This window comes from Ostrinia nubilalis, chromosome 21 (assembly GCF_963855985.1).
Source record: "Ostrinia nubilalis chromosome 21, ilOstNubi1.1, whole genome shotgun sequence".
In the NCBI taxonomy this organism is placed as follows: Eukaryota; Metazoa; Arthropoda; class Insecta; order Lepidoptera; family Crambidae; genus Ostrinia; species Ostrinia nubilalis.
In genome coordinates, this window is record NC_087108.1 from 13,058,216 (window position 1) to 13,189,938 (window position 131,723).

At 37.8% G+C, this 131,723-nt stretch overlaps 16 protein-coding genes, 3 long non-coding RNA genes and 1 pseudogene across 20 annotated transcripts; 18 read left to right on the plus strand and 2 right to left on the minus strand.

Annotated features, from left to right (window-relative positions):
- The first annotated feature begins 724 nt into the window (after positions 1-724).
- On the plus strand, positions 725-14,692 carry LOC135082106 (clavesin-1-like). The gene is made up of 7 exons (XM_063976858.1): positions 725-884; positions 6,857-6,990; positions 10,891-11,044; positions 11,510-11,668; positions 12,311-12,404; positions 13,435-13,651; positions 14,452-14,692. The coding sequence occupies exons 2-7, from the start codon at positions 6,861-6,863 to the stop codon at positions 14,601-14,603; spliced, it is 906 nt and encodes a 301-aa protein (XP_063832928.1). The 5' UTR covers positions 725-884; positions 6,857-6,860; the 3' UTR covers positions 14,604-14,692.
- Positions 14,693-14,889: 197 nt separating this feature from the next.
- LOC135082107 (uncharacterized) lies at positions 14,890-15,876 on the plus strand. Of its 2 annotated transcripts, XR_010259349.1 has the most exons (3): positions 14,890-15,232; positions 15,422-15,560; positions 15,646-15,876. It is a non-coding gene; the product is annotated as an uncharacterized LOC135082107 (long non-coding RNA). The 2 variants fall into 2 exon arrangements; XR_010259348.1 differs by lacking the exon at positions 14,890-15,232 and having other exon boundaries at positions 15,242-15,560.
- Positions 15,877-16,212: 336 nt separating this feature from the next.
- Positions 16,213-17,915, plus strand: LOC135082109 (uncharacterized). The gene is made up of 2 exons (XR_010259350.1): positions 16,213-17,183; positions 17,565-17,915. It is a non-coding gene; the product is annotated as an uncharacterized LOC135082109 (long non-coding RNA).
- Positions 17,916-20,089: 2,174 nt separating this feature from the next.
- LOC135082097 (uncharacterized) lies at positions 20,090-22,046 on the plus strand. Its single transcript, XR_010259340.1, has 3 exons — positions 20,090-20,170; positions 21,135-21,222; positions 21,946-22,046. It is a non-coding gene; the product is annotated as an uncharacterized LOC135082097 (long non-coding RNA).
- Positions 22,047-22,721: 675 nt separating this feature from the next.
- Positions 22,722-45,671, minus strand: LOC135082562 (uncharacterized). The gene is made up of 4 exons (XM_063977361.1): positions 45,587-45,671; positions 27,000-27,189; positions 26,114-26,314; positions 22,722-23,993 (listed from the first exon to the last, which is right to left on the minus strand). The coding sequence occupies exons 1-4, from the start codon at positions 45,587-45,589 to the stop codon at positions 23,824-23,826; spliced, it is 564 nt and encodes a 187-aa protein (XP_063833431.1). The 5' UTR covers positions 45,590-45,671; the 3' UTR covers positions 22,722-23,823.
- Positions 45,672-47,929: 2,258 nt separating this feature from the next.
- LOC135082537 (clavesin-1-like) lies at positions 47,930-57,259 on the plus strand. Its single transcript, XM_063977335.1, has 7 exons — positions 47,930-48,092; positions 50,472-50,617; positions 52,488-52,641; positions 54,421-54,525; positions 54,880-55,027; positions 55,502-55,718; positions 56,090-57,259. Exons 2-7 carry the CDS (start codon positions 50,479-50,481, stop codon positions 56,242-56,244), a joined length of 918 nt encoding a protein of 305 aa, XP_063833405.1. The 5' UTR covers positions 47,930-48,092; positions 50,472-50,478; the 3' UTR covers positions 56,245-57,259.
- A 250-nt stretch (positions 57,260-57,509) lies between these two features.
- Positions 57,510-58,372, plus strand: LOC135082538 (3-oxoacyl-[acyl-carrier-protein] reductase FabG-like). Its single transcript, XM_063977336.1, has one exon. The coding sequence runs from the start codon at positions 57,557-57,559 to the stop codon at positions 58,304-58,306; it is 750 nt and encodes a 249-aa protein (XP_063833406.1). The 5' UTR covers positions 57,510-57,556; the 3' UTR covers positions 58,307-58,372.
- Positions 58,373-58,444: 72 nt separating this feature from the next.
- Positions 58,445-59,168, plus strand: LOC135082539 (uncharacterized oxidoreductase SSP0419-like; annotated as a pseudogene).
- Positions 59,169-62,240: 3,072 nt separating this feature from the next.
- LOC135082540 (3-oxoacyl-[acyl-carrier-protein] reductase FabG-like) lies at positions 62,241-63,097 on the plus strand. Its single transcript, XM_063977337.1, has one exon. It carries the CDS (start codon positions 62,265-62,267, stop codon positions 63,012-63,014), a length of 750 nt encoding a protein of 249 aa, XP_063833407.1. The 5' UTR covers positions 62,241-62,264; the 3' UTR covers positions 63,015-63,097.
- A 24-nt stretch (positions 63,098-63,121) lies between these two features.
- LOC135082541 (3-oxoacyl-[acyl-carrier-protein] reductase FabG-like) lies at positions 63,122-64,076 on the plus strand. The gene has a single exon (XM_063977340.1). It carries the CDS (start codon positions 63,301-63,303, stop codon positions 64,045-64,047), a length of 747 nt encoding a protein of 248 aa, XP_063833410.1. The 5' UTR covers positions 63,122-63,300; the 3' UTR covers positions 64,048-64,076.
- A 2,287-nt stretch (positions 64,077-66,363) lies between these two features.
- Positions 66,364-67,305, plus strand: LOC135082543 (3-oxoacyl-[acyl-carrier-protein] reductase FabG-like). Its single transcript, XM_063977342.1, has one exon. The coding sequence runs from the start codon at positions 66,404-66,406 to the stop codon at positions 67,154-67,156; it is 753 nt and encodes a 250-aa protein (XP_063833412.1). The 5' UTR covers positions 66,364-66,403; the 3' UTR covers positions 67,157-67,305.
- Positions 67,306-68,436: 1,131 nt separating this feature from the next.
- Positions 68,437-69,496, plus strand: LOC135082542 (3-oxoacyl-[acyl-carrier-protein] reductase FabG-like). Its single transcript, XM_063977341.1, has one exon. The coding sequence runs from the start codon at positions 68,475-68,477 to the stop codon at positions 69,216-69,218; it is 744 nt and encodes a 247-aa protein (XP_063833411.1). The 5' UTR covers positions 68,437-68,474; the 3' UTR covers positions 69,219-69,496.
- A 3,693-nt stretch (positions 69,497-73,189) lies between these two features.
- On the plus strand, positions 73,190-74,221 carry LOC135082111 (3-oxoacyl-[acyl-carrier-protein] reductase FabG-like). Its single transcript, XM_063976860.1, has one exon. It carries the CDS (start codon positions 73,294-73,296, stop codon positions 74,035-74,037), a length of 744 nt encoding a protein of 247 aa, XP_063832930.1. The 5' UTR covers positions 73,190-73,293; the 3' UTR covers positions 74,038-74,221.
- A 2,497-nt stretch (positions 74,222-76,718) lies between these two features.
- Positions 76,719-78,302, plus strand: LOC135082556 (3-oxoacyl-[acyl-carrier-protein] reductase FabG-like). Its single transcript, XM_063977356.1, has one exon. The coding sequence runs from the start codon at positions 76,957-76,959 to the stop codon at positions 77,704-77,706; it is 750 nt and encodes a 249-aa protein (XP_063833426.1). The 5' UTR covers positions 76,719-76,956; the 3' UTR covers positions 77,707-78,302.
- A 59-nt stretch (positions 78,303-78,361) lies between these two features.
- Positions 78,362-79,826, plus strand: LOC135082558 (3-oxoacyl-[acyl-carrier-protein] reductase FabG-like). The gene has a single exon (XM_063977358.1). It carries the CDS (start codon positions 78,547-78,549, stop codon positions 79,288-79,290), a length of 744 nt encoding a protein of 247 aa, XP_063833428.1. The 5' UTR covers positions 78,362-78,546; the 3' UTR covers positions 79,291-79,826.
- LOC135082557 (3-oxoacyl-[acyl-carrier-protein] reductase FabG-like) lies at positions 79,817-80,827 on the minus strand. The gene has a single exon (XM_063977357.1). The coding sequence runs from the start codon at positions 80,746-80,748 to the stop codon at positions 80,005-80,007; it is 744 nt and encodes a 247-aa protein (XP_063833427.1). The 5' UTR covers positions 80,749-80,827; the 3' UTR covers positions 79,817-80,004.
- A 2,090-nt stretch (positions 80,828-82,917) lies between these two features.
- On the plus strand, positions 82,918-83,738 carry LOC135082544 (3-oxoacyl-[acyl-carrier-protein] reductase FabG-like). The gene has a single exon (XM_063977343.1). The coding sequence runs from the start codon at positions 82,962-82,964 to the stop codon at positions 83,697-83,699; it is 738 nt and encodes a 245-aa protein (XP_063833413.1). The 5' UTR covers positions 82,918-82,961; the 3' UTR covers positions 83,700-83,738.
- Positions 83,739-87,076: 3,338 nt separating this feature from the next.
- On the plus strand, positions 87,077-88,701 carry LOC135082112 (3-oxoacyl-[acyl-carrier-protein] reductase FabG-like). Its single transcript, XM_063976862.1, has one exon. The coding sequence runs from the start codon at positions 87,443-87,445 to the stop codon at positions 88,184-88,186; it is 744 nt and encodes a 247-aa protein (XP_063832932.1). The 5' UTR covers positions 87,077-87,442; the 3' UTR covers positions 88,187-88,701.
- A 19,157-nt stretch (positions 88,702-107,858) lies between these two features.
- On the plus strand, positions 107,859-108,679 carry LOC135082560 (3-oxoacyl-[acyl-carrier-protein] reductase FabG-like). Its single transcript, XM_063977360.1, has one exon. It carries the CDS (start codon positions 107,903-107,905, stop codon positions 108,638-108,640), a length of 738 nt encoding a protein of 245 aa, XP_063833430.1. The 5' UTR covers positions 107,859-107,902; the 3' UTR covers positions 108,641-108,679.
- Positions 108,680-114,713: 6,034 nt separating this feature from the next.
- LOC135082113 (oxidoreductase UcpA-like) lies at positions 114,714-115,544 on the plus strand. The gene has a single exon (XM_063976863.1). It carries the CDS (start codon positions 114,768-114,770, stop codon positions 115,503-115,505), a length of 738 nt encoding a protein of 245 aa, XP_063832933.1. The 5' UTR covers positions 114,714-114,767; the 3' UTR covers positions 115,506-115,544.
- The last annotated feature ends 16,179 nt before the right edge of the window (positions 115,545-131,723 follow it).

The following is a 131,723-nucleotide window of genomic DNA, read 5'->3' on the forward strand; positions in this document are numbered from 1 at the left end:
AAAAGATAAATCGTTGTAAGCTATTATAATAACGAGAAGGAAGTGGTTTTTTAAATAACCATTATTTTGTAATTTAAAATAACATATTGTTTGCCAAAATTTTCCACCCACAAGGTCACGTGTAATTATATAATGTAGATTACAATAAACTATACCTATTTATTGAAATGTATCCCTCAATTTTGTTCGCACAATTTGTGTTCCTTACCGAACTTTAAGTATTTAATCTAATATTAAATAACAAGTTTAAAAAATTACTAAACATTTTTAAAGGGGACATTTTAGCAGGCACACAAAATTACTTATTTTATGTTTCGGCTGAGCACAGTAATTTTATTTTCATTTTAAATTACAACCATGAGTAGGTACCTACTTTCCGCTGTTTTGCGAATTGTTAAGTGTCAGTTGTCTGTTCTACGGACTGATATGTATTGTTGTTTTTCTTCTTTGTTACTTGCTTACATTTTTATTTATTTTATTTATTTTATTTTCCTATTTTCTATTATACGAGTAATTTCATAAGATCTACCTGAAGATTTCTCTTATGTATAGCGACACTTTCATGAAATCATAAAATATGTATTGTGTAAAAATAAGAGAGCTTTATTTCAACTTTAATTCAACTTAACAAATGCTATAAAATCGGTGTTATTCCAAGAACCAGTGTGGAACAACACACTTGCTGGACAAGATCTGAGTCCACCACTATCAGTGCAGTGCAGCGCTGACTCCGTGCGCACGCGCCGCTGTATCATTATTTCATTAAACCATCGCATCATTAATTCCGTATCATTAACCCATTATAATGATTCGAGATAGCTCCGCGTGATTCTCGTGTAAAACGGTTGATTCATAGTTTTCTTGGGGATTGCTTTTTTAAATTGGTAAGTAAAGTTTTCTTTTAATTAAATGAATGCAGTTACTAACTTAATAATGACAGAACGATATAACCTAAAATAGGCTACAATTTTATTAAAGCGAAATGAATAATTTAATTTGACTGGTAAGAAGAAATAGTTGTTTTAGCTTGAACCAGGAATCAAACACGGAACTACATAATTATTAGCAGACTACAGAATATTATGTGTATTATTATCGCTTTGTTCATATTTCGTTTACTCTAGGAATATTTTCTTTGCTCTACCAAGGTAATTCATAGTCTACTACAGTTAGACTACTGTACTCCGTGGTCTATGAGCAAACCCCACAAATCTGATAACTAATAAAAATATGGATGATTGGAATTCGACATAATTATTCGGAAATGGAAGTCTCACACGTTATTTCACTTTTCATTTTACAAAAACAATTCCTTTGTGGAAATAGGATTTAGATTATTTACTTCAGTTTTGAAATGTTTTTCACGTAGGGCTTAATTACTTAATTTGATTTCAATTAACTAGTTTTAACACGTCTGTCCTATCAGACCGATGTCAATACAAAGGTAATTGTTTGAATTGGCCGCTGCGATACAAGCTTTCTAGCTTAGTGCAGAGACCGCCAGAATAAACTGTACATGTGACATCTTTGAGAAATAAATACTTTTTTACTTTACTTTACTTTACTTTAATTCTAAAGCTATTTACCACACTATTCCCTGCGCATGTAAGTAAAACTATTTTCATTATATCAAGCTTCTATTCCATTAGTTACAATAACAAGTACGTAAATTACTATGGAAGATAAAAATAAAAATGGATACTTCAGACGTCTAGTAAAATGTTGGTGAAGGTTAGAAACTAGCATTGTTTGTTACCTATTGTTCAGAGGCTGTCAACACATTGTGTGTATGTCATAGACACTAAAAGGAACCTATTATTGTATGTTTTATAACGTAATATTGTGCCAAAAATATTTGAATGATTCATTAATATCAAGAATTGAAAATCGTCACCACGGGTCGAATAAATTAACGCAAGAAGGAAATCAAGATTTTAAATAAGTATTTAACGGTTAAAATTTTACATTTTATTAGGTACCTAACGGGTAAACTTTTACAAATACAAATACAAAATACAAATACAAAATTGTTTATTCAGAATCAGGTTTGAAAAAACAGGGTTTCGATTGGGGTTTTCTTTTAAGTATAAGTAGATACTTGTGTTAGAAAACCCCGCTCTCCATTTACAATAATTTACATTATGAAATTATACAGCTAGGAAATACCATGCATATCTATTGACTTATTTTACAAGTAGGAACTGAAAATTGTGTGTGTGTGTGTGTGTGTGTGTGTGTGTGTGTGTGTGTGTGTGTGTGTGTGTGTGTGTGTGTGTGTGTGTGTGTGTGTGTGTGTGTGTGTGTGTGTGTGTGTGTGTGTATGTGTGTGTGTGTGGTTATTATGTAGTAGTAATTTTATTAATTTATTTAATGAAAAGTTAAGTTAAGTTATGTGTTTGCATATTTAATTAATATTAATTTTAGGTTAAATTCGTTTTGGGAAGCCTATATTGTAAATTATATTAGATTTAAATTTTTAACTTTACCTTAGTTTATATCATGCAAAAATGTTTCAGTCTTGTCATAGCTCCAAGTTTTCAGCAATGTCGTAAGATGCATTTTGCAAGCATAGTGATTCATAGGGTAGATGTTCATAAGCTTGTTAAATTTATTATACAAGTGTGCAGATCGTACCACAAATTGTCTCTGAGCATAGAGTGTTTTGATTCTAGGAGAAGGAGCTACGTTATGTTTACGTCTTTTTGATAGTTTTGTAGGTTCATAAGGTAACGTTCTATGAACCCTCAAGGTAGAATTAAGCATATAGAGTTGCCGAACCGTCAAGATATCACTTAATTTATAAAGCGTTTCTGTTGGGAATCTATAAGGTTTAAAGTTCATTACTTTTAGGAGTGCCCTTTGCGCTCTTTCCAATTCAAGGAACTTAGTCTTACTAGCACCTCCCCAGACTGGAATGCAGTAAGCCAAAAGCGATTGTGCCAGAGCAATGTATATTTGGTTTAATAGCTTTTTATTAGCAACATGTCGGAGTTTTTTAAAAATCCACATAAGCTTCCTGATCCTACCCATCATTAGATCTATTTGGGCATGCCAAGACAGCCTCTGGTCAACCACAACTCCTAAATATTTTGTATCTGTCACCTTACTAATAGCCTTACACGAGCACGTATTATATTGAGTATGACAAGAATGAATGCGAATATTAAAATGACTGTCGGGTTGAGATGAGTTATAATTAGTGAATGCTATATAGTTTGTTTTATCAGTATTTAGTGTCAGTAGATTGTCTTTTAACCAGGTAGCTATATCCGCAAGTCCCACTTCTGCATTATGACGTACACCCTCCCACGTGTTACCCACAAAGACAATGGCAGTGTCGTCTGCATATGAAAATACACGTCCAAAATTAATAGTCATATTGCAGAGGCTATTGATATAAATCAAAAATAACGTTGGGCCGAGGACACTGCCCTGTGGGACACCATACGTCACGCTGCTTTCGTCACTAATGTACTGGCCTATTTTAACCTGCTGTTTGCGCTCGCTGAGATAATCTACAAACAGTGACAAAGCGACTCCTCTAATGCCAATATTTTCCAGCCTTTGTATAAGAATGGGAACAGAGACAGTATCGAATGCCTTTTTCAAGTCTAAAAATGTTGCAATACATTTCTGTCCCTTATCAACACTTTCTACAACATGAGACGTTAGTGCCGTGACTGCATCTTCAGTCGAAAGATTTCTCCGAAAGCCGTACTGTGATTCTGATAGAAAATCAATTTTGTTTAAATAATTTACTAGTCTTTTATTTACTAATTTCTCTACTAATTTAGATATTGCTGTTAAAACTGAGATTGGCCTATAATTCGAGACGTCACTCTTGTTCCCATTCTTATAGACAGGCGTAATAACTGCTCTCTTTAATGCCGCTGGAAAAGTCCCCCTTTCAAAACATAAATTAACCAAGTGGGAAATTATAGGTACTACTATTTCATTTGCTAATTTCAAAAATCTAGTGGGTATGTTGTCAGAACCCGGGGCACTCTCGGATTTAAGGCTCATTAGGGTTAAGTAAATCTCTTCAGGATCCGTTTCCAGAAAAACAAAAGATGCAACTGGTGAGCTGTGCAACTGGTTCAAATTACAGGGTTTTTGCAAAGAGGGATCTGGTGTAATTTTACGAGCTAGAGTTTTGCCAATGTTTGCGAAGAACATATTCACGTGGTTAACTGCTAGTAGTGGAGTTTCTTTCGAATCCAATAAATCTAGATTACTTGTTTTATTTGTGTTACGGCTGGTTATATCATTTATTGTCTTCCAAAGGGTTTTTGAATTTTTACTATTTTTTGCTAAAAGTTCTCGTTCATATTTAGTCTTTACCTTTCTAATTAAATTAACACAAAAATTTCGATACCTTTTGTAGGTGATTTTTAAAATTTCGTTAAACGGGTCAGATCGTGATTTTTGCTGCAAGTCATTTCTATTTCGGATACATTTTAATAGTCCTGGTGTAATCCAAGGTTTAATCAAGCGGTCTTTGGAAACTATAGGCTTTGTAGTAGTGCTATTAATTAAACATTTTTGTAATATAGTTATTAGGGTATCAGTCAGTTCAGCAGGATTATTATATGTAATAAGATCATTTATGTTACTTTCTTTCAGGCAAAGGATTGCCTTTTCGTAGTTAACAATTGTCTGATATTTTGTTTTATGGATTTTAGGTTTCATGGTACTGCTTAATTTTAAAAATATCATACGATGGTCTGTTACAGTGCTATCAAATGCCACAATAGATGCCGAAAATATGCTACTATCTATTTTTAACATGAAGTGATCAAGACAAGTGTGTTCCCTTGTGGGCAGTACGTGGCCTGGAAGGAGACCATGCATAGCAAGCATATTGAGATATGACAGCTTATTAGAACGTTCATGTGAGCTCATGGGACGTTTTTCAGTAGCGTTAATATTTATATTGATGTCGCCAGTAACAATTACATTTTTATTGTTTTTCAAACTTTCCAAATGACTGTTCAGCGAGTTTAAGAAACTGTCTGTATTTGTGGTCGAAGGAGAGCGATAAATACAGAGAATTGTGTGATTAGGTAAAGTCACCTGCACGCACGATGCATCCGTCAGTTTAATTTCTTTTATGCTGCTTTTGAGTGAGGTTTTCAGATAAACGACTACTCCGTCACATTGGTTGAGATGGTTAGTAGTAGAAAACGATGTATAATTATTCAATGCCGGAATTTTACGTCTTATTACATTTAAAAGCTCGCTTCCACGTCAAGCTGTAAGTACTAATTTAGTTAGTACTACCAGATAATAATAATAAGTACTATAATAAAAACTGTCGCGTTTGAGTTCCGTAGCTCCAGTTTGAATTAAATAAAATGTATTTCTCAAAAAACTGCAATTGAGGAGGTTAGGTTATTTAGTTTGGAAGCGTTAGGTCAATCTGCAAATGACATGGTTAATTTTTTTCTACACATGCATTGATATTCGCGATTTTGAAAATCCAATGATTTAATAGAGGTTTCAAAGATCACATGTCATATGTTGTAGTTATAATTTTTTTATATTTTCCTTTTTATATGTTTTATATCCAAGTTTAGAAAGGAGGACATTGTGTTAGCCACTTGACATTCCCACGATGTAGGATAATGTTATTATTTCGCTCACGAGTCCGCAACATGCGGGTCAAAGGTTAACTTAACTAAACGACGTTACTTGGAGTTTTTTTTTTAATTCACTTAAACAGTTACATTTAACCAAGTTTTAAGAAACACTGCCCAAACTCAGTTATAAGGTACCTACATACAGTACATACGTACAGTAGTTTTTTTAATTACATATGTATTCGTTACAAAATTTTGTAGTCATTAACCTACGTCAAAAACGAACCGGTTTTTATGTAAAAACTGGCATTCATTAAATATTTACAAACAAGCATGTTTAATGGGAAGAAATAAAGATCAATGTTCGCTATACCTGGTAATGAAATAAAAAGACAGCATAATAAAAATATGTAAGTCCAGAAAATAACTAAACAATCAATAGTACTTGCCGTGAATCACAGAAAATGGAGTGATGTTATGTTTGCCATGAAAATGACTTTCAAGTATGAACAATGATGCATAACAAGCTAAACAATGTAGCATATTATTTAATTGTACCTATCACTCACTACTCTACTGGGAGATTGTTATTTAATTAGTAACTTCGGCTAATTTTATTATTGAATAGAATAATTGTCTGGGAGTTTTCGGAATCCGAGACAGACCGAAATTCTAGCACGAGTTGGGAAAAAATAGATTATTATGTCTGTATATTACTTCCTCACACTTGAGCAGGCAAGAATGCGACGCGAAAGTGATTTTTTTCTTGCGCTTGGACATGGATGGACAAGCATCAGATTAAATAACTTATTCTAGAAGTAATAACACGCATAATGTGCAGAGGGCAGAGTACTAGAAAATATTTTTAGTCGCAAACCATTCCGCGGCGGGTAGTTTAGTGACACTCGTGATAAGGTGACATTGCAAAACGGCAAAAACTTTCGTTTACCAAACATATTTTTTCATAATGTATTTTAATTTACTCTTAAGATCGACCGTATGCATTCGAAAGAACATTATTTAAGATTATTTGAGATTTTCTTGCATTGAAGAAAAATGACACCTCAGTAATTACCTACTCTTTTGGGTAAATGACTCTTTGAAACGTTACAAATTAATTTGCCTTTCGATTACGCAAGGAGCAAATTTTTAAACTGACAGTCTAAATGCGCATTAAAAATAACACAGAATATACCTACGAACGAATACAATATCGAGTAACTGGTAAAACGTTGCCTTTGCTCATCGTCATTTCATTTGTAACTTTTCTCTTCCAGAACCATGTCGGTGATAAAGGCGTTTCCCCTGGAGAAGGAGTTCGAGAAGAACCCTGATGTCAGCAGGGAGGACCTGGCCAAGCTGAGGGCCTGGCTGAAGACGCAGCCTCACCTGCCAGGGGAATACTTGACAGGTGAGAACTGAAGATTAGGATAGGAGTACTTATCCAGCTCTATAGTGACTGACGCCATCAGTATACACAGCTGCACTCAGGAGGATTTGATGAGTGCTACTGACAACAACGCCACTCTTGTGGCGGAGTTTTGGGCTGACACTGTGTAGGTTTGTTGTCGACACGAAAAGAAGAAGAAGAAGTATACACAAACGATGCTTGCTTATGTGAAGCAGCAAATCAAACGCACAGCGTTGAATAGAGCTTTGTGATTGGTTCGTGTGTCACCCTGTGGGTCCACGCGTACTGTGCGACCTCATAGTAATGTTTGTGAGTAGGTACGGGCGTGAGTTTATTGCGCTGCTTCCTCTCAGCACTAGCCCATTTATTGTCCCGAAGCAGTGGTAGGGAAAATACTGGGACGTGTAAAAGTGTTTTATAAAAGCCTATTGCAAAGATAAAAAAAAAATGAATTTTAATTTAATTTTATCTGACTTTACTTACTTCACTATATACAAAGTGACGCAATACAGATACGAATTCAAATGAAATTCAACTTTATTTTTTGACACTTTTAAATTTCTTGGTGTTTGTTTTACTTCCATTCGCCCTGTATCTGAAGAATTAAATTAAAATCCCTAGATAGCGATCGATTATCAGTTATTACCATAATTATATCTTGAGTGGTTAGTTAAGGTCTATGCTTCAAGGAAACTCTCTGACGCTATAGAGGTCAGCTGACGTTTTGAAACGGCCGGCTCGACCAGTTGTTTTTTGAATTTGAGCCGTCCATGTTGACCTTTTTTGATTTGTTGTTACGCATGTGATTATTTAAATATTAATTAAAATGTTTTGGACTATCAGAAGAATGTATAGCTGTTGATGATAAACATAAAAGTGTTGCTCAACATTTACCATAACTTTGTTTTGATGAAACACATAACTACGATTTTTGTGCGACGATCCTTTATGAATAGTATCTACCCGTACTATTCATAAAGGATCGTCGTAAGCTTGAAACCTAGAAAACCGTGCTGAAATTGCAATAGTACTTTTTTCAATACAAGGAAGTTTTTTTAGTTATCTTTATTTTTATACGAAACAAAAATATCTGCAAGAGATCGCTCTCTAACGATAATACCGCCAAAATATAAGTACCTATTAGGGTGGTTCTTATTCCTACGAAAAAAATTTTATTCTTATATTTTGCGGGGCACCACGTAATTTGAATATATACCATATGAAAGTCTTTCATTATTATTTTTTTAATTTTTAAAAGACATTTAGGGGTCGCTACCAAGGTTTGAATTTTAATTAAAAACACGAAATCTTTATTTGTTAGATTCATTTATTTTTAGCCAAAGCCAAGTAAAAATATTACAAAATTATTGTTGTTGCTATGAACTAAGATATTATGTACAATGTACATATTTGAATCAATTATTTTTAAGATATAAGAGTTTACTTGTTAGTATCTCGACGCGTCGGTACCATGGTCGGTACAGAAGAGGGGTTGAGGGGAGAAGGGGACAAGAAGCGATTGTCTATTCTATCTATGCGATGTTCATTTGCACCTAAAATGTGATATAAACACTTAAATAAAACATTTATGAAACCATGATTTAAGATCTTCAAAGCTTTTTGTAAATATTTTGACAGCTGGTAGCGACCTCTAAATCTTAACCAAAAAAAAAACAAAAAAAGCTAATTTCATATTTAGAGATATATAATCGAATGAGAAAGTGCCCCGGGGAGAATTCAAAAGTCGAAAAATAAGGACCACCCTAGTACCTATCTATTTATTCATGAGTATTTTTGCAAAAGTGTCATTTCAAAGAATCAAGCAATAAATCAATAATTCGTTCTAAGGAAAACAATGACTAAGTTATTTACTTAATAGGAAACAATGTTAATTTTCATTCAAAGGCTAAATGCAGAAGAATAACGGGTTAAGTGCGTGTCGGAACAGATTAAAAGGGTTAAGTAAAATAGTTTTAACCCAGAAACAAAAAGAGAATACGTTCAAAAATATCATAAATTATTTGTTAAATTTGTGAAATAAAATAGTCAGGAAATTCATAAATTAATTTAAAACGGTTCATTGGCTTGTAGGTACTCTTATTTCCTCTTTCTCCTACAATTTATTAGTGAGTGAATAGTAATTGAACGAAATAAAATACGAACCAAATTAGGTAAAATCAATTTGAGCTTTCTACAGTTCCTCTACGCGTCTATGATATCAATGTAATCTGTGATATAGCAGTGTCGTGAATTAGTTTTGTTCTAAAGTTTGTAGTAGTTATACTATTACCCCCCTTACTAATAAAACTTACACGCTCGTTGATCAGTGTTTTAAAGTGACGTTTGTATGGAAATGTCATTTTAAAACAGTTATCAACAACTGTGTAACTTTTTATTAGTAAGGGGGTTATTATTCTGTGATATAACTACAAAACAATGACAAATCATAATTTTTTTCTGTTTGCTCTCTTAACTTATGTCTGAGATAATGTCAAATCTACATTTTGATGCGCTATAGGCTCAAGCTCAGAGAGGCTTTTGTCAAGATTCGCATTGGTTATGAGGTAAAGAGCCCTTAAGGGCTTACTTATTTTACTTCACAACCCTAAAACAATGATAAAGCTAATCTTTAGTTTGCATGACGAAGGGATTGCATCGCATAATAGTTAACTTGTTATGCAACGTAACTGACCAATGTAAACTTTAGTTTTTGTTATTGTAGGTACCTACATTGTTATATCTACAAAATGTTTTCATTTACGATGTTTTTTTTCTTATTCAACATCCTGAACTATAACGCAACTACTTCTAGGAATTAGCAAAATTTAGTTTATGCCAAGAAAAAAAAACTAATAACTAAGTCAGATAATAAAGATAAAGAGTTGTGGCGACTTCAAACTCGCTTCACTAGTTTGCTGACGTCATATAAATTTATAGCAATTTACAAAATCTGATTCGAAATATAGCTTCTGATTTGTTGCGCAAAAATTAGCATTACGTCATGGTCAAAACAGAGCCTAATGAGAATATTTGTATACTGCGTATTTACTAGTCATAGAGCTAAAAGCACTGAGGTATAAGATGAAAACACAATGCAAGAACCTAACCTAAATGCCTAATGAGATAACTGAAGCCCGGTCCGTGAGCACGTAGAATTTTGTCCAATGACCCATAACCATAACTACCCATCCTTATCGCTCGCGCGTTATTATATTGCTGTCGCGACTGTGCGACTGGCACCCGCAATGAGTGTGCGAGCGCGATAGCAACATAATTACGCGCGAGCGATAAGGATGGGTAGCTAGGGCTTATTGGACAAAATTCTACGTGCTCGCTCACGGACCAGACTATAGACCTGGAAGTTGCGACTTGATATTGGGCAAATCCCCACGAACATGCCACTAGGCTTTGGACTTTTATGAGCAGTATTTATTACATGGCGCAACTTTAGACTAAATAGTTTAATAAAACATTCCTCTTTAGACCTGCCCTCCTAGACAAGTGGTAAAACGTGGCAGTTGTATTGTCGAAAGATGGTCGAAAGGCCTTTTTTGTATGGAGTAACTTACAACTTACAACGCACAATGACAACGCATTGTATTTTCGATTCGAACAAAAAGTGTCACTTGCCTTTACCTACTGAACCTGCTGTTATTATTTAAATGTGAAAATGGAAGAGCAGTTCGATAAATGATAAGAATAGCCAAAATTGTCTCACGTAATTAATGGACGCCCCGTAACCGTCAGAAATGAAAGCACATCGCCAGGAGAGCTACCCTCGGAGATGACATCACCCCACTATGTACCTCATCAGCGCAACCACGATCACTCTTGACAAGAGTGCCCGACTAAGAAGAAGAAGAAGACTTAGATACTAATTAAGTACTATTCCTACCTCAGACCTGGACCTGTTGCTGGTGTTCCACTGCTGCGAGCGCAGCGCGGAGGTGGCCAAGCAGGTGCTAGACCTGCACTACACGCTGCGCACGCTCTTCACAGCATTCTTCAAGGACCGCGTCATCGATCGGAAGGTCGACCTGTGTTTGAACACTATGTAAGTCTTATGCCCGTTTTCACCATCAATTCCTAATTTTTAAGTGACCCTTTTTTGGTTACAGGAATTTTGTTTTCAAAGGGGTCACTTAAAAATTAGGAATTGATGGTGAAAACGGCCATTTAGTATTTAACTGGGCAACTATCATCGCATTGCTTTCAGTTAGTCTATTGGAATCCACTTTAAGCGACATTTTGGTGTCCTTTGATCACCCATAGATAAGATGTCCACTTTGATCACCTAGGCTTATTTCGTTAAATGGCAAGGGGTATAGCTATAACCCGGTCGAGTTAACTGCACACTCTGCGTTCGCCTCGTTCATACCAGAGCGTCGAGGTGACGTAGCGGCCGCCAGGTGCGCAGTTAACTCGACCGGCTTGTAGGTTAGGACTTAGGAGGTATATGGACGATATAGCTATAAAACTTTGATGAAACGTACCTTAATGTAACATTATTCTCTTTCAGTCTCTACGCGCCAATCCCCACGCCGACCAAAGAGGGTCACCGCTGCGTCTACCTTCGTCTCTTGGATCCCGACGCTCGCCTCTTCTTCTTCCCCGACGTCGTCAAAACCTTCATGATGGTTTTCGACCTCTGGCAGCACGAGGAGGGGACCTGGCCAGGGTGGGTAGTTTTTAATGAGAAAACTACAACTATAGAAAGCGCTAAATTAGGATTGAAATGGAAAATGACTGTCCACGATTATTTTATCACCTTTTAGTAAAACAGTTTTTGGACAGTGCATTTTGTAAAGAAATAATGCCCGTTATATCGCGGATTCACTAAAATCCAGTAAGTTTTAAACGTTCAGTAGCAATAAAACTAGAAAAATAATAATAGCAATGATTTTTTTATCCACAACGAGGAAGCTCTAGGCCTGTATCTCACCTGATGGTAAGTGACGATCAGGCCGAAGGTGGAAGCGAGCTTCACCCGGAATCCTCAACCACGGAGGAAGTGGCTATCTTACCTCTAACTGCCGGAACACAATAATGCTGTTAACATTGTTGCTATGGCGACAGACTTAGGTAAGATGGTGGTAGCTAGCCAGGCGGACTTAGAACAAGCCCTACCACCAACTAAACCGAACAGAAAAATCTGCCCCCACTGGGAATCGAACCCGGGACCTCTGCGTCTGAAGCAGGTGGTCTTACCACTAGACCACAGAGGCGGCTAATAAGCGATTTTATAAGGATACCGACAGACTGCAAACAAAAACAGCTTTTACTGACCTACGTAATTGATAATGTATTGTTACTGTTTCAGGTTCGTAATCATGATCGACATGGACCAAGCTACCCTGGGCCACATAGCGAGGCTAGAAATCATGACCATACGACAGGTGCTCTATTTCTTACAGGTTAGTATCATCATAAAGAAAAAGGTGCGGCCAAACTCGCGTGTAGCCTATGTGCGCGAAGGCGATCAGTGTGCTTACCATGAGTTTACGTTACGTTGTGCTCGCTAGCGACTGCTTAAAAAAATGACATTAAATGTATGTCAGATTGTACAGCGCCCTTAGCGGCTACTTTCAAGAACTAAAATCTTCATAGATTTTTTTGACGTACTCGCTAGCGAGCACACCTAACGTTAACTCATGGTAAGCACACAGATGAATTTGTAGCGACGAGTTCACAGCCGACGCGAGTTGGTTTGGCCGAAGTTAATTTAATACATTAATTTTACTCGTACCTACGATAGATTCCAAAGAAATCGCAGAGATGATGTTCACATTGTAACTATGTAAATCCGTTGTACATAAGTCCAATGGAGAAACGACTATCGGAGAACGCTTGAAGAATCGTCTTTAACTTGTAAACATTCTAGTGTATGATGTAACAATTTACACATTCTCAGAACAGTTAAATTAAGTATTAAAAGCTATAATTATAAAAACTAACAAGCAACTGACAGCAATTTGTAGCGGACTTTGGACGACAAAGAAAATACAGACTGCATGCTGAAGAGAATTTAAACGTCTACCCACAATTTTATTTTTATTTCTTTTTTCTTTGTGAATGACTTTGGGTGGAGTCAATGCGTTTTTTTTAAATAACGTTAACGTTATTTTATTCAAGTGTTTAGTGAAACATATTATTATTTTCATAATTATTTTAAAATTATACTTATTAGAGAGATAAAAAAAGAAGAAGACATTAGAGAGATGAAAAATGAAATTATTGTTTGTATCAGAAAGTCACTATTTTCTTGTGAGTACTGATAGTCGGTCTTTTAGGAAATGTTCCATCTCAGTTTATTCCGTGCCAAGAGAAAATTATTTGTTTTTATTTAGCATTATTTGCAATCAAAGATAATTCAAATTCAAAACGTTTATTGCATGTCATGCAAGATAAGTTTTACGTTCCCTATAAATATTTCTTTCTTTCCAGGAATGCATGTTAATGCGCCTCAAAGGCGTGCACTTCCTCAACGCGCCGCACTTCATGGACAAGCTGATGATGCTGCTGAAGCCGTTCCTCAAGAAGGAGCTGCTGGAGATGATACGCATCCACCAGGTCGGCGCCGACACGCCCTACGAGCATCTACCGAAGGAGGCCTTCCCTAAGGAGGAGGGCGGGCAGTACAAGGACCATGCTACTATCAGAGGTGAGCAGAAGGGTAGCTATCATCATCATGATATGAGTATGAGTGCTCCTATTTATTGACCATAACATTTTTATCTCAGGTTTAACAAATTTTTAAACTTCACCGCAATGTTTTAACATGTTTTAACTAAAACTTCCTCGAATTTTGTTAAGATTGAAGCAAGGATTACTCAATCCACATGCACATACCATCATCATTTCAGCCATAGGACGTCCACTGCTGAACATAGGCCTCCCCCAATGCTTTCCATGTTGTCCGGTTGGTAGCGGCCTACGTTCAGCGCCTTCCTGCTAGCTTTATTTAAGGGTAGCTATAATTGGAAAAACTACCCTAATATCCCTACCAGTGGGGATATGTCAGCAGGGAATATGTGGATTAGGGGAAAATTCCCCTTTATGTCCTCCACCAAACAAAGTAATAATTACATTGCTCATATTCCATATGTCCCAAATTCCCAACTGACTAAGGTAGTATGGCCTAGTATCATACTTGGATTTTTTTTCAACTACTTACAACTGGTTTGGTTTGGAATTTTGCTAGATTGTTCCTACTAATCCGCACTGGTTGGCATTACCTAGTTAAACATGAAATTGAAATTACATATTTAAGTATTAATTGGCTTATTTAGATGTTTTTTTTTCATTTATCGCTATTAATGTGTGTGGGAATCGAACCCAGAACTGCTGCTACTAACTTTCTAACAATGGACCATGGTGGGACCATTCTACACCCGAGTATCAAAACTCCGTGGATCAAATGATAGACCAATTTTTAATTCCTTTTTTTCTTCCCACTTGCAGATGAGCTGATTCAGCGCTTAAAATCCAACCCCGACTTCTTCAAGGACGAGAGCAAGAAACGCGTCAACGAGAACCTTCGGCCAGGGAAGAAGACCACCGTCGAAGACTTATTCGGGATCCAAGGCAGCTTCAAGAAGCTCGATATAGACTGATCGTGCTTGTTAGATAACAGTGCCAGTTTTGATGTCTACCTACTTCATTATCATCATCAGCTAGTCCAGAATACGCGCCACATAAATAGTCTTATCAGTGCCTCTACCATGAGTTGCCATCGAAAACTTGTATTCGTATACTACAGTCGATAGAGTTTAAACGTGGATCGATGAAGTTTGCATTAAAATCATACCATGAGTTCAAGTACCGTATACTTTACTCGCCAGCGATAATTCGATGGTTTTGTGATGTTATGTTGGTGAACATGTTAACGTATCCAACTTCACACTCTATGAATGGTTGAATGAAAGAACGAATGCCGCTCCTTTCTAACTATATAGAAAAGATAGAGTAGGAAATAACAAAAATGTCAAAAATAACACTGCAAAATTTAAGTGTCCTAGAACAGTGCTTAAAGCTGAATTAACATGATGATTTTAAATTTGTATTGTTTATTTCTTGTCATTGCGACTTTGACGCAGCTGTTGTCATGACAACAGATAACAAAACATGTTTTGTTGAAGGATTATTGATGAATAATTTTCCACAAAAAATTGGATTTTAACCACGATAGGAAAATGAGAGCCTGCGCCTATCCGTTTAAACCGATTGTAGAATTTATGGAAAGGTAAGTTAAGTAAAAATAAACATACTAGGTATGTAGTGGAGGAATTTCGAAATTAAACGAATAATTTTGAGCTGGTTTTTTTGAAGAAATACAACCTTTCCAGCATAACTTCCACGTGCCTAGCTAAAATTCAGTAATATGAGTGCTAGATTTATATTTTCTAGATACAATAAAGTTGTTTTTCTATAGATATGGCGATCTGAGTAAGCCCACTGAAGGGCCCCAAGAAAGAGCCAACAATAGTCAACGGTGGGTGGAACTAACGGACACGCGAACGTGAAATGCTGATGCCACCGGCGACACGAAAACTACTGAGAAATTGAGAAAAGTGTGTATAAATACCTACAACTTTATTCATTTTGATTGCTTTTATCTTATTTCGTCATTATTATTTGTAATGTTTATTTGTTAAGGTGTGGAGTGACTTTAAACATCAAGAAGAAGGCAACTCGCATACACAGAGCTACCAAGGGAACACTGGACTAGTGGCGGTCCAGGTTCTTCCCTGAAGCCAAAGGATTTAGAGCAGAGTGCTTGTAAATAACTACTTGTAAATTAAATCCATAATAAAGACCTAGGGTAACTGGATGGATATACCTACCTTATTATTGTAAAACTTAAGATATTATAATTAATTAAATACATTATATTGTTTTAATCTTTCATGGTCACTAAACATACATGGTAGCAATCTCGTCAGTAATAATAATTAAGTAAATACATATCCTACTTAATATTAAAAATGCGAAAGTTTGGATGTCTGGATGTTTGTTACTCTTTCACGCAAAAACTACTGAACGGATTTTGATGAAACTTTACAGTATTATTGTTTATAACCCAGATTAACATATAGGCTATAATTATGACGATCTGTGACAACTAAATTTCACGCGGACGAAGCCGCGGGCAAAAGCTAGTTGAAAATAAAATGATTTATTTTTATTGACTATTTATTTCACAAAACCTAATAGGTAGGTACATAATACACAGACTGATTAAAAACAAAAGTAAATTTCAACTTATGAAAATACATATTCATTGTCGGATTAGCTTTCTATCATGATCTCGTAAGGCTGCGTTTCCACCAGAGATGTGCGAGGATGCGTAGCGAAGGATGTGTTTGTAAAGAACCAATAGAATCGCTTCATTTACCTCGCCTCGGTCAGCACATCTCTGGTAGAAAAGGCTCAGGCTGTACAACACTAATGAGCATTTTCAAAATCTCTGCTACACATCCTCGTACGATACATTTTCCTCGCACAGCTTTGGTGGAAACCCGCACACATTTTCACAGCACAGCTAGACATCTTCGCACGACACAATTCCCTCGCATATCTCTGGGAAACGCAGCATCCTCTCCCTCCCCCAAGGATCTCCACAATGTGCCCGCATCCAGGTTCTTCCCGCGACCTTCACCAGATCGTCGGTCCACCTAGTGGGAGGTCTGCCCACATGCTGATAACATGTTCCATCGTAATAAACTTCTTTCCGACATAATTTAATAAAGAAAACACCTAAAATGACCTAAAACCACAATTTTATTTTGCTTTTCACACGTCAATAAGCCAGTGAGTTACGTTACTGTGACAGCTAAGGTATTTTTCGATGACATCTTTGAAAATTGCAACTCATGGTAAGTTATTTGTATGAAATTTAATAAAAACTTTAGTCGCTATCGTATTCATTTAGATAGGTTTTTTACCTAACGATTTGAGATGAACTCATGGTAGTGTTTTTAGTTTTGCTGTGGTTCAGCTACTAACCGCTAGAGGCGCTGTACAATTTGCCATACATTTTTTTACGCCCTCGATAGCGAGATGCTCGGTAGGTAAACTCATGGTAGAGGCACAGGTCATTTTATCAGACCTTTATCATCTAAAATTGTCTATAAGATTATCGCCCGTATTCATAAACATTACTATGAGGTGTCACAGTGCGCGTGCACGCACACGTTTGTTAGTCGTAGGTATACCTCGAAATCAAAAAATGCTTGTAGCTTTTCACCTATTCGCATTTCGCCGCGATATCAAAATTTCTGAATAGATTTTTATTCTTGTAGTATAATTTTTGATCGCTAATTACAATTGTCTAAAAAATTCTTAGTAGATTTACTTTCCTGCCTGTCTTCACTGTAAATAGGCTATTGATAATACGTGCTACATCAAAATTTGCTACTGTTGTAAAAATCTGTTAAAAATATATGCTAGTAACAAAATATACTACCGATATTACACGCTACAACAAAAAACGCTATCACGGTGAAATGCGAATAAGTGAAAAGCTACAAGGATTTTTTGATTTCGAGGTATACGACTAACAAACGCACGCACAGGGTGCTCTATTCAACGCTGTGCTTTCGAGGTGCTGCTTCGTTTGTGAATACGGGCGTATATTTTGACGCGCATCCTAGACTGGCAGGGCATTTAGTTTTACTACATGACCTCTAATTTGCCAGAAGCAAATGCAGGATTTGGCTTACACTCCCCCCGCTGGCTGGACGGGTATGATGGCCTGGTGTTCGCTTAATTTCTATGTCCCAGACCTAGAGTTTCTATGTCCTAGTTAGAGTAACTAACTATCCTAAAGTAGGTATTTGTTACAGCTGCAGAGAATAAAAAAACTGTGCTTTTTGACAATGTTACGCTAAAGGCACAGAATTATTAGGATATTTTTGTAGGTCAGACGATCAGCGGTTTTCATAACAGAAATCCATCAAGAATATAATGTGTTACAGTTAAGTATATGCAATAAATCGATAGTTTAATTAAAAAATATTCCTAAATTTTAAGAAAAGACCAAATCTTGCTAAATGAGTATGTGTCTGCGAATTATCCCAAACTTCCCAACTAGTCCCAATCCCAACTAATATTATAAATGCGAAAGTAACTCTGTCTGTCTGTCTGTCTGTCTGTTACGCTTTCCCGCTTAAACCTCGCAACCGATTTTGATGAAATTTGGCATAGAGATAGTTTGAGTCCCGGGAAAGAACATAGGATAGTTTTTATCCCGGTTTTTGAAACAGGGACGCGCGCGATAAAGTTTTTCTGTGACAGACAAAATTCCACGCGGGCGAAGCCGCGGGCGGAAAGCTAGTTTATCTATATTTCCTTAAAGAAATGGTGTGCTCCAATTAGATTAAGTACCTGAGTATTAAGTTGGGTATGGTTTTATTTTATTAAACTGTTATTTAACTACAGAGGTGTGTTAGTTGGTGTTATAGCTAGTTTAATTTATAAATTTTAAGTGATGACATTGATTTTGAGATTTTTGGTGATATTAAATGTAAATAAATACGAGTAAAATAATAATAAATTTTTAAATAATTTATTTTATCTCCTATCCATTCCCCGATTTTTAAATAGGGAAAATACACAAGAAAAAGTCACAAAGTAGTTGCACGACTTTCGAATTTTTCTATGCTATTCAGACTAAGGTATGACAGATTTTTTTTCTAAAAATTCTATCCTACTGATCCTACTATCCTATCCTACTAATATTATAAATGCGAAAGTTTGTATGGGTGTCTGAAGGTTTGTTACACTTTCACGAACAACTACTAAACGGATTTTGATGAAACTTAACAGTATTATTGTTTATAACCCAGAATAACATATATATATACTATAATTTATGACGAACTGTGACTAACTTTTCACGCGGGTGAAGCCGCGGGCAAAAGATAGTAATTTTCAAAAAAAAAATATCTTTATTTTTGCCTAACCATTAACTTAAATGTTGATCGATGATATCGAATTAATGACTTTACCATACCATTTATTATTTACTTTGTTAAATTATGCTAGTGTCAACTGTATATACCATTTGCCTAACATAGATAGACTACTGCTACTATGATACTGTGCAAGTAGTATAAGATAATAAGATTTTCATAAATAAAAACAGTCTCCGTCAGCAGCACTTTGTTAAATGACTTCTATCAACAATAGGTATCAACTACCTAGATATCAAAAACTACGTTCCGTACGAAATAACGGCGCACTTGAGAAGAGAGTTCCTCCATTCAACCATATTGTAGGAAATATAGCGCTCCGCCTTACATGACCTCACCCTGGAGAATTTAAAGTGAGAATGGCAAATACAAGGACACATACGATTAAAATACTGAAAATTGAATAAGCACATACCTATTTACTTTAGTATAGTAACCTACATAAAACCAGTAAAGCCAACGACGCGTGTGATTGCTTATACATATTGAAAAAACGTTTAAAATCATATTATAAAGCTGTCAACTAATTTTCAGCTCATTATGTTGAAATGGTCACTCGGTCGACAATTTCAGATAAATATGTTAGAAAAAATTGCGTAAAATTGTTTCCATTAACTAATAACATGTGCGTATAATAATAAAGGAAACTGTTAGTTTGTTTGTGAGTTCTATAGAAGTTCACAACACAATAAAGTAAATGTCTTTAAGAAGCTTTAAACGCCCAAGTTATAATTTCGATAATTTATATCTCTGAAATAGAGTATAGATCTTGATTTAATTGCTTCATTTGAGGGATTCAGGTGAAGACACCTTCTATGTCCCATAGCCATTGTCTATTATAGTATATTAAGACAGAATTGCCTTTGCTACTCCTTTGTCATCTTCCAAAATTACGCCACAGCCTACTTCTTCCACCTTGATGGAATTATTTGAATTTCAGGTGTCCATAATGTGTGTGTGATTATTTTGATGCATTCAGCAAAAGTGTATAAAAGGCCCTTGCAAGGCTTTACAAGTGAAACCATGTGCCTAAACTAGTCCTGAAAAATAATTACAATGGTAAGCGGTAGAGCAATTGCGATGATTCGCCAGTTTTCCACCTCGCGGGTATAAAAAGAGGGGTGTATGTTCGACGGGCATCAGTGGCATCCAAAATGAAGTTCATTGGGCTTCTTCTGGCTATCATGGCGTTGGTGTTTGCCGTCGTGGTGAGTTCTATTTGGATATTTTTATATGGTCATTTAAAATCAACCTTTTTTTTATAAAAGCATTATATTTTCTGACAAATAAAATGTAGATATAACTTAAAAAAATTTTGGTTTGACCAATCCCATCCCATTCTCTCTTTGTCAGATAACGTCTCTAGCTTTAAACTTCTGAACCACAAACCTATTCTACATCACATTCAATAGCTAGCTGAATCTGTTTGACCATAGCGTTGTTGTCAGTTTAAAAGGACGTGTCATCCCACATTTAAAAAAAATATACAGTTTTTTGTCTCCTGAAAACCTACTGGTATTAACATACATCCTTTTGAACTGACAGCGACGATAGGTCACGCACAAGGCCAGTGACATGGCCTCATGATCTGTCGCCAAACATTATACCAGCTTCTCGCTCTTCCAACACTGCATTGTCCCTCAAATTCAGACTTATCAGCTATTTTGACTAGGGTTCATCATCATCATTTCACCTATAGGACGTCCACTGCTGAACACAGACTTTTTCCAATGATTTCCATGTTCACCAGCTGGAGGCAGGACCAGCGTTTTTCTCCTCCAGTTCTCGGTCCTTGTAGGTGGATGTCTTAAGCTGCGCTTGCCGGTACATGGTCTCTACTCCAGAACCTTGCTGCCCCATTGGCATCAAGCGGTTCTGGGGTGCACTGAAAAAAATGTTTGGTTAATGCTTACACAACAAAAGTGACCACCGAACTAAGTGTTAACTATAACCAAACTAAGTCTAGCTCACTACAGAATTATTTGTTTAATTTACACAACATTTTGTTCCTCATAACCAAAGTGTTCGGTGGTCACTTTTGTTGTGTAAGCAGTAACCAAACATTTTTTTCAGTGTGGAGGCGTTTCTGAGTAGGTGCTGTGCCCTGCCCATTGCCTCTTCAGCTTACTAATCCGTCGTTACTAGGGTAACTCAATCCATGTATGTTCGCAGAGCGGCATGAGCGTGGGCGGAGCGGAGGGCCACGGCAAGGCGGCCTGCGGCGGCGGCGGCGGACCCCCACCCGGCCCCCCTCCGGCCAGTAAGTACTGGACAATACTGCTAGGGTCGCGCTGCGGTAAAGTCCGTCGCTCAAGCGACACACTGACCAGTCTTAGCTCGTCGAGAGATGCTCGGGCATTAAACGTAAGTTCGAGACCCGCACCGGCCAATGGTCGAAACCTGGATCGACTGTGCTAGTTAGGACAATAGCTCGCGGCTCCGTTTCATTGGGCTCTGGTGGTCACCGTCGGGTTGTAGTTAGTAGGCCCCACACTTGTTTTTATTTTAATTTTATGCTCGCACCTCTGACAGAACCTTTGTCATTACGGACACCCTTCTGCTTGGAAGATTTCCACATAACCCACTGGTCGTCCACTTTGGCCAATGAGTAAGCGCAAAGCATTCCCCGAGGTAAAAAAATGTGGACGAAGGGGTCCAAATCGGCAGTCTGGCACTGATATTGTTGGGCTATTGACGTCCAAAAAACTAAAGTAGACAATAATAAAGAAAGGGTTTTAAAGTGTTTCAGAGGAATACTTACTGAAATAATATCTTAACATTGGTGACTCTATAATGCACACACTCTTGTCACGTACTATGAGCCACAGTTCCAGCCACCCTGGATCATGTTCCAGTCTCGTAACATCGCAAAGAATCGCCATTTTAAGAGAACGAGAGAAAAAACAGAAATGGGTAGCTGGAACTGTGGCCCACTGTACCTAATGAAGCTGAATAGTATAATAAAATTGAACCACTCTTTCAGATGCTACCGGCTAACCTGGGACACTGCAAGTTGAACCGACGACCTATTGCACTAATTATGGCTTTTGATCACTATTAAACTTTCACTAGGTAACTACTTCATTACGGTTTTTCATTTCCACAACCTTTTCCCATGCAGAACTTTAGTCCTTAGCCGTCACATTTAGCAACATAAAAAAATTTTTGTTTTCAATTAACGTGCAGAGAGTAGTAAAATCTTTTAGAATCATATTTATTAAGTACCAAACGCGTACAACGAATTTTCGCAAACCAAATACGCAATGCGAATTCTACCAACTTACCCTAGCAATGTCCATCATTGTTTCTTTCACCAACAAACTAATCATCTCATAAGAATTAGAAATAAATACTTAAATCTAAAGTAGATAAAAACACTACATATAAATATGACTACAGAATTATTTATTCACTTTTCGACACGAATTTTATACATAAAACATACAAAAAGTATAAAAATGATTTGTTAGACTAGCTACTTAAATATTTGATGGCAATTTTAGAGTATTTCGATACGTTCTTATCACATTACATTACACATATACATCACAATAAGGCACTTTTCAGTAATGGTGGGTGACCAGAATAACTACGGGAATAATTATTATTCTACACGTGACAAATACATATTTTATAATAACCAAAATACATCCTGTATGTATATTATACTTAAATAAAAATGTGTCTTATAATACCAATTTAGCTCACAATTCATAACATTCGGTAAACAATAGGTACGAGTAGGTACTTACTTACATACAAATAATATTTAATACTTATACAGAATATTATGTGTAGGTAACTGAAAATACTTAAATATTATAATCTACATACTTATCAATACGCATGATATTATGCGAGGTTAAGGCGCATTTTATTAATTCTTTGATGAATGTATCATTCAGAAAATATCAGTTTTCGGTAACGTAATAAAACCGTAATGTAACAATAGACAGAATAAAATATTCGAATGATTCGAATGTATAAAGTTAGTACTTAGGTATTTTTCTAGACCTACAGTATAGTATTTTAGAACTTGTAGAGTGACTGATTAGTAAAAATCACAACTAATTATCATCAATTCCATCGAAAAGCTCTTTGGAGTGTCATTAAAGATCCTTATCCTTACGATTAAGTTGCAAAATCATTAAATCGAATATCCTTTGGTTTCTCGAATCATAACTTTGTGAACGATACTTATGTCATTTTGTCAGTTGAAGTGATATAATTAATTATAGGTCGCGCAACAAATGTTGAGTCGAAAACATACTCAAACTGATGTAATGTTTGAATACAGAACCAACAAATCAGTCAGAATACGCAATACATCAATGCAGACAGCATAAACAGATACAATTCTTTGTTTTTGTTATCGCCTCAACTCTTGCTGCACGATCTATAAATTCAGTTAAATTTTATATTGTCATAAGCTACCAATCATAAGAAGTTTTATGAACAAAAAAGTTTGATCTCAAAAGAGTAAAGGTTTGATTTCAAAAAGTATAGATAGATCCATCCACGAAGACCATCCCACCAATTTTTGCGGGGAGTTTGATCCGAGCAATCCGAGCGTCATTATTGTAGAATTTAGCTTGTAAAAAAACACTTAGGCTGAGTTGCACCACATAACTTTGACCGTAACTATAACGATAATCGGTGTATTTTGTATGGAATTTGACAGATTTTTGACGTTTGTCAAAGTTAAAGGAAGATGGTGCAATCCAGCCTAAAACATTAGCGGAAGAATGGTGGGGCGCGTCTTCGTGGATGAAACGATCTATATGTAAGTACTTAAAACAGATTTACCACTAAGTCCAGAGTCTTCGAGAAACCAAAAGCTGCTTCATCAGAGCTGTCGTTCTCAATCGTGCTGCTGCAGCTCTTGATACAGCTGCTTCTCCTCGTCCTCGCGCTGCAGTGCTTCGCGCTCGGCCGCTATGCGAGCGTGCTGCTCGGCGATCACGCGGAACAGCTGCGCGTGCTTCGCTGTCGCTTCCGCTACTGCTACGGACTGGCGGGGCACTGACGCTCCTGGAAAATGAAAATGGAAAACTTATGAACTCTGTTACTGGGAAGAGATAGTACGAATCAAATATGGGTCAATCTTTGGAGAGATTGTTAAATGTCTTTATTCGACTCATCGATGAGAGCTTATACTCCGACTCTAGAGAAAAGAATGAAGTTTCTAGTGATGTTTTCAAGAAATAGCGACGCGAACGCGACGTTAGCGCTTCGTCGACAGTGTTTCATAGTTTTTTATGTAAGCTGCAAGCAAGCGTACATCATCATCATCATTTCAGCCATAGAACGTCCATTGCTGAATATAGGCCTCCCTCAATGATTTCCATGTTGATCGATTGGTAGCGTCCAGCGCCATGATGTCGTCGGAACACCTTATGGGTGTATGATGCTTGAGCTGATCCACTCATAGACGGAAGGTTGCTAGACACTGACGCTTGGCTATAGGTTACCATCATTAGATCTCGATGTTGAGCCAAACATCACTGGCGAAATAATAGCTCATAAACAGCGCTGGCTCAAGAATAGGAGATGATCGAGCGATGAAGCAAGCGTACTTGTGTGGAAGACGTAGTCGCTAAAGACCTGCACAATCTCCACGTTGATAACCGGAGTGGAGAATGTTATTGTTGAAAGCCAAGACTCACAGTGTAGTTGCGCCATCTTCGTTTCCAAATGACATCCACTGCTGGACAAAGGCCTCCCCCAAGGATTTCCACAAAGATCGGTTCTGCGCCATCTTAGTTAGTTAACAACTTACCATCAGGGTGAGGGTGTTCGTAGTGCTGCTGCGCGATCTGCGCATACAGCTGGTAGTGCTTGTCCTTCGCACGCGCGACGGCCTCGGAGTCGGTCGGGTGGTCGGGCAGCGGATTGCAGAGTATCCAGTGAAAGAAGGAAGGTTCTAGTAATACCTATGCTTGATAAGAGCTTACCATCAGAGCGTGGGTGCTCGTTTGGGCGTACAGCTAAGTCGTGGCAGGTCATCTTCGGCATAGTAAGCTGTCTGTTCAACTGAGCCGTACTAGACGCCTCACAGACTGATCGATGAGTGCTCATAGTCTGCCACATGAGTAGGAGAAGAAGTCTCTCAATAATTAAAATAACTTTTAAAAAAAAATTAAACCGACTTCAAATGCGTGAACACAAATAATACCTATTCAACAAAAAAATAATCGTTCAAATTGGTTCATAATCGGCGGAGATATTGCGTATAAAAAAGTTCATCCCCAATTTTCCACCCTTGGGGGTTGTTTTTTTATTATTAAATTTAAATGGGACCACCCTTGAGGAATAGACGCTTACCATCAGAGTGAGGTAGAGAAGAAGAAGCTTCTAGTGCTGGCTTCTAGAAATATCGCGTTTACTGCTTGTCCTTAGCACGCGCGACAGCCTCGGAATCGGTGTGGTGGTCGGGCAGCGGGTCCCGGAGTATCCAGTGATAGAAGGAAGGTTTCTAGACAGATGCTTGGCAACAGCTTACCATCAGGGTGCGGATACTTGTAGTGCTGCTGCGGTAATAGAGGTGTGGCTACAGGTAGTAGGTCACTTTGGGTGTTACACACAGATGCCTCATAGATCGATGAGAGCTCATAGTAGGAGAAGGAGATTCTAGAAAATCGGAATTTATTTATTTATTCTAGAAGGTTGCTTGAAGGCTTACAGAAAATCCAACGCGCCAATAGACGCTTACCATCTTGGTGAGCTAGAAAAGAAAGAAGAAAAAGCTTCTAGTGCTGGTTTCTAGAAATATCATGCTTACCATCAGGATGAGGGTGTTCGTAGTGTTGTTGTGCGATCTGCGCATACAGCTGGTAGTGCTTGTCCTTAGAGCGCGCGACGGCCTCGGAATCGGTCGGGTGGTCGGGCAGCGGGTCGCAGAGTAGAACTCTAGGGCTGATCCAGTGGTAGAAGGAAGGTTCTAGACGTAGACGCTTGGCAACAACTTACCGTCAGAATGCGAATGCTCGTAGTGTTGCTGCGCGATCTGGACTTAGATGGTAAGGCGTCCATTCAACTAAGCTATTCCAGACGCCTTATAGACTCATCGTTGAGAGCTCATAATCACAAGAGTTGTAGAAGAAGCTTCTAATGGTGAAGGTTCTAGAAAAAGACACTTGGCAAGAGCTCACCGTCTGGGTGAGGATGCTCGTAGTGCTGTTGTGCGATCTGCGCATACAGCTGGTAGTGATTGTCCTTGGCGCGCGCGACGGCCTCGGAGTCGGTCGGGTGGTCGGGCAGCGGGTCGCTCAGGAGCGGGTGGAAGCCGTCCTTGTCGGCCACGTAGTCCACCGTACGGAGCTTCTGACGAGGGTCCACGTACGAGAATGTGCCTGGAATGAAGAATCATTAGTTATTAAATGGAATGAGTCTTCTCAAGGCCTCATGATAACTATGGAGTAGTTCCACCCTAGTACGGATTCATGGATTGTATAAGACAACTTTACTACTAAATATTTTCTGTCCTCAGGTAAGACCAACCTTCTAAAGCCCGTGCGAAAGCACATTCAGCAGGGCCAGCTAAGCTTGAGGTGATGATACAAGTAACTTGGTGATATCATCAAGACTGAATTACTTTCTTCACTAACAAATACGCTCACGCCATGGGCGTGGCAGGTCATCAAGGGAAGGGTAGCTGACCCCATTCCTTATCTTTCGTTCTTAAGTATCGCGAGCTATCATTAGTGTCGCCTCATGGCTCTTGCTGACGTTAGTCATAATAAACCATGTTCACTTTAATCCAGGGTTCAAGTATGTATAAGTAGGGCAGATATGTACCATCCTAGACTGCATCCCACTTAAATCAGGTCAAATAACTGCCTTGCCTTAATAAAAAAAAGTCCCAGTAACAAATGCATCGTCTGGACAGTAACTGTCCTCACCATAGGTTGTCTGGAAGAGATCGCTTCATAGCGATAAGACCGCCTAATTGTACCTTGTGTGTTCCTTTTCTTCTGTTATGTTATTTGTTTGGTGTGCAATAAAGTGTATTTATTATTATTATTATCGTCCCCGTACCTCTGACAGTCCCGCTGCCATCGCTGACCTCGCTGTGCTGTCTGTCAGCGTGTCCAGGGTAGCGGCCAGCTGTGTACGAGAACACGTAGGGCTTCGGCGGCGGCGGCTCCGTGGTGGTGTCCACGAGGTGCGACACGTCGCAGCCGGCCAGCGCTGCCGATGCCAGGACCAGAAGCGTGGGGTATAGCATCTGGAAATGTTTCGATTATTTAGTTAGATTGGTTCAGTCAGTAAGACGTCTTCTGGTGGAGATCTCACAGTTAGTAACACCAGGGATTAACTGGAGTCCTTGATTATTTACCCATTAGTCTCATAAAAATAAATCTGCCCTTGGACGATGTCATCCAAGCTTCTACCTAAGGATAGAGCTACTAAAGTTAAGGAAGCATTCTTTAAATGTCAGGCAAGTACACTCATATCGTCTTTTGATTTTTGATAAAGAAAAGATACTGTTTCAATTTTTATGTTGTAAAACAGGACTATTATAGTGAAGTGTGAAATGAGAAGTAAAGATCTTGTGTAAATTATATTGGTACAGACAAATTAGTATCCAGTTTTAAAAGAGATTGTCTTAAAAACAAAGGTTAAAACGAATTCTTACGCTCAAAGGAGCATGACGAGTTATGATTTTAGTGTAGGTACATATTATTTGCAATGTGAATCAGGTAGGTATTTTATTTAGCAGTACCATTAACAGGAAAATAACACTTAGATCAAAATTCTAGGTATGTTGCCACTTCCTGATTTTGAAGGCCGTTCTCCTATCACGATTAATATTTGTTGATTTGTGTTTACGAAATCTTGATTCAATTCCGGTAATAAACAAAATGCAACTAAGACGCTTGCGCAATCTCTTCCCAGTACGTACCTAACCTACTGGTGAAATTAATAGTACCTAAGTTACATGTTGGTTGTGTATCCTGTGAAGGCCTATAAAGCCTACAAAAAAAGAAATGAAACTTGAATTTTATAATTTTATCAATCATAAGTAAAATAAAAATTTTGTTTATAAATAAAGATGACGTTTCAAATCCTGGTCCGATAGTTAAAATTCTTTCACCCATATAAAGCCACATTTTTGGTAAATGTCATCTAATACGAGTATTACTATTATGTATTTTGTGTCTATAGGCAGTACGCAGACCGGCTAGGCTGGTTTCTAATAAGACAAAATTAGAAAAATGAGGCAATCTCACAATGATTATAATTTAAATTCTCATATGAAATCGCAGAAATCAGAGATCCAATACAATTTGAGCTCATCTTTGAATTTGGAAAACTTATGCTTTAAACTATTATGGAATCATTGGGGTGGCCTATGTTCAGCAGTGGACGTCCTATAGCTGAAATGATGATGATGATGATGCTTCAAATAACTGGCGAGAGATGGCAAAGATAAACTGAAGTGGAGATTGCGCTGCGCCATCTTATTTTTTTTTTACTACATACCAATATAGATTTCGATTTTATGTTTCAAATGTCTCCATATGCCTCCGCCTGATGCGACCGGCCTAGGAACGAGTCGCGTGACCTTTGAGGTTCGTTGCGTCATCGTAAGTCACGATGGGACTGCGGCCGATAGGTGATCTTGTTAGATGTTTAGTAACAACAGTTCGATGCCTGACCCGGAAGTTCAGGGTTCAATTGTAAAATTACATAGGTAGTATACAATGTATGTCATGTCGGCTCCTAGTTAGGTACCTACTAAGTCAAAGTCAAAGTCAAAATTTCTTTATTTGTTTAGACTAATAAATAGTTCTTACAAATCGTCATTTTGCTCTTAACCCATTAACGCCCATAGTGAAACCACGATATATTTTCATAATATTTTTTATTATTGCTACTGAATGGATTACAAGTAATCTATAAACACAAAAAAATATTGAAAAAAAATTAAAAACCTTGAAAAAAAAACCCTGTACACAGGTGTGTACAATGGGCGGATCAGGTGAGAAATTTCCCGAAGCAAGGTCGCTCTACCACAGAATACATAATAGTAGCAACAGAAATTGCACTCTTTTGTGTAGGATCAGATGCCGACATTTTAACGGTAATAATAATAATAATGCAAAATATCCAACGCACATGGTGCATTCGAAATCGCACCTTACTACTACGCTTACAAGAGCGCATTTTTTTTTGTGTTCAGAAATGATCTACCTCACAGCTAAAGGGTCAGGGTTGTATAAGCAAAGTAAAATAAATAAAAACTTAATTTTAAGAAGCATTTATTGCATTTACGATTGGTAAACTTTAATCTAGTGGTGTTTGTATAATCGTACCATCTCTAAAGTACCCTATTAATAAACTTCAGTGTTGCGATAATTCTAAATTGGACAAACAGTTTTAAAAGGGGTAGTGTCGGAAAATAGACACGGTGAATTAAAGTTAATGTTTTTATTAGCTAAAATAATATTTTTGCTACAGTTTTTTGTCGTAAGTATTTCAAAATTATTTAAAAAGTGTAGTTTTTTTAATTATTTAAATTACTACGGTTAATTATCATTCCTAAATATTACGATTTTCCATTAAAGAAGAATAACAGTGCTGTTTGAACAATAAATCTTGATTGCGATGATGATCGAACGAGCGTGTATAGAAACACGCATGTGTTCACAGACGCGTGGCGGCCCTGATTGATTTGCAACTTGAAGTTGTCGCGCGCTGTAGGTAATTATCTCGACCGCCATAGGCGAGTGACGGAGGCCTGGCTCTACGCAAAGCGTTTTCAGGCATTTAGAGCAACACCAACGCCCCTACTATGGCAAATAACACACCTAAGAGGGTTTACAATACGGTTATGCCCTCCATTGCTTGACTGTAAATATGATGTTGACGATGATGGCCGCGTCTTCGTTTTATTATTGGGTAAATACGATCTGGCAATAGATCGCCTAAAAGCCAATTGATCCAAGTACGTTGTGTTTTTGGTTTACACGGTAAGTACATATAAGCGCCATGCATTTGAGACCGCCATATCCACTAGTTTGGGTGATTTCATGAGCAGTAGAAAAAATGGGTGATATTTTTCTCCAAGTAGGATTTTCAGCAACTTCGTTACGAGCACGTTTTTGAGCCGGACCAAGGCTTGAAAGAGTTTCTTCATCGCTATTGACCCACTCCGGCTCTTCATCTGAAGGTTGGTCGCGTAATAGCTCGATAGTACCTGGTATATCTCAAAGTACCGAGGAAGTATGGTTTTAAGTAAGTAGTAATGTTCTGAATGATAATTACGATATAATTTGTTTATGTGAGACAAACTTAGACGGTTCTTTTTCTGATGGGGAGTTTGTGGATGACAGACATAGTTTTTCGTAGGGATAGGGAAACTAGTTGCTCGCTGAAGCGCTCTGGAGGAGGCGTTCTAATGGCCATTAAGAGGAGTATCCTGGCGTCTAGGCGTCGTGAGTGGGAGAGCGACATAGAGGATCTCTGGATTACTGTCAAGGGCACTAAATCATCTGAACACTATTCCCTCAATATTTGCCTAGCATATTTGCCTCCCGACCTTGGTTTATTAAATGCTACAGGTTTCTTTGACAAGTGCTGCAGAACTCTCTTAGATCATATTAGTGATAGCTCAAAGACGATTATTCTCGGTGACTTCAATTTGCCTCACTTGACGTGGTCACGTGATATTACAGCCCCTTCGCGACTTGTACCCAGCGCTGCGTACGACGCTAAATCAGCTCTTCTTATCAACTTATTGGACCTTGGCGGACTGCACCAATATAACTTTGTTCACAATCATAATAACAGAATTTTGGACCTGTGCATGACTGACTTGTGCGCTTTGGAACTGTCTGAATGCTCTCCTCTTTCCACCCCTGACCGTCATCACCCTGCTGTGGAGATCAGTACTGAATTATTTTCCTCTTTAAAAAATTTACCATGTAGCAACATTAAAATCCGTAATTTTCGCAAATCGAACACAATCGCGTGCACAGAACAACTCAATAGTGTCAACTGGGCTAATATATTGAATAGTGCTGACGTTAATGTGGATGTTGATAACTTCTACAAAAACTTAAATGATATAATTGACAATAACACCCCACTGAAACGAATCGGTTCTGCCAGATATCCAAGCTGGTTCTCCAAACCTCTCATAGCTTGCATTGAGGAAAAGAAACAAGCTCACAAGAAGTTTAAAAAGACATCCAATCCGAGGGCTTATGATGAGTTTAGGCTCCTAAGGCAGAGGTCTAAGAGGCTGATTAAAGTCTGTTACATGTCTTTTGTACAAAATGTTGAAAAGTCTCTTGCTGACTCCACAAAATTATTTTTTTCATTTGTTAAAAGCAAAAGAGGTAATCCATCTATGCCTGATGAAATGCATTTTAATAACGTGACCGCCCGCGGTGGCGTGGAGGTGGCAGAGCTTTTCTCCCAATACTTTTCGTCTGTGCTGCAGCCTAGCAACGATATTGATTCTTGGTGCCCTGACGGTCACATGGTTTCCTACTCACTCCCAAGTGCTCCTGTCTCGGTGGAGGATGTACATAGAAAACTTCTGGGTCTCGATGTCAATAAGGGAGCGGGCCCGGACGGCATTCCCTCATGCTTTATAAGGTCATGCGCCAGTGCTCTCTCTGAGCCGCTTCACATATTGTATACTAAATCGCTTAATTCCGGCATTTTCCCTGATAAATGGAAAACGGCCCACATCGTTCCCATTCACAAGTCTGGTGACCTGAGTGACTGCGCTAACTATAGACCGATTAGCATCCTCTCATGTTTTGCAAAAATTTTCGAATCATTAATTTACGATCACTTATACCATCATCTCAGTCCTCACATTCACCAGCAGCAGCACGGCTTTGTTAGAGGCAAGTCAACAATGAGTAATCTCCTGGAATACAATGACTTTATTTGTAACGTTCTGAGTGGCCGGGGTCAGGTGGACGCAATATACACAGATTTTCAAAAGGCGTTCGATAGAGTCAGCCACAGGGTGCTATTTCACAAGCTGGAGTTCATGGGCATACATGGTTGTCTTCTCCGCTGGTTAAGGTCCTACTTATCAAACCGTAGCCAACTTGTTGCTTTAAAGGGTTACCACTCGCAACCGGTCCCGATTACGTCTGGGGTTCCACAAGGATCACACTTGGGTCCTTTATTTTTCATCTTGTACATCAATGACTTGGTTCCGAGACTTAAAAATCTCAAGTTGCTTTACGCTGATGACTTAAAGATTTATGCACAGGTATCCACTTTACAAGATTGCCAGATCTTACAACTGGACCTGGACATATTACAGGAATGGTGCGGTCAAAACGGTATGTCACTGAATGTCGGGAAGTGTTCGGTGCTGACCTTCACGCGCACTAAAAGTCCTCTGATTTTCCAGTATAGTGTCAAGGGCGTCCCTCTAGAGCGGAAGCAATCGGTCCGGGACCTCGGCGTTATCTTCGACTCGGAACTGAGCTTCAGGGACCATTATGATGCGTTATGCAGAAAGTGCAATCAACTACTGGGTTTCATATGTCGCATGTCTAGGGAATTCAAGTCGCACAAAAGCGCGGTCTGCTTGTTTCGTTCTCTGTTACTGAGTCGCCTTGAGTATGCGTCCATTATCTGGTCACCTCAGTACCAAACGCACATTGATAGGATAGAGGCAATACAGAGGCGTTTTCTCAGGGTATTAACGTACAGACATGGATATAAGGGCAAACTACTTACCTATAGCGATCGACTGGATCATTTTGAACTGGTCAACCTCGAGACGCGTCGCAAAGCTCATGGAATATTCTGCTTATTCAAGATCCTCAATGGGTCGGTTTCTACAGCGACCTTGTCTCGAGTCCAAATTAAAATACCAAAACGTTCCCTTAGAGTCCCCCGAACATTCGAAGTGCCACTATGTACCAGTAACGCGTCCTCTCACAGCGCCATGCATAGAATCTGCCGAGACTTTAACAAGCTCACACCCGATATAGAGGAGGTGCCTGACATCTACAGCCTTACCCTAAACAAATTCAAAAAAGCTGTTAATGAATTGTTACTTAAATAATTCCTCTCTCATCTTTATTTCTTAGAGAATTATTGATTTAAATTTCATTATATTTATTAATAACTTGTTTCCATTATTAATTAACATTAAATAATTATTTTTATAATTTATGTATTACTAGCTTTCCGCCCGCGGCTTCGCCCGCGTGGAATTTTGTCTGTCACAGAAAAACTTTATCGCGCGCGTCCCTGTTTCAAAAACCGGGATAAAAACTATCCTATGTTCTTTCCCGGGACTCAAACTATCTCTATGCCAAATTTCATCAAAATCGGTTGCGAGGTTTAAGCGGGAAAGCGTAACAGACAGACAGACAGACAGACAGACAGACAGACAGACAGACAGACAGACAGACAGAGTTACTTTCGCATTTATAATATTAGTTGGGATGTATAATTATTGTTAACTCGAATAGCATTGTATGTTGTGTGCACTTTTTATTGGAGCTGCAACAAGTTTTACTGTATAGCCTGCTTTAAAAGCTTTGTATGTTATGGTTGTATCCCTGTTTTGTGCACCAAATAAAATAAATAAAATAAATAAATAAATAAAGTCAAATCATCTTATGCTCCTTCTTCTTCATCACTAACAACAGCAGGATCAGGTGGTACGATGATAAATTTTAGCTCCGTATCGTCATCTTCAGCTGCCATAATGGATTCGATGGCTTCCTCTAGTTTTGAAACTCGTTTTGAGATGATAAACGTTATCTATGTGACATCTTAAATCATCAACCTGGTCTTGAAAAAAATTTTTTTCTTAGTATACATTCACCCACTGTACACAAGCGTGTACACCAACATTCTTGAACAATTTTTGGTATGTTATATGTATATATTTATTATTTTTTTAGCTTATAATAATAATTTACAATGTAAACTTACCTTGAAACGTAGAATTGAATCAAAATAAAGCTAAAATATATTATATCAGTATTATTTCACAACCGGCGCCAGTCACTTTGAGAAAAGGTCGGAAAAAAATGTTAATTAGACATTTATTTTTACACCACCCTCCAACTTTTTTATATTTCTTACCTTGTATCGACATCTAGATTAGGTTTTATCAAGTAATTTGACTTAACATTAGAAGTTGCGTTCAGAAATAAAGTTTAAAGAAGTGTACACACGTGTGTACAGAGGGCGTTAATGGGTTAAGGAGCGTCTACATGTCTCATAATCTTTTTACCCTACCAGTGCTTCGAGACCAACATTTGGCAAGTGCTGAGAAGAAGCGCCGCAACAAACTCAGTCACCACTGTCTGCCGGTTAATATAAATAAATAGAAATAGTAGTAGTGTAGGTACATTCGATTCAGGAGCAGTTCACTGAATTTACCATACATTGTTGTACGGTGTATCTTATAAGAATGGGTATACAAGATTGCGTGGTATATTAAACAAGGTAGTGACGTGCTAATATCTAGTATCTATCTAAGGATATTGCAGGCTCAATAATTGAAATATTCAAACATTTGAAAAGGGAAATGGTTTTCGTAGTAAAGTTCGGTGTAATCGTCAGAAACAATTCATGAAAAGTATATTTTTCCCATACGAATGAACATTTTCTCTACCTACGTCAACATTTTTCTCTACTACGTCGTTAATGTATTAATTTATAAAAAACAACAGCAAAAATATTATTACGTATTACGTATGAAGCATCTTCTTTTAATGTTGCGCACGTATGAATCGTTAATTACTACAGGCGTTAATCAACAGCGTAAGCTTCATCGGCATCTGCGTAAATACCGGCACAGATAATATAATATACCGGTATGCAGATAATAATTCTCCGTTCTAAGCCGGTTGCAAACCGGTAGCGATGTATGTGGATGTATTGAATCATCGCACGAATGCGTGCTGTAATCGCTTGCTCTTTCAGATAATCCGTTTTAAATGATGACGGAAATACGTTAGTTTAATACAAAATGGCGGAAATATAAATAAAAGTTTTCTGTATCAATGGACACCAAGACCTGTCTAACCAGCTGGGCTAGGACGCGATATGATAAGATTTTATCGATTATTTTAAACGACAAACAAATGGGCTTACCACGGAAAATCGATACAACGGCACGAGAAAAGCTTATCTCATAGGCCTGCTGGTTCATAGAAAGACAGGTGAGGTCATAAGTTCGTGTCATAATCTGAGGCAGTAAAATTTAACTGAAAGTTTGAATTATCTTTGTTCAGAAAAAGATCCGCAAATATTCATTCTCTCTAGCCACCCTATATCATAATTTAAATTAGACCACTCGCCTTCGTTTTGCCTTGATTAGATACCAAACATTTTGCAATTATGTATTTTGAATGTGTCATAAATATAAACTAACGCGACCGCAGTTTGTCAGCCCAAAGGAAATCGAAGGTTGGCGCGACAAGTCATGCGTGGTAAAATTATACATATTAAGCGTTTGCAAAAACCGCCAAGTTGCTGTAAAAAATTTAATATTAATACAAAACGTCGTAAAAAACTCGTCCTAACATATTTTCAGTAAATGAAGTAAAACAGCTCCAAAACCTGTGTCTAATGGCAGCACTCATGTAGGTACAATTTATTTTCACCTCGAATTTGAAAAACAAATGTTTGTCAAACCACCTTCTAACTAGGTACTATGATTGACGATCATCTTTTCCTAAGTCCATCAATCATTTGCTGACAAGACTCACAAATGACATAAGTAATATTTGATTGATGTTCAGACAGTGTGGAAAATATAGATGACCCACGCTGAACTGTCCCGCCAAACTCAATGACAGGGGGGCGCTACCATCGTTCAACTATATGGTTTCCAACATGGCAAAAATCGGAACCAGCGATTCGGTATTGACGGTGGCGCCCCGCTGTCAATGTCATCGATAGGACAGTTCAGTATTTTGGAACTATACGTCCTTTGTTTGCAAAAACTGTCAACAATCATGATTAAGTAAAACTTCTTCACATAAAATCAATTAAATGTATAAATTATAATTTTATCGCATCATTTACACGCTAAGTTAATCTCTATTACAATCTTGCAACAACGCAACGCAACCGGCTACGCGGCTGGGACGGTCACGAACTCATCTGCGATGTACCCCAGTGTAAATAGTTAGGCACAGTAGGCGTACTAAGATTCATAGCACCTCAAAATATTTTGATACACAAAACGTGGACTTTACATGTCATACCATGGGAAGATGTACCTTGTCAACGAGCATTTTAATAATGCCCTTTGTATTTAATTGTCAATACAATCGTTTTATAAAATAAAGTATGAGCCGGACATTAGTCGTCCCTATACAGGATTGATTAAAAAACTGGAACTAATAAAATATTAAAGTCTCTATATTGCGTATTAAGAACTAACAGTAGAAAAGCTCGTGAACAGCAGAGCTTTTTCCAAAGACTAATAGTATAATTAGTTTAGTTTATTCATATATTTATAGTTTTAAAGTAATTATAAGTTTTTGTAAATGTATTATAAAATTAACTTTGTCCTAATCAATGAAATTATACAGGGTGTTTCTTGTAAGGTGTCAAGCCGAAGGCAGGTGATAGGTGAGGACTAGACCTATCGATTTCACCCCCATGTATGTTCTACGATTTTTCGTAGTTTAGAAGTTATCGATAATTTTGTGATTTTTTCAAAATTCATGACCTAGTGGCTTAATTTTTTTTTATCTTTTTTTTGGGTTGACGTTTCTCAGATTTCTATTTTTTGACAGATTCCCTATTAGTTGCAGATATTTGAAAAAAATAATCACCTTCCTATCTTTGATGCAAGATACAAAATTTTTGCTAGAAACATAAAAAATATGCTTTTAGCAGAACATTCTAAAATTTTCAACTGAAATGTATGAGAAAAAAAAAAGAATTTCCATAGGTCCAAAATAATTTTAAAAACTGCGCAGTTTTCTGAACTTTCATAATAACACAAAAAAACATGTACTTAATAGGCCATTATTTTCTGTAATCGCTCTACTAAAGTAGTAAGTCGGAGATTCCGTTACATGTTTTTGACTTTCTTAGGACTAACTAATGTTTGCAATCCACTAAGTGTACGTTACGTAGAACACGTTTAGAGACAATAACTGAACAGAACATTTTTTATCATCAACGAGGAAGCTCTTGCCCTTCATCTGACCTGATGGAAAATTGGAAACTGCTGGATGATCAGCGAGCTTCACCCGGAATCCTAAACCACAGAGGAATTGGCTGTCCTAAATAGGTAGTTTTACCACTAGACCACAGTCATGGTGATTGTTACTTTACGATTAAATTTGATATACCTACCTATTAGAGTGTGAAAGGAAAGAGAAAGAGTTTGTGTGTGAGTGTGTGTGTGTGTGTGTGTGTGTGTGTGTGTGTGTGTGTGTGTGTGTGTGTGTGTGTGTGTGCGTGTGCGTGTGTGTGTGAGTGTGAGTGAGAGAGAGAGAGAGCAAAAAAGGGTGTAATGATTTAATTTAAAGTAAATGTTCAAAATGTCCGTCGCTGACCTGAATGCACATTCGACAACGACGCAAAACAATTATTCGTAAATTTACAAAAGCTTCTTGCATTCTAATATGGTTTATCATCAAAATTTTCATATTCCCTTTTGTATACCACATGAAGAGCAAGAGCTTCCACGTTGTGGATAAAAAAAACTTTTCAGTTATTGTCTCTAAATGTGTTCTACATAACGTAAACTTAGGGGATTGCAAATATTACTTAGTCCTAAGAAAGTCAAAAACATGTAACGGAATCTCCGACTTACCAGTTTAGTGGAGCGATTACAGAAAATAATGGCCTATTAAGTACATGTTTTTTTGTGTTATTATGAAAGTTTAGAAAACAGCGCAGTTTTTAAAATTATTTTGGACCTATGGAAATTCTTTTTTTTTCTCATACATTTCAGTTGAAAATATTAGAATGTTCTGCTAAAAGCATATTTTTTATGTTTCTAGCAAAAATTTTGTATCTTGCATCAAAGATAGGAAGGTGATTATTTTTTTCCAATATCTGCAACTAATAGGGAATCTGTCAAAAAAAAAGAAATCTGAGAAAAGTCAACCCAAAAAAAAGATAAAAAAGAAATTAAGCCACTAGGTCATGAAATTTGAAAAAATCACAAAATTAACGATAACTTCTAAACTACGAAAAATCGTAGAACATACATGGGGGTGATATCGATAGGTCTAGTCCTCACCTATCACCTGCCTTCGGCTTGACACCTTACAAGAAACACCCTGTATAATTATTTTAACAATATCTCATTGAACATCACGTTTCTTCTTAGCTAATACAAGATGTGTGCTACTATATTTAATGTGCTTATGGCTATAATTATCAATAAACAAAATACCTAAACAACTCGTCATGTTTATTTTAAACATTTTCTCAGAAGTATGCTGATAAACATGTACGTAATTTATTTGTTTTGTTTTGAATCGTAAAAAATCGACTGGATTTTTCCTTAAAAACTCATAAGATGTCTTTTTAAATACATCAAATTTACATATATCTCTTCTTGTCATAATCATCAAGAATCTATAATGTATAGGAAAGTGGCAGCCATTAAGAGAAAAAGGATACCTACTTAAAATTAACTAGCCAGTTTAAAATAATGGAATGTATTCTAGGATGCAGTTTCTTACATAAAACCTAAACTCGTTTTTACATAAAATACGATGTTATACCTCATTCGTAATTGTTAGTGTCATCATAAACTTTTATTTTTATTCGATATTTACATAGGTGACCGCACAGTCTGCGGTGATTTATGTAGGTGCATCACATCGACATCATTCTGTATTATGTTGTCAACAAAATTTAAAGAAATAATAATTGAAACTGTGAAGTGTGATATTAATACTTGTAAGATGAAATGACAATTCATTATCGCTTGTTCCAGCCAACGTGTAACACTGTGACTCGATTGGGAAAGAAATCCCATGAAGTTACGCTGTTTCAGGATTTGCTTGGTCCTCAAAACAAATTGCGATAGTATGTTTTCGTTTTCCATTATCGTATAAAGTGATCTAAATACACATCCTGTTAAATTAAAAAGTATTAGCAGCTTGGCGCTTTTGGCGCTTCTCTACCATGCGACCTTGACCTGCCTAGCCGAACACTGTCACTCGCGGGACTAGCTCATACTTTTGCTTCAATTTGCACATTGATCTTATTGATGTACTTACAACGTTGTTGTAATGTACGATTTGTAACATCCATTAGAACATACGAGTAGTTAAGTGGATAAATTGATTGAATAGCCATGGCATTTTCTGTATAATTTGGTATTTTTCTCACTATGTCACACTATCACAAATTTTTTTTAAAGGGACAAAGAATCGATATTGATTTACATACAATGTTACTTAGGCAAAGAGTCTGCCCGAAATATTTTAAATATTCATGAAAAATTATCGAGTAAATACCGCCTGACGTAAAGAAAGTGCGTTGAATATCAACAAATTCACACTATTATTTAGGCGATTATTATGTAGGGGTTTTCAAGACTGACACATCCCAAATTGCTTACTCTACCTTGGGACAACATACCGACTGGTCTAGTTTTAGTGCCAGTAGTTATTTTTATACTGAGGTTAGCAGTTAGCTTTTTTTTGTACATTGAGGTTCAACTTGGCGCTGCACTACCGTGCGGCCTTGACCCGCGTCAGTGGAGCACTATCACTTGCTACTTGCACTTTTGCTACACTTACAGCGTTGGTGCTCAAACCAATTCGGAATTGTTCTTGTGTGTACTAATAAATTGTGTTACTTTGCGAGTTTTTTAGCTCTACTAGTAAGTGATAATTAGTTGTTGCATTTACATTTATTTCATAGAAAGTCCTTGTCCAAGGTGGCCAAGGACTTTGAGTGTGCCCAGACAAATATTTCGACAACCCAGGAGACTGTCCTGGTGCCTCAGAACACGGAGAGCCGACCCTAAATAACGGGAAAAAGGGCTAGGGAAATGAAGAAGAATGTATTTGTATTCATATTAAAATTATGAAACATTCTCGAATTTTTATTGTTCGTAATTTAGTTCTTTTATATCCTTGTTTGTGATATTTTTAAAAACAAAAGTTAATGTTTCAATTTTTGATTTGCATATAAGCAAATATAAATAAGACAATACAATTTTAAATGGAAGATGCTACAAGATTTATTAGATGTGCGTCATTATTTTGTTTATACCTATATTGAATATCTTTGTTTATACCTATCTTCATTTTCCTTATTGGAAAATGCATCCACTGATTAGCATTCCTAATAAAAACACCATTTCATAGTGTTTAACTTTACAACCCGCTGCCCATTCTAATCACAGCTCTAAATCTTTTGAAACGGACATGTTGACGGCCTAAACTGTAGTAAAAGTAAAGCAGTTATTACTTAAATACTCACTATGTAATAAGCGCGTGCGCATCTAAGTATTACAAACATTATGGCTACGGACAATGTTTGGATTTCACGACACGCATAGCAAATTATGTTTGTAGTGTTGATTATAAATACGTTTGAAGACATCATTTACTTTAAATACACACATGCTGACATGCCATTTTGGTTCAAAAATTACTTCTCTTTCTTACAAATTAAATTACCAAAAAGATATTGCAATCATTTTTATTTCAAGTTTTGCCAGGTAGGCAAAGATTTTGACAATAAATTAGCCTGTATCGAAATATAAAACTGGGTTTTAAAAAAACCACATCCTGTACGTTACATCTGCAGTCAATATATCAATGACAATGCATGATTAAGAACATGTTTATGTACGTTTAATTTAAGTCTCATAACAAGCGAAAAATACCAATGACTAATCTTCGATTAGGCGTGAACAATGTCAGGTGCTGCATCCTCATTGATTTGCATCCTACATAGATGGCAGGCTGGGAGGATGAGAGGTTGCCTCCTACATAGATGACATGAGAGGCAGAGGTCCCCATTGTTTGAAGCGCGTGGGGGACCTTTGTTTTAAGTTACCGGCTACTTATAAGGCTAATAAGCGACGCGGCTTTACTACTGTTTCCTAAATTGGTTTGTATATTTAAATTACACGACTACACGAAATCCATTTACGTTAGGATAGTTGCCTAAACGATTTTAGAAATGTACATTTCAATACAGTCTTAGAAATGCAGTTAAATGTTTCGTAAACGTAACAATATAGGCTTGATTCCAGACAAAAATAATAGACTGTGTTATGGTTTATAATGCGACTTTCACTTCGACTTGTAATCAATTAGATATGCAGCATGATTTATGCTTTTTATTTTATGCTTTTTATGTCTTTTCTTCTACGAAAGCTTAGCGAGGAAACTGAGCGGTACAAAGGTGCGTATTGAGATTTTTTCAACTCCCTAGCTATAGCACAATTCATTAAAATAGATCTCGATTCAGGTATAGAAATTCTGCACCGAACTTCCGACCTTCTCTTTTAGAATACCATAAATAGAAAATACACCGCCTAAGGCTATCAAATTATCGTAAGTGTTTGTCGATTTTCTGTAGAAATAGCACCAAATTCATAAAGAGTTCGCTAGAGCGTGTCTCTGGACTGGATACATGCTGGTTAGCCCCACTCAGAATCTCCTTAAGGCCCAGAACAGACGGTGAAACGCAAACGAAACTGCAACTGCTAGTTACTTTTGAGTTGCATCTAAGTTTCTGCCATAGCGTCCGTTGAGAGACCACACATGACGCGACCAGCAAACTTTCAGTTTCAGTTTCATTCATCAGAATCATCAGAAAGTTGCAGTTTCGTTGCAGTTGCGTTTCACCGTCTGTTCTGGGCCTAACTCTACTAAAATTATAGTCTATGCCTCGGGCTACTATTACTCGAACCTTCGATACCGATTTATCGATCCAATTCCGGGATCGGCACAAAAACTCGTTGCAAAACGCATAGATGCTATCGTTAGCACACGCGTGGCGCAACGCGTGCGCAGCGGCGATTCGCGCTTGTTATTAGATTGTTGCGATGGACTAACACGCCGTATTGTTGGCTTTGACATTCTGCTGTGATATGAAATAATATGTAGGCAACCAAAATTGGGTGAAGTTCAGATTCGTGATAAAAACTTACAATCCCCGTGCAATCACTGTGCTTTTTGTTTGGGCTCTAGTATTCTACTAGTTTCAATTTCAAAACCCTTTTTTGTTGTGGCCCAAAGCAGTGGACTAAATTATATTAGGGCGAAGATGTGTGATCAGTTATTCGTAATCAACTCGAGTAGGTTATTTTAATATGTAAAGTGCACTTTGCACATGCTCACATTGAAAGTACATGTGTTGAGCAACATTAAAGAAAGGTTGCTATAAGGATGTGGACGACGCCGATGGTAAACGGAGTGATAATTATATGGTTGTAAGAAACAAATGCACTGATTTATTGAATATTCAAATGCTCTCAGAAACTTAAAGAACACTTAGAATCGGAAAATGATTTTTCACTTCAAAGTTTGATACGTTCAATTAGGATTTAAACGGTATTCATGGGTTTAATAAAGATATTTTGTATTCAAATGTTGTAATTCCGTCTGACAAGATCCTGTGCCAAGTAGGCCAGTGTGTGAACCGAATTCTCATTGACTCTAATGCTTAGAAATCCTTACAAAATATTGCAATATTTTGGCTTTGTGAAGATATCATATTTAATTCCTAAACTGTATCAAAATTACTTAGTATTCGTAGTTATAACAAACATCAAGTCGACTTCTTTCACATTAGGGCGCTAGAAGCGCGACAGCAGCGCGGCAGCGACGTTTTTATAATGTGAAGGCATGCATCCGCTGTCACATAGTATGAAATTTTCATCAGCGCGTCTGTCGCGCGTTTGTTGCGCTGCTAAATCGCCTAAATGTGAAAGCGCTCTAAGCCCTTTCCAGGGAGGGTCAAAGGACACGATTTTTCGTTTTTTATCCAATTATTATTGCCACTATTTTCTTGAGGTAGTTTATTCATTTGAGGAGAGCAAATACAGCTTGCTACATATTTAGATTATTATGTAATACTAGAAATAAACAAACAGAACAACACTGCGACTCTATATCCTACTAATATTATAAATGCGAAAGTTTGTGTGGATGTCTGGATGTTTTTTACTTTTTCACGCATAAACTACTGAACGGATTTTGATTAAACTTAACAGTATTATTGTTTATAACCCAGAATAACATATAGGCTATAATTTATGACGATCTATGACAAACTAAATTTCACGCGGGTGAAGCCGCAGGCAAAAGCTGGTACGAGAATAATATCCACGTGTAGGTACGAACGAAAGCTAGTTGCGTGCTTCGATTGTTGTCATATATCAGATTCTGTCCTTGTAAAAGTTCTCGAACATGTCCAATCAGAATGTATTGCTTCAATAACATACAATGTTGTGCTATTACCAATACATACACCAATTACTATCTAGTTTGATAATTGAAATAAATACAATAGGAAATTGCTCAAATCTCTTTATATTTCCTCGAGATCGATTGCAAGTTTGAAACAGGCTGTGTGCTGAAAGTGGTAGGCACAAGCTCTTTATAAATAGATTGGTGTCGAAATTAGAGCATTGCGCTGGTATGGAAATTACTGGTAATTATACACAACCACTTTCTTATCTATTTACTAGTTGTGTTTGCTTAGACTTAGTCCTAAATAAGAACAGCCTGGATTTGGAAAACAAATAAAGGGTTCGGCTTACCGATTCATTTGAAAGAAGAAAGTTAAGGATTTTAATATCTAGACACATAATTGGCACAGTGAAGTTCTGCTAAGTGCTGGAGTTGGTAACATGATTGCATAAAAATACAGGATATCTTTTTAAGTATGGATCAAACAAAAAGCATTGATTCTACTGGCTCGAGTGCAACAACTTTCAGAAACAATGTCGAAATTATCAAAATAATATTTGACGTCCCTATACTAATTAGCTGATTAGTGATGATAATTTGTATGGAAAAGTTATGTTTTTTTAAGATTTGTACTTCCTTGAGGAAAATTGTTGCATTTAAGCAGTAAAATTAATCCTTTTTGTTTGATACATACTTAAAAAGACAGTATACGAACACAATCGTTGACGAGTTGATACATATTTTTATGTGTCGACAATATGTGGAGGAGGCAAGTTTTTGAGAAATGCGACCAAACCGGCCAATCTCTCACCTTGTAACGGCGGGTTATGGGTAAAGCGCGAATGTGGACAGACGAGCGAATTTTTTGTTCTTTTATCTTGACATTAGAACGAACTCAACATAAGGTATTTTTATAATCAGTAAAAAATATTTTAAGGACTGTTTTATTCGGTTTCATGAATTTTATCATTAATTTTAATTTCTCGTCGTCGCTTGTAACAACTTATAATGAAACTATTGTGGCTTACGGTTATATAGTATACGGAAACCAAATGTGAAAAATGTAATACATGACATATCTCTAATACAAGTTCAATTATTTTATTCAAACACATTGGAGAGTGTATTGTAAAGAGTCTAATTTAAATAAAATAAAGTATTGAATTAGTTAATAAAACTCAGAAGGGCTTTAAAATGATATTGAGCATAATATTTTCTGTGAGAGCTATTTCAGCTATTGAAATCAGACCAAAGTCATGACCTCTAAGAATTCCCATAATTCACAAGGCCACTGACGCGTTGAAGTCTTTTCCACGCGTCGACGAATTTCTATACATTACAGCATTTCTAATTGTCTTTACCAATGATTAATGACCTATAATGTCTGCAATAGATAAAGTAGGTCTAAAGTCAAGGTTCATAAGGTAATTAGTACCCGTGGAGACGCCTCTACGACCTTGACCTTTAGATCGTTGTAAACAATGAAAAAACTCGGCGAATCTTTTTTTGATTGCAATGCTCAACCTTTTAGTGTGGCTTAATTTTTATCGAACGTTTCCGCATTGTAGAATCGCTTTGCAATTAAATTATTTTTTTAATAATTTCTTGGCGCCATTCACAATTGGCTTAATATTTTTATTAGTCAGTGTAAAGCTTCCTTTTTTATACCAAAACAATCAAAGGTTACTTGTTTTTCGGCCAATTTGAAAATACAGGAAATACAAATTAACTTACCAAATATTTAGTCACAATATTAGAAAAATATTTGGGTAAAAAATTGGAAATAAGTGTGTAAATATATCTAATATTTATTCAAGATTGATGAAGTACACGGAACTTTAATACAAAAGCTTTAAATCCATTAATGCCAGCTTGAATATTAACATAGATAACATTTTAAAATTAAAATCTTTGAGCGCGCTGTGACCTTTCTATTCATTTGATAAAGGTTGACTAATAGATTAACATGATATGCATTCAAATAGGTTTCAACAGTTACATGTAAGTTACTGATGTTTTCATAAATTTAAAACTTTGAAAAGCTTATAATTTATATTAGATAACGTTTCGAAGCTCTGTCATCTAAAAAGCGATCATAACATCTTAAGTCTTATCAAGGCTGTTGTTTCGTCCACAATCAACTTTACAAAAACCTGTATCTCGCATTTTTATTCCCAACTCAATTAGTAACCAGAACTAGGTTAATAATAATTTGGTTAGTATAAAAAATAAACGTAAATGTTGAGTACTTACCATTGAATATCGTAGTATCACTCACTAACGACGCGACGGTCTTTCCGAAGAGACTACACGACACTAACAGAAATGCTCGGAGGTGAATGGCGAATGGATTGCTTAATGAATGAACTTGCGATGGGTCATTCACTCAGTTCACGTCGGATCTTCGAGCACACAGCTTTGCATGGAGAGTGCATATGGGTTAACACTCTAGTTAAATACGAGTGGCCATAGTGGCCATACATATAAATTAGACACCATTCAAAACCTTTAGTGAAAGTAAGTGTGATGTCTCTTTTGTAATACTATTGTAGCCATGTTAAGTAGCTGATTTATGAAAGGTAATGTAACAGATGATATCTCCTCAGAAAAATCTATGTTATATCCAGTTTAGGGGGGAACTTAAAGGAGTTTTCGTACTATTAAAGGAGCGTGACTACTCGTAGAAGTAGGCGCAGTACATGGCTTTACACAGAGTGATAGAATAAAGCCATTTCCCTAATCGACTTCTTATACCTAAGCGAGGATAGAAACTTCTTAATGTGTATTTATTTAGCCATTAAGTAGTTTGGTAGTAACACTTGCCGTATTTTGTCTCAATTTTCGTACAAATCATTATCAATACTTGAAAAAAAGCTATTCCAGTAGACCAGAAAGTTCAAAGAGTATGTGAAAGACTCTGTATTTGTGCAAACTTAGAAGATATTCTGTAAATGTAGCGTTATTTTAAATTTATTGACCAAGACACATGAACATGACCATGACTGTGACGGTTTCATTTTAATATACCTACTCCAAAAAGTACTAATCGCAAGTACATGCAACTTGTTTATTGAAATGTTTAATTATATTTATTCGAAATAAAATAAATATGGTTGCTTGAAAAGTTCCATTCTGATGATTACGATTAATAAAAATTATAAACTCGATCAAAAACAATACCAAAAATACTACGTACATCTATACAACAGATCTTTGCCTCAAACTAGAACAAAAGCTTGTATGAATAATGTCAGCTACGGCAAAAGCACACTTTCATTTGCTCCTCGCGAGATTCGAACCATCAACCTCAACTGGCATTGTAGTCTGGTAATCCAATCGGTGAATCACAGCGTTACGTGATTTTAAATAATAAATCATATGTTGCAATATTTTCTTTTGAGGAAACTGTATGAGTAGGTAATAAATATGTATAACATTATTATTTTCCCATTATATTGTTATTTCTATAATCAGGGTAGTTTAATTTTTCTTATCGATAATTTTAATTAATTACAGGTTCTAATTATCTTACTACGCAAATGAAGTTTTTTTTACAACCTGCATGTAACTTGTATGTACACATTATAACATGTTGTTTATAAGGTCATATAAAAATCTCCTATCTTTTGTTCGCTTTACCTACCTTCATATTTTAAAAGAGCAATAAGACAGAACAAAGTGAGTTGCAGTTAGTTGAACGGTAGAGACGCAGAGCTTGACAAACTGCAAGGATACTTGAAAGTTGGTCTTATTATTTATTCGATTCACCTATAAATGTGGCTTTCCCTTTGTACATAGGACATAGTTATTTTCGTAAATAATGTTGATAAATAATGTCTAAATCCAGCTTTAATTTCATCATAAGACTTTGTAGTTTATTTATTTTATAATTTTAGTGACATATTTTGCTTAAGCCGCTGGTTATTATAACTCATTGGTTTCAGTTTCCAGAAACAATAATTAGCTAGCACATAGGAAAAATCCCAGTTTTGTTAGGACTTGGAATCATTATTGATTTCGGAAATGGAGATATTGTCCTGCTTTACATTACATTGTTGTTCAGATCGATGAACCATGACAGAATCATAGAACCTGAAACAAAGGTTTCTATAGCCACTAACACAGGTGCATTGAGTGTTAGAGTGCAACGAGTGACATTGAGAAAAAAATCCATTTGAATAATGAAACTGAGTCAGAAGCACCGAAACAAGTCTTTTATTTATCCGAGCATCCATTTATTTTTCAAAAGTTCTATGAAACAATCGCGATTTGAGCACCATTCTAGAACACGATTTTTATTACAATTCCGTATTCAATTTCATTATGCTACCCACTACTTCTTTAATGTGAAATGCGGCCAACAATTCTTTAATTTTACTCTTTTAGTCACTACATCATCATCTTTTATTACTAAAATCTTTAATTATTTGTACCTACTTTTAATTACTTTCCACGCCTACAATCAATGACTGAATATGTTGAACTGTGTATCTACATTTAAAATCAAATAATTTATCATATTCTTGATAACTAAATAAATGTTATCCTATCATATCTTAATATAATAGTATTATGTGAAACTGAAAGTACACTTCACAATTAGCGGGCAGTAACTGATTTTCATACCAAAGCAAGAGCACTCTGTGTATTTATACTGTTGTACTCATAGCAGACAGTTGGTGTTGCTTGGCGGCAGAACTGACAGGACATTCGAGTTACAGTGACGCGTGTGGAGGTGTCATTGAGACGAGTTAACGATGTAAGTTTTTTTTTATTTTATTTAAAATCTAATCAAATAAATTTAATTATAGTTATGGTACAATAATATGGATAGGTGTTTGAGAAAAAATCTACATGTCTCGCTATTGTGTTGTCTATTGAAAAACCGATGATACAGTATTGTTGAAGTTGAGAAAAGTTTGTGAATTTCAGTAAAATTAAACTTAAATTAATATTAACTTAAAATTTTATTTGTAAAGACCTGTTCGTGACTGTTAGCATTATTAGACCTATATTGAAAATACTTATGCTATTAAAATTGTAAAAGACACATAAAACTATTCAAATTATAATAATACATAAGACGGAAATAGTTAATTTGGAGAGTACATATAAGTTAGTTTTTGACAAAGACGACACATACTACCTATAACCTGTTACGTATGTTATAATGTTTTATACTACTCTATCTGGTTTATTTACAATTTACGTATAATAAGCGTCTCTAAATGGAGGCAAAGTAATTAATTAACAAACATTTTATTAACATGATGCTCTTTAAAATTTCAATGTCAGAAAAGTTTGAATTTGATTCAATTAATTAAGATAAGTTGTAACTATTATTATGATTCCGGTTACAGTAATGTACATTGTGACCTTATAACTGTAATTTAATGCATTTTTGCAAAAAAAAGTGTAAAGTTACCGACATACCGGTCTATAGCTGAGGTCTCTGGTTCGACCCTCGCCCAGTTAGATTTTTTCATGTACTAATATTCATATTAGTGATGTATTTAAAATTACGTGAGTGAAACAAAATAATAAGTAAGCCTACCTATTCAAATCCTCCGTGATCAAGGCGCTTGCACCAGTGCCGAAATGTCGGAGACTTGAAATTAAGGTACATGGTAGCAATCCCGTCAATAAAATAGGTATAATTATTCTGTTGACCATGAAAGTTTAAAACAACATATTCAAATATGTTTATGTTGTTTCTAATAGTAAAAAATTGCTTAGTTTGGAATTGAATTCAATATTTTTCTACATAGTCTTCGAAATCGCGTTACCAAGTTAAGATTCTTACCAAGGTCGCGAAATCTATTTAACCAACTTATTTGACAGTGTAAAGTTTAGTAACGAGTGAGGTGTATAAAAAGTCGGATTTTGAAGGAAAACTTGTCGTCTTGTGTCAATCATAAGTCTATTATTATTAAGTGTCAATAAACCAATTAAAGCAAACGTCTTATTAAAACGAACCTCCCACACTTATCTACCATGTACCCTAAAGATAGGTTTTTTAGTTCAAGTTTAATTTTATAATATTCATTTTTATATCTATAAGTGAATTCATAATTATATCCTATCAAATACACCATCGTAAAGGTAGCGGGAAGGCGCTGGACGCAGGCCGCTACTAACCGGGCAACATGGAAAGCATTGGGGGAGGCCTATGTTTAGCAGTGGATGTCCTATGGCTGAGATGATGATGATGAAATACAGCATTCGTTCCAGTCATCTAATCACGCGTAACTACAGTAGGTATCAATTGCCGTTTATTTTCAGTACCAGCTCGTTACCTGCGGGTAAAGTCAGCAGGAAAAATACTATAATTATGTTATTACGTCTAGGTGCTTATTATAAGACTCTTAACACCTAACTGCAGCAACTCACTTAATTTATATTCAACCGTCATCTTCATCATCAGGCCGCCGCGATCGTTAGTTCACTGCAGGAGCACGGACATCTCTAATTTACCAGAGGCAAATGAGGCTTTGCCCTACACTCCTTATGCTGGCCAGACGGATTTGTGAGGAAAAATTATTTAAAGGAATTTTATTAAACTTTAGAACTAAAAATTTCATGCATAATTATGCATACATGTATTCTAACAGGAAAAGAATATTTTTGTCAATAATGCATAATTTGACAAAATTATAATAAACATAAAGAGAAGTAGGTAGGTATCGCAAAATGTGGTGAATATTATGAAATAATTGTGATTACCGTAAAGTATAGTCATGTTCATAGTTATAGTCATAAATGTTAGTAATGTGAATAATAGTAGGTAGTACCTATCCAAAAATTATACCATTTTTGCAATTTAAAATAATATTTCCATGATTACAACTGTATTTAAATCAAGGTTTCGATTTTAATCAGCAGCAATCTAAATCATTTTGTTTACGTAGGATTACATTATTTTTAAAATAACTACAATAGTTACCTATACAAAATATATGGAGATTGTCTCCGTCTAATATACTACTTCTATCAAGTACTATCACTTTTGCTATCACATCTTATAAAATGTTTGATTACTTATCAATTTTCATAGTCCAAACATTAGGTTAATGTGTCAAACGGGTCATAGTCCGTTTGAAACGAGAATTATTCCTCCAGATACTTCCCTCCCTTCCAGAATCATCATGTCAAGCCCAACAAAGGTGAGCGAGTTCCCCTTGGACGAGGAGTATAAGAAAAAGACCATGATATCAGTGGCCGACATCAAGAAGTTCCGAGACTGGCTCGACACGCAGCCTCACTTGCCCGCGGATAGTATTACAGGTCTGTACTATTATTACATTACCTGCTGAAAGAATAATTAATTACAAATATGTAAGTCTGTATTCTCTTGAAATTCTTTCGGTTCAGCCAAAATTAAATGACGTCGACTGCTGGACATAGGCCGCCGCCAAGGATTTTCACAAATACCGGTGCTGCGCTGTCCGCATTCAGGTGCATACCGCGACCTTCAGGAGGTCTAATCAGATCAGATTTTTTATTGTTGCTTCAATCCTCAATGCCCCCGGTAGGTTAACAGCCTTAAACGAACCACGTTCGTAGACCTATCACCAAAATAAATGGTGGTAACTTTAATAGTCAAGAAGAAACACAGGAATGGTGGAACCGTAAGGAGGAGGCAAGTAATCCTACTAACATTATACGAGTAAATGCGAAAGTTTGGATGTCTGGATGTCTGGATGTTTGTTGCTCTTTCACGCAAAAACTACCGAACGGATTTTGATGAAACTTTACAGTATTATTGTTTATAACCCAGAATAACATATAGGCTATAATTTATGAAGATCTGTGACAAACTAAATTTCACACGGGTGAAGCCGCGGGCAAAAGCTAGTGTTATCATAATAAAATGGTGACTGAGGTGACTGAATTTCTTTCATCACTTGTTCTCAGCACCAGTCGATATGCTGTCCCAAATTGGTGGCAGGGCAAGTTATTTAAGACGTAACACGTCTAGTACCTTGAAAAGTAAAAGCCTACATAATAAATAAAGAATTTGAACGTGACGACTTGATTAAAGGAAGCTGAAATGTTTCTTAAGTCAATGAGTATTTAAAACACGACAAGCTACAATAATTTTCATAAACACCAATTATGAGATGGACATTGAATCAACCGTCATAATTTTTGCCACTCATGTTGCGTGTATATCTTATGTCTATAGCAATAAGTGCTATTGTAAAATATACAAAGTGCGGAAACGGCCAGTTCCGAGTCATCGTCACGTTGCGCAGAACCTATGCGTCATGTAATAGTAGCGTTTAATTTTAATAATCAGTATCAATTACGGATCGCGTTCCGTTGCTGGCTTGACCTTCGTTGACATGCTCTTACTACTGAGCTACAACGATTTACGTTACCCTATATAGACACACGGTAGCGTGTCAAGCCAAGTTCAAGTAACTGAACTGGCGAGCAGCACCGTGTTATACACTGTGTTTACACGAAACATTTGGAGCCATTTTGACCCCCTCATAACTCAGTTATAAAAGCTATTTCACATAAAAGTGTCACTAAAATTATACCACATCGGTTTGTTCGTTTCAGCCAAATGACGTCCACTGCTGAACAAAGGCCTCCCCCAAAGATTTCCATAACTACCGGTCCTGCGCTGCCCGCATCCAGGTTCTTCCAGCGACCTTCACCAGATCATCGGTCCACCTAGTGGGGGGCTGCCCATGCTACGTCTATCGGCCCGTGGTCGCCACTCGAGAACTTTTATGGTTTCGACGTAAGACTTGTAGTTTGACTCTATTTCCACGCCTAGCCAAGCCTCTACAGGCTTGTTTAGATTTACCACGGATTAAACTAACCTTCGCGGAATTTATTTTATAGGCGATCAGACAGTGACTTCTATCAGCATTTACAGTAGAAAGAAATGAGAGGTGGGAGTTGTTACCATTCCAAATTATGCCTAATTTGCCGAAAAGTCAGAAATGCAACTCTTTCTAAGGTTCTTCATCATGATCATCATCATTTCGGCCATAGGACGTCCACTGCTGAACATATTAGGCCTCCCCCAATGATTTTCACAATAACCGGTTGGTAGCAGCCTGGGCTGGCCTTTCTAAGGTTAGGAAAGGATAAAACAAAGTTAAGAAAGGTTTTTCAATGACTTACCACTATATTCCAGATCTTGACTTGATCCTGACGTACCACTGCTGCGACCGCAGCACCGGAGTGGCGAAGGAGGTGCTGGACCTCAACCTCACTCTGAAGACGCTCTTCACCAACTTCTTCAAGGAACGAGTCGTGGATGACAGGATCCTCAGCACCTTGAACACAGTGTAAGTTTACATTTAGTACCTACGTTTGCAAAAAGAAAACTATTTAAAGATTTTGAAGCCACGATAGGTGAAAGGATCGGACTGGCCGACTCTTCATCCAAGGAACGAAGGGTTTGATGAACTCGTAAAAAACTCATAAAACTCATTTATTTCTGTAAATAGGCTTTAAAAAAGCACTTTTACAGCCTATTTATAGAAATAAATGAGTTGAATGAACCTTGCCGTTTGACTGTTTGGGGTGAGAGCTCACACAAAAATCCCTTCGTAATTAATTATTGAATGCCTGAAGGATAAACCGATAGTTGTGCCGATAGTAACGATCTCATTTATGAGAACAGACAGACATTTTTTGTTGAATTTAACCTTCAAGCTACCTTCTATATTATATTTGTGTCGTTTATGAGTGGCAAAATAGACTTAAAAAACTTAGTTGCTTAAAAATAAGAATTTTTCGTATGTTTTATGTTCTACTACCCATAAGGAAACGCATATTGTATGCAATTAGACGGTGTACCTGATTTGTTTAAAGTCGAATTTTTTGCTAAGCTGCAGTGCACGAGTAGGTAAGTTTTAAGTATCTTTTCCTCTTGAATAAACCATTAAAACTACTGTTGAAACATACCGGTTTTAGACACGCTTGTAGACAAAAACAAAAGCCAGTAACTGATGAAATAAATGTACGCGAAACCCTAACTCCTTACAATATTACCACGGCAAGGTAGCGCGTGCAATGTTTATGCGACATATTTGTGTAAGGCCGATCTCTCGCGCCTCTGACGTTTACGCAGTCATTTCTCTTGTATTATTTTAATTCTTTAAAATAAAGCCCATTGTTAAAAGTTCAAACTCTCGTTTAATTCCATCAGTAACGCCGTAAATAAATAAATATCTACGTTTTACGTTATAAATACTCCGTTAATAATAAAAAATTACACGTGTCTGGTTCAAACCAGTTTAAAATTATAATTTACATACAATACGTCATGTTATGGGCAATTTGACATAGCTAGTTAAAATTATCAAACTTAAGTAGCAATGGGCCGGTGGGCTGGCCACAACTGTCGGAAAACCGACGAAAGGTGGAGTAAACGGGTTCTTCAATGAAGAATACATCTCAGCAAACGTAGAGTTGGACGCCCACCTGCTCAATGGACCGACAGCCTCAAGAAGACAGCTGAATATTTACATTTTGCGCTTTTTATGGCCTGCAATAGTAGTATATTTTTTCTATGCTAGTACCTACATTTTAACGTCATTTACACGTGCCAAAACCAGTAGAAGACACAATAAATTAACATGGAAATATCTGTACTTTGAGCTCGCTAAAACCACCTACCTATCATAAAACGTAACTTTTCAATGTAGATTAAACCTAGCTGCAGACTTTTTGTCGGCCGATAGTAGGATTGGTGTGTTAATCATTATGGAATTGTATGAAAGTGCGTACATTGGTATTGGCCGATTCTTCATACAAATAAGAATCGGGCCTAACTATCGTCCTTAACTTCGAACTCCTCCTATGTTCTTCTGATTATTTTCGTTGCGGGTCCAATGACAGTTTAACTTTCCCCGGGACAAACTTGACCTTCACTGGTTGGGTTTTTATTGGCGGTCAAGCTGTAGATCCTGGCTACACAGGAGTTGTAGGGGTGGGAACGAGAGGTGGGAATAGTCCCGTATCGGCCGGCTAAAAGTCTGCTGTCAGAGGGGTCTTACACGAAAATATCTACTTGTATTTTATGTTACTCATGAAATAAAGAAGCTGAATTTCTTTTACAGTCTTTTACTGCCGCTGGAGGTTCGGACACACGACGGGTCAGCTGTGTTGTACGCGAGGCTCATCGACTACGACTACAAGAACTTCACCTTTTCTGATGCTATTAGGTGAGAGAAGGTTATCTTGAACACATGGTCGCATAATGAAGTAACTAAAGTAACTCTGTCTAACGTCGCCTGCTGCTACTATGTGGTAGCGACTCCATCTTGCGCCTTTACCAAGCCTATTCATCTCCCTGAGTAGGCTAGGCATAGAAAACAAAACACGCGCGGCGTACCTCAATTACCCTATTCTTCATCCATTGCAAAAAAATATTAGCTATGGAAAGAAGAAAAACGCGAGCGTTAAATAAAACCACTGAACCATTTAAATGAAATCTGGTATAAATAAGACCGAAATTGACGCAAGTGATACCGCGGACAGAAGCTTATTATAATGCCATTTATTTTACTCCATTACAGGGCTGTCCTGATGGTGGTGGACTTGTGGCAGTACGAGGAAGGAACGTGGCCGGGCTTCGTGATCGTCATCGACCTGGACAGGATGACCCTGGGGCATCTAACCAAGCTGGACATACAGACCGTACAACAGTTCTTGTACTATTTACAGGTATGAAAGATTTATATCAGCTAATCCATGATTGGTGAATCTGAATATAGCTTCTGTGCAATTTACCCAAACTATAGCATATCAACTATAGTCTGGTCACCGAGCACGTAGAATTTTGTCCAATGACCCCAAGCTACCCATCCTTATCGCTCGCGCTTAATTATATCGCAGTGAGTGTGCGAGCTCGGAGACCGGGCTTTAGAGCAACTAGCATATCTTCGCACCTTGCTAGAATGCGACTCTCCCTCCACTTACCCGCGCACCTCCCCGCGTTCTCCCGTCCGTACCAGAGCGTCGATATGACGTCACGGCTGACAGGTGCGCTGTAAACTCGACCGGGTTGTAAGTAGGTACCATTACCGTAGGTGCCATTGATAAAACAATATCAAAATACGACACGAAGTGCCTTTCGTTCTAAAATACGGTTATAATTAACTTTGATGACTTCCAATGCTTAAGTTTCTTTACTTTCAGGAAGCCATGCTGGTCAAACTAAAAGGCCTCCATTTCCTGAACGCGCCCTCATTCATGGACAGGCTGATGATGCTGCTGAGGCCGTTCCTCAAGAAGGCACTCCTGGACGTGCTCCACATCCACCAGATCGGCTCCAAGACTGTGGACCCGTATGTCCCCATGGAAGGATTGCCCAAAGATGCGGGTGGAGAGTTCAAATCATTTGAGCAAGGTCAAAGTAAGTAGCATCTTTCGAAAATATCTTAGACCCAAAACAGTAGGTACATGGTCTGACCACGACATGAGATAAGATTACTCAGATTGAATTAAACTCATGTAGCTCAGCTAATAGTACAAGCAGGCTTAGCTATGAAAATTATCATTAATTTTGCTGCCTGGCTTGTAGCTGGTATGTACCAGAGAGGTTATTGAATTGACACTATTTGTTTTAAATTCAAAATACAAAGAGAACCTATGAGTAATATTGCTAAATCTTGCTGTTTTATCCTTAATTATATGTTACGGAACGGACAGTAGAGCCTTTGTCTGCGTAAGAAGTTAAATTATCTAACTTCGTGATTATTAAGAACCAAACATTTTATCTTTCAGATGACACCAAAGCCAGGTTCAAGGCGAACCAAGACTTCTTTGTGCAGGAGAACAAGAAGCGAGTGGTGGAGGCGCGGCGGCCGGGCAAGCCCAAGACCATCTCCGATATCTTCGGGAGCGTCGAGGGCTCCTTCAAGAAGCTTGATATTGACTAGAATAGAGGTTTCGAATTTTTGACACTGGCATACCCATGACTAAGCCTTGCTCCACACGTTGACCCAAACTTTGGCTTCTCAGCACCATTCAATGGCTCCAAGCAGTGGTAGGGTTAATGGCAATGGGCATACTCATGAACTTCAAAAATAAGTTTTATCCGACGCTACTGGTGCAACGTGTGGATCTAGACTAGTATTGACACCAACATTGGGACAAGTTAATTACTAGACCATAAGTTGGATCAGTGGCGTTGGGACGGGTAATTTACCAGTTCAGACCATATGCCTAAGGCCATTTACTTTTTTCGTGGAACTATAAACCTTATCAGAGATTTTCTCCAAGTCTTTCCAAATGGGCCGTAGGAATTGTGGTCCGAGTTGGAGATTTACCTGTCCTAACGCCACTGGTCCAAGATGTGGATCTAGTAATAGCTTTTCCCAACGTTCGTGACACTACTATCTTGTAGATGCACACGTTGGACGACTGGCGTTGTGACCAGCGTTGAAACCAGCATGTGGAGCCGGCTATACATGTCCCAATTAGATAAAGGTTTCCCTCTTGTAAACCTCATTATAGAACACCATTGGTATGGTACAAACTCAACGCAGTTTATGTTGTTCATCCCATTTGTTCTTACTTTTCTTTTCTCTTTGTACTTTTTAAGTCAGGGCTAGGAACGCTTATTTATTGTATATATTTTTTGCTAGAGTACATTTAATTTTCTTATACATAATTCAATTAAGTTTCAAAATTTAAAACAAACTGTGGTATTTTTTTGTAAATATTTCGAGAGGTTAAGTTTAATGAACATATTATGTAGTTTCCACCTAAGAAACAATAGTCCGTTACGTGGGGAAAAAATGTGAATAAATACATTGTCCAGAAATTAGCAATAGGATAACTTCTGTATACTTAGGTATTACTAATACAATCAAATGCAAACTGTGTTATATTTTTAAGCTTGGTTTTATTGTAGTTAGGTTGCCTGTTTAAATAAAATATTTTGTTGCGCTATTTTTTTGTTTAACTTAACATTTTATCTTTAAACCTAAAATGCTTTAATATTATGTTTGGTATTTTGCATGACCATGACGCTGTCTGGGTATTAAATTAACACCGATTAGGTTTTCTGTCTCATCATGTTGTTTTGATTGAATAAAGTGACAAGTATATTTAGTTGCAAAGTAATGTTAATTAATTGTTGTCTTTGTTATCTTACGTGTGCAATCCTTATCAATTTATTGATACCGTACATACTTACCCATTTTACTGACTCATTAACTCATAACGTTTAACACAGCCGAACGAAGCATGAGTTTCACCGGGAAAGTGATAATTGTGACTGGCGCCAGTTCTGGCATTGGCGCTGCCACTGCCATCAAGTTCGCTGAAGCGGGGGCCAGCATCGTCATCGTGGGAAGAAACGAGGACAAACTCAAGAATGTCTCCGACAAATGTAACAGTTTCGGTAGCAAACACCACGTCGTTAAAGCTGATGTGTCCGTCGAGGCTGACGCAAGAAGAATCGTCGATGAAACCATCAAGAAGTTTGGGAAAATCGACGTGCTCGTCAACAACGCTGGTATACTTAGACTGACAGCAATCACAGGAGGCAACATGTTGGACTCATTTGACGAGATCATAAATACCAATCTGCGAGCTGTGATCCATCTGACCACTCTTACAGCAGCCCACTTGATTGCTAGCGTTGGAAACATCGTCAACATTTCAAGTGTCGCTGGAACCAAGGTGGGTAAAGGCATGACTGCTTACGGCACCTCGAAGGCTGCGTTGGACCACTTCTCAAGAGGAGCCGCTTTGGAACTAGCCCAGCATGGAGTCAGGGTGAACGTGATCAGTCCAGGCCCGGTGGCCACTGATATTATTGAAAACGCAGGGTTATCCGTGGAGCAGTTTAATGTGAACGACTTCAAGATACCTTTGAGCAGGATATCAAAATCAGAAGAAGTAGCAGATTTGGTTATGTTTGTTGCCAGTGATAAAGCTGTAGGTATCACCGGCTCTAACTATGTTCTAGATAACGGCATGTTATTACAATAATATGTAATAATATATATTTAATACTTTACATGCAGCATTTAGTACCAAATAAATATTTTTTCTTTCTTTCTTTCTTTTTCAAATTATCTTCTTGGAGATAAATATTGTTTCCAATCGCGTATTTAAACATACCTAATATTGAAATATTGGTTATTTTTTATTTGTCTTTTTCGGCGTTATCACAGTCTCGTATTTCTTATCAACTGATTGATTTGATAGCATAAAAATCACTATCATTTAGCCGACAGTCTGCACAAAACTGCTGAAACATGAGTTTCGCCGATAAAGTGGTAATCGTAACTGGTGCCAGCTCTGGCATTGGAGCTGCCACCGCCATCAAGTTGGCTCAAGAGGGAGCCAGTGTCGTCATCGTGGGAAGAAACGAGGAAAAACTCAAGAACGTCTCCGAAAAATGCAACAGCTACGGAAATAGACACCATGTGGTAAAAGGAGACATATCGGTCGAAGCTGAAGCAAGAAGAATCGTTGATGAAACAATAAAGAAGTACGGCAAAATCGATGTGCTCGTGAACAACGCTGGTATATTTCGTATTGCAACGATTACGGGGGGCTCAATGTTGGACTCGTACGACGAAATTGTGAATACGAACCTGCGACCTGTGATTCAACTGACCACTCTAACTGCAGCTCACTTGATGGCTAGTAAAGGTAAAATTGTGTCATTGTCAATATTTCGAGTGTCGCTGCGAGCAAAGTGACTGTGGGCCTGTCGATGTATGGCACTTGTAAAGCAGCGTTGGATCACTTTTCCAAAGGAGCGGCGCTGGAACTGGCCCCACACGGAGTCAGAGTGAACGTGATCTGTCTGTCTGTAGGTTCCTTATAGAAACAAAAACTACTCGACGGATTTTAACGAAACTTGGTACAATTATTCTTCATACTCCTAGGCAGGTTATAGTATACTTAGGAATTCCCACGAGAACGGGAATTAGCGGGAAAATCCTTTTGTATGACAAATCTAAACCGCTTAAATAAGATGCTTGAAATTTGGCATGCAGATACCTTAGTAAACTTAAAGCTTAGTTACAACAGGATATTGCAACATTCCTACGGGAACGGGAGTTAGCGGGAAAAAACATTTGTATGAAAAATCTAAACCAACCGCGTAAGATAGATGAAGGGGGGCAAGCCCAAGACCATCTCCGACATCTTCGGGATCGTCGAGGGCTCCTTCAAGAAGCTTGATATTGACTAGAATAGAGGTTTCGATTCGATTTTTTTAAATTGACATACCCATGACTAAGTCTTGCTCCACACGTTGGCCCAAACTTTGGTCCCAGCACTGGCCCATTTAATGGCCCCAAGCAGTGGTAGGGTTAATGGCAATGGGCATATTCATGACCAAGCCTCGCTCCACACTTTTACCGGCCACAGCACCAGCCCATTTATTGTCCCAAAGCTGTTGTGGTAGAGTTAATACTGGGACGTGTAAAAGTGTTTTGTATAAGTCTTTTTAGTATGAATAGCCTGGATAAGCGTAGGGACCTTTCTGACCTAATCATTTTATATAAGATTTTAAACAATAAGTTATGTTGCTCGAAACTTGTGGAGAGAATTCGTTTTCGTGTTCCTTTGCGCTTGCCACGCCACCCAATAGACACATTTATTACTCCGTTTCGAAGAACTGTCTTAGGTGCAAACTCACCAGTCCCGAGTGCTTAGGTTGTATAGTAAATATAATCGCTCCACAAACATTGATCTCTTTTCCATGTCATTACGTAAATTTCGAGAAACATTATTGGATGGCTAATGACTGTACAATGTTAATACCTACTTTTATTGCTTAGCTAATTTAAAAAAAAATTACATAGATTTTTATTATACAGTGTGAGACACGTTAAAGTGTACATATGAAAATAGATGAAACTAGAACTATTTTTATCGACAAAAAAGAGGTCAAAAAATTGCCTGTTATTTAGCATTATTGCTGTTTTTATTTTATCAGGATATACCGCTTAGTTTAAAAGTTATTACGTTTTCTTTATAATAAGTAATTGGAAGAAAAAAAATTATATAAAAAATTTAAAAAAAATCTCAAAAATTTTTGGACCTCTTTTTTGTCGATAAAAACAGGTCTAGTTTCATCTATTTTCATATGTACACTTTAACGTGACTCACACTGATTATATCTTTTTATAACCAAAAAATAGTAATTATTGTATATTTTGGGATTTATTTTTAAAGTCTTCTTAATGTAAACGCAAGTTGTGTTCGCCAGTAAGTGGCTTTACATTTAGTAAGATACTCTAGAATAAGTTTAAAATTATTTAATATGTATTAGTGTATAAGCTGTTGGTGAACCTTTTTTATAAAAAAAATAAAATAAAAGCCTACTTGCAAAAATAAATTGAGTTTTATGAGTTGATCCCGACGCTACTGGTCCTACGTGTGGATCTAGTTAAAGTATTGACATCAATGTCGCGTTGGTTCAAAATAATTACTAGACCACGTTGGACAAATAGCGTTGGGATGACATGCGGTCATTTACTTTTTGCGTGGAACTATAAACCTTATAAGAGATTTTCTCCAAGTCTTTTCAAATGGGCCGTAGGAATTGTGGGCCGAGTTGGTGATTTACCTGCCCTAACGCCACTGGTCCAAGGTCGATCTTGTCCCAACGTTCGTGCCACTACTATCTTGTAGATGCACACGTTGGACGACTGGCGTTGTGACCAACGTTGAGACCAACAAGTGGAGCCGGTAAACCTCATTATGGAACACCATTGGTATGGTACCAGTTTATGTTGTTCATCACATTTGTTCTTACTTCTCTTTGTACTTTTTAAGTAAGGGCTAGGAACGCTTATTTATTGTATTTTTTTTTGCTAATGAACATTTCTTATACATAATTTAACTAAGTTTCAAAAATTAAAACAATCTGTAGTATTTTTTTTTGTAAATACACTCAACATCAAATAAATCGCACCTTCCGCGTCGCGAACTTTAAAGATTTTCTTCTGACACTATCATGGTGCCCCAACAATATTGGTGTTATTTGAAAGCCCAATAAATAAACTTAAAGAAAAACACATTTAATTTTTTTATAAACAATTAACAGGTAACATAAATGTGACTTGAAAAAAGGCCTCACTTGGGGCTCACCTCTGGGATCAAGTAGACCAATTTTTGTGGTTATAAAACCAAATAATGATCTTACGTGTCCTTTTTAACAGATGGATAGCGATTAATCCCAATTTAACAGTTTTATAGCCATAAAAGTTGGCTCAAGCGTAACTACCTATTTTTTGAAGAAGTGACTCTGGATCCTTCTAAGACATATTTTTGGGGTAAAAACCTTTCCTTTAAGGAAATGAAGTTTAGAACTAAGCTTTCAAATGGTACCAATGTTGGTGGGAAGTGGGGATGCATATGTTTGATAAGTGCTTGTCGCCGGATGTGCGATTTATTTGATGCCGAGTGTATTTCGAGAGGTACAGTTTAATGAACTTAGTTTCCACATAAGAAACAATAGTCCGTTACGTGGGAAATAAAAAATGTGAATAAATACATTGTCCAGAAATTTTAATTAGCAATAGGATAACATCTGTATAGGTCTATCTAATACAATCAAATGCAAACTGTGTTATATTTTTAAGCTTGGTTTTATTGTGGTTGCCTGTTTAAATAAAATATTTTGTTGCGCTATTTTTTTGTTTAACTTAAACGTATTTTATCTTTAAACCTAAAATGCATTAATATTTTGTTTGGTATTTAGCATGACCATGACGCTGTCTGGGTATTAAATTAACACCGATTAGGTTTTGTGTCTCATCATGTTGTTTTGATTGAATAAAGTGACGAGTATTTTTAGTTGCAAAGTAATGTTAATTAATTGTTGTCTTTGTTATCTTACGTGTGCAATCCTTATCAATGTATTGATACCGTACATACTTACCCATTTTACTGACTCATAACGTTTAACACAGCCGAACGAAGAATGAGTTTCACCGGGAAAGTGATAATTGTGACTGGCGCCAGTTCTGGCATTGGCGCTGCCACTGCCATCAAGTTCGCTGAAGCGGGGGCCAGCGTCGTCATCGTGGGAAGAAACGAGGACAAACTCAAGAATGTCTCCGACAAATGTAACATTTTCGGTAACAAACACCACGTCGTTAAAGCTGATGTATCCGTCGAGGCTGACGCAAGAAGAATCGTCGATGAAACCATCGAGAAGTTTGGGAAAATCGACGTGCTCGTCAACAACGCTGGTATACTTAGACTGACAGCAATCACAGGAGGCAACATGTTGGACTCATTTGACGAGATCATAAATACCAATCTGCGAGCTGTGATCCATCTAACCACTCTTACAGCAGCCCACTTGATTGCTAGCGGTGGAAACATCGTCAACATTTCAAGTGTCGCTGGAACCAAGGTGGGTAAAGGCATGACTGCTTACGGCACCTCGAAGGCTGCGTTGGACCACTTCTCAAGAGGAGCCGCTTTGGAACTAGCCCAGCATGGAGTCAGGGTGAACGTGATCAGTCCAGGCCCGGTGGCCACTGATATTATTGAAAACGCAGGGTTATCCGTGGAGCAGTTTAATGTGAACGACTTCAAGATACCTTTGAGCAGGATATCAAAATCAGAAGAAGTGGCAGATTTGGTTATGTTTGTTGCCAGTGATAAAGCTGTAGGTATCGCCGGCTCTAACTATGTTCTAGATAACGGCATGTTATTACAATAATATGTAATATTACAATAATATGTAGTAATAATATTTAATACTTTACATGCAGCATTTAGTACCAAATAAATATTTTTTCTTTCTTTCTTTCTTTTTCAAATTATCTTCTTGGAGATAAATATTGTTTCCAATCGCGTTTTTAAACATACCTAATATTGAAATATTGGTTATTTTTTATTTGTCTTTTTCGGCGTTATCACAGTCTCGTATTTCTTATCAACTGATTGATTTGATAGCATAAAAATCACTATCATTTAGCCGACAGTCTGCACAAAACTGCTGAAACATGAGTTTCGCCGATAAAGTGGTAATCGTAACTGGTGCCAGCTCTGGCATTGGAGCTGCCACCGCCATCAAGTTGGCTCAAGAGGGAGCCAGTGTCGTCATCGTGGGAAGAAACGAGGAAAAACTCAAGAACGTCTCCGAAAAATGCAACAGCTACGGAAATAGACACCATGTGGTAAAAGGAGACATATCGGTCGAAGCTGAAGCAAGAAGAATTGTTGATGAAACAATAAAGAAGTACGGCAAAATCGATGTGCTCGTGAACAACGCTGGTATATTTCGTATTGCAACGATTACGGGGGGCTCAATGTTGGACTCGTACGACGAGATTGTGAATACGAACCTGCGACCTGTGATTCACCTGACCACTCTAACTGCAGCTCACTTGATGGCTAGTAAAGGTAACATTGTCAATATTTCGAGTGTCGCTGCGACCAAAGTGACTGTGGGCCTGTCGGCGTATGGCACTAGTAAAGCAGCTTTGGATCACTTTTCCAAAGGAGCGGCGCTGGAACTGGCCCCACACGGAGTCAGAGTGAACGTGATTAGTCCAGGACCTGTAACCACCGATATAAGGGAAAATGCTGGATTACCGCCGTTCAATATCCAGGATTACTATAAGATCCCTCTTAATAGGGTGTCTAGTTCTGAAGAAGTGGCAGATTTGGTTCTGTTTCTGGCCAGTGACAAGGCTGTGGGTGTGACAGGTTCTGTATTCGTTGTTGATAATGGCCTGGTCTTGAATTAATCTTATTTTAATAAACGTTATGCGCATTATTGTTGTAATTAATTTCTCCTACCTCGAAATTGCGTAAACTACACGAACATGTTAACGAAAGTCTGATTTATTTATAACTTTACTGAACAATATTTTCGAAGAATTATACTTAAACGATATATTAATTGATATGGAGTTTAAATAATTGTGTTATTAATTTGATAACCAATTTGTTTCATTTTAAATATGTTCGTTAGTTTCAATGGGATCATAATTAAAACTTGTTTTAGAGCTAAGGCTTACGCCTACAGTATTTTTACATAATAAAATCCACTCAACATAATATTGCTGTTACTGTTTGAGTAGTGACTGTTTGAATACTAATATATCTATATTATGTAAACTAGCGGCCGCCCGCGACTTCGTACGCGTGGATCCCGTTTTACCTTCATCTATCTTACGCGGCTTAGATTTTTTCATACAAATGTTTTTTCCCGCTAACTCCCGTTCCAGTGGGAATTTTGTAATATCCTGTTGTAACTAAGCTTTAAGTTTACTAAGGTAGGTACCTGCATGCCAAATTTCAAGCGTCTAACTTAAGCGGTTTAGATTTTTCATACAAAAGGATTTTCCCGAAGATTTCCCGTTCCCGTGGGAATTTTGCAATATCCTGTTGTAGCTAAGCTTTAAGTTTACTAAGGTACCTGCATGCCAAATTTCAAGCGTCTAACTTAAGCGGTTTAGATTTTTCATACAAAAGGATTTTCCCGCTTATTCCCGTCCCCGTGGGAATTTTGGGAATTACTTGTTGTAACTAAGCTTTAAGTTTACTAAGGTACCTACATGCCAAATTTCAAGCGTCTAACTTAAGCGGTTTAGATTTTTCATACAAAAGGATTTTCCCGCGATTTCCCATTCCCGTGGGAATTTCGGGAATTCCTTGTTGTAACTAAGCTTTAAGTTTACTAAGGTACCTACATGACTTTCAAGCGTCTAACTTAAGCGGTTCAGATTTTTCATACAAAAGGATTTTCCCGCTAATTCCTGTCCCCGTGGGAATTCCTAAGTATAGTATAACCTGCCCAGGAGTATGAAGAATAATTGTACCAAGTTTCGTTAAAATCCGTCGAGTAGTTTTTGTTTCTACAGGGTGGAAACGATAAGTGATCTCACTCGATTATTTCTAAACTATACAAGATATCGCAGAACTAGTTACTGGTCCTAAAAGTGCTTCACGAGCTCTATCCAACGGTATCAACAATAGCTTACAGAATAAATTTGATCTATCCAAAAATTCGATGTTCTCATCTTCCATACATTTAATACTATCACAGTCATGGCACTCATCTCTTGATAATATTATAGCAAGCAAAGCCTGAAACTAATGTTTTCCACAAATAATTTTAAATAAGATGCAAGTTACGAGTTTATTGAACCGACTTTTTAAGTTTTTTATTTAACAAAAATAAATTGCACTTCTAATATTGTGTGGTTGGCATACATTTAGTATGGAAGCTGGAAACATTGAATTTTCGGATAGTTCCAGTTTATTCTGTAACCTATTATTGGTACCATTTGAAAGAGCTCGTAAAGCACTTTCAGGATCAGTAACCAGTTTTTCAATATCTTGTATACTTTAGAAATAATCGAGTGAGATCACTTATCGTTTCCACCCTGTATAAGGAACATACAGACGGACAGACAGACAGACAGACAAACAAAAATTTTACTGATTGCATTTTTGGTATCAGTATCGATCACTAATCACCCCTTGATAGTTATTTTGACAATATATTTCATGTACAGAATTGACTTCTCTACAGATTTATTATAAGTAAGTATAGATAAGTTTAATTAAATATTCCGTATTGTTTGACATTTTGTGACCTAACGTATTTAGATACATGTGTCTTTTCAGCTTACAACTGGTTACAAAGTCTAAATTCAGGTTGTACTCGTAAATAAGTAGTACACAGTAGTAGTAGTAGTAACATAGAGAGTGAAGAAGATTTGAATTCATTGCAACATTAATTTTGTAGTTTTTGGGATGATATTTTTAGAGTTCCTTCATCAACAAGAAAGCTTTTTTATTAATATAATATTGCTTTTAAACATTTACTTCGAAATCATTCCCACAACTAAAGGAAGATGAGAAGTCGATTATGAACAAACAAATCAATGAGCAAGTAGAGGAACTTATGGAATAGGAAGTAGTGGACACCATTGTGCTAAATACGCAAGTCATCGTTGTAATGCAAATCATCAATATAACTTATCAAATTAACAACATCATGCATAGTCACATCGATATCTATAAACACTTGAAGGAATATAAATACCAATTCAGCTTGTACAAGACTTTAGTTACTCAGAATAAATTGTTATAATGAGTTTCAAGAATAAAGTGGTACTTGTGACAGGGGCTAGCTCAGGAATCGGAGCGGCCACTGCGATATTGTTTTCTAAGGAAGGTGCCAATGTGGCTATAGTCGGGAGGAACGAAAGTAAACTGAAGAATGTGTCCGAACAATGTGCTGCCGTTGGTCATGCTCCTCTTGTGATCAAAGCAGACGTGGCAGACGATGACGATGCTAGAAGAATCGTCAACGACACGCTACAAAAATTCGGCAAACTAGATGTGTTGGTCAACAATGCGGGCATAGTGCAGTACGGAACCCTTCTGAATGGCAAAGTTTTAGAATCGTTTGATAAAATAATAGCAATTAACTTGCGAGCCGTGGTCCACATCACGATGCTAGCGGCTCCTCATCTTGTGAAGACTAAAGGAAATGTCGTGAATGTTTCCAGCGTTGCGGGCCAGGTCCATATCACTCCACCGTTTATGGCGTACTGCACCTCCAAAGCTGGCTTGGATCATTTTACGAGAGGATGTGCGTTGGAGCTGTCTTCTTCAGGGGTGCGAGTGAACGCCATCAGTCCTGGACCAGTGACAACCGATATAGTGGAAAATTCCGGATCAACGGCGGAGTTCGAGGAAGTTGGAGTGACGACGCCTCTGGGAAGAGTGTCTGAGTCGGAGGAAATTGCTGACTTGATCCTTTACGTTGCAAGCGACAAATCAAAAGGCATTACTGGATCTGTATTTGTAACTGATAATGGAGTGATGATAAAGAAGTGAATTGCGTGATAAAGATAAAGATAAATATAAGTAATATGAATTAATTGCAAAGTTATGAATCAAAAGAAAGTGTTCATATTTTTATAGGGACTGTTTTAATGAGACGGTCGTACGTTTATTTTATGATAATAAATATTTTAACATGGTAACTATTTTTTATTTATGAACTTCCAAGTGAAGAAAATTCAGCCTTTAGTATGTCGGTCACGTCCAGACATAGCTTTATGATGTCTTTAGGAAGTCAAGACTATATTAGTACGAGACATAATGTAGACACGCAAAGTACGAGTAGATGTCAAGGTTAGATTTTGTGTTTTGGAGAGGCCCCGACCACTGATGAAAGTAAAAACGTTACGTAAGATTATCGTGAGTTCAACCCTTTATCCAGCTGTAAAACTTACAGGTTCTATCATTCATGATGTACGAGTAGGTATTCATTTCATGACTTTTTTTGTAATTAATTTTGTGGAAACTAAGTGTGTAGCCATATTTATTATTACTGCATATAGTTTTTTCCTGTTTTGCTAAAATATACACTTATCGGTTACAATTTACAGGATACTCATTATTTTGGTAGATAGTTAAATATTATTTTATATTTTAACGTGTGATGTGACACCAAGACACCAACCAAAAGCAAGAAACAAAAATGAAGTAGGTATTTTATACCAACTAGGTTTTAAGTAAAGTATAATGCGATAACCGATTAATGAGATAAAATTGTTGTAACTGACCAAAAATAGAAATAAGTATATATATATAAATAAGAAATAAATACTCGAAAATACAAATTATACGAGTAGTCCGGAGTAGAGCTACTCATAATAGGTTTAGGTATAGTATTACAAACAAAAGTTTCTTAAAAGGAAGACTGACATATCTCTGAGGATTTGCGATCATAAAAATTTTAATTTTAATCAATGTTTAGCGCTAGGAGGTAAGAGAAATTCTAAAAAGTTTTTACATTATGCCAATCATGTCTGTCTCGCTAGGCGCTAACAAAACCATTAAATAAATAAATAAATAAATATCCTTGGACATTTTACACTGCGCTTCTAGTCCCAAACTAAGCAAAGCTTGTACTATGGGTACTAGACAACGGATATAAACATACTTAAATACTTTTTTTTGTAAATACATACTTATTATTGATGTATTCGTTAAACAGAGAACACAGTCAACATATTGATTATATTTAAAACCATAACGAGGATAACAATACATAATAAATTAGATAACTTTAAATTAGGCTCGTTAAAAATATTATAAATAGATGTTACTGAATTCGGCTCCCCAGTCCACGAGTGGCAATCGAGATATGAGCTTCCAGAACAAAGTGGTGATCGTGACGGGGGCCAGCGCTGGCATCGGGGCAGCCACAGCGGTGCACTTCGCCAAGGAAGGAGCCAGCGTGGTCGTGGTCGGGCGAAATGAAGCCAGGCTGCAAGAAGTCGCCGCAAAATGCACCGCAGTCGGCAGCGCGCCGCTCGTGGTCAAAGCGGATGTCTCCAACGATGACGACGCCAAAAGAATCATCAGCGAAACCATAAACAAGTTCGGAAAATTAGATGTGCTAGTAAATAATGCAGGCGTCATCGCATACGGTACACTTTTAGATGGGAAAATTTTGGAAAGTTTCGACAAGTGCGTTGCCGTGAATTTGCGGGCTATGATCCACACGTCGATGCTGGCCGCGAATCACTTGGTCAAAACTAAGGGGAACATCGTGAACATATCGAGTATTCTTGGGCAGTTCCATGTTAGTCCGTTCGTGAATGGGTATGCGTCTTCTAAGGCCGGGTTAAATCACTTCACGAGAGGGGGTGCGAAGGAGTTGGCTGAGCACGGGGTGAGGATGAACGTGGTGAGCCCTGGGCCGGTGGATACTGCCATGCTGGACGACTTCGGAGCGAGTGCGGGCGTGCAGGAGGTGAAGACGGCCTTGGGACGGGTGTCCCAAGCGGATGAGCTGGCTGACTTGATTCTGTATGTGGCCAGTGACAAGGCGAAGGGAGTCACAGGGTCCGTGTTTGTGGCCGATAATGGTATAAGCTTGGTCTAATATAATATGCAATATTTTATTTTAATCGATAACTTTTATGTATACTGTGATGTTGATGTGAAACTTTCTTCTTAAAAGTTATCCGATGCTTGAAAAATCAGCTCTTGATTTCATAATAAAAAAAAAATTACATTGTTCGTAGTCATTTTTCGACGCATACTTGTATTAATTGAAAATACTAATTAATTTAATTTTTATTATTCATGGTAATCAAATAAATCGTGTAATTTTAATTTATGTTTTAATATTGTCCCGACATTATAATTATTTCTAAAAAGTTGGCTGTATTTTTTATTTCTATTGGATAACTTGGTATAAATATTTCACTGAGAAAAATGTTATGTGCTCAACTTTTAAATGTTGCATAAATTTTATTATAAACAAAAACTTTTACTTGTTACCTAATTAAGCAATACAAGTAGGAGTCATTTCAGCCAAATACCAAATGACGTCCACTGCTGGACAAAGGCCTCTCCCAAGGATTTCCACAAGGAACGACCCTACGCTGCGCGCTTCCAGACACTTCCCGTGAGCTTCACCAGTTCGTCGGTACGCCTAGTCAGGGAGAGTCAGGGGCCTGCCCACATTATGTCATCCGGCCATGTCAAATTTCTGCCCCAGAGGCCATTTAGCTCTAAGAGCATTGCACTTTGGGTGACTTTAAGCCTTCTTATGAGGACCATAGTATGCGACCACGACTCAGATCCGTATGTCATCACTGGCAACATGCACTGGTCAAAGATTACAGACAATACGTAGCAAGTAAATGATATTAACAAAACTGTATGAAAGATCACAATTCGTCGACTCTAAGTTCTTCTCAATAAATAACAGCGTTATTAGTTATATGAATATCTAGCTTTCCGCCCGCGGCTTCGCCTGCATGGAATTTTGTCTGTCACAGAAAAACTTTATCTGTTTTAAAAACCGGGATAAAAACTATGCCCTTTCCCGGGACCCAAACTATCTCTATACCAAATTTCATCAAAATCAATTCAGTGGTATAGGCGTGAAAGCAAGACAGACAGACAGACAGACAGAGTCACTTTCGCATTTATAATATTATTATAGATATTATAGATATAGATATAGACTAAGTTCATAATAGTACGGTGGCAAATAGTAATTTTGACTTTGACTTCTGTCGTAACTGTGTCACGGCACGGCAAGGTTAGATTCTTGCCTTTTAAATACAAACTTTAGCTAATTGACATAAAGACTTTTTTGCGATGATAGGCTTAATACAACACCCAAAAGGTGGCGATACCAAGTGACGAGTTTGAAGCGTAAACATATACCTAGTAGGTATTTCCGATTTTTCTTTGTACGACGAAGTCGCGTACCGGAGGTAAATACATGTTTAACATGATATTGAATAATAAGGGCATTTCTACTGTACGGTGTATTTTTTCTCAATTCGGTGCTAAAATTTATATTTAGTTTTTTAAGTAGTTTCAATACAAAAAAATAAATGTTACTCCATTCTGAATGTAAAAATAGCATTGTCACTAAATATTGTGAAGTGGTTTATGAGAAATGTTAAGCATCGAATTGAGAGAGCACCGAATTGAGAAAATGAATCACGGAATTGAGAAATGAATCTCCAAATATAAAAATCGCTCCGCAAACTTAGAATTGATGACATTATGAAGAAATACCTAATGGATTTCAATAATTAATATAATAAATACTTAAAACGTTTTGATATCTGATTGCTGGACTATTAGTTAGATGGTTCATTTTTGGTTTATGTGTCTGAAATACCAATGGAATAAAACAAAAATCCTAATCAATATGTTTATTTTTTTTAATAAGGAACTATAATAAATTCTTAATTGTTATATATTATTTTAATTTTATTTAAATAAAACAAATAAATACATAACACAGGGTCTCTTTGTTTATTTATTCTTAACCTTAAAAATTAAACAAATATTGCAAAACCCAAGAGCTAGATTGACCTGACACTATACCGAAGATATTATATCGGACGTCAGTTTGTACACGATTAAAATGGCACTCAAATAGCTGAAATACAACAAGGCACCAGGTGTTACGGCATTATAGCTGAGCTTCGCCGGTACTAAAGGCTCTACAGAAGCAGTTCAATTCCGTCATTCTCGAAGAAAAAACGCCTACTTTCATTTATTTTTGCAGCCTTAAGTATTCACCAACGCCTCCGGCATGGCACAGAAGTGTGGTGATAGCATTATAGTCATCTCACTTATGAGGCGTGTTTACAAGCTGTTTTCGAGAGTCCTTACGAATCATCTCGCTCGCAGACTCGACGACTTCCAGTCTTCCGAACAAGCTTGTTTCCGAAAAGGCTTTAGTATTATGGTACACACACAGGTACGCTACGGCAGATTATACAGAAGACCAAGGAGTCGCGATATCGGGGATGATATCGGAGTCATGGCCTCCGTAGAGCCTTTCAACAAGTGGGTCTCAAAATGAACATGGACAAGACAAAAATCATGTCAAATGTCCGTGTTCCACCCACTCCTCTGAAGGTTGGAGACTACACTCGAAGTTGTTGACAATTGTGTATACCTGGGACAAGAGTCCAGATAGGTCCAACTTTGAGAAAGAGGTCTATCGCTGAATTCAATTCAGCTAAGCATCGATCGGGAAGCTTCGCTATTACGTCTGAAATACCGCAGCGTCTTAAGACAAAAGTCTTCTACCAGTGTATGTTGCCAGTGATGGTGTATGGATGTGAAACTTGGTCGCTTACTATGAGCCTGATAAGAATCAGAAATGTGAATATCGGCAAGAGAGCCAAAGTGACAGGCATAGCCCGTAAAATTGCATAAATCAAGTAGCAGTGGGCGGGGCACATAGCTCGTACAGATAATGTCTGTTGGGACTGAAAAGTTGTCGAGTGGAAACCACGGACCAGTGAGCAGGCCCCCACTAGGTAGACCGACGATCTGGTGAAGGTCGAGGGAAGAACCTGGAAGAATTATTTTAATGAGATAGCAATAGCAGTATATTTTTTTTAATGAAACCTCAAAAAATTAGTTTTATTGTCTTCTGTCCAATGACTGGTACGGTCCAATGATTGGTAGTTCACCCTATTATTATGCTCTATTGATTTCATTATTATTTTAAGTTACACAAACAATTTATAGCACAATAAAAGTATCTATTTTCATTTAATATCAATTCGGTGTACGTGTTTTCTCAATTCGATGCCCCATATTCCGTGGAATTGAGATCCACGGAATTGAGGAAAAATAACATTTCATCAAATTACTCGAAAATATTATAAATTACAACGATTTCTACCAAACGTAATGGCAGATATCAGTTAAATACTTAATTAATTCAGCAGTAATCTCATTAAATACTTCATGAACATTATTAATGTCGCACACCGGTTTGAGAAATGACCAGTGACCAAAAATTCTGAGTGATTTCAAACCTCTGAAAAATGCTCCTCAAAGCGACTGATCCCTCTTTTATACTGCTCGACCACTCGAGTGCAACTGCTAGTTTATGGGAATCAGGCGTGGGTGTTCGTATTGTGCGTTGTTAGTGATATAGGAGCACAAAAGTAAAAATCACGGAATTGAGGCACACACGTCGGACAAAATTTAAATGTGTTACTGTATTAAAATCCAAGGACTTGCAATAGAGAAACTCATTTATATAGCTTTATTAACTATCCCTTGTTCTGTGAATGTGGGTTTCATAATGGGGAAGTTATTATTTCAAAAGTTATGAAGCTAAAACGAGTAAATTCTGGAAACCGGACACTCCATTTTAGGCCAAATTTCGCCCGTTTTTGAACTTTCGGATATTTTCAAGGCGAGATGTAAAACCTGGCGGTCTTCTAAATATGCTCTCCATCAAGTCAAGAGTCCTATAAATACGTGTGATTTTTTCCAAGTCCGTACTTCAATTTTAAAGGTACTTTTTTCGCCCCAGTAGGTCGATCGGTCGTCCCCGTAGAAATGCCCATAATGTGTAGGTAGTCCATAACATTCTAAGCGAACAACTCATAACAGACGTAAGATTATAAAAAGATGTTCCTCCGACTGAGTCGTAGTGTACACGTGACAAACATATCATGAGCTTCAAGAGCAAGGTGGTGATCGTGACGGGGGCCAGCGCCGGCATCGGGGCAGCCACGGCGGTGCAGTTCGCCAAGGAAGGAGCCAGCGTGGTCGTGGTCGGAAGAAATGAAGCCAGGCTGAAGGACGTGGCATCGAAATGCACCGTGGTCGGCAGTGCGCCGCTCGTGGTCAAAGCAGATGTCTCTAACGATGACGATGCCAGAAGAATCATCAGCGAAACCATAAAAAAGTTCGGCAAATTAGACGTACTAGTCAATAATGCAGGCGTCATGACATTTGGAACACTTTTAGACGGAAAAATCTTGGAAAGTTTCGACAAGTGCGTTGGCGTGAATTTGAGGGCTATGATCCACACCTCAATGCTGGCCGCGCCTCACTTGGTCAAAACTAAGGGGAACATCGTGAACATATCGAGTATTCTTGGGCAGTTCCATATCGGTGCGTTCGTGAATGGGTATGCGGCTTCCAAGGCCGGGTTGAGTCACTTCACTAGAGGGGGTGCGAAGGAGTTGGCTGAGCACGGGGTGAGGATGAACGTGGTGAGCCCTGGGCCGGTGGACACAGCACTGCTGGACGACTTCGGAGCGACCGCGGGCGTGCAGGAGGTGAAGACGGCTTTGGGACGGGTATCCCAAGCGGATGAGATGGCTGACTTGATCCTTTATGTGGCCAGCGACAAGGCGAAAGGGATCACGGGGTCTGAGTTTGTGGCCGATAATGGTATAAGCTTGGTCTGATAGTGTACGGTACTATACGTAATAATAAGTCAAGAATATTGTAAAATTTTAAGTTTCTTATTCAAATAAACACCGTAGTGTTCACTGTGTTTGTCTGACGCATTATTGTGTTATTTGAGCATGACTGGTACTATGTATTATTTAATGGTTCAATAATAAATTGTGAGAGTATAATCTTGTCTTCAACATTGTATGATTTTTTTATGCATAACAAGGCAGGTATTTGACCACAATCGCACCTGATGTTAAGTGGGATGCAGTCTAGTAGTGTATTGTAGTAGATTGTAGTAGTAGATTGTAGTTAAAAAGAAGCTATCCTAGTAATCGGCAAATTTTTCGTTTTTATAAAAAGTAGAGTGATACATTTTAGCATTTCTACACTCCAACTCAATTTCATGAGTTAATTTTACGCCGATAAGATTGACAAAACTGTAACAAAATATACTTATCACAATAAATTCGTTGGCCATAGTTCTGCTCATAAATAACATCATCAGGCGTTTTATAATATCCCTGGATTTGGATGTACGTGAATGAATGATATGAATGAAGTTCATAATAATATGATGAACCACCTGCAAAATTAATACAGTTAGGTAAAACGTGGTCGCTTACTATGGGCCTCATAAGAAGGCTCAAGGTCACCCAAAGGGCGATGGAGCGGGCCATGCTTGGAGTTTCCCTGCGTGATCGAATCAGAAATGAGGAGATCCGCAGGAGAACCAAAGTGACCGACATAGCTCGCAGAATTGCTAAAATCAAGTGGCAGTGGGCGGGGCACATAGCTCGTAGAGACGATGGCCGTTGGGGCAGGAAAGTTCTTGAGTGGCGACCACGGGCTGGAAGACGTAGCGTGGGCAGGCCTCCTATTATTGCTTCTCGACATGGCGCTTGTTATGTCGCAAATATAGCTGAGCGGACGCCTCTTCAGCATAGCTTGTAGTTTAATGTTTAATGTTATAATATGTACTGTATTTTTATTTTATTTTTCTATGCTGAATAAAGTATTCTTATTCTTATTAGGTGGACCGACGATCTGGTAAAGGTCGCGGGAAGAGCCTGGATGCGGGCAGCGCAGGACCGTGCATTGTGGAAAACCTTGGAGGAGGCCTTTGTCCAGCAGTGGACGTCATTTGGCTGAAACGAACGAACGAACGAGGTAAATTTTTAAATTCTTGTCACATCTTAACATTTGAGGGCGCCATGGATGTTCTTAAATACGAGTAGGTACTACGTCTAATATCCTGATATTATACGTGCCCTAGATGCCCTACCGATAGACCCTGGTCTACCGTACCAATGCTCTTCTTAGAGTGTTTTGCTAAATCCTTAACGTTTGACAGAGATTGAAACGTGATTTTTAATTAGTTTGCTACTCAATTAAAAGTAGAATTTTCACTTTCAATATGTAGTCTCTGTGATATCACCGCTCGAATATTCAAAGACAAAACTATTTAAGTTACAGATAAAGTAGGTACAAGTCTATAGAATATTTATCTAGCGAATGATAATAAAAAAATAATGCATATTCACTTCACATGAATCTATAGATGTAGAATGACAATGAAGAAATGTTATCTACTATTAATTTTATTGTTAACTCACTGTTATTGCAAGTAAACACGTCACTAGGAAGTGACATTATTAGAATAGATACACAATCAAGATGATTGTTTAAAGATGTTGTAATAATAATGGAGATAATTAATCTCTAAGTAGCTAGGCATTGTAAAACATCTAAGCACTCCAAACAATAAAAATTGCACTTAGGTGTAGGTATAATATAGAATACAATTACCTATGTTCAATCATAAATACCTACATGGTGGAAAACTTTTAGTAATAATACCCAGGAGAAAAATTACTTTTTTATCTGCTTTTAACTACATTACATCTACGAAAGTCATTCATGACAAGCACATCAATTTTCCCAAACTTCTCAATGGCCTTTTCAACGATTTTTCTAGTATCGGCTTCAATGGACACGTCATCTCCTTTAATGACATTTTTGAGTCTGTCTTCGTTTTTTCCTACGATGACAACGTTAGCTCCTGCTTGAGCCAATTTTATGGCGATAGTGGCCCCAATGCCAGAACTGCCTAGTCACGATGACCACTTTACCCGTGAAAGTCATATTTGTAGCTTATTTATTTCAGACTGTATTCAATTAAGTAATAATGAGTACGTTAAATTTGGTATCGCTGATTAGATTTATGCCAGTAAGATAAAACAGTATTAATTTGTGACGGAATGATGTTTAAAAATCCGCCTAACTTAAAGGTGATAAAAATTTGATATTTTCACTGAATAAAATTGAAGAGATTCAATTAGGTGGTTAAGATGATAATTGAGATGAATAGCACCTTACGGTTTTACGGTTTGAGTTAGGGCGCTATCTTGCGAGAAACTTCTAATTAATGTAAGTACCTACTACGTACGGGTACTTAGATATGAGGAAGATATATGTATTAATTAATTCCATTAAACCAGTTAATTCATAGTACCAGGTATGTATTACGAACAACATTATTATGCACTAAACAGAAGACATCGTAAGTAAACATCGTGAAGTATTAGATGACGTAGTAGTAAATACAACTGTTTACACAGTGAATTAGATCCAGTTACATGTAATTATCATTAATTTAGCTGTCTGCGGAATTGAGTTAGGTCACGCTTAGTCAGAATGAACGAGAATATCATCACTACCATGATGGGTAAAAAATATAACAAATCATTAACACAGTGAGTAGCGAATTGTTGTAAAGGTGAGTTTGAAGTCAAGTTTCTGTATACAAACTTACGCTGCGCACTCATATATGCACATTACGTAATATATCAAAGCTGACTAGATGTGTTTCTGGTTATAAATAAACCAACTTTGTAGTCTGCGGCTTATTATTCAAGTGACATCGCAGCATGAGTTTCGCGAGCAAAGTGGTTCTTGTGACGGGGGCTAGCAGTGGCATCGGAGCGATTACTGCTGAATCGTTCTGCAAAGAGGGAGCGAACGTCGTCATAGTCGGGAGAAATGAAGATAAACTCAAGGATGTGGCTAAGAAATGTGCAGGAGTCGGCAACGCCCCTTTCTTGGTCAAAGCGGACGTGTCCAACGACAATGACGCCAGAAGAATCATCAGCGAGACATTGAAAAAGTTCGGGAAACTAGATGTGCTGGTCAACAACGCTGGCGTTGCCGAATACGGGAGTATCTTGGACGGTAAGCTTCTAGAAAGTTTCGACAAGATTATCCCCATCAATTTGCGAGCTGTGGTCCACATGACGATGCTGGCTGCGCCGCACCTCGTGAAGACCAAAGGGAACATCGTAAACGTTTCCAGCATCGCTGGCCAGAAGCATATATTTGTGGCCTCGAATGTGTATTCTGTGTCCAAAGCTGCAGTGGACCACTTCACGAGGGGCAGCGCATTGGAGCTGGCCTCCAAAGGAGTGAGGGTCAATGCGATCAGCCCGGGACCTGTGGAGACTGATATGATGACAAGCTTTGCAACGGAGTCCGAAAAGGAAACGCAGGGAATAAGGACGCCTCTGGGAAGGATGTCGAAGGCGGAAGAGATCGCCGACTTGATCCTTTATGTGGCCAGTGACAAGGCGAAAGGAATCACTGGGTCTGTGTTTGTGGCAGATAATGGAATAATGGTACAATAAAATATATATTATAACCATGCGAAAATATTTTTGGATTAAATAATAATAAATTAATTTTACACTAAGTATTGCATCAATTGCATGTAATATTATGATAAATCTGACTTTTTTAATTCATATACTTACCATAAAATATACCTATTCTTTATACTGGATATAATGTAGTTGCATGCCATTTATGTAAATCCATAAATTAAAGTATACTCATGCACTAAGATAATTATCAACACGATTATAAATGTAATTACCTGCCATTAAGTATTACTAAAGGTACCTTACCTATTGTTTGTATGTATGTGTGGATAATAATTATTTTCTTTAGTCGATCTGTTAATGTGTTATTGGAAACTTCAGTTGGAAACATAATCTATTTGTCTCTATTGGTTGGTAGTTCATGTTTTATTTGGAACGTGTGTACTCGTAATACACGGCCTGGAAACGGCCTATGTACTGAATAAATATTTTAATTACACTGCTTGGGATAACCTAAGCTACCTACTTAAAATTTTACATTTTTCAAATTCTTATAGATTATTTAAAATGATAGTTAATACACGCTATGATTAACATACACTTAAGCTACATGTATTGAAATAAGGCTGTATGTTTCTTTTATAAAATAAAAAAATATAATAACCATAAATGTGATATTTCATTACTCGTATTTTATTTTATCTGCGACGAAGTCACGGACAGGAGATAAATGTAACTTAAATGGACATGATAGTGAATAATAATGTGTAGGTAGTGTATGTATAGCATACAGCGAACAGCTCATTAAATACATTATAAATACATGTTTCTGCAACTGAGCTGCAGTATGCACGTGACAGGCGCACTATGAGCTTCAAGAGCAATGTGGTGATCGTGACGGGGGCCAGCTCCGGCATCGGAGCAGCCACGGCGGTGCAGTTCGCTAAGGAAGGAGCCAGCTTGGTTATAGTCGGAAGAAATGAAGCCAGGCTGAAGGACATAGCCGCCAAATGTGCCGCGGTTGGCAGCGCGCCACTCGTGGTCCGAGCAGATGTCTCCAACGACGACGATGCCAGGAGAATCATCAGCGAAACCATAAAAAAGTTTGGCAAACTAGATGTGCTGATAAACAACGCTGGCGTCTTGGAATATGGAACAATTTTGAACGGGAAAATCTTGGAAAGTTACGATAAGAACATCTCGATCAATTTGCGGGCCGTGATCCACATGACTATGCTTGCTGCTCCGTATCTAGTTAAGACAAAGGGTAATATTGTGAATGTGTCAAGCGTGCTTGGGCAATTTCATATGATGCCCATGGTCAATGCGTACGCGACGTCCAAGGCTGGGTTGGATCATTTCACGAGAGGGAGTGCGAAGGAGTTGGCAGCGTCTGGAGTGAGGGTGAACGCTGTGAGCCCTGGGCCGGTGGAGACGAATATGCTGATGACCTTCGAGTCGAGCGAGGATACGCAGGAGGTGAATACCCCTCTGGGCCGCGTGTCGCAGCCGGCCGAGGTGGCCGACCTGATCCTGTTCATGGCCAGTGACAAGGCCAAGGCAATCACAGGTTCAGTGTTTCTGGCGGATAACGGTGTAATACTGGGATAGTTTCTTAAGCTAATTCTTCTCGGTAACTGCCGATTTTCTCGAAGTGGAAATAATGCAAGCTTCCTGTATTTAGATTTATGCCGTTACGAGTAGGTAAAGGGCACAATAGATGCTGAAGAGAATTTGAATGTAAGTAATGGGGTGAAAATCGTGTAAATAGTTTATTGTTTATTTTGATTTTATACTTGTTTTCTGATACTATAAAATAAAGTAATACACAAAACTTGACTACCAAGTATTTAAATGATTGAGAAGACAGATTACGTAATTTGTGTTTATAAATAGACTGACCTTTATCAACTGATAAAGGCATTTGTAGGATGCATTTGCATAGCGGTTTGCATCTTGACGAAGTTTTTGTTTGCATACTTTGTATTTGTTATTGTTTTTTTTTTATGTTATTGATAGACAAAATGTTACGGCATGCCATCAACTAAACTCGTTATGGATCAACAAATATTTATTTGTTTACCTGATAATAATGTGGATCTGAATGTGATGTTAGATATTGAATTAAAATTAAATCTTCTCTGAAAGCTTTTTATTTTCAAACGTTGACACATCAATGTATAAATAAATCATAAGATTAAACACACGACATAAACATACTCGCACACAATAAATGCTAGATCAATTGACATCTTTTATTTATAAGAAATCAAGCTCAATTTTACAACATGAGGTAAAACAAATACAAACTCAACAAATGTTTGATCACATTTTGCTCAACATCATTCCGTTATCAGTGACGTAGTTGGATCCCGTGATGCCCTTGGCCTTGTCGCTGGCCAAGTACAGCACCAGCTCGGCCACCTCATCCGGCTCCGACACACGGCCCAGCGCCGTCTGTGCCGCGAAGTGGTCCCAGGAGATCGGGAAGCCTGCGTTCGCGATGATGTCAGTCCTCACCGGCCCAGGACTGATAGCGTTCACCCGAACACCTGACGCGGCCAGCTCCAACGCAGCGCCTTTCGTAAAATGATTCAAACCCGCCTTAGACATACAATAAGCTAAGAATGGCGGAGTAGGCGCGTACGTACCGCCAATGGCCGATATATTTACAACGTTCCCTTTCGTCTCGACTAAATGCGGCGCCGCCAGTGTCGTCAACAGAACAGCTGCGCGCAAATTAGTGTTCATCACCTCATCGTACGTGTCCATCACTTTGCCGCCCAAGATGGCGCCGAATTTGGCGATCCCGGCGTTGTTGATTAGGATGTCTATTTTGCCGAACTTTTCTAGCGTGTTCTCGATGATGCGTTTGGCGTCGTCCTCGTTGGACACGTCGGCTTTGATAACGAGCGAGCCGGGGCATTGGTCGGCGACGGCCGTGAGCTTGGCCTCGTTCCTGCCGACGATGACGACGCTGGCTTGCTCCTTGCTGAAGCTGACGGCGGTGGCGGCTCCGATGCCGGAGCTGCCGCCCGTCACAATAACAACTTTCTTTGCGAAACTCATCGTGACGCGACTGTCCCGCGAGACGTTCGACCACACACTGATTAAAAACAGTTAAAAGTGAATCTAGAACGGGTAACTATAAAATGGGTTACTGTTTGTAAGGTAATTTCATAAAGATAGCTAAAGATCATCATCATCATCAACAGCCCTTTACAGTCCACTGCTGGACTATGAGCCTCCTCTACTATAGTGGAGGGTTTTGCCATAATCTCCACGCTTGGCAGGCGGGTTGGAGATCGCAGTTTAAAAGATTGATGTTTTTCAGAGAGCGCTGCTGCCCATTCTCTGTTTGATGTGTAGTCCCTAAGTCGCCTCTTACGACACCCGCGGGAAGAGTAGGGGTTGGTGACAAATGTATTCTACTCTGCCGTCACCACACGGCTAAAGATATTGACTCTTTTTATTACTATCATGAAGGTCGGTAATGTACAATGTTATGTTGTTGTTAGGGGAATGTTACGTAGGATTGTGCATTTTGTTATCTAATGTCATCAATAGTTTCGATATCAGATTAGTTGATGATGCGACCAATTTAAGTGTTGTTTGCTCGTACATTTTTATAAAATCCGCTACTTTATTTCTTTTAACTTTTTTCTTTATTTTCTTTTCAATATTACCTATCGTTTCGTGCGGTTTTGCACATATTAAATATGGTAGGTATATTAGGTATAGCCAGTGTCAAGTAAGTAAAAATAAGCTTCAATTGATGAAAAAAAAAAAAATTAAAATGATAAATGATGATTTCAGTTTATCAGTAAAGGTGGCACTTTAATGAAACCTGACGCGAACTTCTTGAGATACCTAACTTGAAAAGTGATGTTGCACTGTTTGGTTTTATTTGCCTACTCATGCACGTTCATGGACACTTAATGGTTAATAATTAATTTTATTGTTGCATGCTGAAAAGGGGCGCCTTTTCAAAAATCGTGACATGACACAAGTAGTCAAGTCACGAAGCTGGTTTTCAGCGGGTTATCGAAATTGTATCATGAATTCATGATAAAAAAGTGACCGCGGTGATGAGTAAGTAAATATTTGTCATATTAATAATTTGCAAATCATCCTTATAATTTATTTACGTGTGTGATGACCATTCACTATTTATTTCATACAGTCCAAAGATTCCCAAACGTTAATTTGTCTCGTAGGGAGTTCGCCAGCTTCAAATACTGGATTCAGTAGAATCCTATTACTGCATCTTCATTTCTACCATATAAAATCAATATTTTATTCAGGACTTAGTAGGTAGGCCCTTTCCAGAGCGCTTATACACTTTGTCCCAAATAGGTATAGCATGCCCTACTACCACCACTTCAGGACTACTAGTACATTACACACATACATTTGCTCATACATTTTCAAGGTCCACTACTATGTCGATCTTGAATAAACAAGTGTTCGCGACGATAATAGGTACCTAACTAAGTATTTGACTTGTTAATTTTACGCAAATAAAATTCTGATTCTGATAATACATAATTATTTGCAAATCATCCTACTAAATATTAATAAGTACTAAGGATCATCATATTTATTAATTAGAATAAGACCTAACACGAGAATTAAATGGAACAATAAACGTTTTATTTATATATTTATTTATTAGTACGAGTATATTATCACCATAACCAGACACCTATTAGACAGCTCTATCCATAGAGAAAAGTAATGCTCTATCATTACTTAGTTTTATCATTCATTTACCAGCGTTTCCCAAACATAAGATTAAACTCAAACCCAGCTCGGGTTTGAGTGACTCAGCAAAGAGTAAGTAGGTCCTACTCAAAGTCAAAATCAAAAGTTTCTTTATTTTTTATAGACTAAGTATAGAATATTTTTTAAACAATGGTTACAAATCGTCAAAAATTTAAAGAAAACAAAAGACTAATTAAAAAACTTTAAGTTATGCCAGTTATGCTCTTAGACAGCGACGATCTTGTGGTGCCTGGATGCGGGCGGCGCAGGACCGATCGTCGTGGAAATTCCTGGGGGAGGCCTTTGTACAGCAGTGGACGTCAATTGGCTGAAACGAACGAAAATTTAAAACTTCGCTGCTGTACCTATGCTGCTAAAGAAAGGCAAATTATATAACAGCAGTTTGAGAACTCGTGCCTTGCTCAATCAAAACAGGTATCTTGCATGACATAGCTATATATTTTATCGTCTCGAGCATAGTCGCAGTATTCGTTGACTCGTGGGCGGAAACACACACAATGAGTTTCTCCGGCAAAGTGGTGATAGTGACTGGCTCGAGCTCCGGTATCGGCGCCGCTACGGCCGTCGCCTTCGGCAGGGAGGGCGCCTCCGTGGTCCTCGTCGGCAGAAACGATACCAAACTGAAGAAAGTCGCCGAATCAGTAAAGAAACATTTAATCGTCAAAGCGGACGTATCCAAAGGAGACGATGCCAAACTGATCATCTCTAAGACCCTGGAGACATTCGGCAAAATCGACGTCCTAGTCAACAACGCCGGGATTGCCAGATTAGGCGGTCTGTTAGCAGGCGACCTGATGGACTCGTACGACGAGGTGATGAATACGAATCTGCGAGCGGTGTTCCACCTGACGTGCTTAGCGACCCCTCATTTGGTCAAGACGAAGGGGAACGTTGTGAACATATCTTCAGTGGCGGGGTGCTCGACACCTCCGCCTACGTTTGTGACGTACGCCGCGTCGAAGGCAGCTTTGGACCAGTTCACCAGGGGAGCAGCGTCGGAGCTGGCGCCGTCTGGCGTCCGGGTCAACGGCGTCAGCCCGGGCCCGGTGGTGACGGACATCATCGAGAACAGCGGCATGCCCACCTCCTACGATGAGTGGGCCACCAAGACCGCGCTGGGCCGCTCGTCCGATTCGGTTGAAATTGCGGACCTCGTGCTGTATTTAGCTAGCGATAAAGCTAAGTGCATCACTGGTTCTAGTGTTGTAGCAGATAACGGCTATTTGTTGAAATAGGTAAAAATAGACTTGTAAAATTAAAGATGTGAAGTTTTATTATGGATATTTTTTGCACCTTGGTTAAACAATTACGCAACCTTAAGGCTGAGTTGCACCATCTAACTTTAACTTTGACAAACGTCAAAAATCTGTTAACTTCCATACAAAAAGCACCGGTTACTGTTATTATTACGGTTAAAATAAGGTTGGTGCAACTCAGCCTAAGAATCCTATAATTTGGTTACATGTTCTTTTCGTTCGTTCGTTCGTTTCAGCCAAATGACGTCCACTGCTGGACAAAGGCCTCCTCCAAGGTTTTCCACAATGCACGGTCCTGCGCTGCCCGCATCCAGGCTCTTCCACCTCGTCTTTACCAGATCGTCGGTCCACCTAGTAGGAGGCCTGCCCACGCTACGTCTTCCAGCCCGTGGTCGGAAGACGTATTTCCGTGCTTTTAAGGGATTTTGTGAAAAATATTATTGGTAGGTAGTTGCTAATTGCTCATAACATAGGCCCCCTTAATTTAATCCCATCAAAAACAATACTTGTCAAAAAAACCAAGTCTCGCAACTCAGTTGTTCTACGGTAAAAAGTTGTGAGATCCATGTAATACCAAGTCCAGGCCAGGAAATCTTTAACGTTTTACATAAATTATTGACTTGGCCATCGCACTAAATAATTTAATTTACACGTGTTTTCATGCGATGGCCAAGTCAATATATTTATGTAAAACGTTAAAGATTTCCTGGCCTGGACTTGGTATTACATGGATCTCACAACTTTTTACCGTAGAACAACTGAGTTGCGAGACTTGGTTTTTTTGACAAGTATTGTTTTTGATGGGATCTCATTTCTTTTTGTATTTTGTAGACAGCAGTTATGTATCTAGAAAACTGGACCGAAATTGAAAAATTTTACTCGACTTGGCGGTTGCACTACCGTGCCCCCAAATCTCATTTCTTTTTGTATTTTGTAGACAGCAGTTATGTATCTAGAAAACTGGACCGAAATTGAAAAATTTTACTCGACTTGGCGGTTGCACTACCTTGCCCCCAAATATTTTAGTTTTTCCTTGATTCATACACCAAACACTACTTATATTCCAAATTTGAAGCTTCTAGGTCTGCTAGAAGTGCCTTAGAGTTTTGATGATCGGTGAGTCAGTGAGTGACAAAATTAAGTAAATTTGACCCGTTATAATTCTTAAACTACTGGTTCAAATTGAATGAAATTTTAAATATACCGTGTCTTTACAATGCCTGCATAGCTAATGAAAATTCAGCCTTCTAGTTTTATCCACAACGAAGTTACAGGCAGTCGAAAATGGCCTGAATTGCTTCGAGAAAAGGAGGGTACGGCCGTGCCGCTTTTTTGCTCGACTTGGTGGGGGCACTGCCGTGCCCCCAGATTTATTGTCCGTGGTGCATAATCTTTTCTTAAAGGTTTTAAGCCTTTGTTTGTCACCTGTCATCCGCTTTGCAATGGAGGGAAGTCGAACCTTAATTTCGAACTCCTCCTATGTTCTTCTGATTAATTTCGTTGCGGGTCCAATGACAGTTTAACTTTCCCCCGGGACAAACTTGACCTTTATTGGTTGGGTTTTTGTGGCGGTCAAGCTGTAGATCCTGGCTACACAGGAGTTGCAGTGGTGGGAACGAGAGGTGGGAATAGTCCCGTTCCAGCCCGTGGTCGCCACTCGAGAACTTTTCTGCCCCAACGGCCATCGTCTCTACGAGCTATGTGCCCCGCCCACTGCCACTTGGTTTTAGCAATTCTGCGAGCTATGTCGGTCACTTTGGTTCTCCTGCGGATTTCCTCATTTCTGATTCGATCACGCAGGAAAACTCCAAGCATGGCCCGCTCCATCGCCCTTTGGGTGACCTTGAGCCTTCTTATGAGGCCCATAGTAAGCGACCACGTTTCAGGTCCATATACCATCACTGGCAACACACACTGCTCGAAGACAGTCAGAGAAGGCTTGAGACACTGCGGTATTTCGGACGTGAGTATATTGCGTAGCTTCCCGAACGCTGCCCAGCCGAGTTGCATTCGACGATTGACCTCTTTCTCGAAGTTGGCCTTACCTAACTGGATTGTTTGTCCCAGCCTAGGTATACATAATTGTCAACAACTTCGAGTGTAGAGTCTCCAACCTTCAAAAGAGTGGGTGCGACACGGACATTAGACATGATTTTTGTCTTGTCCATGTTCATTCTGAGACCCACTTGTTGAGAGGCTCTATTGAGGCCATCGAGCATTGTGCCTAGATCTTCCAAGGTCTCAACCATGACTAAGTAGGAGTAATTTCAGCCAAATACCAAATGACGTCCACTACTGGACAAAGGCCTCTCCCAAGGATTTCCACAAGGACCGACCCTACGCTGCGCGCTTCCAGACACTTCCCGCGACCTTCACCAGTTCGTCGGTACACCTAGTCAGGGAGAGTCAGGGGCCTGCCCACATTATGTCATCCGGCCATGTCAAGTTTCTGCCCCAGAGGCCATCAGCTCTACGAGCATTGCCCTTTGGGTGACCTTAAGCCTTCTTTTGAGGACCATAGTATGCGACCACGTCTCAGATCCGTATGTCATCACTGGCAACATGTACTTAACTGGCCAAAGACTACAGACAATACGTAGCAGGTAAATCAGATTAACAAAACTGTATGAAAGATCACAATTCGTCGGCTCTAAGTTCTTCTCAATAAATAACATCAGGCGTTATAATTTATATGAATAACTAGCTTTCCGCCCGCGTGGAATTTTGTCTGTCACAGAAAAACTTTATCGCGCGCGTCCCTGTTTCAAAAACTAGGATAAAAACTATCCTATGTCCTTTCCCGAGACTCAAAATATCTCTATGCCAAATGGCAATGCCAGATTTTGTATGGGAGGTGGCGTCTTTTTTTTTTCGCGCGGCCATCGACCAAACTTTATTTTTTGAAAAAAAAAATGACGCCAATTTCCGGCATTGTCTTTTCATCAAAATCGGTTCAGAGGTTTAGGCGTGAAAGCAAGACAGACAGACAGACAGACAGAGTTACTTTCGCCTTTATAATATTAGTAATAGTACGGTGACAAATAGTAATTTTGACTTTGACTTCCGTCGTAACTGTGTCACGTCCGTCGTAAACACATAGTAGGTATATCCGATTTCTCTTTGTACGACGAAGTCGCGTACCGGAGGTAAATACATGTTTAACATGATATTGAATAATAATGTGTAGGTAGTCCATAACATACTAAGCGAACAACTCATAACAGACGTATGAAGATTATAATAATTAACTTTTTAAAAAAATAAAACCGACTTCAAATGCGTGATCACAAAAAAAAACTAAAAATTAAAAATATTGCTTATAAAAAAGTTCATCCCCAATTTTCCACACTTGGGGGTGAAATATTTTCTTCAAATTCGCATGAAACCACCCTTTTGATAATACCTATTCAACAAAAAAATAATCGTTCAAATTGATTTATAATCGGCGGAGATATTGCGTATAAAAAAGTTCATCCCCAATTTTCCACCCTTGGGGGTTGTTTTTTCTATTATTAAATTTAAATGGGACCACCCTTGAGGTATTACCTATACGCTGAAAAAAGATTTGTTCAAATCGGTTCATAATTGGCGGAGTTATCGCGTAACAAACATAGAAAAAAAAAAAAAACATACGGGTCGAATTGAGAACCTCCTCCTTTTTTGAAGTCGGTTGAAAAGATGTTCCTCCGACTGAGTCGCAGTGAACAGGTGACAAACACATCATGAGCTTCAAGAGCAAGGTGGTGATCGTGACGGGGGCCAGCGCCGGTATCGGGGCAGCCACGGCGGTGCACTTCGCCAAGGAAGGAGCCAGCGTGGTCGTGGTCGGAAGAAATGAAGCCAAGCTGAAGGACGTGGCACACAAATGCGCCGCGGTCGGCAGTGCGCCGCTCATGGTCAAAGCAGATGTCTCTAACGATGACGATGCCAGAAGAATCATCAGCGAAACTATAAAAAAGTTCGGCAAACTAGATGTACTAGTCAATAATGCAGGTGTCATGACATTCGGAACACTGTTAGATGGAAAAATCTTGGAAAGTTTCGACAAGTGCGTTGGCGTGAATTTGAGGGCTATGATCCACACCTCGATGCTGGCCGCGCCTCACTTGGTCAAAACTAAGGGGAACATCGTGAACATATCGAGTATTCTTGGGCAGTTCCATATCGGTGCGTTCGTGAATGGGTATGCGTCTTCTAAAGCCGGGTTGAGTCACTTCACGAGAGGGGGTGCGAAGGAGTTGGCTGAGCACGGGGTGAGGATGAACGTGGTGAGCCCTGGCCCAGTGGACACAGCACTGCTGGAAGATTTCGGAGCGACCGCAGGAGTGCAGGAGGTGAAGACGGCTTTGGGACGGGTGTCCCAAGCGGATGAGATGGCTGACTTGATCCTTTATGTGGCCAGCGACAAGGCGAAAGGAATAACGGGGTCTGAGTTTGTGGCCGATAATGGTATAAGCTTGGTCTAATAGTGTACGGTACTATACGTAATAATAAGTCAAGAATATTGTACAATTTTAAGTTTCTTATTCAAATAAACACCGTAGTGTTCACTGTGTTTGTCTGACGCATTATTGTGTTATTTGAGCATGACTGGTACTATGTATTATTTAATGGTTCAATAATAAATTGTGAGAGTATAATCTTGTCTTCAACATTGTATAATTTTTTTTTATGCATAACAAGGCAGGTATTTGACCACAATCGCACCTGATGTTAAGTGGGATGCATTCTAGTAGTGTATTGTAGTAGTAGTTAAAAAGAAGCTATCCTAGTAATCGGCAAATTTTTCGTTTTTATAAAAAGTAGGTAGAGTGAAAATTTTTAACATTTACACAACTACATTCCAACTCAATTTCATCAGTAAATCTTACGCCGATGAGATTAACAAAACTGTAACAAAATATACTTAGTTTATCACAATAAATTCGTTGGCCATAGTTCTGCTCAATAAATAGCATCAGGCGTTTTATAATATTCATATACGTGAATGAATGATATGAAATAAGTTCATAGTATTGAATTGAATTAAAAAAAATTATTGTCAGACCGAGGTCCATAATCGTGTTAGTAACAATTTTCACTTAGCCTATGTTAGTAAGATACAAATAATAATAAATACACTTTATTGCACACCAAACAAATAACATAACAGAAGAAAAGGAACACACAAGGTACAATAATGAATATGAAGCCGCTTACATAGCACTGGAGACGTGCAAGCTAAGCCAGCGCCCCAGCAGCGGCGAGTCCCACCTGTCAGCCAATGCAAATAATTATGTAATGCAATAGTATGATGAACCACCTTCTGCAAAATTAATACAGTTAACTTTTTAATATTTATGTCACATCTTAACACTTGAGGGCGCCATGGATGTTCTTAAATACGTACCTATAATACCCTGATATTAGACCCTGGTCTACCGTACCAATGCTCTTCATAGAGTGTTTTGCTAAATCCTTAACGTTTAACAGAGACTGCAACGTGATTTTTAATTAGTTTGCTAATCAATTAAAAGTAGAATTTTCACTTTCAATATGTAGTCTCTGTGATATCACGGCTCGAATATTAAAAATAATCAAAGATAAAACTATTTAAGTTACAGATAAAGTAGGTACAAGTCGATAGAATATGTATCTAGCGAATGATAATAAAAAAATAATGCCTATTCACTTCACTTGAATCTGTAGATGTAGAATGACAATGAAGAAATGTTATCTACTATTAATTTTATTGTTAACTCACTGTTATTGCAAGTAAACACGTCACTAGGAAGTGACATTATTAGAATAGATACACAATCAAGATGATTGTTTGAAGTGCTTGGATGTTGTAATAATAATGGAGATAATTAATCTCTAAGTAGGCATTGTAAAACATCTAAACACTCCAAACAATAAAAATTGCACTTAGGTGTAGGTATAATATATAGAATACAATTACCTATGTTCAATCATAAATACCTACATGGTGGAAAACTTTTAGTAATAATACCCAGGAGGAAAATAACTTTTTTATCTGCTTTTAACTACATTACATCTACGAAAGTCATTCATGACAAGCACATCAATTTTCCCAAACTTCTCAATGGCCTTTTCAACGATTTTTCTAGTATCGGCTTCAATGGACACGTCATCTCCTTTAATGACGATTTTGAGTCTGTCTTCGTTTTTTCCTACGATGACAACGTTAGCTACTGTTTGAGCCAATTTTATGGCGATAGTGGCCCCAATGCCAGAACTGCCTAGTCACGATGACCACTTTACCCGTGAAAGTCATATTTGTAGCTCATTTATTTCTGACTGTATTCAATTAAGTAATAATGAGTACGTTAAATTTGGTATCGCTGATTAGATTTATGCCAGTAAGATAAAACAGTATTAATTTGTGACGGAATGATGTTTAAAAATCCGCCTAACTTAAAGGTGATAAAAATTTGATATTTTCACTATAAAATTGAAGAGATTCAATTAGGTGGTTAAGATGATAATTGAGATGAATAGCACGTAGCAACGTAGCACCTTACGGTTTTACGGTTTGAGTTAGGGCGCTATCTTGCAAGAAACTTCTATTTAATGTAAGTACTCTTGAATTATGCAAATCACTAAGGGTACTTAGCCTTTAACTATGGACGTCGGGTCTCAGAGGCCCACCCCCCTTTCCAATTTCTCGGTTTAAACACCTTCCCGCCAAGTGCTGCTTTCGACCATCTCAGTAGCTTCAGTTTTAACTGTGTTTGGAACGAGGAGGCATAAAATCGCGTCTTCCGGCACTTATTACTTGAGTAATAACCATCCAAAATTTTGTCCGGGCCTGGGAGACCCGATGACTATATTTTCCATACAAACATACTTGTATGGATGTGACTTGTCAACTATAATTTTTTTATATTATATTATTATAATATTAAGTAAATTGTTCTAGTGTAAGAATACATAATGGCAGAAAGTATCTGAGTACACTAGCTATATTATTAGCCCAACTATCTAAAGAACATTTCAGGAGTAAGGTATTTCTTGTAGACGATTCTTCTTTTGAGTTTAGATGTCTTAGAATTCACAATTGCTGCAGATTCCAATTCTGAATGGTGTGCATTTTGCCTATCAAAGCTCTCAAAGAAAGATAACACATGCCTGTAGAAATAATTTGTCTTAAGTGTTCTAGGCTACTGTGTATAATTTTTGTAACTTTAACCCTTCTCAAAAATTTTGTTTTATGAGTATTTCTCAAAAAAAATGTACATTTTGAAAAAAAAAGTGTGCTTTGAAACAGTTCAAAAGTTTTATATTTATAAATCATCACACAAAAAAAACACACACACAATTTTGAAGGATGAATATTAATCTTTAAGATAACGAAGAATTATAGCTATAATCCTACTTATTACCAAATTTTAGATATTTTAAAAATAGTCCTTTTTTACCTTTCATACAAAAACCTGTTTGCCACCCTAGCTTTTTCATGTATTTTTGTTTCATAAAATGCGATACGTAACTAAATTATTGTAAATTTCTTTGTATTATCGTTCTACAGTAATCGCAGTTTCTGTATCAAATTGATTTTCTATGGGGTGTCATAATGAATTGGCAATTTAAAGCAAAAAAACAAAATGAGTCGCTCTCATTTACTATTTCGTTATTTACTCTTTAGTTACGATTTATTTCTACTTTTCCATGGTTTCTGAACAATTCCGTATTTATTTTACACGGACAACAATAGCTGCACTCTGAATGGCTGTTGGCCTGACGTCTCCGCCATAACATCTATCGCGAAAATTAGTGAAAACGTGTGTGTTTTGTGGGATTACTTTTTTGTAACAGGCAGTAAAATCAGCGATTTTATATAGAACGGTAAGTCTTCATTTAACCATTTTTTGTAATACGTGTGGTACGAACATTTAGTAAGCTTTTATATTAGCTGTAACAAATTTTATCAAAAAAATACTTGTTTCTGATCTCATTTTGTCTAATATTTCGTTACGTTTTTTACGAATTTCGTTACGTTACGAAAAAGTACAACATAATGCTGAGTGTATACTGTTATTACCTGACTAAGCATAGTAATATTCACTAATTAAGGCTTGGTATTTCTGCTAAAGTAGGTATTTCGCGCTGTCAAAATCTGCGCGCGCAATACTTCGCCGAAGACAGCGCGCCAAAGAGCTCTCGCGGCTACACAGTATAGAAATACGCAGTTGGTTAGGTTAGGTTGACTTCCTTCCGTTCAAGCATCACACTCACAGCACTTTCTAATACAAATCATATCCAAGTGATACAAATTAAAACAACTTTCAAAATTTTTGGGAATATATTTTAGAATCGAATAAATTAGAATAGAACTGCCAAAGTAAACACGGTTCAAAGAGGCGTGGCGTCACCCGACCTTCCGGAAGTTCCGCGCCGGCTAAAAGAATTTCAAGATTACGTCACCCGACCTATCGGTAGATCCTCGGGAGCTTGAGCGATTGGAAAAACATTTTATGATCAGTTATGTTACTCGTAGTAGCGATTATTTAGAGCTTGGATAATAAATTATAGTTGTTGCAATTCACGAAACTTTGCATGAGGTTAATTACGTTAATCAGTACACGCATCAATTTTGTTCAGTCTTTTTGTTTATTAATAAATAAAAATGTCATACTAAAATTGCATGCATAATAATATTTGTTTGTATTGGTCTGGGTGTTTTCTTTCCATAATTTATGTATAACGTATGTACGGGGCTCTGTATCGAAAATCACTATGAGCAATGAGCATCACACACGGTTACCTGGAGTGCATTACCGCAGCAAAATTTTTATAAATGTTTTTATAAATGCTTTAGAGTCGAGAGTATAGCAGATAATTAGTCCATCGTGAGCAGAAATTTGTCCACTAATAGTAAAATTCGTTCAAATTATAGTTTTAAAGTTATTAGGAAAAAACAAATTTTGCTGGGGTAACGTTTCAAACATTACCCTGGCAAATTTTTTTCCCGGAACCAAATACATGGATAGATAGCTCTTGTTGCGTAGTAATTTGTCCACGAATAGCAAAATTTGTTCGTGTTCCGGTTCTCAAGTTATTTAGAATTTTGCTCGGGTAATGTTTTGTGATGTTCCAGATCTCGTAAATGGCTCAACGCAGAAGTCCCGTTGATATCTGCTGCATCTGCCATGTTTTTGGCTATAAGATTCTTCTATCTTACGGCTTAGACCTTTAGCTACAGACCTTAGACAGTATTTTTGTGAAAATTCTTACGCATGGTGGAGGAAGGGACGCTCTAGACACTCAAGTCTACAAGGAGTCACATCAACTCCAGTTTTAAATCCGTTGACATCTGCTGCATCTGCCATCTTTTTGGTTAGAAGATTCTTCCATCTTGCAGCGTAGACCTTTAGCTACAGACCTTAGACAGTATTTTTGTGAAAATTCTTACGCATGGTGGAGGAAGGGACGCTCTAGACACTCAAGTCTACAAGGAGTCACATGAATTCCAGTTTTAAATCCGTTGACATCTGCTGCATCTGCCATCTTTTTGGCTAGAAGATTCTTCTATCTTGCAGCTTAGACCTTTAGCTACAGACCTTAGACAGTATTTTTGAAACATTCTTCTTACGCATGGTGGAGGAAGGGACGCTCTAGAGACTCAAGTCTACAAGGAGTCATATGAACTCCAGTTTTAAATCCGTTGACATCTGCTGCATCTGCCATCTTTTTGGCTAAAAGATTCTTCTATCTTACAGCTTAGACCTTTAGCTACAGACCTTAGACAGTATTTTTTATTATTTGTTTGTGTCAGTGTGCTCTTCTAAAGAGTGTAAGACGATTGTAATTTGTATGTAGGTACTATTAAAATGTAATTTTAACTCATTGGTTTTGTCTCATATTTGAGGAATGTACTATGTATCATGAGTAGAGTCTTCGTTTAAAAGGATGCGAACGATTTAAATAAATTCAATAGGTAGACAAAATTGATAATAATTCTTAATTATCAAAAATTTAAGCTTTCTCCAGTAACACTGATATTATTATACTGTGACTCATCAAAGTCATCATTGTCAAAAATATTGACAAATCGCGAACTGTCACGGCCAAAAAACTGACACGCGTCCGTCCTCCGTAAGCGCCACCGCGCGACTGATTGAGATTGTTCAAGCCGTCATGGACGATTTTTTCCACATTTTTTAACATAGTAACTAAATAAGACGCAATATAAAAATTTCATCCGTTAAAAGCCCTCAAGTTATTTCTGAACTTTAGTTTAGTAAAAGATTTAGAATCTCAAATCGCTTATTTTAAAAATAAAACCATAAATAGAAAACGAATAGAGGTAACTTTGGGAATTTATTCTATCGAGTCAACTTCATCAAATCGTGTTTCCATCCGTTAATAGCCCTAGAAAATATCCTCAACTATGCCCAATAAAAATCTTAGCCTTTAATTTTACTGTTTAGTACCTCAAAAATGAAAAATGAAAACCTCATTTTCGCCATTTTCTCTGCTACCCGGCCTTATTCAAAAAATATAGAGCGTTAATAACAAAAGGATTGGATACTATCTGCTTTACAGAAGTGCCACCAGCAAAAAATTATCAAATCATTTAGATTACGTTTTTATGTGATTACTTCTTTTGTTTTTTTAGGAATGCCGCCAAAAACCAATGCCGAAAGGCAAAAAGCTTACAGAGAACGACTCAAAATGGATAAACATGATTTTCATGATGATGATGATGAACAAAAATAATTTTACTAAAATAGTATGAATGATTACTCCCTTATTTTATTTCTAACCCCTTAATATTACCCCGTATTTGGGTGCATACTTACAAATATTTCGAATTGAATAAATGAAGAGCATTCACAATATTTCGCCAATGTATAAACAAGCCTTATGGCCTTACTATTTCGTTACTACCGTTTCGTTACGTACATTTTTTTTGAGAAATACTCTTATGTCCTTCAGAAATTTTGTTCATGTTTTTAAGTTACATGGTTATTAATTAGCAAGGAAAAAAATATTACTATTATTTTTAATAGTCTACTGTAATCAAGGAGCCTATATGTGATGGCAAGTCAATTAACACTGAAAAACGTCTAACTTTTTAATATTTGCAAAAAATATATTAAATGATGGTTAAAATTTGATTACATTTACTACTAAATCCTTTATTAATAGTTATTAGATATATATCAACTCTTTAATAAATTCAAATTGATTCAGATATGAAAATAAGAAGAATTTTAGATAGGGGTCTGTGAGACCCGACGTCCATGGGAGTGTGATTATTTTTTCACGTCCATAGTTAAAGGTTAGGTATGAGGAAGAGGTATTAATTAATTCCATTAAACCAGTTAATTCATAGTACCAGGTATGTATTACGAACAATAATATTATTATGCACTAAACAGAAGACATCGTAAGTAAACATCATCCCATCAAAAACAATACTTGTCAAAAAAACCAAGTCTCGCAACTCAGTTGTTCTACGGTAAAAAGTCCCCTATCCGTCCCCCGGACACGGCCTGAGCCGAGGTCCGAGCCTACCGTGGCGCCCTCAGGCCGCGTCCGTAGTCCCCTCGATCGGGCCCACTAGAGTGAGCCCGCCGTAGGCTGGACTTTGGTCCAACACCGCGGTGGGCAACCCTCTAGTTGGGTTCGCCACTGATCGGGCGCCTTATGCGCTCGATACGGCCCGATCGCGAACGTCGGTCTGCGACCTACGCGGACGAGCCTGGGCTTCGCTTCGCGAAGCCCACACTCGGCCTCGTCGGCACGCGCACCGACGATCGCCAAACGGCTAGAGTACCTTCTGTACTCGCCACTCTGCCCGGTGAAGCTGGAAAAGCTCCACAAGCTACCAGCGCGCGTCCCTTCAAAAAAAAAAAAACGGTAAAAAGTTGTGAGATCCATGTAATACCAAGTCCAGGCCAGGAAATCTTTAACGTTTTACATAAATTATTGACTTGGCCATCGCACTAAATAATTTAATTTACACGCGTTTTCATGCGATGGCCAAGTCAATATAATTTCCTGATTTTTTCCTAAGATTTCCTGGCCTGGACTTGGTATTACATGGATCTCACAACTTTTTACCGTTTTTTTTTTTTTGAAGGGACGCGCGCTGGTAGCTTGAGGAGCTTTTCCAGCTTCACTGGGCAGAGTGGCGAGTACAGAAGGTACTCTAGCCGTTTGGCGATCGTCGGTGCGCGTGCCGACGAGGCCGAGTGTGGGCTTCGCGAAGCGAAGCCCAGGCTCGTCCGCGTCGGTCGCAGACCGACGTTCGCGATCGGGCCGTATCGAGCGCATAAGGCGCCCGATCAGTGGCGAACCCAACTAGAGGGTTGCCCACCGCGGTGTTGGACCAAAGTCCAGCCTACGGCGGGCTCACTCTAGTGGGCCCGATCGAGGGGACTACGGACACGGCCTGAGGGCGCCACGGTAGGCTCGGACCTCGGCTCAGGCCGTGTCCGGGGGACGGATAGGGGACTTTTTACCGTAGAACAACTGAGTTGCGAGACTTGGTTTTTTTGACAAGTATTGTTTTTGATGGGATCTCATTTCTTTTTGTATTTTGTAGACAGCAGTTATGTATCTAGAAAACTGGACCAAAATTGAAAAAAATTACTCGACTTGGCGGGGACACTACCGTGCGCCTTTATATTTATATGGTATTACAAAGTTATTTAAGTAAGTAGTTAAATATTTATAAAACTGGACCGAAATTGAAAAATTTTGCTAGACTTAGCGGTTGCACTACCGTGCCCCCAAATATTTTAGTTTTTCCTTGATTCATACACCAAACACTACTTATATTCCAAGTTTGAAGCTTCTAGGTCTGCTAGAAGTGCCTTAGAACTTTGATGATCGGTGAGTCAGTCAGTCAGTCAGTCAGTGAGTGACAAAATTAAGAAACTTTGACCCGTTATAATTCTTAAACTACTGGTTCAAATTGAATGAAATTTGAAATATACCGTGTCTTTACAATGCCTGCATGGATACTGAAAATTCAGTCTTCTAGTTTTATCCACAACGATGATACAGGGGGTCGAAAATGGCCTGAATTGCTTCGAGAAAAGGATGGTACGGCCGCGGCCGTGCCGCTTTTTTGCTCGACTTGGTGGGGGCACTGCCGTGCCCCCAGATGAAGTATTAGATGACGTAGTAGTAAATACAACTGTTTACACAGTGAATTAGATCCAGTTACATGTAATTATCATTAATTTAGCTGTCTGCGGAATTGAGTTAGGTCACGCTTAGTCAGAATGAACGAGAATATCATCACTACCATGAAGGGTAAAAAATATAACAAATCATTAACACAGTGAGTAGCGAATTGTTGTAAAGGTGAGTTTGAAGTCAAGTTTCTGTATACAAACTTATCATGACGTATTCGACCCATGACAACTCGACCCATTTCTTCACTCATCCCAAATTAGTATTCCTAGCTCAACCCATTACATAATTTCGTTATTCTACACAAATGCATTCCTTACTCAACCCAAAGTATATATGGATAGCAAAACAACGTTTACTGTTTTTTCAGAAATTTAATAATGATAAATACATACTTGTTACGCACGCCTAATCTATGAAGATCGCTGCATCGACGCTGACCCAGTTTACCCAAATCAAGATTGCACATTGCACTATGGACCGCGCGGAGCAGCATCAGCAAAACGCGCCTCTCTTGACAACAGCATCAGCAAAATGCGCCTCTCATGACGACAGCGGCGACGTTTCATTAATTTTACCAATTATTTTATAATCATATTTGTTTCACACTTCGAGACGGTATCACTAGCTTACCTAATTTTACTTTTATTGTAATTTATTTCTTTTTAAATTAAATTTAATTAAATAAAGTTTGCTTTTTCTTGGAACCTCCGGTTGCAGCTAACGAAATTGGCGCAGTCGGTAGGATATTCACGGTTAGGCCCGGGTCGCGTACGAAGATTTCCGTTCACCGAGCCCTCCGAGTGGCTATCAAGTCGCGCTTCGAATATCCGAACCTACGGGAGCTGCAGTCCAGAGGTGAATCAAGCCATCGATTCGTCCAGAAGAAAGCAATGCTGTAAGTCCTTGAATCTTTCAAGTCCTCACCTTCCTAATCCTAATTATATTAAACTTAAATTTTTATCCTTTCCAATCTTGTGCATGCTATTACTTTACTGTATTTTTTTGTGTGTGTATTTTATTAGTTCGTCAAAATTTTTCATCCAAGGGAATCGCGTACCGTTAGGTTAGATAGGGATAGTAGAGCTATAAATAGATTAGGAGCAATAGACGAGTGTAGAAACTTAAACGAAAATATGGCGCAATATGATATTGATGTAATTTACAAGTCTCTTAGGCTATTACCAGACTTCGACGGTAATCCGCACGTACTTACACGATTTATAAATCTATGCGACCAGTTAGTGTTGACCCACTTTTGCGCTGCGCCAGGGCACGAATTATCAAATTTAGCCCTTATAAATGGTATTTTAAATAAAGTTACCGGCGCCGCGGCTAGACATATTAATGCGAATGGTATTCCAGAAACGTGGCAGGGTATAAAAACGGCCTTAATAAATAACTTCGCAGACCACCGCGATGAGTCCTCATTGTATAACGATTTGGCTATGCAGACCCAGGGATCTAGTACCCCTCAGGAATATTACGAACGATGCCAGAATCTGTTCAGTACTATCATGACCTACATTTCGCTTCACGAAACTGTACCTACAACAATAGAGTCTAAACGTGCTTTATATCAAACATTAACCCTCAAGGCTTATCTGAGAGGTCTAAAAGACCCTCTGGGATCAAAGATACGCTGTATGCGTCCGGAATCCATGGAGAAAGCATTAGAGTTCGTGCAGGAGGAGTTAAATACTATCTATATGCAAAATCGTAACGAGAGTAACCCGTCACATAGGAAAGAGTGGTCTTCTTCACAGCCTAATAATTTTAATTTACCACTTAATAACTTCATCCCGAAACAACCCTCATATAATAATTTTAATAATCCCAGGTCATTGATGCCACCTATGATTAACGGTCCTGGCCCTTCTCGGCAACAGCCTATCCAACCCTTTGCTCAAAATTGGAAGCCTAATAATTTTAGAGCTCACCAACCCCAGGGACTCACTAGAACGCAGCAAATGATGCGCGCCCCCTTGCCGAACTATAACCCCGGCAGCCAAGTTTTTAGAGCACCTAATCGACATTCACCACAACAGCCTTTTAATGGCCCCCGTCCTATGAGTGGAGTTAGTCAGTTTGTGCCGAAACCCTTACCACCTACCGGTCGTGACTGGAGAATTTATGGGAATCCGCCCCCCAGCAATTATTTTAAGACTAGGGAAATGAATATGAACGAGTGCGAGTACGACTATGACTATAACAACTATAATTACGCGGACTGTGAACAGGAATATTCCTACCCATCAGATCAATTTTCTTATTACGGGAACCCCAACTATACTGACTATACTTACTATGACAACCCCAACTTTTATTATGAACAACACCCTGGAACCGAAACGGTAGACCAGGAGGCTGGCGTAGTCCCAACCGAAAATTTTCAGCAAGCTTCCCAATCCGAAAAACCAAAATAGAGCTTAATTTTCATATACAGAGACAGCTAGGGTTTATCCAGATTAGCAACCCTCCTTTAAAGTTATTGATTGACACAGGTGCTAATCAATCTTTTATAAACCCAGACGCTGTAACTAAATATTTTAATCATTTGCCTCTGAATCACGAACCGTTTGAAGTGACCAATGTTCATGGGACTAGTAAAAACGAGTATTCCATAACCTTGCCTTGCTTTCCAGAGATAAATGAAAATACTGACATTACCTTGTTCCTGTACAAGTTTCACAACTACTTTGACGGATTACTAGGATTTGACTTATTAGAAAAATGGGGATCAAAGATAGATCTTAAAAATAAAATGCTGCTAACTAGAAATGCGCAGATACCTTTACAAATGTATGATTCTCGTAATGTTAATCTTTACGAAGATATCATCCCTGCTAATTCATCTAAACTACTGAAGCTGCCCATCAACACGAGTGATGGTGAAGTTTTAGTCCAACATCAAACTATTTGTAACTGCCTTATTTCAGATTGCTTAACCACAGTTAGTAACAGTAGAGGCTGGGTAGAAATTACTAACACTTCATCTAACGATCTCATCTTTTCAATGGACCGCCCCATAGAAGCTGAATTATTTAACATCGAAAGCGTACAACCTGTAATCTCATCGGATCGTACACAAGCAGTTTTATCTCGTTTGCGTACCGATCATCTCAACCCAGAAGAACTTGTTAACTTGAAAAATCTCTGTGCTAATTACGCGGATGTGTTTTATCTTGAGGGTGAACCGTTAACATTCACCAATAAAATAAAACACAAAATTAGAACGACCGATGAAATTCCAGTGTACACCAAGAGCTATAGGTACCCATACGTTCACAGACAAGAGGTTAGGGATCAGATAGATAAGATGCTCAAACAGAATATTATAAGACCATCAGACTCTGCTTGGAGCTCTCCTATATGGATTGTCCCCAAGAAAGCAGATGCATCAGGAAAGGTAAAGTGGCGTCTTGTCGTGGACTTTAGGAAAGTGAACGAGAAGACGATTGATGACAAGTATCCTATACCCAACATTACCGATGTCCTTGATAAACTTGGTAAATGCCAGTACTTCAGCACCCTAGATTTAGCATCAGGGTTCTACCAGGTAGAGATGGATCCGACCGATATTCATAAAACCGCATTCACCGTAGAAAATGGGCATTATGAATTTTTAAGAATGCCGATGGGTCTCAAAAATTCTCCGTCAACTTTTCAAAGAGTGATGGACAATGTTCTAAGAGACCTACAGCAAATATGCCTAGTGTACTTAGATGACATTGTCGTATTCAGTACTTCCCTACAGGAACACATAGTAAACCTGAAGAAAGTTTTTAATAGACTACGAGAATCCAATTTTAAAATACAAATGGACAAATCGGAATTTTTAAAATTAGAAACGAGTTTCTTAGGCCACATCATTTGTAATGAGGGTGTGAAGCCTAATCCAGATAAAATTACCGCTATACAAAATTATCCCCTTCCTAAAACCCCAACTGAAATCAAACGTTTTCTCGGATTGCTAGGATACTATAGGAAATTCATCCCAGATTTTGCACGATTAACAAAACCACTAACTAAATGTCTTAAAAAAAGGTTCTAAAATTACACTAGACAAAAATTACGTAGATTGTTTCAATCACTGCAAAACGCTTCTGACTAACGACCCTATCCTCCAATATCCCGATTTTTCTAAGGAATTCATACTAACAACGGATGCGTCTAATGTAGCTATCGGTGCTGTTTTATCCCAGGGTACAATAGGCTCGGATAAACCAATAGCGTACGCCTCACGTACACTTAATTCCAGTGAGCTCAACTATAGTACAATAGAAAAAGAGCTCCTAGCTATTGTATGGGCAACTAAGTATTTCAGGCCTTATTTGTTCGGTCGTAAATTTAAAATTATAACAGACCACAAGCCCTTACAATGGATCATGAACTTAAAGGAGCCCAATTCACGTCTCACAAGGTGGCGCCTAAAATTAAGTGAATTTGATTTTTCAGTAATATATAAACAGGGAAAGTGTAACACGAACGCAGATGCATTATCTAGGATAGAACTGAATAACGAAGAGCTCATGTCTATCGTTGCCAATCCATCTGAGAAAGCACCTACATTAGATGAATCTAGAACTATAACAGCCCCTTCAGATAACTCTGGGACTGCGACAGTTCATACAGATAATGAGAACCCAATATTAGAAATCCCAATCTCCGATGAACCATTAAATAAGTTCACCAAACAAATTATTTTAAATATCGTAGGTGATATAAAAGGGCGCCCAATTGTGACTAAACCCTTTGATACGCACACTCGCATCACAGTTCAACTATCGCAATCTAACTTAGAGGAGGATGTTACGAACGCAATAAAAGAGTACGTGAACCCAAAGGTTAAAACGGGATTGCTTATTAACCCACCTTTGGCCATGTATTCCATCATTCCCATCATTCAAAGAACATTTAAGAGTTCATCAATGCAATTAATACTAACCAAAAGGGAATTAGAAAACGTTCGGGAATATTTAAGACAACAGGAAATTATTAACAAGTATCATGACGGCAAAACCAATCATCGGGGCATAAATGAAACGTTTTTAGCTCTGTCTCACAAATACTATTGGCCCAAAATGCGCGAAAGTATTACTAAATTTATAAATGAATGTACAGTGTGCGGTCAAGCAAAGTATGATCGAAACCCCGTCAAACAACAATTTAAAATAGTTGCTTCCACCAATAAACCTTTTGAGCTTGTACATATTGATTTATTAACAATCCAAGGTGAGAAGTTTTTAACCATCGTAGACGCCTTTTCTAAATACGCTCAGGCATACTATTTGCGAGACGGAACCGCTATTAGCGTAGTTCAGGGTTTTCTTAGCTTCTGCACACATCACGGCATACCTATCACCATAGTGACTGATAATGGGCCAGAGTTCACTAACCAACTTGTCGGTGAATTCGTAAGATTGCACAGAATACAGCATCACAAAGTTGCTGCGCATACACCCAATGAAAATGGAATTGTTGAAAAGTTCCATTCGACTATCCTAGAACATCTTCGAATCTTAAAGGTTACACATAAAAATGATTCTGTCCCTAATCTTATGCCCTACGCCCTTCTCGCTTATAATAATAGTATACACAGCCTAACCAAATGTAGACCCATTGAGGTAATAACTGGCCACTTTGATCCTCGGGACGCTTTTGACCTCGATCTTACAGTTCACTTATTACAACAATACATGACTAACCATAAAGACAAAATGACTAATGCATATCAATTAATTCACGACTTAAGTACTGACTCCCGTAAGGCTTTAATGGATAACCGTAATAAAAATAGGGAACCTGAGATTGACTACTGTCCTGAACAACAAGTATTTGTTAAAAATCCCTTTGCATCCCGGCAAAAACTAGCCCCACGTTTCACTCATGATGTAGTCATGGCAGACCTTCCTATCCATATTTATACAAAGAAAAGACGAGGCCCTGTGGCAAAACATAGATTGAAGAGAACCCCTAAGAGCTCTAAATTGTTACAGGACAGCAGTAGTAATCCACCTGGTTCTACGAACAGTAGTAACACAAGAGATAAGACTTGAAAGTCTAGATAGCGGTCCTGGTATCCTTCCCTTTAAGCTAGGTCCGTCCCGGATCCTATCCCATTATCATTCCTTTTTACAATATGTTAACCTTCAAGAATTACAAGATAAAGTAAATTCAATCAATGACCAACTAGCGAATACTTCCCCAGAACTTAATAATAAGACCAACTCTTTATTTCAACCCCATTTACAATATCTTATGTCTAAGCTCGACAGTGTATCAGATCAACTCCAGACATTTGAAACAAGTCGAGTTAAAAGGGGACTCATTGATGGCCTCGGATCTGTAGTCAAGAGTGTAACTGGTAACTTAGACTACACGGACGCCTTACACTATGACCAGGCCATAAAAGGTATTCGTAATAATGAAAATAAATTATTAACTGAACTTAACAATCATGTAAGCTTAACTAAAGAAATGGCCGCGCAATACTCTAAAATTATAGATAGCTTAGTACATAACCAAAAGACTATAGAGACTATAATAAATAAAATCTCCATAAGCGATGCTAATAGAGACCACGATCTTATAAAATATGCTCATCTCGCACAAACATTCTTAATACTTGGAGATAACATAGATCTAGTATCACAAGAACTAACTAAATTACAAAACATCTTAGCATTTATTAAAGTTTCTACTATGCATCATTCGTTTCTTAACTCACGTGAAATTCGCAGTTTAATAAATAAGCTAAATACTTTATACGGAAACAATAAGATTCTAGACTTAGAAATAAGAGAATATTACGACATAATTAAGTTAGGTTCATATTACGTAGATAATGAAATAGTAATAGTGTACAAGTTCCCAATCTTTACTCCTTACATATACGACCTATACAAATTATCTATTGTCCCTAACGGAAATCACGAAATCCTTGTTCCATCCTCCCCATTCCTAGCTATCAATGAGAAAGATTTCAAGCACATAGAGGCTGAATGCCCGAAGACCAGCAAATGGTTCATATGTGAAGAAACACGGAGTCTCCAAAGCCAACCATCTGAAGATTGCATCCATCAACTCATCACGACCCAACAACGGAGCGCCAACTGCAGCCCAATCACGGTCACACTAAATCAACCAGCATACGAACAACTAGACGACCGCCACTATGTCATCAACTTCCCTACTTCTACGAAGGTACATCTGTCCTGCGGGCATGATCTCTACAAGGAGTATCGAGGCAGCTATCTCGCAATCATCCCACACAAATGCTACATGGAAACATCTCTGTTGACAATCTCCAACCTCAAGGATCGACTGAAAGGACATGTACTGACAATCACGGATCTACCGAAGGGACCAGAGTATAATATTTCGACAGTCACACTCAAACTAAACTCTATGAATCTGGATCATCTTCACGCCACCAACATGAAGATCTCCCAGCATCCAACGTTAAATCTTGAGAAGAACGAAGATTACAGTATATACCATACTACCATCCCATTGTACATGGTATTAATCGGTGCATCTGTACTCATCAGCGTCATACTATACCGCAAGTACTACAAGAAATTAGACTCTGTCCAGACCCAACCAAGGGAAACTCAGACACAAGGCACAATATACGCTGTACCAGAACCAAAGACAAGGGCAAGCCAACCCCCACCTCAATTCACTACGAAATTCTTCGGTGGTGGCTGTTCTTCGGGGGGAGGTGTTACGCACGCCTAATCTATGAAGATCGCTGCATCGACGCTGACCCAGTTTACCCAAATCAAGATTGCACATTGCACTATGGACCGCGCGGAGCAGCATCAGCAAAACGCGCCTCTCTTGACAACAGCATCAGCAAAATGCGCCTCTCATGACGACAGCGGCGACGTTTCATTAATTTTACCAATTATTTTATAATCATATTTGTTTCACACTTCGAGACGGTATCACTAGCTTACCTAATTTTACTTTTATTGTAATTTATTTCTTTTTAAATTAAATTTAATTAAATAAAGTTTGCTTTTTCTTGGAACCTCCGGTTGCAGCTAACGAAATTTACTAGTATGTACATTTATTTATAATTAAATAAAAAAAAACAAAAACATCACCTACATGAAAAAATTATAGATATGAGTATCAAAGATTTTATTTTATTTTTTTATTTTAAGGTAAATACATAAACAAATTAAGAGGCTCAAAACTTATACCGCGGGATTAGTTGTCCACATGAATACTTTTATTATTTTTATTTTGTCAGCGGTATGAGCCGCTTGAAAAAAAAGATAAAATAGGTACATTGTATTATTTGAAATATTTGTACATTCATGAATGGTGTCTACTGTCTGTACATAAAAATCTTATATTTTTAAGTGGTTTTAAAATGGGTTGAACTAGGAATGTTTTTGGGGTGAATAAGGAACATAAAATTAAAAAATTGTTGTGGGTAGAGTAAGGAACAAAATTGGGTCGAGTAAGGAAAAAATAATGAGTGGGTTGAGTTGTCGTGGGTCGAATACGGAATATATCAAAGCTGACAAGATGTGTTTCTGGTTATAAATAAACCAACTTTGTAGTCTGCGGCTTATTATTCAAGTGACGCAGGGAATAAGGACGCCTCTGGGAAGGATGTCGAAGGCGGAAGAGATCGCAGACTTGATCCTTTATGTGGCCAGTGACAAGGCGAAAGGAATCACTGGGTCTGTGTTTGTGGCAGATAATGGAATGATGGTACAATAAAATATATTATAACCATGCGAAAATATTTTTGGATTAAATAATAATAAATTAATTTTACACTAAGTATTGCATGTAATTTATGATAAATCTAACTTTTTTAATTCATATACTTACCATAAAATGTACCTATTCCTTACTGGACATAATGTAGTTGCATGCCATTTATGTAAATCCATAAATTAAAGTATACGCATGCACTAAGATAATTATCAAAGCGATTATAAATGTAATTACCTGCCATTAAATACGAGTATTACTAAAGGTACCTTACCTATTGTTTGTATGTATGTAATTAACCCAATAAGAACAAACACTTGGATTCTGTGTGGATAATAATTCTCTTTGGGGAGCGGGCCATGCTTGGAGTTTCCCTGCGTGATCGAATCAGAAATGAGGAGATCCGCAGGAGAACCAAAGTGACCGACATAGCTCGCAGAATTGCTAAAATCAAGTGGCAGTGGGCGGGGCACATAGCTCGTAGAGACGATGGCCGTTGGGGCAGAAAAGTTCTCGAGTGGCGACCACGGGCTGGAAGACGTAGCGTGGGCAGGCCTCCTACTAGGTGGACCGACGATCTGGTAAAGAGCCTGGATGCGGGCAGCGCAGGACCGTGCATTGTGGAAAACCTTGGAGGAGGCCTTTGTCCAGCAGTGGACGTCATTTGGCTGAAACGACTACTTAATCATTCTCTTTAGTCGATCTGTTAATGGACACTTATTGGTTAATAATTAATTTTATTGTTGCTGAAAAAGGGCGCCTTTTCAAAAATCGTGACATGACACAAGTAGTCAAGTCACGAAGCTGGTTTTCAGCGGGTTATCGAACTTATATCATGAGTTCATGATAAAAAAGTGACCGCGGTGATGAGTAGATAACTAAATATTTGTCATATTAATAATTTGCAAATCATCCTAATAATTTATTTAAGTGTGTGATGACCATTCACTATTTATTTCATACAGTCCAAAGATTCCCAAACGTTAATTTGTCTCGTAGGGAGTTCGCCAGACAGCTTTAAATACTGGATTCAGTAGAATCCTATTACTGCATCTTCATTTCTACCAAATAAAATCCGGCGTTTACCCGTGGTCCCCCCAACATGTCCCCCTGGTGGGTCCACGGGTAATTTTTTTTACCCGTTGTCCCACCGTTCTGAACAGTTTTTGCCAGTGGGTCTACGGGTAATTTATTTTAACCATAGTCCCACCGCACAGTGGTAAACGTTGCATGTCAAGAAAAACCAGGTCATTAAGGTATGTTTTATTTGGTTACTATGGAAACCGCTGGGAAGGGGTATCTTTGTTCAACAATTACGTCGAAACTAATAAACGTAGACTAATAAAGGACAGTGCCAGTGACATGCAACGTTTACCACTGTGCGGTGGGACTATGGTTAAAATAAATTCAGTACCTAGTAGGTAGGCCCTCTCCAGGGCGCTTATACACTATGTCCCAAATAGGTATAGCATGCCCTACTACCACCACTTCAGGACATGTAGCACAGACAGCACAGTATCATAATTCTGTTGACAAACTAAATTTCACGCGGGTGAAACCGCGGGCAAAAGCTAGTACATTACATACATACAGTTGCTCATACATTTTCAAGGTCCACTACTATGTCGATCTTGAATAAACAAGTGTTCGCGACGATAAGTAGGTACCTAACTAAGTATTTGGCTTGTTAATTTTACGCAAATAAAATTCTGATTCTGATTCTGATAATACATATTTGCAAATCATCCTACTAAACATTAATAAGTACTAAGGACCAGCGTTTCCCAAACATAAGATTAAACTCAAACCCAGCTCGGGTTTGAGTGACTCAGCAAAGAGTAAGTAGGTACCTACTCAAAGTCAAAATCAAAAGTTTCTTTATTTTTTATAGACTAAGTATAGAATATTTTTTAAACAATGGTTACAAATCGTCAAAAATTTAAAGAAAACAAAAGACTAATTAAAAAACTTAAAGTATATAAACTGGCATACAGTTATGCTCTTAGACAGCGACCATCTTGTGGTGCCTGGATGCGGGCGGCGCAGGACCGATCGTCGTGGAAATCCCTGGGAGGCCTTTGTACAGCAGTGGACGTCAATTGGCTGAAACGAACGAATATTTAAAACTTACGCTGCTGTACCTATGCTGCTAAAGAAAGGCAAATAATATAACAGCAGTTTGAGAACTCGTGCCTTGCTCAATCAAAACAGGTCTCTTGCATGACATAATATATGTTATCGTCTCGAGCATTATCGCAGTATTCGTTGACTCGTGGGCGGAAACACACACAATGAGTTTCTCCGGCAAAGTGGTGATAGTGACTGGCGCGAGCTCCGGCATCGGCGCCGCTACGGCCGTCGCCTTCGGCAGGGAGGGCGCCTCCGTGGTCCTCGTCGGCAGAAACGATACCAAACTGAAGAAAGTCGCCGAATCAGTAAAGAAACATTTAATCGTCAAAGCGGACGTATCCAAAGGAGACGATGCCAAACTGATCATCTCTAAGACCCTGGAGACATTCGGCAAAATTGACGTCCTTGTCAACAACGCCGGGATTGCCAGATTTGGCGGTCTGTTAGCAGGCGACCTGATGGACTCGTACGACGAGGTGATGAATACGAATCTGCGAGCGGTGTTCCACCTGACGTGCTTAGCGACCCCTCATTTGGTCAAGACGAAGGGGAACGTTGTGAACATATCTTCAGTGATGGGGTGCTCGAAGCCTCCGCCTTCGATGGTGACGTACGCCGCGTCGAAGGCAGCTTTGGACCAGTTCACCAGGGGCGCGGCGTTGGAGCTGGCACCGTCTGGTGTGCGGGTCAGCGGCGTCAGCCCGGGCCCGGTGGCGACGGACATCATCGAGAACAACGGCATGCCCTCCTCCTACGACGAGTGGGCCACCACTACCGCGCTGCGCCGCACGTCCGATCCGGTTGAAATTGCGGACCTCGTGCTGTATCTAGCCAGCGATAAAGCTAAGTGCTTCACTGGTTCTAGTGTTGTAGCAGATAACGGCTATTTGTTGAAATAGGTAAAAATAGACTTGTAAAATTAAAGATGTGAAGTTTTATTATGGATATTTTTTCACCTTGGTTAAACAATTACGCAACCTTATGGCTGAGTTGCACCATCTAACTTTAACTTTGACAAACGTCAAAAATCTGTCAACTTCCATACAAAAAGCACCGGTTACTGTTATTATTACGGTTAAAATAAGGTTGGTGCAACTCAGCCTAAGAATCCTATAATTTGGTTACATGTTCTTTTCGTTCGTTCGTTCGTTTCAGCCAAATGACGTCCACTGCTGGACAAAGGCCTCCTCCAAGGTTTTCCACAATGCACGGTCCTGCGCTGCCCGCATCCAGGCTCTTCCACCTCGTCTTTACCAGATCGTCGGTCCACCTAGTAGGAGGCCTGCCCACGCTACGTCTTCCAGCCCGTGGTCGGAAGACGTATTTTCGTGCTTTTAAGCGATTTTGTGAAAAATATTATTGGCAGGTAGCTAGTTGCTAATTGCTCATAAGATAGGCCCCCTTAATTTAATCCCATCAAAAACAATACTTGTCAAAAAAACCAAGTCCCGCAACTCAGTTGTTCTACGGTAAAAAGTTGTGAGATCCATGTAATACCAAGTCCATGGCAGGAAATCTTTAACGTTTTACATAAATTATTGACTTGGCCATCGCACTAAATAATTAAATTATTTAGTGCGATGGCCAAGTCAATAATTTCAACAAAGTCAACATTTTCATGCAGGCAGAACTGTTACTTAGATATTATAGATTGTAACAAGCCCAAACTTGCACGGAAAGTTAGGTTTGTATTCTAATTTTCCGTATTTGTTTGTAGCAAGTCGGTCAAATGGACGAAAACAGGAGCTGGACGGAAAACCGGCGCAATTACCCTACATTACATCTACGAAAGTCATTCATGACAAGCACATCAATTTTCCCAAACTTCTCAATGTGACAAGCACACCGATTTTTCTAGTATCGGGTTCAATGGGCACGTCATCTCCTTTAATGACGTTTTTGAGTCTGTCTTCGTTTTTTCCTACGATGACAACGTTAGCTCCTGCTTGAGCCAATTTTATGGCGATAGTGGCCCCAATGCCAGAACTGCCTAGTCACGATGACCACTTTATATGTGAAACTCATATTATTTGTAGCTCATTTATTTCAGACTGTATTCAATTAAGTAATAATGAGTACGTTAAATTTGGTATCGCTGATTAGATTTATGCCAGTAAGATAAAACAGTATTAATTTGTGACGGAATGATGTTTAAAAATCCGCCTAACTTAAAGGTGATAAAAAAAATTGATATTTTCACTGAATAAAATTTAAGAGATTCAATTAGGTGGTTAAGATGATAATTGAGATGAATAGCACGTAGCACCTTACGGTTTTACGGTTTGAGTTAGGGCGCTATCTTGCGAGAAACTTCTATTTAATGTAAGTACTCTTGAATTATGCAAATCACTAAGGGTACTTAGGCTTTAACTATGGACGTCGGGTCTCAGAGGCCCACCCCCCTTTCCAATTTCTCGGTTTAAACACCTTCCCGCCACGTGCTGCTCTCGACCATCTCAGTAGCTTCAGTTTTAACTGTGTTTGGAACGAGGAGGCATAAAATCGCGTCTTCCGGCACTTATTACGTGAGTAATAACCATCCAAAATTTTGTCCGGGCCTGGGAGACCCGATGACTATATTTTCCATACAAACATACTTGTATGGATGTGACTTGTCAACTATAATTTTTTTATATTATATTATTATAATATTAAGTAAATTGTTCTAGTGTAAGAATACATAATGGCAGAAAGTATCTGAGTACACTAGCTATATTATTAGCCCAACTATCTAAAGAACATTTCAGGAGTAAGGTATTTCTTGTAGACGATTCTTCTTTTGAGTTTAGATGTCTTAGAATTCACCACTGCTGCAGATTCCAATTCTGAATGGTGTGCATTTTGCCTATCAAAGCTCTCAAAGAAATATAACACACGCCTGTAGAAATAATTTGTCTTAAGTGTTCTAGGCTACTGTGTATAATTTTTGTAACTTTAACCCTTCTCAAAATTTTTGTTTTATGTCCTTCAGAAATTTTGTTCATGTTTTTAAGTTACATGGTTATTAATTAGCAAGGAAAAAAATATTACTATTATTTTTAATAGTCTACTGTAATCAAGGAGCCTATATGTATGTGATGGCAAGTCAATTAACACTGAAAAACGTCTAAGTTTTTAATATTTGCAAAAAATATATTAAATGATGGTTAAAATTTGATTACATCGTCAGTTGCAGGTTCACTTGGGGTAACTGACAAAATACAGTTTTTCAGTAGAGCCGTTTAAAGTTTTTTTTCGTCTTAAATCGGACATAACTTTTTTCCTATTTAACCTTTTTTGGATCTGTTTTTACAGAAATGCTTAGAATTCTACGCGGTTTTAGATTAAATAAAAAGAATTATCTAATATGTCTTAGTTAAGGAAATAAATTGCAGTTCCACCAATGTATTTTTGTACTTTTGACAGTTACACTAATTTTACACCATACTTTTGGAAAAAACATAGGTCAAATTGGTGTAAGTACTGCCCAAATTAAAATTATTTGATGGATTTGCTGGGTTTTGTTTACTTAGTTGCTGTATAATTTATGTAAAAGTATTAAAAAATAAGAGAATTCATGAAAAAAATAACATTTTGTCGTTTTCTTAATTTTTTTTTTTATTTTGTTAGAAGTAACTTTTATTTTATTCATTAAAAAATGTTAAAAAAGCCATGAAAATCAAGAAAATATGTGTATTTATTTTTTTTAAGACAGAAATATTGAAATAACTAAAGTATTACTGTGAAACTAAGTAATTTCAATATTTTTTTAAGCTTTGACTTACCAATACCGTATTTAGCTCTACGGGGCAACTTAAACTGAAAACAAAATGGATTTAATTTCCCAACTCTTTATAGCAATGTTGAATTAAGGTCATGAGTACTACAACAGTAAAAGTAACAGAGTAACAACAGGTTAATGTTAGCAACGCGCAGTGACGCCTATTTGGCTGGATAGTTTGCTCAATTTCAATATTTTTTTTTGTTGAGCTAACTTTAACTTCTTTAACTGATACTGCTGGTATAATAATAATGTAATATGCCTTAAAACTTTCTAAATTCCTATTTTATTTAATGTTATAAACCTTAGCAAATCAGTGTAATTGCAAAGTTTTGCAGCAAAATTTTTACATTATTACAGATACACCAATTCAACCTGGTAAAATTATTACAATGTCAGTTACACCAAAATTATGAAGGAAATCTGAAAAGTTCACACCTGAAAATGTCCGTGTAACTGTAATTTTTTTAAAGCTAGAATTTTTTTACGTATACCATACGAAAGAGCAGAAAAAACTAAGAAAAACTGTATATTTAACTCAAAAACCGTATTTTGTCAGTTACCCCAAGTGAACCTGCAACTGACGACATTTACTACTAAATCCTTTATTAATAGTTATTAGATATATTAATAAATTCAAATTGATTCAGATATGAAAATAAGAAGAATTTTAGATAGGGGTCTGTGAGACCCGACGTCCATGGGAGTGTGATTATTTTTTCACGTCCATAGTTAAAGGTTAGGTATGAGGAAGAGGTATTAATTAATTCCATTAAACCAGTTAATTCATAGTACCAGGTATGTATTACGAACAATATTATTATGCACTAAACAGAAGACATCGTATGTAAACATCATGAAGTATTAGATGACGTAGTAGTAAATACAACTGTTTACACAGGGAATTAGATCCAGTTACATGTAATTATCATTAATTTAGCTGTCTGCGGAATTGAGTTAGGTCACGCTTAGTCAGAATGAACGAGAATATCATCACTACCATGATGGGTAAAAAATATAACAAATCATTAACACAGTGAGTAGCGATTTGTTGTAAAGGTGAGTTTGAAGTCAAGTTTCTGTATACAAACTTATCATGACGCTGCGCATTCATATGCACATTACGTAATACATATATCAAAGCTGACTAGATGTGTTTCTGGTTATAAATAAACCAACTTTGTTTGACACAAGTAGTCAAGTCACGAAGCTGGTTTTCAGCGGGTTATCGAACTTGTATCATGAGTTCATGATAAAAAAGTGACCGCGGTGATGAGTAGATAACTAAATATTTGTCATATTAATAATTTGCAAATCATCCTAATAATTTATTTAAGTGTGTGATGACCATTCACTATTTATTTCATACAGTCCAAAGATTCCCAAATGTTAAATTTGTATCGTAGGGAGTTCGCCAGTCAGCTTTAAATACTGGATTCAGTAGAATCCTATTACTGCATCTTCATTTCTACCAAATAAAATCAATATTTTATTCAGTACCTAGTAGGTAGGCCCTCTCCAGGGCGCTTATACACTATGTCCCAAATAGGTATAGCATACCCTACTACCACCACTTCAGGACATGTAGCACAGTATCATAATTCTGTTGACAAACTAAATTTCACGCGGGTGAAACCGCGGGCAAAAGCTAGTACATTACATACATACAGTTGCTCATACATTTTCAAGGTCCACTACTATGTCGATCTTGAATAAACAAGTGTTCGCGACGATAAGTAGGTACCTAACTAAGTATTTGACTTGTTAATTTTACGCAAATAAAATTCTGATTATGATTCTGATAATACATATCCCATCAAAAACAATACTTGTCAAAAAAACCAAGTCTCGCAACTCAGTTGTTCTACGGTAAAAAGTTGTGAGATCCATGTAATACCAAGTCCAGGCCAGGAAATCTTTAACGTTTTACATAAATTATTGACTTGGCCATCGCACTAAATAATTTAATTTATACGTGTTTTCATGCGATGGCCAAGTCAATATATTTATGTAAAACGTTAAAGATTTCCTGGCCTGGACTTGGTATTACACGGATCTCACAACTTTTTACCGCAGAACAACTGAGTTGCGAGACTTGGTTTTTTTGACAAGTATTGTTTTTGATGGGATCTCATTTCTTTTTGTATTTTGTAGACAGCAGTTATGTATCTAGAAAACTGGACCGAAATTGAAAAATTTTACTCGACTTGGCGGTTGCACTACCGTGCCCCCAAACCTCATTTCTTTTTGTATTTTGTAGACAGCAGTTATGTATCTAGAAAACTGGACCGAAATTGAAAAATTTTACTGACTTGGCGGTTGCACTACCGTGCCCCCAAATATTTTAGTTTTTCCTTGATTCATACACCAAACACTACTTATATTCCAAATTTGAAGCTTCTAGGTCTGCTAGAAGTGCCTTAGAATTTTGATGATCGGTGAGTCAGTCAGTGAGTCAGTGAGTCAGTGAGTCAGTGAGTCAGTGAGTGACAAAATTAAGTAACTTTGACCCGTTATAATTCTTAAACTACTGGTTCAAATTGAATGAAATTTTAAATATACCGTGTCTTTACAATGCCTGCATAGCTAATGAAAATTCAGCCTTCTAGTTTTATCCACAACGAAGTTACAGGCGGTCGAAAATGGCCTGAATTGCTTCTAGAAAAGGATGGTACGGCCGTGCCGCTTTTTTGCTCGACTTGGTGGGGGCACTGCCGTGCCCCCAGATTTGCAAATCATCCTACTAAACATTAATAAGTACTAAGGACCAGCATTTCCCAAACATTAAACTCAAACAGCTCGGGTTTGAGTGACTCAGCAAAGAGTAAGTAGGTACCTACTCAAAGTCAAAATCAAAAGTTTCTTTATTTTTTATAGGCTAAGTATAGAATATTTTTTAAACAATATTTACAAATCGTCAAAAATTTAAAGAAAACAAAAGACTAATTAAAAAACTTAAAGTTATGCCAGTTATGCTCTTAGACAGCGAGGATCTTGTGGTGCCTGGATGCGGGCGGCGCAGGACCGATCGTCGTGGAAATCCCTGGGAGGCCTTTGTACAGCAGTGGACGTCAATTGGCTGAAACGAACGAATATTTAAAACTTACGCTGCTGTACCTATGCTGCTAAAGAAAGGCAAATAATATAACAGCAGTTTGAGAACTCGTGCCTTGCTCAATCATAACAGGTCTCTTGCATGACATATATATCTTATCGTCTCGAGCATAATCGCAGTATTCGTTGACTCGTGGGCGGAAACACACACAATGAGTTTCTCCGGCAAAGTGGTGATAGTGACTGGCGCGAGCTCCGGCATCGGCGCCGCTACGGCCGTCGCCTTCGGCAGGGAGGGCGCCTCCGTGGTCCTCGTCGGCAGAAACGATACCAAACTGAAGAAAGTCGCCGAATCAGTAAAGAAACATTTAATCGTCAAAGCGGACGTATCCAAAGGAGACGATGCCAAACTGATCATCTCTAAGACCCTGGAGACATTCGGCAAAATTGACGTCCTTGTCAACAACGCCGGGATTGCCAGATTAGGCGGTCTGTTAGCAGGCGACCTGATGGACTCGTACGACGAGATGATGAATACGAATGTGCGAGCGGTGTTCCACCTGACGTGCTTAGCGACCCCTCATTTGGTCAAGACGAAGGGGAACGTTGTGAACATATCTTCAGTGAACGGGTGCTCGACGCCTCCGCCTTCGTTGGTGACGTACGCCGCGTCGAAGGCAGCTTTGGACCAGTTTACCAGGGGCGCGGCGTTGGAGCTGGCACCGTCTGGTGTGCGGGTCAACGGCGTCAGACCGGGCCCGGTGGTGACGGACCTCCTCGAGAACAGCGGCATGCATGGCTCCTACGACGATTGGGGCAAAAAGACCGCGCTGGGCCGCTCGTCCGATCCGGTTGAAATTGCGGACCTCGTGCTGTATTTAGCCAGCGATAAAGCTAAGTGCATCACTGGTTCTAGTGTTGTAGCAGATAACGGCCGTTTGTTGAAATAGGTAAAAATAGACTTGTAAAATTAAAGATGTGAAGTTTTATTATGGATATTTTTATTTTTTCACCTTGGTTAAACAATTACGCAACCACTACGGGTAACTAACACTGTTGTAACTATTTTTAGGGTTCCGTAGCCAAATGGCAAAAAACGGAACCCTTATAGATTCGTCATGTCTGTCTGTCTGTCTGTCCGTCCGTCCGTCTGTCCGTCCGTATGTCACAGCCATTTTTTTCCGAAACTATAAGAGCTATACTGTTGAAACTTGGTACGTAGATGTATTCGGTGAACCGCATTAAGATTTTGATGCAAAAATTAAAAAAAAATGTAATAAATACTCAGGTTGCAAAGGCTCTGAAATCTTTCTTTAGTTTGAGAAATTAATATATCTCAACAGCAATAGTATACATTGACTTTAAAATAGGATTCCGGGTCGGAAATTCTCTCATCTTGTGATAACTCATCAAAAAAACGCTTCGTTATCTTTCGCCTACTGTTTTTAAAAACAGTTGTTACCCCCCACTCTTTTGCTAAATCTTTGGATTCATTTAGCAAACTATTAAATGAATTCTGATTTCTTAATTGGCACAGTCTATTAAAAAAGATTACTTAATAAAATACTAGATTTCTGTAAGTCATTATTTTCATGCTGTAGAGCTAGAAACAGGATTAATAATTTCAAATAGTGAAGAAAAAAATGTAACGAGCACTAAGAAATCAAAACTCTCTAAAATGTTACTTATACTTTAACATTCTTCACGTTCATCTTTTTTATTTGAAATTAAATTTAGTTGGTACAAATTTTTCATGATTAGTAAAAAAATTTTCTTTACTGCTAATAAAGCGTCGTTCCTAGAAGACTATCTGGTAATACATAACTTTTTAAGGGTAATCAAATATTTTTCAGATGAATCGTCACTTAGCATTGGCATAGCCCAGCGTTTTATACTATTGCCAAAAAAAGTATATATCGTCGGCTGATTGCAAGAAGTCATTAACTAGCAGAAACATGATTTAGAGAAATAGCTTAATGAAGTTTGGAGAGAAAAAAGCCATTTAAAAAAAATATATAATAGGTAGCGCCGCAATGAAAATGCCGATACATAAAAATAAGTCTTAGTAATCATTTTTAGTTACTGGCATTTCAAAATAACGTACACAGTATTTAAAAAAAATCTAAATATGAAGTTAATGTCTTTTGACTGACGGCCAACTATAACAAACCAAGAAGTAATTACTTTTTACTTTATCGGATTACCGTGATACATGTTAAATCAAGTTAAATTACGTTTAAAATAATATAATAAACAATCATAATAACGAAATATGTATAATGACCTGCTGGGTCACATTCTAAACAAAAAATTCAGTCTCAAACAAAAATAATACTATCAATAAATTGAAACAAAATAATATCTTTGTAACATTATTAATTTGGCACAAAAAGTATTTGGTATATTATTATAGCCCCTTATAAATAATACAATGTGAGTCACGATAAAGTGTACGAAAATAGATGAAACTAGACCTATTTTTATCGACAAGAGGTATTTTTTTGTTTTTATTTTTATTATTTTTTATAATTTTTTTTCTTCAGATTACTGATTGCAAAGAAAACGTAATAACTTCTAAACTAAGAGTACCCATACCCATAAAAACAGTAATAAAGCTAAGTAACAGGCGATACTAAAAAAATACATAAAATAGTCAGAAAATGCAAAAAAATAATAAAAAAAATATACTTTTTGAAATAAAGTTGACGTTAAATTTCATGATGTTGTATTTTGGAAACTGTAGTTTGTCTTTGAACGTTTGAATATTCAAACGTTCGTTACTGTATGTCTCGTATGAGACATAGGAGTAGATACCAGTCGTATTACATACCAGCGTTAAGAGTGTAGAGTTTACACTGCTCTGTCGGAACCTCTCGGTTATTCTTATTATTCTTTATGATCATTCTACTGTTTTTAAACTCTAGTAGGCTATGTCACAAGCTGCTCAAAATGCGTGTACTGTCCCATTTGCGAAGTGGCCTAAACAATGGCCCCATAGCAGCAGGCAATCAAGATGTCATTAAAGAAATTGTCTTCCTGTAATGGAATTAATAACATTGCTTGATAAGTACCTAGCTACCTACTTGCGTTTTTAACATTCACTTGATTGGACATTAAATCTATTTATGGTGACAATAAATCATAGAAACAATTAAAGCTTCACAAAGGAAGCCAACAAAGAAATATACTTACACAGTTAAGCAAAATTAGGATAGGAATATTTATGTATAGGTATGGTTTCAAATAACTATCGTGATATCGTCCTTTCAATCTAATCTTGCCAACAGAAACAGTGCAGTGTGGATGACATAGAAAAGACAACACACGAGATGTTTTCTTCATGAAAATTTTCGCAACTACAGATGATATAATTTTGTAAATCTGTAGCTACGAATTCTTACATAACCGATGCTAATTGCTAGATAAAAATAGGGTATACACGAGCACAAAATAATCCTCCCTCAGACACTACCGTGTAGAAAATTTTCATGAAGAAAACATCTCGTGTGTTGTCGCAAAATTTTCGCAACTACAGATGATATAATTTTGTAAATCTGTAGCTACGAATTCTTACATAACCGATGCTAATATGCTAGATAAAAAAGGGTATACACGAGCACAAAATAATCCTCCCTCAGACGAAATAATATATCACAAAATAATCATCCCTCCCTCTAACCGTGTAGAAAATTTTCATGAAGAAAACATCTCATGTGTTGTCTTTTCTATGTCATCCACACTGCACTGTCTCTGTTGGCGAGATTAGATTGAAAGGACGATATCACGATAGTTATTTGAAACCATACCTATACACAAATATTCATATCCTAATCTTGCTTATCTGTGTAAGTATATTTCTTTAGTTATTAAATTTTTAGCGTTTAGAGTCGCATCTCAAACTAATTTGAAAATTATAAATAACTTGAAAAATCGAACTGCCTAAGGCGGGAATTGAACCCACGACCTTCCGCTTGCCGGGCGACTGCTCTTCCAACTGAGCTACTTAGACACTGGATGAACCCGTCGAAATTTTCAAGTGTAATACGCTGTTACAGCCAGCGTTTGTTTCATCAATGTTAAGTATACCTACCCTACATCTAACAGAAATATTGTTGCAAATATTTAACTGTCAGTTAAGATGAAACAGCTCTTTTACATAGTTATTAAATTTTTAGCGTTTAGAGTCGCATCTCAAACTAATTTGAAAATTATAAATAACTTGAAAAATCGAACTGCCTAAGGCGGGAATTGAACCCACGACCTTCCGCTTGCCGGGCGACTGCTCTTCCAACTGAGCTACTTAGACACTGGATGAACCCGTCGAAATTTTCAAGTGTAATACGCTGTTACAGCCAGCGTTTGTTTCATCAATGTTAAGTATACCTACCCTACATCTAACAGAAATATTGTTGCAAATATTTAACTGTCAGTTAAGATGAAACAGCTCTTTTACATAGTTATTAAATTTTTAGCGTTTAGAGTCGCATCTCAAACTAATTTGAAAATTATAAATAACTTGAAAAATCGAACTGCCTAAGGCGGGAATTGAACCCACGACCTTCCGCTTGCCGGGCGACTGCTCTTCCAACTGAGCTACTTAGACACTGGATGAACCCGTCGAAATTTTCAAGTGTAATACGCTGTTACAGCCAGCGTTTGTTTCATCAATGTTAAGTATACCTACCCTACATCTAACAGAAATATTGTTGCAAATATTTAACTGTCAGTTAAGATGAAACAGCTCTTTTACATAGTTATTAAATTTTTAGCGTTTAGAGTCGCATCTCAAACTAATTTGAAAATTATAAATAACTTGAAAAATCGAACTGCCTAAGGCGGGAATTGAACCCACGACCTTCCGCTTGCCGGGCGACTGCTCTTCCAACTGAGCTACTTAGACACTGGATGAACCCGTCGAAATTTTCAAGTGTAATACGCTGTTACAGCCAGCGTTTGTTTCATCAATGTTAAGTATACCTACCCTACATCTAACAGAAATATTGTTGCAAATATTTAACTGTCAGTTAAGATGAAACAGCTCTTTTACATAGTTATTAAATTTTTAGCGTTTAGAGTCGCATCTCAAACTAATTTGAAAATTATAAATAACTTGAAAAATCGAACTGCCTAAGGCGGGAATTGAACCCACGACCTTCCGCTTGCCGGGCGACTGCTCTTCCAACTGAGCTACTTAGACACTGGATGAACCCGTCGAAATTTTCAAGTGTAATACGCTGTTACAGCCAGCGTTTGTTTCATCAATGTTAAGTATACCTACCCTACATCTAACAGAAATATTGTTGCAAATATTTAACTGTCAGTTAAGATGAAACAGCTCTTTTACATAGTTATTAAATTTTTAGCGTTTAGAGTCGCATCTCAAACTAATTTGAAAATTATAAATAACTTGAAAAATCGAACTGCCTAAGGCGGGAATTGAACCCACGACCTTCCGCTTGCCGGGCGACTGCTCTTCCAACTGAGCTACTTAGACACTGGATGAACCCGTCGAAATTTTCAAGTGTAATACGCTGTTACAGCCAGCGTTTGTTTCATCAATGTTAAGTATACCTACCCTACATCTAACAGAAATATTGTTGCAAATATTTAACTGTCAGTTAAGATGAAACAGCTCTTTTACATAGTTATTAAATTTTTAGCGTTTAGAGTCGCATCTCAAACTAATTTGAAAATTATAAATAACTTGAAAAATCGAACTGCCTAAGGCGGGAATTGAACCCACGACCTTCCGCTTGCCGGGCGACTGCTCTTCCAACTGAGCTACTTAGACACTGGATGAACCCGTCGAAATTTTCAAGTGTAATACGCTGTTACAGCCAGCGTTTGTTTCATCAATGTTAAGTATACCTACCCTACATCTAACAGAAATATTGTTGCAAATATTTAACTGTCAGTTAAGATGAAACAGCTCTTTTACATAGTTATTAAATTTTTAGCGTTTAGAGTCGCATCTCAAACTAATTTGAAAATTATAAATAACTTGAAAAATCGAACTGCCTAAGGCGGGAATTGAACCCACGACCTTCCGCTTGCCGGGCGACTGCTCTTCCAACTGAGCTACTTAGACACTGGATGAACCCGTCGAAATTTTCAAGTGTAATACGCTGTTACAGCCAGCGTTTGTTTCATCAATGTTAAGTATACCTACCCTACATCTAACAGAAATATTGTTGCAAATATTTAACTGTCAGTTAAGATGAAACAGCTCTTTTACATAGTTATTAAATTTTTAGCGTTTAGAGTCGCATCTCAAACTAATTTGAAAATTATAAATAACTTGAAAAATCGAACTGCCTAAGGCGGGAATTGAACCCACGACCTTCCGCTTGCCGGGCGACTGCTCTTCCAACTGAGCTACTTAGACACTGGATGAACCCGTCGAAATTTTCAAGTGTAATACGCTGTTACAGCCAGCGTTTGTTTCATCAATGTTAAGTATACCTACCCTACATCTAACAGAAATATTGTTGCAAAACAAACGCTGGCTGTAACAGCGTATTACACTTGAAAATTTCGACGGGTTCATCCAGTGTCTAAGTAGCTCAGTTGGAAGAGCAGTCGCCCGGCAAGCGGAAGGTCGTGGGTTCAATTCCCGCCTTAGGCAGTTCGATTTTTCAAGTTATTTATAATTTTCAAATTAGTTTGAGATGCGACTCTAAACGCTAAAAATTTAATAACTATGTAAAAGAGCTGTTTCATCTTAACTGACAGTTAAATATTTGCAACAATATTTCTGTTAGATGTAAGGTAGGTATACTTAACATTGATGAAACAAACGCTGGCTGTAACAGCGTATTACACTTGAAAATTTCGACGGGTTCATCCAGTGTCTAAGTAGCTCAGTTGGAAGAGCAGTCGCCCGGCAAGCGGAAGGTCGTGGGTTCAATTCCCGCCTTAGGCAGTTCGATTTTTCAAGTTATTTATAATTTTCAAATTAGTTTGAGATGCGACTCTAAACGCTAAAAATTTAATAACTATGTAAAAGAGCTGTTTCATCTTAACTGACAGTTAAATATTTGCAACAATATTTCTGTTAGATGTAGGGTAGGTATACTTAACATTGATGAAACAAACGCTGGCTGTAACAGCGTATTACACTTGAAAATTTCGACGGGTTCATCCAGTGTCTAAGTAGCTCAGTTGGAAGAGCAGTCGCCCGGCAAGCGGAAGGTCGTGGGTTCAATTCCCGCCTTAGGCAGTTCGATTTTTCAAGTTATTTATAATTTTCAAATTAGTTTGAGATGCGACTCTAAACGCTAAAAATTTAATAACTATGTAAAAGAGCTGTTTCATCTTAACTGACAGTTAAATATTTGCAACAATATTTCTGTTAGATGTAGGGTAGGTATACTTAACATTGATGAAACAAACGCTGGCTGTAACAGCGTATTACACTTGAAAATTTCGACGGGTTCATCCAGTGTCTAAGTAGCTCAGTTGGAAGAGCAGTCGCCCGGCAAGCGGAAGGTCGTGGGTTCAATTCCCGCCTTAGGCAGTTCGATTTTTCAAGTTATTTATAATTTTCAAATTAGTTTGAGATGCGACTCTAAACGCTAAAAATTTAATAACTATGTAAAAGAGCTGTTTCATCTTAACTGACAGTTAAATATTTGCAACAATATTTCTGTTAGATGTAGGGTAGGTATACTTAACATTGATGAAACAAACGCTGGCTGTAACAGCGTATTACACTTGAAAATTTCGACGGGTTCATCCAGTGTCTAAGTAGCTCAGTTGGAAGAGCAGTCGCCCGGCAAGCGGAAGGTCGTGGGTTCAATTCCCGCCTTAGGCAGTTCGATTTTTCAAGTTATTTATAATTTTCAAATTAGTTTGAGATGCGACTCTAAACGCTAAAAATTTAATAACTATGTAAAAGAGCTGTTTCATCTTAACTGACAGTTAAATATTTGCAACAATATTTCTGTTAGATGTAGGGTAGGTATACTTAACATTGATGAAACAAACGCTGGCTGTAACAGCGTATTACACTTGAAAATTTCGACGATATCCAGTGTCTAAGTAGCTCAGTTGGAAGAGCAGTCGCCCGGCAAGCGGAAGGTCGTGGGTTCAATTCCCGCCTTAGGCAGTTCGATTTTTCAAGTTATTTATAATTTTCAAATTAGTTTGAGATGCGACTCTAAACGCTAAAAATTTAATAACTATGTAAAAGAGCTGTTTCATCTTAACTGACAGTTAAATATTTGCAACAATATTTCTGTTAGATGTAGGGTAGGTATACTTAACATTGATGAAACAAACGCTGGCTGTAACAGCGTATTACACTTGAAAATTTCGACGGGTTCATCCAGTGTCTAAGTAGCTCAGTTGGAAGAGCAGTCGCCCGGCAAGCGGAAGGTCGTGGGTTCAATTCCCGCCTTAGGCAGTTCGATTTTTCAAGTTATTTATAATTTTCAAATTAGTTTGAGATGCGACTCTAAACGCTAAAAATTTAATAACTATGTAAAAGAGCTGTTTCATCTTAACTGACAGTTAAATATTTGCAACAATATTTCTGTTAGATGTAGGGTAGGTATACTTAACATTGATGAAACAAACGCTGGCTGTAACAGCGTATTACACTTGAAAATTTCGACGGGTTCATCCAGTGTCTAAGTAGCTCAGTTGGAAGAGCAGTCGCCCGGCAAGCGGAAGGTCGTGGGTTCAATTCCCGCCTTAGGCAGTTCGATTTTTCAAGTTATTTATAATTTTCAAAGTATATTTCTTTGTTGGCTGCCTTTGTGAAGCGTTAATTGTTTCTATGATTTATTGTCACAATAAATAGATTGTGTAGTGTCTGAGGATAAATTTGTAAAAGTGACTAAAGTAATGTAAATTATTTGAAATGGCAACTTTTTTGGGCAGAAGTCAGTAAAGCGCATACCTATAATGATTTTATCACTAATTTGGTTCCAAAGTTTTTTACACAAAAAGTCATTATAAATCTTTATTAAGTTCTGGCAGTTAGTCAAAACAGAGTGTGTATCGACTATGTTACGACACAAAATCATTAATGGACAATAATTACTTTAATGCTATAAAAATTGACGAAACTGGATTTATCAAGTTTTACAAAAATAAATCTTCCAAAGTACGGCAGATATCCATTTACTGATCTTTGCATAATATAGTATAAGTCGCGGCCAATATCGCCATGCTAGTATGGACACTTAATGACTTTTTGTAGTTAATGACTTCTTGCAATCAGCCGACGATATTTTTTCTAAATTATCGAAAAAAGTCGATACTTCACGAACATGTCTCGCAGCATCGTTCAAAACCAAGTTTAAAGCGTGCGCAGCACACTGAATATAATCGGCATTTGGAGCATGCTCTTTTATTAGGGTTTGTAATCCTCCATACACACCCGAGATAACATTTGCTCCATCGTATCCCTGTCCTCTACATTTAGTCAAATCAATTCCATCGTCGGCTGATTGCAAGAAGTCATTAACTACAAAAAGTCATTAAGTGTCCATACTAGCATGGCGATATTGGCCGCGACTTGTACTATATTATGCAAAATATGTAATACGACTGGTACTCGTATGTCTCATAGTCTCATACGAGACATACAGTAACGAACGTTTGAATATTCAAACGTTCAATAGTCCAGTCAATGAATGCCTTAACGACGGTGTAGAGAGAAATCCGTGGAACACAATTTCTGACCTCGGGACTTTATTTAGCCTAGTTAGGTGGTGAACATAGCAAAAGTCCCCGCTCTTAGCCCTTGAGCCGGCGGGGAGAGGGGGGTTTAAAGGTACCACTTTTCGGTTTTTCGCTTAATCCTCGGAAACGATGCGTCCTAGTGACATGACTACTATGAACCAAAAAAAGCTTATTCAATTTGCTACAGGTGAGACCGTCAAGTTTTTATACCTATATCTTTGTGGGAAACGAGGAGGCTGACCGTTTAGCGAAATTGGCACTTTGCGAAGGTACTAATAAAGATATTGTGGTGGACTGCAGTGGACTGTATGCGTTTGTGTGTGTTCGAGAGCGCTGACCGGACGATGATGACTGCCGTTGAGAGCTTGCCCTTACTATGTCAGGCGTAGTAGGTGCTACTTGCAGGAATAAAACCACTATTTCACTTGCTGAGACTTCTCGCGTTTATTATTCGCTTCCTTTTCTCAGTTCTTGCTTCTTCAGATCACTTGTTGCTTGGAGCACTTGTTCTCTGAACTGAACATAACATCAACTTTAAATAAACTTAACACAATTAAACTTAACTGTCTCCCGGAGCGCCTCGCTCCGTATTTATAGGGCCCCGGGCTATATCCATCCCTTTCTCTCCCGATATTCCTGTCTCTGTCTCTCATGTTCTGGGCCATAGTTCTGGAATGTTCGAAGCGAGAGGTCCGATGTTGCCGCTCCCTATCAATGTGTTTGGTGGGACAGTTCAGTTTAGTGGGTCTTTTATAGCTGAGACGGTTCATTGTTCAATACAATCAATTCTTTCCTCTCTATTATTTTAGGTGCCTTATGTACGTATAGATTACGCACATTCTTTTTATATGAACGTAAGGGTGGGATTTAGGGGGTCACAAAACCGGTTTTACCGAAACCGAAAAAAAAACTGTATTCAGACATGGCAAAACCAGGTTATTCTTGGAAATATAATAGCTAGAATGAAATACTAAAATAACAATCAAAAACGTTTTTATTCAGCTTGATTATTATCACAGATCAATTAACATTTTTAATAATTAAGGTAGATACACTATACTAGAAATCCGATGATCTACGTTCTTGTCGGGTATCACTAATGAAATAAAATTCCTACTTCATAAAACTAATTAATCAGGTAAATTATTTATCACAGATCGATCAACTTTTAATTTAATAACCTAGGTAGGGTAAGGTGGGGCACAATGTTACACGGGGTACAATGTTAAAATGCATATTTCTCCGTCCCTTTCTATTAGTTGTATGATGTTGGTATACACGTTTGTCAAGCTCATAAGAGCTGCTGAACTGAGCCGCTGAACATCATACAACTAATAGAAAGGGACGGAGAAATATGCATTGTAACATTGTACCCCGTGTAACATTGTGCCCCACCTTACCCTATACTTTACTGTGTAGTAGAATACTGGTGATCCACGGTCGGGTCGGGGAGGTTTCCGGCTTTTTTTTTTTTAAGGGACGCGCGCTGGTAGCTGGAGGAGCTTTTCCAGCTTCACCGGGCAGAGTGGCGAGTACAGAAGGTACTCTAGCCGTTTGGCGATCGTCGGTGCGCGTGCCGACGAGGCCGAGTGTGGGCTTCGCGAAGCGAAAGCGAAGACGTTCGCGATCGGGCCGTAGATTCCGGCTACTGGGACCGCAATTAACTGGGACAGTGGTCCCAGTCGCTGGATCGATAAAAATTAAATATTTTTCTTCCAGCGACTAGGTTCACTCATAGATAACTTAAAAAAATATATTATTCAAGCCAAAATCGGTATCGTACTAAAAGGACAATGACCAAAAGTGGTCCAAATGTCCACCACTAATGAGACCTATATTGGCTTATGGTCCATTAAATAGAGATTAACTTTCAGTATGGGACGAAAAATAAATAAACTGTCAGTAAAAAGTTATGACTGTATGAAAAATTGTAGTATAGGTGTACCAGAATCTCATGGCAAACAAAAATATTGGAAAAGTGTGTTTTTCATATGGCAATTGTCTATGGTTTAATTGTCATCTGTCAAAGAAAATTATGAAATCTGTCAGCCGCTGCAAAATTTTTTTAATCTCTTCTTGACTATTTGTTATTTTTCTGAAAAAGTCGAAAAAGTTCAAGCAACGCATATTGTTTTCAATGTGAATTATAAAATAAGGCATAATTCAAAGTCAATCTTTGATTCTAAAGCGCGTCGTCGAGTTGACAGTAAGTTGGACTGAAATGTTTTGATACATTTAGTTTATTACCCAACTGCGTCAGAAGGAGGGTTGTGTTTTTTTATATTATTCTTACTTAATAGCTGCTTTATCGGGGTTTTCAGGTATATCTCACAAATTGGTGCAGATTGTAAAGAAAATTGAAAAAGATTTCATCAAAGCAAGATTGAATAATGGAGAAGTTTCCACTTTTTTTCTTTTAAATAAACTTGAAATAAATATAAGTAAAACTAATAATAATTGTGAAATAATCATGAAAATATCTCTACAAATAAATAAGTTACAGGGCCCTAAAGTTGCGCATAACTATTCATGCCATTTTGATCGGTGTATTCACGACAGTCATTCGGAGTACAAACAGTAGATCACCCCTGATCCAGCCAGTGCTGTTGACAGGTTTTTTTTAAATCTAGCAGTTTTTAATTTTTCAGCTAGGGTCACTCAAGATTCTTTCTTAGTAAAATTTTGTAACCTTTTTTTAAAATATCCCAGACCTGGACATATACAAAAAGAACGGCACCGCCTATGTTTCAGTTCCACGCGAAAATATGTAGGTAATATAAATAATTTATTTCTCAGACATTTCTTGATCGATTTAAAAAAAAACTTCACCGTCTTTTTAGTTTTGGTATATATTTTAATCCCATTCAGAGAAATATAGTGTTTTTAACATCAGGAACTTCTCCATTGAAATGCTGGAAGAGCAATTTATTTACAGTAGATACCTCTTTATCTTGATCATCTGTCTATTGAAGAACAAGAAATGCAAGTGGAGTTCTTAGAATCGTTTTCTAGTTCTGAATGAAGTGATAAGTTAAAAGTATGATGCATAATAAAATTAGTTACTTAAAGTAATATACGATTTATTTAATTTCCAAGACATTTTCCTATGTTAAAAACCTGATGTCTAACAACATTCTTCATACACATACCTACCTAAAATATATCAACATATTCGTACTTCATGTTCATTAATATTAAAGTAATAAAAGTAAAAAATTAAACAGTATCAAGATCGTTTATTCCAATTTCCCCAGTATTGCTCTCAACAAAGTTTATTTTCCCTATTTGCCATGAGATTCTGGTACACCTATAGTTTACGCGCTAATCTCAGGAACTACTGGTCCGATTTGAAAAATTCTTTTTGTTATGGATAGCCCATTTATCAAGGATGGTTTTAGGTTATATAACATCACCCTACAACCAATAGGGGCGGAGCAGCGACCACCCGACCATAATTCCAATATTGTTGTCTTTCTTCTGAGTTTTTTTTTCTTTTAGCGAGAATCTAACACGGCACACTAAGCGACATGACATAATATGCATAGATTAATCCGAAATGTGCGATGGATAGAATGATATCAAGAACATTAATTTTCAGATGAAAAGGTAAAAACATGACTTTTCATTCAGTCATAACTTTTTACTGACAGCATATTTTTTATTGCGGTTTGGTTATAATGAATCAGTATTTAGTAGACTATTTTACTACATAGGTGGTGGTTGACATTTGGACCACACTCCATACATTTTTGGTCATTGTCCTTTATGAATGGTCCCTGAAAAGTATTTAATTTTTACTGATCTGGCGATTGGGACCGCGGTCCTAGTTGATTGCGGTCCCAGTTGGCGGAAACCTCGGGTCGGGTATCACTCATCCATCAGAGATTCGTAAATCTAATTAATCTATTTAATTACCACAGATAAATCATATTTTACAAACTAAATCACCTAAAAGTAACCTTTTCATTAGTGTAACCTAAAAGTAAACCAAAGCAGTTCAAAAATCAGCTAAAAGGTTACAAAAGTAACCTTCTGGCAACACTGACTGTTTCTCAATATTGCAGTCAACTGTCATCTTTTTTTTTAATACAAGTTTTACGGCTATGGATATAGATCCTTACGGCCAATTCTGTGCAAATGCTGTGTTTCGTCTATTTTGTGATGTCTTAGTAGTGATTGTGATTTGTGATGTTAATGTTGTTAATTTTTTTTTTCAACAAAAGAAGAAGAATTCAATGAGGGCTTTCGCGATTAGAAAATCCGCCAGATGGCAATACGTAGACGCGAGGTCCAAATGCTGCGTGATTGGTGGATTTTGACATATCTGTCAATGTCATGCAAAATCTGTTTGTAACCATAGAGCAAAATACAGGGTGGAAACGATAAGTGATCTCACTCGATTATTTCTAAACTATACAAGATATCAATAAACTAGTTATTGATCCTGAAAGTGCTTCATGAGCTCTATCAAACGGTATTAATAATAGGTTACAGAATAAACTGGATCTATCCGAAACTTCAATGTTTCCAGCTTCCATACATTTGGTATAGCCTGACCAGGAACATAAAAACCCTGGCATAGAGGCGCGTCAATTGCATTTGATAGTGCAACACTGAGTACAGTCGTACCTGTGTTAAATTAATAGGCTAACTTTATGTATCAGGATTCAGGATTACGGGCTAATTTGATATTTTAAATTAAAGAAATTATAAATTAAATGAAACCATCAATCGAGCTAGTAGGATTTATTTTATTATTCATCAATAATAAAATTCAGAACTTGAATATTCAACTGCAATGTCTGCTAAGAACGCTTCAAACTCGGTACTTCTTTCCCATTTTCATAAAATTCAACACTTAAAAAGTGACAAAAAACTTTAAAGTAGGTAGTTGAAACAAACCACAGCTAATTTTCATAGTGGACTGTACTATACGATAAACATGTCAGTCAATTTGACAACCTTTGTCGGAAACATTATTCAATGAAAATATTGTCCGAACCCTTAGTATTTCTCTTCGACAAATACTTTAACACATTGTGAACCACTTTTCTTTCACGACTATAAAAAGATTTTAGCAATTTAATTCACAAAATCAATTGCGCACATTTAAAATAAAGTTTGTTTACACTATGACAGCAATAGACTGACATGCAAGGTGACATTATAATGAAGTTTTCAGTTACTGTTGCCATTAAAAGAAATTAGTACCATTAGTTTTCCGCAACATGGCGAGGGTTTTTATGTTCCTGGTCAGGCTATAGTCACATTATTTTAAAAACTACATAATTATGATATCGTAAAACTGATTACTGATTCTAAAAGTGCTTCACAAGCTCTATCCAATGGTATCAATAATAGGTTACAGAATAAACTGGATCTAACCAAAAATTCAATGTTTCCTTCTTCCATACATTTAGTACTACCACAGTCATGACACTCATCTCTTGACAATATTATAGCAAGTAAAGCCTAAAACCAATGTTTTTCATTAATAATTTAAAATAAGAATACAATTTACGAGTTTATTTTAAGTATTTATTATTAAATTAAAAAAAATACACTTCTAATATTGTGTGTCTGGCATACATTTAGTATGGAAGCTGGAAACATTGAATTTTCAGATAGATCCAGTTTATTCTGTAACTTATTATTAGTACCGTTTGAAAGAGCTCATTAAGCACTTTCAGGATCAGTAACCAGTTTTTTAATATCTGGTATAGTTAAGAAATAATCGAGTGAGATCACTTAACGTTTCCACCCTGTATAGTTGTTGCCCATTTTTGCCACTTGACGTGGCAGAATCGTGGGACTTCACGGTATTTAAATAAAAATTAAAGTGGTTGCGTTTAGAAACGCCACAAATATTTGAGTCTTTGGAAACAAGTTCGTTATTATACTTGTATATATTAAAATATAATTTTGTTTTACCTAGCTTTTTCTTATTAATAAAATATAGGTTACTAGCTTTCCGCCCGCGGCTTCGCCCGCGTGGAATTTTGTCTGTCACAGAAAAACTTTATCGCGCGCGTCCCTGTTTCAAAACCGGGATAAAAACTATCCTATGTTCTTTCCCGGGACTCAAACTATCTCTATGCCAAATTTCATCAAAATCGGTTGCGAGGTTTAAGCGGGAAAGCGTAACAGACAGACAGACAGACAGAGTTACTTTCGCATTTATAATATTAGTTGGGATTAAGTACTCAATACAGAAATCAGCCGGCTCCTAGTCTAAAATTCTTATAATCGAAATTAAATGATTTAAACTACAAATAAAAATGATTCAAACAGTACTAGTTTTTAGGTTCAAATTCGACTGCTCTAGTGGACGCACGGAACGGCAACGTCGCAGTCGACCCATATTATTTGAATTATTTGGCGGGAAAATAGTTTTTGGCTTTTAATTCTGAAACTAAGAGGCCTAGAGATTTGAAATTATGTCTCGTGTGTACTTTAATTATAACGAATTATTTGATCTTTAAAACGCAACTCTAACTTATACGGTTTTAATAATCCACCGTGTGTTACGTGTCACCAGCTTACACATACGTATCGGTTCGTAGTTCGAAAACGGTTCGAGATAAAGCTTTGAAAGAATTGAAGTCGGGTTTTTTTATTCGACTTTAATTTATGAGATATAAAACATTGATGTAGCTTAAATATTTACGAAGATACAGATGTGTAAGCTGGAGACACGGTACTCCAGCTCGCACATAGTTTTTTGATCGTGGTTTTAACAGTATTTGAGCTAAAGTCTTGAAAAGTGGAAAGCCTACTATTTGGATTCGACTGTAATTTTTGAGGTATAATACATTATCGTAGCATAAATATTTACGAAGATACAGATGTGTCAGCTGGAGACACGTGTCCTCAGCTTACACATAGAAAACAACTCATAGTTATGAAGTTCTAATGGCTCTAATTGAATGACTGAGAGGTTTGATGACTCTAATTAGGCTTTTATTGATGGTATACTTGGAATTGCTCTAGGGCCAATGAGGAAGTTGGAGACATTCAGGTCTTGCCGTCCCGTTTCTTTTTCTCTCGAATATTCCAGAAGTGTGTGGAAGAGTAATTGATGTGCAAGCGAGATGGCAGATAATGTGAGAAAGAGATGGAATGTTATTTATCTCTAAACGACTCTAATTGATTATTTTAGTACATTTTCTGATTGTTAACGTTGCTAATCAATTCTAATTAATAAATTAGCGTATTTTCTCTGGTTGACGTCGCTAACAATTAGAGTATAGGAAATGTTACGTGGGGGCTAAGTGCAGCGTGCAATGCCAAGCTCCATTCCAAATTTTTGAATATTCAAAGATAAAAAAGAATATTCCTTACCCAATATACAGTTTTTTTTACATTTAATATCACTTCTGTTATTTGCTTGTATATTAATACATATAATAATAATAATAATAAAATAAATAATTTACCCTATTTTTATAAAGTCCATTTTAGTCCATGATAAAGTTATG

Coding starts and splice junctions, on each gene's coding strand:
- LOC135082111 (XM_063976860.1), top strand. CDS start 73,294: ATGAGCTTCAAGAGCAAGGTGGTGATCGTGACGGGGGCCAGCGCCGGC.
- LOC135082558 (XM_063977358.1), top strand. CDS start 78,547: ATGAGCTTCAAGAGCAATGTGGTGATCGTGACGGGGGCCAGCTCCGGC.
- LOC135082562 (XM_063977361.1), bottom strand. Junction 26,315..26,999: donor TGGCAGCGGGACTGTCAGAG/GTACGGGGACGA, acceptor TCTTCATTCCAG/GCACATTCTCGTACGTGGAC. Junction 23,994..26,113: donor CGAGCATCCTCACCCAGACG/GTGAGCTCTTGC, acceptor TTCATTTTCCAG/GAGCGTCAGTGCCCCGCCAG.
- LOC135082538 (XM_063977336.1), top strand. CDS start 57,557: ATGAGTTTCACCGGGAAAGTGATAATTGTGACTGGCGCCAGTTCTGGC.
- LOC135082112 (XM_063976862.1), top strand. CDS start 87,443: ATGAGCTTCAAGAGCAAGGTGGTGATCGTGACGGGGGCCAGCGCCGGT.
- LOC135082556 (XM_063977356.1), top strand. CDS start 76,957: ATGAGTTTCGCGAGCAAAGTGGTTCTTGTGACGGGGGCTAGCAGTGGC.
- LOC135082542 (XM_063977341.1), top strand. CDS start 68,475: ATGAGCTTCCAGAACAAAGTGGTGATCGTGACGGGGGCCAGCGCTGGC.
- LOC135082113 (XM_063976863.1), top strand. CDS start 114,768: ATGAGTTTCTCCGGCAAAGTGGTGATAGTGACTGGCGCGAGCTCCGGC.
- LOC135082537 (XM_063977335.1), top strand. CDS start 50,479: ATGTCAAGCCCAACAAAGGTGAGCGAGTTCCCCTTGGACGAGGAGTAT. Junction 50,618..52,487: donor GCCCGCGGATAGTATTACAG/GTCTGTACTATT, acceptor ACTATATTCCAG/ATCTTGACTTGATCCTGACG. Junction 54,526..54,879: donor ACCTTTTCTGATGCTATTAG/GTGAGAGAAGGT, acceptor ACTCCATTACAG/GGCTGTCCTGATGGTGGTGG.
- LOC135082541 (XM_063977340.1), top strand. CDS start 63,301: ATGAGTTTCGCCGATAAAGTGGTAATCGTAACTGGTGCCAGCTCTGGC.
- LOC135082543 (XM_063977342.1), top strand. CDS start 66,404: ATGAGTTTCAAGAATAAAGTGGTACTTGTGACAGGGGCTAGCTCAGGA.
- LOC135082106 (XM_063976858.1), top strand. CDS start 6,861: ATGTCGGTGATAAAGGCGTTTCCCCTGGAGAAGGAGTTCGAGAAGAAC. Junction 11,669..12,310: donor GAGGAGGGGACCTGGCCAGG/GTGGGTAGTTTT, acceptor TTACTGTTTCAG/GTTCGTAATCATGATCGACA. Junction 13,652..14,451: donor GGACCATGCTACTATCAGAG/GTGAGCAGAAGG, acceptor TCCCACTTGCAG/ATGAGCTGATTCAGCGCTTA.
- LOC135082540 (XM_063977337.1), top strand. CDS start 62,265: ATGAGTTTCACCGGGAAAGTGATAATTGTGACTGGCGCCAGTTCTGGC.
- LOC135082560 (XM_063977360.1), top strand. CDS start 107,903: ATGAGTTTCTCCGGCAAAGTGGTGATAGTGACTGGCGCGAGCTCCGGC.
- LOC135082544 (XM_063977343.1), top strand. CDS start 82,962: ATGAGTTTCTCCGGCAAAGTGGTGATAGTGACTGGCTCGAGCTCCGGT.
- LOC135082557 (XM_063977357.1), bottom strand. CDS start 80,748: ATGAGTTTCGCAAAGAAAGTTGTTATTGTGACGGGCGGCAGCTCCGGC.